General features: G+C 54.1%; 6 protein-coding genes across 8 annotated transcripts; 5 read left to right on the top strand and 1 right to left on the bottom strand.

The window, feature by feature from the left end:
• Nucleotides 1-23,277: 23,277 nt before the first annotated feature.
• LOC119103439 (solute carrier family 35 member G1-like) lies at nucleotides 23,278-28,520 on the top strand. Its single transcript, XM_037226968.1, is given in 3 exon segments — nucleotides 23,278-23,415; nucleotides 26,816-27,595; nucleotides 27,597-28,520. Coding segments are annotated over 3 exon segments (1,137 nt in total). The 5' UTR covers nucleotides 23,278-23,364; the 3' UTR covers nucleotides 27,903-28,520.
• Nucleotides 28,521-40,202: 11,682 nt separating this feature from the next.
• On the top strand, nucleotides 40,203-40,517 carry LOC119102202 (tubulin beta chain-like). The gene has a single exon (XM_037225552.1). It carries the CDS (start codon nucleotides 40,203-40,205, stop codon nucleotides 40,515-40,517), a length of 315 nt encoding a protein of 104 aa, XP_037081447.1.
• An 826-nt stretch (nucleotides 40,518-41,343) lies between these two features.
• Nucleotides 41,344-41,658, top strand: LOC119102219 (tubulin beta chain-like). The gene has a single exon (XM_037225581.1). The coding sequence runs from the start codon at nucleotides 41,344-41,346 to the stop codon at nucleotides 41,656-41,658; it is 315 nt and encodes a 104-aa protein (XP_037081476.1).
• Nucleotides 41,659-56,446: 14,788 nt separating this feature from the next.
• Nucleotides 56,447-85,630, bottom strand: LOC119102217 (protein held out wings). Of its 3 annotated transcripts, XM_037225576.1 has the most exons (9): nucleotides 85,321-85,630; nucleotides 81,351-81,484; nucleotides 72,301-72,417; nucleotides 66,036-66,179; nucleotides 62,346-62,424; nucleotides 61,625-61,675; nucleotides 59,476-59,775; nucleotides 57,460-57,566; nucleotides 56,447-56,555 (listed from the first exon to the last, which is right to left on the bottom strand). In XM_037225576.1, exons 1-8 carry the CDS (start codon nucleotides 85,442-85,444, stop codon nucleotides 57,481-57,483), a joined length of 1,035 nt encoding a protein of 344 aa, XP_037081471.1. In that variant the 5' UTR covers nucleotides 85,445-85,630; the 3' UTR covers nucleotides 56,447-56,555; nucleotides 57,460-57,480. The 3 variants fall into 3 exon arrangements, with proteins under 3 accessions (XP_037081471.1, XP_037081473.1, XP_037081472.1); XM_037225578.1 differs by lacking the exon at nucleotides 61,625-61,675; XM_037225577.1 differs by lacking the exon at nucleotides 56,447-56,555 and having other exon boundaries at nucleotides 57,169-57,566.
• A 388-nt stretch (nucleotides 85,631-86,018) lies between these two features.
• Nucleotides 86,019-100,140, top strand: LOC119102218 (putative serine incorporator). The gene is made up of 11 exons (XM_037225580.1): nucleotides 86,019-86,195; nucleotides 89,246-89,410; nucleotides 90,016-90,194; nucleotides 90,386-90,447; nucleotides 90,730-90,839; nucleotides 91,844-92,147; nucleotides 93,271-93,412; nucleotides 94,451-94,527; nucleotides 96,268-96,306; nucleotides 97,680-97,821; nucleotides 99,948-100,140. The coding sequence occupies exons 1-11, from the start codon at nucleotides 86,160-86,162 to the stop codon at nucleotides 100,084-100,086; spliced, it is 1,395 nt and encodes a 464-aa protein (XP_037081475.1). The 5' UTR covers nucleotides 86,019-86,159; the 3' UTR covers nucleotides 100,087-100,140.
• An 18,133-nt stretch (nucleotides 100,141-118,273) lies between these two features.
• Nucleotides 118,274-125,513, top strand: LOC119103051 (protein tipE). The gene is made up of 3 exons (XM_037226499.1): nucleotides 118,274-118,324; nucleotides 120,620-121,542; nucleotides 125,342-125,513. Exons 2-3 carry the CDS (start codon nucleotides 120,665-120,667, stop codon nucleotides 125,511-125,513), a joined length of 1,050 nt encoding a protein of 349 aa, XP_037082394.1. The 5' UTR covers nucleotides 118,274-118,324; nucleotides 120,620-120,664.
• The last annotated feature ends 17,191 nt before the right edge of the window (nucleotides 125,514-142,704 follow it).

Here is a 142,704-nt window from a genome sequence, read left to right as displayed (position 1 = left end):
GCACTTATGTCGCTTGCCTTTCTGAACAATTTTCCGAGCTCTTTTTAGTCAAAACAATGTAATGAGGTTCTGGCCACTGTCTTTTAGCGGTCCAGAGTTGAGAATAAAGGCACACAACTTAAGTCATGCTAAGTCATCCTTGGAAACTAAAACAGTGCAAATGAGCCACACTAGTTCGACGATAGAGGTTGACCTTGAGCGCGCCCCGGAAGCTTGAAAAAAGACATTTAACTGGCTTTGACATGAGAAAGCCCTTTTATTGGCATAAACGTACTGCCAAAGTCATGCAACTCGTCTACCACAAAAGCAAGCACTTCTTGAGCGTTTCAAACTTTTCGACATGCAAGTGTGCTTGCCATATTAGTTAGAGTTAGAGTTGCGAGTTAGAGGAGATAACAGAATGCGCGCGCGGTGGTTCTGATCGTCCCACTAACAACCCACGACTAGTGGTTGGCCGACTGGCTGGTCTCTGGCGCCCGCAGCCAGCACCGGCGACGGAGTTCAGCCGCGGGCATCGCCAGCCACGCTCGGCTGAACATGAACTGCGAACGGCCTGAGCTCAGCGACCGGGACGGCAGCCTTCCACCTGCGTCTGATCCGGCTGGCTGCGCTGTCACGGCGGTGGTAGCCACCCCAGAGCCGCAGCGGCATCAGGCGCGGCAGGGCAGAGGATGGGCACCGAGGCTGGATCAAGCGCGGCAGGGCAGGGGGCACCGAGGCGGGATCAGGCGCGGCAGGGAAGGGGCAACGAGCCTGGATCAGGCGCGGCAGGGTAGAGGATGGACACCGAGGTTGGATCAGGCGCGGCAGGGCAGGGGCATCGAGCCTGGATCATACGCGGCAGGGCAGAGGATGGGCACCGAGGTTGGATCAGGCGCGGCAGGGCAGGGGCATCGAGCCTGGATCAGGTGCGGCAGGGTAGAGGATGGACACCGAGGTTGGGTCAGGCGCGGCAGGGCAGGGGGCATCGAGCCTGGATCAAACGCGGCAGTGTAGAGGACGGGGGCCGCGATACGGCGGTCGTTCACAGGCGGCACCGGCCCGCTGCCCGACCACCGCGCAGTGCACTCACCTGTCCGCTCTAGTGATCACCGGGTAATGCCAGACGTGGAATGGGTGGCGGACTCCACCAGCACTGACAAGCGCAATGCTTCAAGAGTCGCGTACGTCTCGGCCGGCCACATGCCGCCGCTCGAAACGGGGCTCTCGGCACGGACCTAACCAGAATTTGTCTGCCAAGAATCAACCATCAGCCACCTCCCGGGAGACGCAGACATTCTGCCCCGCTACCGGGAGGCCCTCACGCCTTGTCCGCCCCGCTACCGGGAGGCCCTCCAGTTCTTAGTCGCCGGCGCGGCGGGCGGGTTCGTGCCCTGCCGTGCGCAGCTCTGGTTGTCTGCGGCTGCGCTACCGGCCCGCCCCGCCAGTCATGGACCTCTACAGGTGTTTGAACCGCGTGTGGTCGCCGCCGGCGGCTGTGGCGAGCGATGCCAGCGCTGGCGGCATCGCTGGCGCGGCCTGTGCCATTAAGCGCTTGGTTATAAGTGGAAGGGTCTCTGATGAGAGATTTCACAAGACATATACGGCGTACTCTGGTGTGAAATTCCTGCCCATGGGGGCTCCTGCCCATAAGTATTGACCTTTCCGAAAATAAGCTTCCCCGGTTCTCTTCTTGAATTGAAGCTCGTAATGTTTTAAGATACCGCCTTTTCCACTTCTGCCTTTTCAAATGTTTGTGCATTGCCAAAGGATGCAAGGTGATGTCTGTAAATATGTTCGCAATAAGTGTGCTTGAGTTGTTGAGCCAAAGGCCAAAGGGCAGCTACATTAAACCCGTTCAGGAGGGCCGCAGATACCGGATGGAACACTCAGCTGGAATTTTTGCTGTTTGATAAAAGGGCAGCGTGTGATTGGAAAAACCTGAGCCCCTCCTAACACGCTAAGGTTGGGTGATGGGCGATGATGAAGGTGGCTTCAATCTCCTTTTTGGACACGCAAAAAGATGGTCTCAACATGAACGTGTGCTTTCAAGGACGCTTTAAGCCATGGATGTAGTGGTTCAACATTAAGTAAAAAATAGTTAAGATGCTGTACCTAAGAAAATTGTTATTTGAGTAAAGAAAATGTCAGGCATCCCTCCATTAGACGTGGGCAGCACAACAAATATCATATATATATATATATATATATATATATATATATATATATATATATTTATGTAAATATATGTGTGTGTATAGGTTATTTTGACAAGTCCGTGAAGGGCGTTAAGTTTCAAATGAGGATGCCAGCTTCAAAGCCACAGCAATTTTTCAACTCGATTCAACACTTAAGTATTGACAGAATGCATTTGCTTTCAGTGGAAATGCGAACTTATGAGTTGACTTCGGTAACTCAGTGTGAAATGCGCATGCATGCAAACCACCAAAATTCTGGGAGTTATGTCGACTAAAAGCAAACACTGCGGTTTTGTGTAGGAACAAGGAAATCCTGTACAAGCTGGGCAACTCAGGATATTTGTCATACCTAAATCTCGAGATACTCTAGGCACCGTAATGAAATAAAACGTATTTATATTGAAGCACACCGTTACAGAACAATTCTCCAAAACGTGTAGCGGGGCTCGTTTCAGTCTAAAGTTATGGTGAGTATGTGTGTGGCGGCTTAGCCAGACGAACTGTAAGTCTATTTCACGTTTTCTAAATCGAAGCGCATGCTTTTTGTTATCTATAACTAAGTTATGTCAAAGCATGGCCCACTACCAGCATCGCATCTGCCTAACGGGCGAAGTTTTGACAACAGTGACCGTTTATTAAGTTAGCACGTCATGCTCGTCCCAATTCGTATTTTACTGACAGAGCACACAATCAGCGCGCATTCGTGGTACACGGACCGAGCATGTGGGATGCCAGTCAACCGCACCTACAGCAAGAACTTCGAAATCTAAATTGGACCCTTCATTACGTATAATAATTAACTGCCACGCATAATGGCACAAAACATGTAACAGTTTGTTATCGATAGCTTCATTTACTCCAGATACTTGATTTGGCCTGCCTATTTTTGCTTGCTGCACTGCTTCTAACATTTGATGATTATTTCTGCAGACAGAGCAAACGTTCCGACACGCTGTACCCATAACGCTTGATGGCGAAATTCTTGGTACGTTATCACGACTGCAAGGTGATGGCAAATAACTGGGAGGTTTGGGTTCCGAGCATGGTGATGCTGCTGCTTGTCATCAAAGGAGGAGATACTAGCGATGTTCCGTTAAAACCAAGGTTGTCGTACATTTGCTGACGTTTGCATCTGTGCTAACTGCTAGCACGAGTCTGCTCACAACTGCCATGCCGTTTTGACAGCGGTCGAACTTTCAAGATAAAAAGCAAATTGGGGACAGCAGCGCGGCACAAACACAATGCTGTGAAAGACTGCGACGACAAACGGAAACACATCCTAACAATGCAGCACCTGCTGTGACACTAAACCATTATCATGCCACAGTTACGAGTCAGATGAAGGGCTAAGTGAAATGCTGAGAAGCAAATACTATCAAGTACGTCTGATGCTGCGGTTATGCGTATCCTTAGCTAATCGGTTTTCAAATAGCGTACTGGACACCTTGCGGCGTAAGTGTAGCTGTTCACTCCAGTACCGGTCAGCGAGGATAATCGCGTGCACATGGTATCTTGACACACAAGCCCATCCGATGTCAAGGTTGTAACTTGTGTTAAAAAGTCTCAGATACTCCATGTTACAGATCCACTTTCTATGAATGGGTATATAAACATAGCTTCAAACCAGATACCACGCACTGCTCTTTGGAATCAAATAATGCCACTCTTCGACTTGAATCAGCTTTAGTCAGCAGATGGGTTAGAAGGCACATGAAAAAGGTCAGGACGTGATTTGACCTCACTTGACCGAACGTGACAGGCGGATTTGGGTTTGTTTGGGCTGGTGGGATTGGGACCCTTCGACCGGTAATGGCCATTTGAGGACTATGGGATGAAAGGTCAATGGTGGAGCAAGACCGCGGCCATCTGGGAGTCCTCCACTGCCGGTACCTGCCCTGCCCAGGGAACCTGCTTTGGACTATGTGTCGTTGCTGGGGCGGGGCTTCTGTCAGGAGGGAGGGGCACTTTGGCACGCTCGTGGCTGACAGCCACTGGCTGCCGCGGAGAGACGGGGCGATGCGGGGAATCAGGATAGTGAGGGACTGAGGAAAGCAAGCATGATGACACGGGGATAGCCTGAACCGACTCTAAAGTATCTACCAAATGAGAATCATGCACGACGTACAGGGAAATCGTCTCTTTTCTTCTTCATTGGGCAAATCAGGTGTGAAGTCGCCCGGAAGGTGGAGGCCGTACCATCCTGGCCCGTGCCAACCTAGTTAATAATGTGTCAACTCCCCGACCCTCCTTACGCCGCGGAAAATAGCAAAAATGCCGAAGATAAAATGGTGCTCTGAACCCAGGTCTGGGAGCGAAAAGAGGGATGAAACCTCGATGCGTACATACCAATTTCAGGTGCATTCCGAGGATCTCCGTACGTTCAATAGGCAGTTCTAAAGGTGTCCTATGGCAACCTTCCTATCCAATCGGCTAAACAAAAGCTAAAATGCGTTATGTTCATAGGATAAAAATTAGTTTCGACGTAGAACCAATGACTAAAATCTTGCATGTCTCTTTGAAAAACATCACCGAGCGTGCTCAAACACCGTGTGACAAGAGTGCGGAAATTTGCAAGAATGTTTTGCGGGAGAGGATTGTGGCTGGAATATTGCTCTGCGCTAGTAACCATCAGTATCGATTTTTGTTTATGCTTGTAAAGTAAATTGTCTCGAAAGGTGTTTAATTTCCAGTAGTGAAGCAACTCTTCATCTGTTTCTCCTAAGCTAGCAAAAACGACCGCTCCGACGGTTGACGCAGCCTTGCTGACGTCAGCGTCCCAGCCCGGAGCCAGCTGGGACGCTCGGCGGGGCGGCACGAGGCGCCCTGTTCGGACTGCCCGTCTCGACCGCTTACCTGGAGCTTCATGACGCCGTGACTCCGGGGCGGACACTGACGGCGGCCGGCGCTCCTCCGCTGTTATAGCCGCGCCGCGCCAGTGGAGACCGGGCCCGCGCGACGGTGGCTCCTTCCGGGCCGGCCGGCAGCGCTCCTCGCCGTCCGTTCTGCTCGGTGCGTCACGCGGGGCGGTCTGGAGTCACGCCGCGTCACGCGGGGCGGTCTGGAGGCACGCCGCGTCTCAAGGACGCGAGGAAACTGAGCGGAGTTCGTCGGCTTTGCCTATTCCTTGGTTCGTTCACCCGAATCAAGGCATTATGAAGTAATCTGCACTTGACGGATACAGATAGACGCATGCGCAGATCTGCATACGCACTCGCGGATCCACAGTGCTCCTCCAAAAACGTGCAAAAAGGAAACTATCACTCAGCTGAAACGCGCAAATGACGACACATCTGAGGTATAGCTGTTCAATGACTGCAATTTGGCAAGTGCACAGTCTATAAACTGATTCGGACTCACTTCACACCGACCAGCTCTCGGCGTATCAGAATGTTCAAGTGATCAGCTTCGTTGCTGGGTGAGAAATTTAAAACACATTTGTGTGTCGTGCAAGTAATGTGGAGTTCTTTGCCTCACCTGTTCGGCAGCAAGTGGTACCGATAGCAAGACTGATCCTCTGCATATGCCCAGTTGCAAAAAAACATGTGAGCCGACTGGGTTGTTGTTTATGGAGGAAATCTGGTCCTCAATGACCATTGACCTCTTGCCGGGAATGTTTCAAATCTGAGGTTATGCGGCAGCGTCAGGTGTATTGGAAAACGCTCACTTGCAAGCAATGGTGTGTTTTTAAGTGCTAAAGATTGCTCTACAAAACCAAATTGCACTGCTTAGTATACATTCTTCCGCATACATCCTCGTCAGATCATGCCATGGGGCGTTTCATGGCGTCAGGGTCGCTGCCAGACCGTCCGTGTCAGAATTGCCACTGTAGGAGATGGGCTGATCAGTAGCACTTCCTTCCGCCGACAGATGGGCTGATCAGTAGCACTTCCTTCCGCCGACAGATGGGCTGATCAGTAGCACTTCCTTCCGCCGACAGATGGGCTGATCAGTAGCACTTTCCTTCCGCCGACAGATGGGCTGATCAGTAGCACTTCCTTCCGCCGACAGATGGGCTGATCAGTAGCACTTCCTTCCGCCGACAGATGGGCTGATCAGTAGCACTTCCTTCCGCCGACAGATGGGCTGATCAGTAGCACTTCCTTCCGCCGACAGATGGGCTGATCAGTAGCACTTCCTTCCGCCGAGGGATGGGCTGATCAGTAGCGCTTCCTTCCGCCGACAGATGGGCTGATCAGTAGCACTTCCTTCCGCCGACAGATGGGCTGATCAGTAGCACTTCCTTCCGCCGAGGGATGGGCTGATCAGTAGCACTTCCTTCCGCCGACAGATGGGCTGATCAGTAGCACTTCCTTCCGCCGACAGATGCATTTCTAATTTATGCATGTGAACTAAACCTACGCTTGTTATGTTCGCATATTTTGGCCATTTCTCTTAGCGTCCTTGCATATTTTTCGCTATGGCGTGTTTTTCTGGCACTTGCATTGTCGGTTACGGCGCTATTCTTAATTTCTTCGATTCCCACACTAATTTCTGTCATAGCTAGCAGAACCGCTCATATGCCTGTAACATGTGTAACAAAACGCAGTCCGTGTTCGAAAATTGGATTTGAAGCTTTTAGCAGGGTATGACACCTTCTTGCAATTTACACTCAGTGTTAAATCAGACGTGTGCGATTTGATCGGCGATCCCAATTTTTATTCAAAATCCTTCTGAATAGCTCAAAATTTTTATTTGAAGTAATTGCTCCGACGGGATAAATGTGACCGGACTCCCTGCTCACCACTATGAAAGTGATGCGTTTCATTTATCTTGTATTTTCAACACGTTTCATTTGTAATGTTTACGATGCGCCAATTCGTCTAAGCTTTGCTCTAAGAGACGTTACACAAGCTTGAAACACTCTATTTAGCGCCAAAAATGTACAAATATGAGGCTATGATCACATGAACTCCACGAAGCGCTATTCCATGTCTTTTGTTTCTCCCTACCGCGCAAAGCACAGTGACCCTTTTTGAAGAACATTTTGGCTTTGGGAAACAGAGTACCGCACGGTCTATAGTGACGCCTCGGTTCCAACTAACCAAAACCCAGAATCATGTGACTGCCGGAGGTCGCGCCACCGGCGGCGGAGCAGTGGCTGCTGTGCAGAGGCGGATCCAGGCATCACCGAGAGAGGCGGGCTGGCCGCCGTCTGCAGCGGCGCCGCGCGGGGCCACTGGAGACTGAGAGACTCCGCGGTCCGCGGCACGGCTATGATCGCGCTCTCACCCGGCTGTCGTGTGCGCCACCACCTGGGTCCGCCGCTGCCGCTGGCGGTGCCATACCGGCCCGCGTGGGACACTGACCGGCGCGCGCCGGGCTGGGAGCGGGTGAGCGGCCGGCCGTCCCCACCATTCCCCGCTGCCTGGCGCGGCCGGCTCGGCTGACCGTGCGTCAGACCATCCGTCGGGTGTCTGGCGATTCGGCTGGGGGAGCGCCTACATCGGCTAACCGTGCATAGTCCGACCCGCGCCCGTCTCTTCTACCTGCTGACGGCATAAGTGCAACACAAGCCTGCAAACGGTTGCGTATCGGCCATGTCAACGTACAATCACTCATGTCATCTGACAACATCTGCGTTCATCTGTTACTGGAGGGAGAGCATCTTGACTGTCTCCGCATCTCGGAAACATGGGCATCTCCGATCAGCGCCGTCGACAGTCTTCTTCTCTTCCCTGGCTTCAAAATACACCGGTTCGGTCGTCAGATTCCTCGCGGCGGCAGACGGACTGTTCGCGGCGGCGGTGTCCCATCGTCCTCCGCGAGGGGCCCTCTGCACGCGGGCTCGACACGACATCAGACCTGGCGGGAGGGCTGGAGACACTATGGCTGGACATCACCGGCAGGAGCACCAGATCAGCTGTCGTGGGCGTCGCCTACCGTCCCCCGGACTCACCACCCGACTCTCTGGCCGACCTCCGGGACCAGATAGAGGACATCATGAGCATGGGCAAGACGTTATTGCTTCTCGGCGACTTCAACCTTGACGTTCTGAACCCAAACAAGCCCCGTGTACAGCAGAAGGTCACCATACTGCACGACCTAGGACTTCACCAGCTGGTTCGGCAACCCACCCATCCAGTTATCATTCCCACCCTCATCGATCACATCATAACCACCATTCCTGATATCACGCATCACGCCAAAGTGACTGCATGCCACTTCAGCGATCACGACGTTATCACTCTGGACGTACCTTTCCCGAAAGCAAAAACTACCCAGCGGCACATTACAGTCAGATCGACAGCGAACACCGACTTCATCCACCTAATGCACGACCTGTTGTTCGCTGACTGGCAGCCCATCTACAGTGCCACTTATGCCGATGACAAATACGCCGAGTTCCTGAACATCTGGAACCTGCACGTCAACGCTCACTGCCTCGTCAAGACGATCAGCTGCCGCCGCCCTGAGTGTCCATGGTTGAGCGGGAGCGAGGAGCTGCAAGACCTGCAGGCGGGGCGCGACACCGCTCGGCGCGCGCGTGACGTCACGGGGACGGACGAGGCTAAACGTCAATACAGGACCCTCAAAAAGGAATTCGCTAGTCGGCCCAGGACGGCCAAAGCTGACTTCTTCCAGTGCGACCCTACCGAAACATCAAAGGACACCTGGTGTAAGCTGAAGAAATATGCCATCGCTAACCAACCGGCAAAGTCCACCAACACTGGACCCGACAGACGCCGCCAAATTCAACGAATACTACGCCGCAGTGGGACAGCGTATTGCCGACACCCTGAACACCAATCCCGATGCGGACCTGTCTCTGCGGCTGCCAAGGGAGGCCAGCGGCGCTTTCCGCGTCAGACCGGTCACCCTGTCGGAGCTTAGTCTCGCGCTGCGCCGCATGAGCAACTCCACGGCAGTAGGCCCGGACAATGTATGCCTATCCGTGTTCAGAAAGTGTTTTGGAGTGACTGGCCCTCACCTGTTTCGCATTGTAAACCACTCTATCACCACTGGTAGCATCCCGGCCATCTGGAAGCTTGCGACAATCGTGCCTTTGCACAAGGGGGACTGGCGTCTGAGTCGTTAAATTACAGGCCTGTCAGCGTTCTCAGTGTTGCAAGCAAGCTGACGGAGAAGGCTGTCTGTACCCAGCAGCAGCCACCGACAGCAGCCATTCAGCGCCAGCGCCTGGATAAGGCTATTAACTTCGCGGTCAGAGTTGTCGCCTGCAAACGCAGACGAGACCACGTCACAGAATCCCGAAAACAGCTGAATTGGCCCAATTTGACGAGACTGTCAACCATTGCTACTGCATCTACGTGCCTGATGGACCACGGGCTATCAGTAATCTGATCAGGCACCGATCTGAAGTATCTCAGCGGCACACGAAAGCCACCGATGGTACTGCAGACGAGCGCTGTAAAACACCCTCGCTTAGAGTGCGTGAAAAGAGCATTTCCCTTTCGAGCCGTAGCGGCGTGGAATCGCCTCCCTGGTGCCACACGCCAGTGTAAAACTTAAATGAGCTCAAGGGCAAAGCAATGTCCTTCATGAGAGAACTCGCCTAAATTGACTAACTGGCGATGACGTGCAGGTGCTGATTGTATCACAAGTCGTTCATGCTTTATAACATCGTATGCGTATCGCTAGCTTTGCGTCTCATTTGCATGTGTTGCGTGTTCTGTGAACTAGGATGTGCATTAAAATCGCCTTAAGCCAGCAGAGGGGGAGGAAGTTGAGAGACTAACTCCCGTAGTCCTCCAGATGGAAACGGAGCCCCAGGTGGTAAGTAGAGAGAGAGCAGACGGTTATGGTGCGGCGGTTAAAGTTCACCGCTGCTGCGAGGGCCTGAGAGGCTCTTCTTAACACCAGACGCTGTGTAGGTACGCTTTTGTGTACAGCTAACAGAACACTACGTAAGCAACGGTGTCTGTTGACATGTCAGTGCGGAAGGTAGTGCACCCTTTCATGCTGAAGGCCGCATCCGGCGCCAAAGTTGTCTCTTGGAGACACACGGCTACCGGGCTGCGCGAGCTTAAAACCGTCTGCAAGTCCTTGGTGCTCGACCTTACACCCCTACAATACCACTGTAAGACTGACTGAATGAGAGGGATTTAAAAGCGCTGTAATGTTTTAAAAGAACTCAGCAGCGCTAGAGCCCAACCCATGGTTGTTGGTCCTGCATTCAGAACCCGTTCCCAAAGAGACCGGGCGGATCCTGGGGCGAATCCGGGAACTACCGCCACCTGTTGGTGAAATCGGCCCCGGCGGACCACGCTTTTCCGGGCGTCCAGTCCTAAACAGAGCCGGCGCTGGCGACGTCGTGGTCCTAGGTGGCGGTGGTAGCGCAGTACCAATAGATGGGTATCACCACGGGTCGGAGGGGTCTGTGGGAGCTTCCACACGCTTCCAGGGAGTTGGGAACATCTCCCCCGTGGGAGCAGGCCCGAGACCCGCACCCGACAGCCGACTGGGTGCTTTCGCCCTCTCCTGCTACTGAAGGCGTGCATGCTTGGCCTCGCACGCGCGTCTCTCCGCCTCATGGTGCACAAGGTTATTCAATGTTCTTCCTATCGTCTCACTCAGTGCTCACGTCACGTCCTCAGTAGGACGTGATGCTCCCGGGGAGGATAGTTGTAAAGCCGGTGATCGCGTGCTTACCGGCGAAGACCGGGAGGCTCGGCCCCGGCGGACTACGGTCCACTCACTGCTTTCCGCTGGTGTAGGGTGAGGCGGCGAGGTAACAACTGGTGAGCTGGCCTGTGCCTCAAAGGGGGCACAGGGTGCCAACGAGACGGGGGACGACAATGTTGCCGATGCTGTGGCGTGCACCTGAGGCGCCGGTACAACCGACAGCCCGAACGATGTAAGTAGTTAAATGAGTTGCGTTCCAGTCATCTGATCTAAGGTGGTTTCAGGTGCGACAGGAGCCTTGTCCATTGTGGCATATGACGTCTTAGGGTGGCTCAGTTCATATAAATCCCTTGCTTCCCGAAATGAGATGTTCTTCGTGGTTTTCAGTGTGATAATCCCCTTCTCTCTGGCGTACGCCGGGCATGCACGATCGAAAGTAGAGTGAGGTTTCTGGTTTTTACCACAGTTTACACACCATGGGTTCGCTGCAGTGCACTGATCACTCGGGTGCTCCGGAGAAGTGCACTTACCACACGCCGGTTAGTCACGGCAGAAATCCCTCGTATGTCCAAACATCTGGCACTTAAAACGTCTCATGGGGTTGGGGATAAAAAGGCGCACCTTCACCTTCACATAGCCTACCCTTACTTCAGATGGTATGTCAGGACGGCTAAAAGTCAGGAGCGATGTTGTTCGTGGGGACTAACTCCGCACCTCTGCGCACGTTGATGCGGCGGGCATGTGTTACACCAAACCAAACTCAGCGAGGCCGTCGACTGTTTCCCCATCACTGACATCTTTCAGGGCAAAACAGTTGGTACCCTTTGACGCGTTCTTTGTCCTACGAACCTCCACAGTCATCGCCACTGACACGTCCTTTTTCCCTTCGGCACCCCGCACACAAAACACAAACCTACCCGAGGTCATGGCCCGTTTCGTCTCCTCTCCGTTTTGAAACTCGACCTCAATCCCACCGTCCCTGAGCTTATCGCATTGGAGCACCTGTCCAAGCCGATCATACCCGCCGCCAGGGTTACCCCGGTGCTATACGGGGCGAACGATGCCTCCCACACGGCCAGGTGTACCCGACGAGACCCCTTCCCGTCCTGACCATGGTTCAGCGCCGCCGCTCCTTGACACCTTAAGCCGCTGCGCGCGATCAGGCGCCCCAAGCGGAGACCCGCACGGAACACCCAGCCGCAGCGCGAGCGACAAGCCGCTAGACCCGTGTGGGGCCCACGGGTCCCACGCGCCCCCAGGGGGACAGGAGGCGGGGGACAGGAGGCAGGGGGGTGGAGGCAGCCAGTGCATTGGTAAGATGGGCGCTGGGACACAGGGTTCTCAAAGAGCCCCTCCTTGTGAAAGGCCCCTCCCCCTAAAAATCGTCGGATATCGCCCACCTGACATGGAAGACCACGAATTTCTTCGTTTTACTTTACTATTAAGGGGGGACAGGGGTTAGTTGGGCATGTTTCTGCCTTAAGCAACAATGCTCAGGTGTGGTTAAACATACCTATGTGTGTTTTGCGTCGTTGGACAGCCAATGCCTTTGTGTATCGAAGCGCACTTAATTTACTTGGAATGCTTTCTCCTGCGTGCTACATTCGAACAAAGCAGCCAACCTTGAATGTCTCAGTTCAGCCATGGCGGAGTCATTTGGGCCAATGAGTGGAGCAAGAAGGTCCACTACATAATAATAAGATAGAGATGCGTGTGTTTATTTCTTTGCTTTCATCGAGGTAGCCGTACAACTAGCACGGTCTTCTCTTAAAAGGCATGCAATAATGGCTGCCTCCTGAAGCAAAATCGCCGTCTCTTTGCATGCTGCATATGTAGACTCATATCTCGCCTTAGTATACGAAAAAGCGAGGCTAAATATAGCTCTCCGCAGCTAAAAATGTTTGGCAAATTTAGCACAGAAGTTTCGCCCGGCAGCCCAGAACAGCTCTGTCGCTGTTGATGGTTACCCGGCATTATCATCTGCGGGACACAAGGCTCACACAATTTCCGCTTGGCGCGAGACGCAGTCCGCATAATCGCTGTTAGTGGCACAGTTTTGTCAGATGAGCATTTTCTCGCCTGCAGTGAATGACACGCGTGCCCATTCCCCACAACGATAATACCGCGTCCTGCGCTCCCTAGACCGGCTTTTACTGAACGGATCACAGCATATCAGGCAGAACTCCGTATCTTGATCTGACTCTGATTCTTCTACTTGTCGGAGGACTTTCTTTTTTGTCTGTTCTCGTGTTTTGCCCTCTCCCGTCCTAGTTTTAACCTCGTCTGCATATTTTTCAGTTTTGCATTCTCTTGCTATTATTTTTTTCTTTCTTCTTATGGTTCTGTTCCTCAGGCGCCGCCTTCCCAGGTTATCAGTCAGCATCACTGCTTTTCGCCGACGAGCGCTGCGTTTTCTTGGGTGATTTACTTTTGGGTGAGGCTGGACGTACGCTGATGAAAACTTCCTCCGTTCCTGAGAGGCTAGGGCGATGGGAAATGTCCTCTTCTCGTGCTGGGCCAGCACTATTCAGAGGTCCATCCTCGACAGACGGCCTACAGACAGACGGCGAACAAGAGGTTCCTCTCCACCCGGTGGCTCAAGACAATCTAGAGGTTTCCCTCCGCCCGACGCACCCCGGAAATACAGGGGTTCTCGTCGCACGAAAGACCGAGACAGTTCTGAAACCCCTCTCCGCCCAACGGACCAGGGCATCCCAGGGTATCTTCTCCGAGCGACGACTCGGGGCGGTCCAGCTTCCGACGGACCAGTGTGACCCTTTCCTCCGACGGACCAGTGTGATCCGGAGTGTCCTTTCCGCGTGCGCGACAGACAGAGCCAGAGTCATTGGAGGTGGTGCCGCCAGATGCGCCGGCGGGACCTGCAGCCGGCATCTGTTCGGGTTTTTTCCGCCTTCCAGTCTGTCTGTGAGCTAGGAAGGCGCGAAGGCATCCTCGACGAAGATGTCGGGATGGTGCGGAAAGATTTCACAACACTGGAACTTGCTAATCACGTGCAGAGGTGACGCTGCCCGTGGCCACAAATCCCTAACGATCCCTGGCAGGTCATTTGTCACCGCAGTCTTGCCTACGTTGGACCGCATACATGCATCTTGCTGGGCGGCCAACATTCATTTGAATAGACCATCGACTGCCTTGTCAAGTGGTTGAAGCTCGTGGCTGCAGTGTGTCGGACAGGAAAAACATCACCTCGCCATTTTTTGATAATGTTGAGGACGTCCCAGTCCAGGTGAGAGATGTGGATGTCCAACAGCGGCAGCACCGGATAGTCCAGCGACGCCTTCGCTTCATGTATGAAGTGTATCATGAAGATGCGTGAAGTCCTCGCCCCTCATCCAGCCGGATGGGTTTGCCGCTTCGACACCTCCCGGTGGTCCATCACTGAAAAATGATTTTTGAACGTCTTGCGGGGGAATACGAACATGGAAGGAATCGTGTTGCCCATAGCAGATGTTGCTCCATACATGATGACCAGTGTGGCGCCCCATGCATGGTGACCAGCGTGGCGCCCCATACATGGTGGCCAGCGTGGCGCCCCATACATGGTGGCCAGCGTGGCGCCCCATACATGGTGACCAGCGTGGCACGCTCAGCCGAAGTCATCGCTCACACTTGTTTGCGCTCTCTTTCAGCGATCACAGTCCTCGGCTCAGGCCCGTCTCTTCGGCGTTCCAAATGCGACGAGAGGTGAAGTTTTGCTTATCCGTCACAAACACCAGCTTCGAGAAGAATGTGTTGACGTTATGCTTGTTAACGCCCGTGGCTCATGCCAAACCGGTAGCCTCTGGTGTGCAGATTTAGAGTGGGAGGACGTTTCAGAAAAGCGCCAAGCCGATGGGGGTCCCGCACACTGGTCTCTCCCACGACGCGGGCATCCTTAGGTTGTATGTCTTGGTACATGGATATGCAAGCAAATGTGTGCCCTTAGCTGTGAGTCCAAAGTACAAACCGACCGCTTTTTGAGCCATGCTTCCAGCTGCGCTTTCTCTTCCTTGATAAAAACGAGGAACTTGGCATATACAATGGACTGTCCAGTTCTATCTCTCTTGGCCCATGTCACGTGTTCAGCGAGAATATTTCATTGAACCACATATTCTTCTTCCACAGACCGGACGCTTTTGTTGCGGACGGCGATCAAAGCTGTAGCTCGTCGCATAGCATCGGCAGGGGTTAAAACCTTGCTGTCCTTTCTCTTGTATGCCAGTCTGCAAATGTACCAGTGTGTCAGAATTGTTTCAGCTAGCTTGAAGGAGGCTGAAGGAAGGCCGAAATGCATTCACCACAGCCCTGGGGGATGTTGTGGGAGCAAACTCGGGTGGACTGGTTGCAAAGTACGTACATCTTCACACTGACATCCAGTGTCTTTTTTGGTTTTGAATGATGGTTTAATACGATGTATACCCCACACGATGACTTGAATATGAATGAAGCCGCGTTTTCATTTATTCAATCCCATGGGGCCAGTTGGGCCATCGTCGGAGGTGACCGGGGTAAGTTGTGCCATGACCCAGCTCACCCCCAACCCATCTGGCCCGCGAAACCGCAAGAGGCGGTCTCTATTTTGAGGTCACGTGACCCGTGTCGAGTGATCCGTGAAAGAACAATTGCGAGACCAATCGAAGCGGAAATAACAAAGGCGGAAGTCAATTTGGGTACCTAAAAACACACTTTTGTCGATAAACATGACACCTTCCTCGAAACGCCTCAAGGATCGCTGTGATAGTGAGCAATGATTGGCGCGCACGCGAAAGCAATCTGAGTGACATTTGTTGGGAAAAAGTTGAAATATATTTCTTGTCCCAACGTACCCCTGCCACCAACTAGCCTCGGTTTCCATTGCCTTCTTTCACTGAAACAGAAGCCGAAAAGCCATGGAAGGTACAATTTTGTTCGCATTTTACAGTTCATAATGTACAGAAACCTGGCGCTAAATGATGGCGTGGAATACACTGCAGCGACAATTTATTTTGCAGTGCTCCAGTAAACTTTTTCTAAGCTGACAGCACTCGGAACTGCCACGGAGCATTGGTGGGTTGAACATAGCTTTGTAAACTTAGATAATAGCGAACGTAGATTGTGGATCAAAATGCGGTCATGGCATTGCATTAAAATGGTTAACCCATCTTCGTTTAGAAATATTCAACCTCCGTTCAGAGTGGAGTTTTGGACAATTTCTGAACAGTCTTGAATGTAGATGATATTGAATGTAGATTGTAAAAAAAATCAGGTTTAAACGCTGTGCTGAAATGGTGAACCCACGTTCGTCTGACAATGTTCAGCCTTTGTTCAGAAATGAGTAGTAGAACTATTACTCGACAGTTTTGACTATGCGCGCTCGCGAGTCTTCCAATAAAAGCCCCGACGTCCGGCATTGCTGTCTCCGTAGGCCGCGCGGCGTCCGTTCGTGGCGAACACCACGACGGTGACCGGCGGGCGGGCGAAAAAGATAACGTCTCTTGGAGAATAGCATTTGAACGCTTCCGGATGTCGCTTCATATTTTTAGAAAATAGTCCAGGGTGAACACTTTACATGTGCAGTTTTTATATATTTGCAAGAGAAGCGGATAAGCATTCACAGCACCGCGAACCAGCCTGACATTTGCTGCTGGAACTAGACAAGTAAAAGAAGAGTCTCTATTTTTGTTTCGCTGCACTGTTTATATGTTGAAAGAGCAAGGTCAAAATCATACAGATGAAGGTCAGCAAATTTCAAAGCTTGTTCCAAAGGTAGAAGCCAAATAACTTGATCATGTTTTTGGATGCTAATATTCAACTGGTTTGGTTTCAGTTCCCGATAAGACGCTGTGTCATAATAACATGATTTGTTGCTGCCCGTAGGGACTGACAAATTGCTGAACAAGGCTAAACCACTCAGACAATAGCACGAAACTAGGCCAGAGTCAACCAGACATGCTGCTCGTGTATTTAAAAACATGTTTTGCTTGTACTGGGCCTCCACAAGGTTGTGGGGTCAGACTCACCTTTAGGGGCCAGCTTGGACTTGGGAGGGGGGGGGGGGTGGGGGCAGTGGCCCGCTCAAAATAATACTAATCGGCACTCGTGGGCACACAATATCTCAGTGAACGTTGAGTAAAGAAAATTCGAAACCTGTCTCAAAATACAGGGAAAACTGGCTTCTCCCCAGCTTTGACCCACTTTCGTCTCAACGCTGGGCGAAGGGCGATGGGTAGCAGACCCCTCAACTGAACAGGAAGCTGCACCCCCTGCCTAGCGAAAGCTTTCCGTCGTCCTCAGGTGTGAACAGTTCAGTTCAGTGCAACTCATCCTAACTCATATCGCGTAAAGAAAATGGATGCAATCCGAAATTACGCTTCCATATGTTGTGTGGCTATGAGCAAACGAATATCCCAAATGAGACTGATATCGATGTTTTGTCCACTCATGCTGGCGCCTTTTATCCACGCCATGCGGGCTGCTTCCTTTTCCGCATCCGCTTGTGCGACTCAACGTCGAGGACTGTTAGTTGAATTCACTCAGGCTGGCGGCGATTTTCGGACCCATTTGCTTGGCAACACCGATCCTCTTCAGTTTGCCTCTGGCAGCTGCAACCTTATATCAAACCGATCACACCTTGAGTAGACTCTCCTTCGTGAACTTGCGCATCTGCATGGAGTGTTCTGCAGATTGTTGGTGGGGTTGGTTGCGTCAGATAGCTAAACTTGTTACAAGACCTCGTTTTCAATAGCACTTTACATGGCCGATTGGGCCACTTGAGGCAGTCCAAGTTTGAGCAAAGGCAATCTGATCTCGGCCACCTGCGCCCTTGAAGATGAGTCGCCGGTCGGATGACTCACTGCTGTTGATGGTAGCCCTACCGCTGATTTGAAGCGGCTGTGGAGGGGGTCACGGTGGCACCAGTCGATCGGCAGCTGGGGGGGGGGGGGGGACACGATGACACCAGTTGACATCGGCAGCTGGACTGTAGCCGCTCGACCCGCGGGGCACAGGGTGAAGCCCGAATCTCCGGGGCGCGCTGTTAAGACACCATGACTCTGTGACATCTTCGAGTGACGTTACACGGCCCATGTGACGCGTCTCCAGCCGCCATCGGATATCGATAGCTATTCCAGCTGCTTGAGCCAATGGCGGCGACTATGGGGGGGCTCCGGCCGAGGAGCTGCTTGGAGCACCGGACTCGCAGTTCGGCGATGGCTGGCGGCAGCTGGGGATGCGAAGGATTATCACACAAATGCAAAAGCACATTGACATGGCGTCAAGGTTGTGTGGCCGTCACTCGTCTTCCCTGTCCCACAGACAGATGGACCCCTAACTTTTCTGCATCCACAATGGTAACCCAATGTGTCCTGACAACAAGCGGTACAGCGTGCCCGGCAAACTACCTGGATATGTTCTTCGTGACATGCCCTACTCTGCTAATTTCCTTGAGGGTATCTACCAAGTCTGGAAGCGACCTAAGGCGACAGTGACCGGTCACGTTATTTACACGTTCTTCGGAACGTTGTGAGGATTTTGGAGCTGCTAAAAAAAAAACGGGTTATAACTTACACCCTCGATTGAACAAGTGCGCTCCAACATGTGTGCATTCCTGGCGCACATGTTGACGCACACGACATTCGCGCCAAGAAAATCAATGATGGACGGCCCCTCAAATCAGCCTGCTCCGTCGGAGGGGGGTGCACAGGCCTATATATTCGGAGACTTAGTGCGGCACCTGGTTGTGGTGGGCTTCAGGGCACCTGACGCCCGGGAGTCGGCAGTCCTGGCCCCCGTCCACGTAAGCCCGGCGAACAGATCGCCGTCCCTTTTACGATTCATTCAGATGCCCGGCTCCTCTTTGTGTTCTAGACAGCCTTGCATTCGATTTAGGGTAATTCAAAAATGTTTGCACCGGATTTTGGGGTGTTTCGTATTCGCACGTTGCTAAAAACGTAACGAGGGCTTTGAGTTGCTAAATAAAGAGGGCATACGAATTGTACGCTTGTTTGGACATGATAACGGGTGAGTATACGTGTGTGTTTGCATGTGCGTGTGTGGGGGGGGGAGGAGGGGGTGGGGTGGGGGTGGGGTGGGGTGGGTGGGGTGGGGGGTGTGGTTTGTGTATGCGGGTGTGGGTGTGGGTGTGGGTGTGTCGTGCATCATTGGTCTAGTGTAACGGAAAAGGATTTAATTACACTTGTATACTACCGCATAAAGGAGCAGTCATACTCCACGAAATATGCCATACACTTTGTTCTTTCTACGATCACCCCAGCAGTGAATATTAAGGGCAGTGGTAAGTTGTATACCGAGCATTAGGGGGCAATAGTGTTAAGGAAGCAAGACTACATATTATGCCGCGTTGTAATGACGTGAAAGCTAACTGCGCGAGATTCTTGGCCATCCCATCCTTAGTTTCGAGACAGCCGGACCACAGAGCGTGACCAATCGCTATTGCTCTTGCCCTGTTGTTGCTTCCGGAGCTTTTGTTGGATAGCCTCTGAGAAGTCCTAGCATTTCTGGGCACTTTGCCGGTCGCCCATAGACCCAGTTCATTTGATCACGGCATGTGCTGGATAGCCTCTGAGAAATCGTTGTATTCCTGGGCATGTTGCCGGTCGCCCATAGGCCCAGTTCATTTGATCACGGCCTGTGTTGGATAGCTTCTGAGAATTCGTAGTATTCCTGGACATGTTGCCGGTCGCCCATAGGCCCAGTTCATGTGATCACGGCATGTGTTGGATAGCCTCTGAGAAATCGTAGCATTCCTGGGCATGTTGCCGGTCGCCCATAGGCCCAGTTCATTTGATCACGGCATGCGATAAACTCAGCCGGCCACTGCGCGCACTGCTGTTTCTCCCTGCTTACGTGATTCAAGGCGTGTCAGTTAGTTTTGCATCTTCCTAAGGCAACTGACCTTTATCAACATTACCTAGTCAGCTTATCAACATTACCAAAGCAAAAATGTCATCAATTTTTTGATATAGTATAGCCTTTGATATGGCATAGGGAGTTGACTAGACCTTTATGGCGATATGGTGCAGTTACTGACATCATTGTTGTGTGGCATGCCTGCTCCTTTTATGTGCCTCCTGATGGGCGTAAAAGGCATGGTAAATGCTGACTTGTTACTTGAATGACAAGTAGCCACGACGTCAATGCCAGTCAGTGACTGCGAGTCAATCCGTCAATGGCATCATGACCGTTGCGCTGCATCACTGATACAACAAACCGCTTGTAGCCATGCACAGAGCTGATACAACATGCACCACGCGACTTTTCAGAAGAAGATCTGCGCCAATCCGAAATGGTTGGCTAACAGACAAAACATGTTTTGCTGCATGTCAGGCACACGCACTTTCCCGCCACTCAGTCTAGAGCTCAGCTTAGTCCGATGAAGCCGTAAGGCATTAGAGGGAATGTCCACATTTGAAGATATTGAGATAGGCATCAAATATGATGGACAAAGATTACCTGTAACTATTGGTGAGCTTTCAAGGTTCAAAAACGAAGCCAAGCAGCACAACTTCAAAGTTTGTAAAAATAGGCCCCATTACGTCATTGTTTGATGGCGTCATGGAATGGTTCTGTGACGTGTGTCCAGGGTCTCGCTTCATTGACAGAGCAGCGGGAACCAGGAACCGGCAGTGGGAACCAGGAAGCAGCATTGGGAAGCAGGCACGTGTCTTCACGGAAGGTATCAATGCCCAGTGTTCACAACTTTTGAAATGGCATAATGAAGCTGGCCCTGGCTTCAGCTCCCCGAATCAGTGATGCTTTTCGAGATTTTAGGTTAGTCTTCGGCTTTAAGCTGTTTAAAACCGCTGGTTTTGAGTTTTGCTTCGGCTTGGTGTCATTTTCACAGATGATTTTGCCTTCAGCTTCGAACAAGTTTTTAAAATACGACTATCACTTTGGTTTCATGCCATCCTAAACTTCTGGATTCCGCTTTGCTACGGTGCTTTGGTCACTGCATTTCCAGCTTTGCTTCACAAAAATTGTGTTATTCCTGGTACCCCATACACCACACAACTTTTTGAGGCTGCAACACATATATATGGGAAAGCCGAAACCCAGCCGATCATTCTCCGGGGCATTACCACATGACGATGGCCGGCGAACTACTGCCCGACATATAGAGTACATACTCATACACGAGACGATGATGATATCCCAAAAATTGTCTGCCCGCGCCAGCGCCTCATCCTAATCACCCCGTAAAAGCGTGATGATATTTTGGTCCAATGCCGTTATGGCAGAGGCGAGAATGGTTTTGTTTTCACAAAAGAACATAATGCATAAGATTCGGGCCCGCTTCCAGCCTCGTGATTGTGGCCGATTGGTTGGCTTTCCTTCATGTTCAAATGTTTGAAGCCGTTGAACTCGGCTTCGGTTTCGGCCTCGCGTGTACAAAATTCGAAACTAGTAATTTCAGATTTTGCGTCAAAATTCAAAACACAAACATTGGCTTGGGCTCTGATTTTACAGCTGTGGACTTCAACGCCAGCGAGTTCGGCCTCGACATCGGCTTCATATCATTGCCTGTACTTGGAATTCGTCTTGGAAGCCAGGAGTCTGGCTTCGTCTCTATGCCTGACAGATGCACTGATTATCAGAACCAGCACCTTGGAACGATCTGTAACGATCTAGATGCTCCAGGAAAATGTAACGATTACCTTCTTTTGATTTGTACCACCATGATATACCTGTTTCTGGCTCTAACTTACTATTTACATGAAAAATGTGAAATTCCTTCGATGGCGAGGAGGGTCAGCGGAACTCTGCCTCCCGCCTCCCTCTGGCCTCCTCCATCTGATCTCCAAGCCATTCCGACCAGAATGCATGCCGCTTCGCAATGCAATGCATTGTGCAGTGCATGAGTGTTGCAAAGTAGTAGCATCCATGAGTCATCAGTCATGTATTAGCAGATAATTTGCTACTTAGCTTGAAGGAAATCAATTTTCAACCCTCACATATCTTAAGCATCCAACATCTTAAATACCCTTTCACATCATTCAAAGGAATGTATTGAAATTCCTCGTGTACTGAAAGCCTTGGATTGCCATAGGCGGAAACATACAATGTACAAAGAAAGTAATAATGTGATAAATCGGCGTCGGTTTGTGTGTTGAAACCAGTGTGCACGCGGATGATGGCTATCTGACTATTGCCGATCATGTATTCAATATACAATGCATAAGTATTATAAAGGCTGATGAAGATGTCCAATTGATGGCAAACAAGTTATGGGTCCATGTCCAATTTAACTGTCGCGTTGCTAAACCGCACAGTCGCTTGTGGTCTGTCTGGCGAGGCCGTTTAGCAGCATTTATACTGTGCAAACGGCACAATCGGGTACGACAGCCAGATCCAGGCACCTCGTGGTACTGCAGCTGGGCTGCGCAAGAGCTCGGCACAGCAGACACACTGGGCACAGCGTGGTACTGCAGCTGGGCTGCACAAGAGCTCGGCACAGTAGACACACTGGGCACAGCGCGGTACTGCAGCTGGGCTGCGCAAGAGCGCGGCACAGCAGACACACTGGGCACAGCGTGGCTGCACGGAAAGCACAGCCAGGCACCGCGTGGTACTGCACCTTGGCTGCGCAAGAGCTCGGCACAGCAGACACACTGGGCACAGCGTGGCTGCACGGAAGGCACAGCCGGGCACCGCGTGGTACTGCAGCTGGGCTGCGCAAGAGCTCGGCACAGCACATACACTGGGCACAGCGTGGCTGCACGGAAGACACAGCCAGGCACCGCGTGGTACTGCAGCTGGGCTGAGCAAGAGCTCGGCACAGCAGACACACTGGGCACAGCGTGGTACTGCAGTTGGGCTGCGCAAGAGCTCGGCACAACAGACACACTGGGCACAGCGTGGCTGCACGGAAGACATAGGCAGGTGCGGTCGTGGTATGACAGGAGAAGCTAGGCGTGAGCGTGGCACGGCAGGTGGAAATGGGCGCAGCGTGGCGCGGAAAGCAGCGCGGGGTAGGGGCGTGACACGGCAGGCGAAACTCGGCACATCCTAGGCACTAGGCACACTAAGAGCTAGGCTAGAGTGCTAGCTTACAGCACTACGAGTTAGGCTCGGGCGTGTAACGGCAGCTGGCATACGACACGAACGTTGCGTGCCGATGCACGATCAGGTGATAGCGCGGTTCGACAGGCGGCACTAATCATCATCCTGGTGCATCTCACACGGGCTACCGTGGCTAGTGAGGCACAAGCGTGACATGGCAGGCAGGGCAAGTCACGGGTGTGACATGGCAGCCAGGGCAGTAGGTGTCAGACGCGGGTGTGGCACGGCAGGCGACACTGGGCCGCAGCGCCGACAACACTCTTTACCCCTGCTGCCGTCTCGCGAGCGCCGCGCCGCTGACTTTGACGAAGACCAGCCGCGAGCCAGCCGGTTTTGCCCTTGGTAGCAGGGCTGCACATGACCGGGGCCCCTGCGCGGCGCTCCACGCCACCGTCTGTCGACCTCGTGCTCCAGCGTAAACAGAGCCCTGCAGGCTGGCCGAGGACGCGTGCCACACGGCACGCCTCGGCGAGACCGGCCCGACAGAGGCCGCGTCGTCCCCGGCCTCGGCGCACTTGTAGCCCGGCGCCCTTCCACCAACGTCGAAATGGGGCTCGTCTCGGACGAAACGGCGCTCCTGGTGGACGCCGAGCCGCAGGTAGGAGAGCGTGGCGGCGCATACAGACTGGGGCCACGCGAGGTACGCTGGGGCCTTCTACTGTGTGAGAAGAGGTGCCTGGTGCGGCTGAAGCCTGCGTGGCACATCAAGTGTAGGTGTGTGTACGTGCACAGCTGACGTAAGGAATCATCCACTATTTGAACACTGATACTGTGGTGTGACCGCAAGCCAAGTAAGTTTTGACATCAGCTAACTGGAAATCTTGACTTCAACAGCCGACTGGGCCCGGGCCAACCCGATCATTGATCCTGTGAGCGGTTTAACATCTTAAAGCCACCGATCGCGCGGCCAGTAATTTTTGGGGGAACAAGTAGTGAAATGCTTTAAAAATTCTACCAACATGTTTATCAAGACCTGAAATGCAGGATGTTTGAACAGGCAGCGTTTTTATGCAACGTTACGATCTCAGCATAATTTGGCCTCACGGTTTGATTAACAAACGCAAAATTGAACGTAAAGTTAACGTATTTAAATTTAAATTTACGTAAATTAACGAGAATTATACGAAACGTAAAATTGTCAAAATAGAAAAAAGCTGAGCACCGCGGCCGCGGGCCGGACATGGGCTCGCACACCGGCTCCCACATGTCGCACCTAAACGAGACGAACTATCCTGCCGAAGAGAAACACGGGCAATCAGCTTGGCAAAAGTGTAGGTCGCTTTGTGCACTGCAGACTCTCACATGCAATCGTGCTCAAGACCGCCCGCTTTTGGACGTTTCAAGGGTCGACTTCAGATCTCTTCGGAGCGGGTAAAGACGTGAAATTAAGTCTACAGCGTATTAGTGTATAGTTTACGTATACGTATGTAGTCTACGTATAGTCTACGACAAGCGCACCGCATTTAAATCGTTAAGCAATCCGCACACTGGCCAACCCGCGGGTGCCCTAGTAACGCGCCGGGGAAGCACCAGTGTGACCTTTTTTGGAATTGGGCCCCAATACGTCACTCGTAACCATAAGAACAGGTGCTAAGGCCAAATTTCCTCAATGCAACCAATGCTTGCTCGATAAGTTCATTTAAAGAATAATGAAGGGAAAATCTAACTTGTGGTCATTTAAAATAATCATTTAACGGAATATTTAGATGCATTATATTCAGCATATGAAGACCTAACTCATCATGCCCGAGAACTAGGAGGTAATGACCTTTCTTACTTAAATTAACACGCCCCCGGGTGGCCGGCTTGATGCCCTTCGCTCGGGTGGGGTGGGAGTCAATTTGACCCCGTGAGATCTCGAGAACTATGAAAGCTATAGACATTAAATTCATAGGGTATGTTAACCTGTACGTTAACTCACTTAGGTCAAAAGTTCAAGGTTCCTAGGTTATGACCTTCGGATCAAGCCGATCAAGATCAAGATAAGGTCAAAGAAGGTCAAATTTCAGGCTGGTCTCTAAGGTGCTCCCAAAACCTAGATAACTGTTTCTAAGCAAAATGTCGCAGGCTCATTAAAGGTCAGTGCCCTTGTTCGACCTTTCGAAGGTCATGGTGATCAAAATTATGCAAGACTGCCTTGAGTTTTGCATCTGAATAGGCGACAAAGTTTACGCTAGGCAGCATGCTCCCGAAAAACAGACGTTGACCTGGGTCATTTCAGGTTAATGACGTACTCAGACCTCCAAGAAGTCCATGGAAGATGTAGAATGCGGCGCGGGCTATCGTTACGTTCGAAATGGGCACCAGAAACCATCCGATACAGCAAGCCCTAAAGTAATAAAACAGGTTGCTTTTGACCTTGGTCCGACCTTTATACCTGACCTTTGATCAATGCAATTTGCTTATTCGAATGTTGTGTTGTCTAAGAAAGCATTTCAGAGATGTGTGGCTTCGTCTTACACTCCACTGTTGCATCAGATTGAACGATTCCCTAGAAATTGACTTCGCTGAAACCATGGCGGACTTTGACCTGCCATAGGTCAGCTACCTTACAAGGTACATCTTATCTTTTTCACTAAACGATCCGCTATTTAATTGTCTACAGCTATGCAAAATTTAGCGCGGCTAGGCCGTGCCTTACGGAACCTATTCTTGAAAAGCCTTCGGGGCGGTCAATTTGACCCACACCCGAGCGCGTGCTAAGGATCAGCCCAACTCCGTTTACCAAGCTGAGGGAAGTAGCGCATATGGAGGCCGTACATATATATATATATATATATATATATATATATATATATATGCTTTCCCAAATTTGAGGGCGTCTTCTGTCACTGCAAGTCCGTAAAATGTCAGTGCTGTCTGTCAGTTGTTGTCGTGTCAATGTCATGTCGTGTTCCTGTCGCATGTGGTCCAGAGGTGCCCCGTCACGTAAGTGCATTGTCAGGCGTCGTGAGAGTGTCGTTGTGGTCACACCAATGTATGCTTCTTACCTTGGTGCTTCTTACAATGTATGCTTCTTACACCACCTAGTATGCTTCCTATAACGTATGTTGTGTCTTTGTGATGTTCTCATTATGAGTGTTTCTTACATGTATGAAGATGAAAATGGCAATCCGTCTTACTTCAATATATAGACATATATATATATATATATATATATATATATATATATATATATATATACATATATGTCTATATTTACACATAGGTATGAATATATATATATATATATATATATATATATATATATATATATATATATGATAGCATGATAGGAAGAATGTGATAGCAACACTTCTTATAACGCATGGTAATTCCGTACGGGTTCCAAAAGGTAACAGGCTTCATTCGCTCACGTTTAGGTTTTACCCTGATCATGACCACGACGTGTCATTGTCTCGCTCACCCCACTTCGCAAAAGGCGTCTGACTGGTTAAAAACCAGCCGAGTATGCTTTAGACCACAGCGGCATGTCCGCTGCGCACCCTTATGCACTAGTATGGATAAACAATGTACACATTCGCGGATCGCAAAGGCTCATGCACGGAGCCCTTGTGCATGCTGCACCATTGTGTTGATAAGCGATGGGGAAGTCTGATGAAGTACAGCTGAGCCTGACGAGTCCCGTCGGAGGGTATGCCGGTTCGTCGGCATTGCGTGTAAAACAAACGACTGACTCAAATATTTAGGCACGGATGACGTTCGCGGTAAGATATGTTCATCAACGCCCAATTCCGGCTATCGCCATAGCACCTCCATTTAGGTCAAGCATGAATGGACCAACAGCAAAGAGACGGCTATCAATGGTCTATGTTGCACTGTACAGGTCAGTTCCATAAATGAATAATTCAGGTGTAACTATCAAAAAGGTTCAGCGATTATCTTTCTTCTTTGTGGATGCCCCGCTCGGAATTGCGCGCTGTGGAGATGTCGGCAGCTTTGCGAGTCGACCTGTGGCCCACACCCGATCGACGGCGGCGGGCCTGGCCTGCCCGCAGAGTGCCAGCGACGGCGAGGCCGGCTGGCGCACCAACACGACGCTGCCTGCGACGCCAGACCGCGCCAGCTTGTCGTCCGACGCTGCTAAGCCGGCCGCATCCGAGACGACGCAGCTGCTGCCCAAGGAGGGCGCCGCGGCGCCTCGCCGGCGTTGCGCCGCGCAGCTGGGCCTGCTGTACGCGCTGCTGGCCGCCTTCTGCTCGTCACTCGTCAACGCGCTCGTCAAGGGCGTGACGACGGTGGACCCGGCGGCGCTTTCTGCCTTCCGCTTCCTCATCATCCTGGTGCCGACGGGCGCCGTGGCGCTGTCGCGGCGGCAGAGCGTGTTCCCGCGGGGGAAACGAGGCACGCTGATGCTCCGTTCCGTGCTGGGCACCGTCGGACTCGTCACTAAGTTCTACGCGATGCGACTGATGCCGCTGGCCGACGCCAGCGTGATCGTGCTCAGCGTGCCTGTGTTCGTGGCCGTGTTCGCACGCATCTTCCTGAAGGAGCCGTTCACGTGGGTCAACGCCGTCACCATCGTCGGCACGGTGGCCGGCATCGTGCTGATCGTGCGGCCGCCGATGCTGTTCGGCGGCGCCAGCGCCAGCTACAACGTCATCGGGCCCATCCTGGCCATCACCAGCAACGTGTTCACGTCCAACACGTACGTGACGCTGCGCCAGCTCAAGGACGTGCACTACTCGGCGACCGTGACTGTGTTCTGTCTGACGGCCATCCCGCTGTCGGTGGCCGTCTGGCTGTTGTTCGGCGACCGGTCGCTGCCCACCTGCTCCGCTGCCCTGGCTACTCGTCCTGGCCATCGGCCTGCTCAGCTTCCTCGTGCAGATGTTCTTCACCAAGGCGACGCAGCTGGAGAACGCCGGCCCCGTGTCAGTGGTGCGCACCACTGACATCCTGTTCGCCGTCATGTGGCAGGTGGTGTGGTTCGACTCGGTGCCCGGTCTCTTCTCGTGGCTTGGCATGGGGCTGGTCGTCTCCTCCGTGCTGCTGGTTGCTGGTCACAAATGGTACATGTCGCGCCACAGCGCCCGACAGGAGGAGCCGAAGGCGAGCCAGGAGGCGCCGACCGTGTCCCGCTGAAGCGGCGGCCTGCCTTCCTCCTCCCTACCCCCCTTCCCAGTGTTGTTGCACAAATTGCAGAGAGACTGCAGTCTCCACCACCCATGGCAGCCTTCCACCACTTAAATATAGGTGTGTGATCCGAAACAATGCAATTTTTCTAGTGAGCAAAAGTACCCAAGTTTCCAAAGCGACCAGCGTTCTGTTTGCATGCTGGGCGCGTGGTTAGGCTTGTGCAGTTGTGCGCGGCAGTGACTCAAGCGAGGCATATGAGGTAGAACGCTCGGGTTCTATTAGCATGTTTTGAACCGATGATTAGCCTCCGTGTGGCTTGGACAAATGATAACGTTGCATGTGACGTATGCGACAAGACTAAACCGGCATATCTTTAAGCTAAACACGCAATCTCAGAAGCGGGTCGACACCACGTTTATTCGGCCGGCGGACAAACGTCTAAAGAGCTCAATATTGCACCCGATACGACGACCGCTATCTCTGAGACTTCGGGCATTACGGTGTGCAGAACAGCCCGACCCTGATGAGCCTCGTCTGGTTTAGTATGGGCCCATTGGCTGCGTGACTAACTTAGGGATACCACCGCCAGCTTTATGTGACGATATGGTGCGACGGTACACGTGGGAGGCTGTTAAGACATCTGGTGCGGCATTGGTGCGGACATGTGTCTGCTGTCCTGCGATTCAGCGGACATGTGTCTGCTGTCCCGCGATCCAGCGGACATGTGTCTGCTGTCCCGCGATCCAGCCGCAACGGGAGTCCAGCTGCCAGAGGCGCACGCACGGAGACGCGCGCGGATCCGTGTCCGTCTCTTAGCGGAGACGAGACCCAGAGTTAAAGGCGAAAAGCATCAACTAAAAACACCACAAGAGCACATGATGTTGAAGCAGCTCTCAACACAGACCCCAAGTGAAATATTTAGAGCCTTAAGAACAGGCAAGGAAGACATTGTGGAGTCCTAAGCCTCTACAGCCCTACAGCCACAACAGGCCACAACACAACACAACAGCACTCGTATTGGCCACAACAGCACTCGTATTGCGATATTTTCAAAGACACTGTTTCATCCTAAGCCATATCCTGTGTGTACGATTCAAATCTGTGTGACAACTATCGACTTCCTACCACCGATCTTTCCTGAACGAAAGTGACACAACTTGATCGGGTGACTGCCTTCACGATATGCCTGGCAGCGACGCATGCAATGCGATGCTAGGGATAAGTTCCTTGCACCTCGTAGCATTACTTACTGTGAATCTAAGTATAAATGGAAAGTAATGGAAATCGTTCGCTTATCTTTTTACAACTGTTTGTGGATTAGCACTACAATGGAATACTTCCTGTTACATGGAAGGAAGCCCGTCCTCCCATATGATGAAAGAGGCGGAGCCATTTTTCTCTCAAAAATTTTGATAAAAAGTCTGGTAGTATGGAGATAAATAGGTCAGGAAAAGTATATGCCACATTGGTTTCCTGAGCCACAAACGCAGCTGAATATCTCGACAAAGAGAGCATGTCCTTGCGAGCCATGGAAGGCGGGGTCCTCACTTTTTCACAGCAGCCCTTTCATTATATCGTTGTAAGGCAATGAAGTATGTGATGTGCGAAATGTAGCTAGCTTACAACAACTCCATAGAATGCATCAGTTAATTTCAAGTACTGAATAAATGCAACGGAGCGCGAGCATATCAGCGAAATTCACGCCCCAGGTGTAACACATATGACACCATTGCTCGAGCTATTATCTTTGTCTGATGTGTAGATATGTATTTAGCGTTTTGGTCTGTTAGCTCTCGGGACGATGGTCAGAACAATTAGTACATTCGTGATACTAATATCTAACCTCAGTCCCTCCGTGAAACTATGTTTATGTAATACTTAGAGGGAATGTTCCACATTTGTATGGGGGAGGGGTTTGAAATGAAATAGCCATTTGAAGATCATTCTGTGGTAAATCATTCGGTACCGTTCAGAGATAAGACTGTGGTATTATCTCAATCGTATGCTTTGGAGGTTATGTTCTAAACAGACAAATAGATGAAGGTACACGAAAACCGAGCTTTACATGTTTGTTTCGGTTCCCCTTCCAGATTCCAGCGCCGGCTAGCACTGCCGTGAATGCTAATCCTTTTCTATCATAGACTGAAAATCGCACAGGTAAAACATGCTCCCAGACTGCCCCTTACACGTGCGAATTGATGATCTGAAGCACTAGCATGTATTTCTTTCAGAAACTATCGGTTTCTTTCGCTTGCTGACCGCCGTTTAGTTTAACACGCGCTCAGGTGGGGGTCAAATTGACCCCCCGAAGATTTTTCTAGAATGGTTTCCGAACCGCGCGGCGTAGCTGCGCCATATTTTGCATAGCTGTATACAATTAAATAGAAGATCGTTTGACATTAAAAATTTAGGTGTACCTTGTAAGGTCATTGACCTATGGCAGGCCAAAGTCAGGTCATGGTTTCAGCAAAGACAATTTCTAGGGAATCGTCCAATCTGATAAGATGAAATACATCCCTGAGATGATTTCTTAGGCAACACAACAGTTGAATAAGCCAATTACATTGACCTAAGGTCAGATATAAAGGTCACACCAAGGTCAAAACCAACCTGTTTTGATACTCTAGGGATTGCTGTATTGGATAGTTTTTGGTGTTCATTTCGAATTTATTAATAGGTTGAACCGCATTATACATCTCCCATGGACTTCTTAGAGGTCCGAATAGGTCATTGACCTGAAATGACCCAGGTCAACATTTTGTTTTAGGAACATACTGCCTAGCGCCATCTTTGTCGCTTAGTCAAATGCAAAACTCAAAGCAGTCTTGCGTGATTTTGGTCACCTTGACCTTTAAAAGGTGAAAGAGTCACTGACCTTCGCTGAGCATGCGACCTTTTGCTTAGAAATGGTTATCTAGGTTCTGGGGCCCTTTGGAGACCAGCCTGGAACTTGATCTTGTTTGACCTTTTTTGACCCAAAGGTCATGACCTAAGAACCTGAAAAATTCACCTAAGTGAGTCACGTACAGGTCAACACACCCTGTAAATTTGGTGTTTCTAGCTTTCTTACTTCCCGAGATCTCAGGTGGAAAGGTCAAATTGACCCCCACCCGAGCGAAGGGTATCCAGTCGGCCACCCGGGCGCGTGTTAAGTCTCCGGGCCGGCTTCGCACGGCGACCCGCCGACAATGCAACACCGGGCGTCGTTTGTTGTTTCTTAGACTTCGCAGGCGCATGGCTAACACTACGATATGGAACTTTGTCACTATTCATTTCTGAACGAAGGTTGAACTTTCCCAGACAAACGTCGTTGGCAATGTCAATATAAGTGCGTGACCCCGGTTCGGTTCACAATGGACGTTCACGTGGTCCTCAATATCCCTGCACATTCCGGAAAAATCCGGCAAAGACTCCAGTGTTCTCAGTTTAGAAATAGCCCGCCGAACTATTGTTAAATGAATACCCCCGACCATTTAATCCGTGGTTATCTAACACATGGCTCTTCGCCTGGTTACTGGTTTCAAAATGCAGAAATTGCATCTTTTGATTTTTCTGGTTTCTGGTCCAGTTTAAGAAGGTAAATATGAACACGAAGCACAGAAAATAGCGTCCTCTCAAAATCAAATGGACCATAGCCAGCAACCTTTTTGTGGGGGATGAGCTTTCACCATCAGGGGCCCTTTGCCAACCGTTTGCTCTTCTCCCTTTCCAAGACTGCGTCCCTGGTTTTGTTCGTAAGTCAGTACGCATCACGGTAAAAAAACACGAGCTGCCAGACCTCTCTCATTAAAGGGAAAGCAAGGCGTCTGCGGAATTTGCTGCCACCTTGACCAAGTTTGACAGAAAATCGTCTGTGTTTTAACGACGTGAGAGCTTGGGGTAAGAGAGCATCGCTAGAGTTGTTTTCTTCTGTAGGGATCTGCTGACCGCATCAGTATCGTACAATGGCCTAAAGTATCATGTGCTACGCGGACGGTGGTGTGCATGCGTTGCGCGAATTTATTTACGCAGCTGCTTTGAATGTCATCGATGCTGTCAACCGGCTGACGAAAGCTGGCAGGGCTTCTCTATGGCACAAAGGTTTTTTATGGTCGAACTGAGAAATCCAAGATACGAGAAGAAAGCAAAATGTACGGAAGGCGACTTCCAATTTTGGCCTGTTCGTAACGACTCGGCATTCATCGGAGATGACTCTGAGAGTCAGTCGGTATTCGGTTGCGCCGGTTCGGTCGGAGCTGCGAGCTGTTCTGTCCTTGGTGACACGCTGGCCGTTCACACGCGCGCACAGGGAAAAGAACATTGGCCCTCATTAACTCCGAAAAGGCAGACATGCTTCTCTGCCCCGTTTGACACTTCGTACCACCTGCGGTGTTCGCATAGTCATCGACCGTTTGACGGAGCGTTGGGCTGGTAGACAATGGCTTCTCAGGGGACCACGGCTGCAGCGTTTCGGGTAAGTCATAGCCGGAAAATGCACCAATGGAAGTGCCAATCACTGGTGATTTATCGTAGTGCGACGAGCTCTTCGGGAAACTTAAGCTCCAGCACGGCCGTCGAGATGGCAGACAACGATGACAGAGACTGATGCCTTTGTATCGCCATTTCGTCTTATTCATCTTGCTCGGGTTGCGGCTAAAGCTGCCGGGATCTCTTTGCTTTGATAGTAACGGCGCAGAGTGAGCTTGGAAAAAACATGGAATACGGCCGATGAGCTCGACATTCCTACCAAATGCGTAACATGCTACGCATCCCGCCTCAACAAGTAACAATGGGTTGAGCAAGCCACCAAAGAGCATGCGCACCACCTCAAGTATTTCTCCTGCCCCTCGGATGCGTCACCGGCGGCTGACAATGACTCTCACGGCTCAGGACAGGTGTGAATCATCGGCGCTGCTCCTTTGCACGTCCATCGACGTCAGCTCGTCGTCACGGACTCGTTGCACGTCCGTCGATGTCAGTCCGTCGTCACGGACTCGTTGCACGTCCGTCGACGTCAGCTCGTCGTCACGGACTCGTTGCACGTCCATCGACGTCAGCCCGTCGTCACGGACTCGTTGCACGTCCACCGACGTCAGCCCGTCGTCACGGACTCGTTGCACGTCCATCGACGTCAGGTCGTCGTGCGCCCGTCGACACGGACTCACTGCACGTCCATCGACGTCAGGTCGTCGTGCGCCCGTCGACACGGACTCGTTGCACGTCCATCGACGTCAGCCCGTCGTCACGGACTCGTTGCACGTCCGTCGACGTCAGCTCGTCGTCACGGACTCGTTGCACGTCCATCGACGTCAGCCCGTCGTCACGGACTCGTTGCACGTCTTTCGACGTCAGCTCGTTGTCGCGGACTCGTTGCACGTCCATCGACGTCAGCCCGTCGTCACGGACTCGTTGCACGTCTTTCGACGTCAGCTCGTCGTCACGGACTCGTTGCACGTCTTTCGACGTCAGCCCGTCGTCACGGACTCGTTGCACGTCTTTCGACGTCAGCTCGTCGTCACGGACTCGTTGCACGTCCGTCGACGTCAGCTCGTCGTCACGGACTCGTTGCACGTCCATCGACGCCAGCCCGTCGTCACGGACTCGTTGCACGTCCATCGACGTCAGCCCGTCGTCACGGACTCGTTGCACGTCCGTCGACGTCAGCCCGTCGCGCGCCCGTCGACACGGACTCGTTGCACGTCCATCGACGTTAGCTCGTCGTGCGCCCGTCGACACGGACTCGCTGCACGTCCATCGACGTCAGGTCGTCGTGCGCCCGTCGACACGGATTCGTTGCACGTCCATCGACGTCAGCCCGTCGTCACGGACTCGTTGCACGTCCGTCGACGCCAGCCCGTCGTCACGGACCCGTTGCACGTCCGTCGACGCCAGCCCGTCGTCACGGACTCGTTGCACGTCCGTCGACGTCAGCCCGTCGTCACGGACTCGTTGCACGTCCATCGACGTCAGCCCGTCGACACGGACTCGTTGCACGTCCGTCGCACTGTCGTGACGATGTCAGGCAGAACATCCGGCCATAAAGGAGGACGTACCCAGCGGCAGATCCAGCAGATGGGTCGGCCCAGCATAGTGTCCTCCTGGATTTCGCTGTTGCTGGCAGCATTACTTGCCAGTGCGCGCGTTATGGGTCCCACCACAAACGCCAAAACCACTAGAGGTCCTCGCGGATTGAATGGTCAGAATGCGGTCCAATCTGCTTCTTGCAGTTAAGACCTAAGCCATCCGCAATCCGCCTTTTCCAAATATCTGACTCCGGACCGGTCACCGGTATCATCCATCTAATCCGTTAATATTTTACCGGTGTTGTGTGCATAAGTTCTAGGCAACTTCATTCCTAAGCCGCTCTGGCTCTTATCCAAAGCTGCCCTTAACTTTACTCAGTCTCGTCCACGAACCCTGCTCGAAACGTCGAGTGTCTTCAGAGTATTTTCTATTGATCGTTTCTATATTTCAATCAGTACCCCCTTGTACCTAGTGAATGCCGTAGTTATCATCTGATAAAAACTCAGAACGCCGAAACCGTACACAACTTAGCCACGTTTCCAATTAGACTATCAAATGTGATTCATATACTTCTTTCACGGGCTCTGTCAATACTCAGAACCCATCCTTTTACTTGGACCCATCAAGTGCCGGACCCAGGCGCTGCGATTGATTTCCGTTTAAGTTATCGATTTATTTAAAATTTATTTAGCGACGAGTTCCATTTGCGCTCAAATAGAAAACCAGATGTTCAATTATGGCACGAGAACACCGAATCTGACGTCTATTTTTCAATATCATTTGGCTTTCCGGGTAAAAGTCTTGGTCAGGTGACGGGAAATTCCATGCGGGAAAATTGGCATGCGTCGAAAAGATTAACCTCTCAATTTCATCCTTGAGGGTTGGATTAAGGCCAAAACGGCGAGGAAATCCATATCACCCAAAATTTACAGGCTAGTTGTATATTTTTAAGCATCAGAACATTCACCAGTGCATGAACTAGCATTCGCTCAAAAGGTCTTGACGTTTCAAGGTTACCGGTCAAATGATGGGGAACTAGACATCAGCTAAAATTGCCGACCGATTTCAGACTCTGCAGCGATCTAATGTGATCGTATTCTTAAGTGATCTTACGTCAATAGCAATGCTATTTTGGACATGTTCTGGTCCTTGGTGACCGGGCCTCGTGACCTGCCCGTGCCGGCGCAGCGGTACCAGTCGCCGGGACCCGTCCGTGCCCTCGCACCGGTACCAGTCGCCGGGACCCGTCCAGGCCGGCGCACCGGTACCAGTCGGCAGGACCCTCCGTGCCGGCGCAGCGGTACCAGTCGCTGGGACCCGACTCGTTTCCCGGATGCGCGCGACATGACCACAATACAAACCCTCCTGGAACGCGGCCGGTTACAGGCGTCCGGTCTGCGCGGGTCGCTGCGCCTCAGAGAAGGGTGCTCCAGTCGTCGGCGGCACGGTCATCACGCGGGTCCGCTGGTGTATAGGAACTCTGCTTCTCCTGACGGCTTCACGGGAGGGCGGAGATAGCAGCAGACCAGGGCTGAAGCCGGGTCCGGCTGGCAGACCGTCCCGTACCCCAAGCGGACGGGCCTCCTCGTCCGCTGCTGCTCAGAACCCGGTTGAAGGCCCGGCGAAACGGCCGACGGCGGGACAGGAGCGTGGCGCGCCTGTAACCCCCCTGGCGGCGAGCGCGCTAACTATTGCCGCGCAGGTGTGGGGACATGGAGCCTGGACTGCGCCGCAAACGCACACTGCCACGCTCGGATGTAGGGGTATGGAGCCTGGACTGCCACGCCGCCATTGATTCGCTCCTGGGGAGAGATCTATGAAATAGCTGCGTATTGATCTACGGTGCCTTATATCTCGCTGTTCAAACACCAAGTCGGTATTCGAAGCAGTTCAACCTTCTTTTAGTTTCATCGACTTCATTTCAGCCGCTGTCATTGCATCACTTATTCAGTGCAGATCACGTATATGCATTGCTATTATTAGAGTAAATCGGGTGAAGAAAAACAAGAGTCCGAGCTACACCGTGTAGTCATAACTTCAGTTCGGGCTGAAACTCGCATGAAATACAATAAATATGCCGCAAGACTTCCTGTGCTTCGACAGGCATGCCCTCTTCGGGCGACCTTTCTTCCTCAAGATATATTCCCAAACTCAGGTGAAGAAAGCATATCTGCAAAGATGTAGTGAGCTTTGCAGCTCATTTATTGCAAGTCAAGAGTGTACGGTAAAACATAGTCAAAGATGCGGTCTTGTGAGGATTTATTATTGATGCATGATCCTGAGTTGACCATTACGTCAGTCTGATTTCCTTTTTCGTCTTATTGTAGGGCGTGGGGCACCGACACTCGACAAAACACTTTCAACGGGGATATATTCGTTTTCACGGCGGAGCGGCGAGTCGCTTAACTGTCGTGCAGGCGCGCTGAGGTGGGAGAGCCAGCGGGAGAGGGCAGAGCTGGCGTGCTGCCGTTGGGAGAAAACATGCAAGACATCAGCAAACAATTCAATAAATGAAAAGCTTGAAATTAGGCAAGTATTTCTGACAGTGTAAAGAAGTAAATTAGACGGTGACAAACAACTGCAGGTACAGCTGGCGAAATTGTGGTGGTGGTGATTTGGTTTTTAAGGGCGCGTCGGCATCGGGGCCATTTTGCGCCCACTCAATGACGGTTATCTACCTCTGCGACGACGCGATAAATATGCTGTTAACTAATAACAGGCAGTATCACTGGCGCACTTACACTGAGGGATGAGTGAAAATAATGTCAAAGTCAACGTGTGCTAAAAATGCGAGTATATCTCCAAGATCACCACATGGGTCTCGACCGAGTAACCGATGAAGGGACGCTGGAGGAAAAAATCGTCGCCTCTCCGTCTCAAGGCCTCGGCATGAGACGATGACATGTTCTACAGACAACCGGTCCCCGCATTTACCACACCGTGGCACATCCCTACGCGTCAAGTAAAACGAGTGTGTTGCATATGTATGACCCAACCGAAGCCTACAAAGGGCGACTTCCTGGAAGCAGCTTCGGCGATGGGAGGATTCCCAATCACCCAGTTGGGGCTTGATTTCCCTGAAAGCGTGAAGATGTTGGTCGAACATGTGCTGCCACGTATTGCGAACGTATTTGGAAATGACTGACTTCATATCTCGAGCGGGTACATAAACTGGTATTGGTTTTCTCTCACACGCCGCAGCTTTCGCTGCGGCATCTCCTTTCTCATTTCCCATCATCCCTATGTGGCTGGGGATCCACATAAATGTGATACGGCAGGAAGTGGTGTCCAGCCATTCCAGTTCCCCACAAATTGAGCGCGTCAAAAATGAGTGGTCACGCGACATCGCCGTCGGGTCTAATGATAAAAGTGCACTAAGTGAGTCGGTCAAAATGACTACATCCCTTCCAGTGCGACAAGCAACGTACTGCAGCGCTGCTAGAATAGCAAACAGTTCTGAGGGAAAAACTGACATATGCTGCGGGAGGCATAGACCTACGGTATGGTCACCGCAAACAATTGCGCAACCCGTTCCTGTTGAGCCCTTGGACCCATCAGTATATATCTGTAATGAGTTCGCGCATTGTGAGATCCGTTCCAACGAATAGCTGAGGAACTCTCGTGGTGAAGTGCCATTTTTATGATGCTGACAAAGTTCCAAATCATACTTCAGACTCAGACGTCTCCACGGAGCTGGGTCCCGAAGAGTGTGCGGGGTAAGTCATCCAGCGTAATATCCGCCTCGTCCAGCCAGGCCCGGACGCGCAAACACATCGGCCACGCTGACGTGGGCCGCCCCCTCAAGAAAGAACGGATTAACGTCTGAGAGAAGATGAACTTGAAGGCTGGGTGATCCGGAAATTGTGTAACCTTTGTAGCATAATTCAAAGTAAGTCGTTGTCTCCTAAGAGGCAAGGGCTGTTCATTCCCTTCCACAAGCAAGTTTCTTGTTCGGGTCGTGCGAGACGCCCAAGTGGCTATAAGAACACATGTGTGGTGGATCGTGTCCAAAACCTGCTTCGAAGATGTAGGAGCACTGTCGTAGACAGGGCTAGCAAAATCGATGACTGATCAAATTAGGGTCTTATACAACTTCAACAGGGTGCCTCTATCGGCTCCAAAGGTCATACGACACATTACTTTCATGAGGTTCATGCGCTTGAGACACTAATCGTTAAGATCGTTAAGTGGTCAACAGTGCATCGGTTCTTCAGAAACCCACACTGCACTTTGGAGAGACAGCCGTGAGTTTCAAGATACCACATGAGACGATCATTCACCGTCTTCTCTAGCACTTTGCATAGGGCTGAAGTCAGTGAAATTGGGCGGTAGTGCAGTGGGTCGGAACCATCCTTTCCGGGCTTCTGTATCGGGACTATAATGGCCTCCCACCACGACTCCGGGAAGTCATCTTGCGACCATAGGTCGTTGAAAAGTTCGAGTAAGGCATGGAGGGACTCCTCATTTAGGTGATTTAACATATCATTGTGGACTTCATGAATTCCAGGCGACACACTCTTAGCTCTCTTAAGAGCAGTGCAGAGCTCCACGACAGTGAATGGTTGGTTGTACTCATAGCTCTCCGAGTCAGGAATTCTAAAATTGATTACCGTCTTCCCTCTTTGTTCCTTGTAACGAATAAAGCGTGGGTCGAATGTTCCATGTCGGCACCTTTCTGCAAATGCGAGACCCATTTTGTTGAAAACTTCCTGTGTGTTCAACATCGTGATTCCCGCCACTTTCAACACCGGAACTGCAGTGGAGACGCTTCTACCGGAAATGCGACTAACTCGCTGCCACACTGCACTCAGTGGGGTGTGGCGATTTAAACCATTTACATATTCCCTCTATGATGCACGCTTTGCCTCGCGTATTGTGCGTTTCGCCAATGCTCTGGCCTTTTTAAAAGCGATGAGGTTGTTGGTCGTTGAAGAACGCTTAAAAACCTTGAACGTCCTCTTCCGCTTAAGAATTGCCGCCTTGCAGTCCTCTGACCACCAGGGCACAGGGATCCTGCGCGGCTCAGGTGATGTCAAGGAAATGCAAGACCTTGCAGTTTCAAAAATTGTGGATGTCAGTTGTTGTGTAAGAGACGCTGCATTGTCGTCCTCGGTCGGCTGCACTCTAATATGGCACTCGTCAGTAAACCTTTGCCAGTTAGCACGACGAAGGTTCCAGCAGGAAGGCCTCCTGCCTGGGTGTCCAGCATTCATCCCAAGCCATATTGGGAAACGGTCGCTCCCACATGTAGTGCTCTCAACGAACCAAGACAACCGACAGAAAAGGGACGATGAGCAGATAGAAAGACCTATCGCTGAAGAAGTGCTGGACGGTAGAGATATATGGGTATGCCGGCAGAGATATATGGGTATGCCGGCAGAGATACATTGACGAAATCTGCACCCGGCGGCTCCCCCCTCAACACCCGTCGCATGGCCTGCTTGCGTCCAAGCCAGTGTCACGAAAACACGACGCCTGACCAGCCGATTTCCTCGTGTGGAGACTTCACAAGGCATCCGCAGGATCACAAATTCGGGCCAAAGCCACATGTTGGAAAGCTTCCCCGACCGACCCGCAGGGCAACTCCCTCAGTGACCAGGTTCCCTCCATCGCTACCTGCGGATCCAACGGGGTACGGTGAGACCCAGATAAGAATGAAAAGCTGGGGCCGAGGGGCTGCTAATCCCTACTCTGAATGAGTCAGAGCCCTTGCGGGAGGCACGTTTCGTCTGGCCCCTCCTTTTTGGCCGGAAGGGGCGCTTTACAAGCCTCCCCAACCGCCCGCAGGATCATTGGGGCACGCAATCCCCGCCACCACGGAAAGGTGGCACTTCACGGAGGGGGAGGGGGAGCTGGCGAAATTGGCATGATCAAGATAATCGTAATAGAATCATGCACTGCACGAAGCATTGTGGCATCTTGCGATGCCGGAGGAAGACGCATTTGCAGTGACGCTGACTGTAGTTGTGATGGCGCTGCCGTTGCAGCGGTGGCAGCGCCAGCCTATTGGATGACACCATAATACCCTTCCATTCGACCTATGCAAGGTACTCAAACGTACCAACGCTTCATGGATAGGGTGTCTCGCTGTTACCCGCCTTCATTGTGTATATCGACGGCATATTCATCACCAACGTGACCCATGAAGACACCGTCACCCACCTGCGCCAGGTTCTGCAACGTCTACGGGACTATGGCATGGTGGTCAACAAACCGAAGTGCGTCCTCGAGCGCCTCGGATTCCTCGGACGCGAGGTATCCATGAAGGTCCACGAATTCATGAAGTCCATCGTCCATCCATGAATGTCCATGGATGACGTCGATGAAGAGATGCCCATTGCTCAGAACAAGGACAGCAGCTACTTCGTGGAATGGATCCCGAACAACGTCAAGACTGCCATGTGTGACATCCCATCCCGCAGTCTTAAGATGTCAGCCACCCTTATCGGTAACGGCACCGCCATCCAGGAGCTGTTCAAGCGGATCTCGAGGCAGTTCACGGTCATGTTCCGACGCAAGGCTTTCCTCCACTGGTGTACCGACGAGAGCATGGGTAAGGGGGAGTTCACCGAGGCGGAGAGCAACATGAACGGCCTGGTGTCCGAATACCAGCAGTAGCAGGGGCCTTCGCCTACGAGGAGGGCAAGCTCGACGAGGAGTACGACGGCGGGCGGGCCGAGGTCACGTAAACGGCCCGCCCGCTCCATCACGTCAGGTTCACCATTGTAGTGCGTGGGGCACTGACACTCGACAAAGCACTTTAAACAGGGATATATTCGCTTTCACGGCGGCACGGCGAATCGCTTGACTGTCGTGCAGGCGCGCTGAGGTGGGAGAGCCAGCGGAAGAGGGCAGAGCTGGCGTGCTGCCGTTGTGAGAAAACATGCAAGACATCAGGAAACAATTCAACAAATGAAAGGCTTGAAATTACGCAAGTATTTCTGACTGCGTAAAGAAGTAAATTAGACGGTGGCAAATAACTGCATGTTCAGCTGGCGAAATTGGCATGATCAAGATAATCGTAATGAAATCATGCACTGCACGAAGTATGGTGGCATCTAGCGATGCCGGAGAAAGACGCATTTGCAGTGACGCTGACTGTAGTTGTGATGGCGCTGCCGTTGCAGCGGCGGCAGCGCCAGCCTATTGAATGGTACCATAATACCCTTCCGTTCAGCCTATGCAAGGTTACTCAAACGTACCAACGCTTCATGGATAGGGTGTCTCGCTGTTACCCGCCTTCATTGTGTATATCGACGGCATATTCATCACCGACGTGACCCTTGAAGACACCGTCACCCACCTGCGCCAGGTTCTGCAACGTCTGCGGGATTATGGCATGGTGGTCAACAAACCGAAGTGCGTCCTCGAGCGCCTCGGATTCCTCGGACGCGAGGTATCCATGAAGGTCCACGAATCCATGAAGTCCATCGTCCATCCATGAATGTCCATGGATGACGTCGATGAAGAGATGCCCATTGCTCAGAACAAGGACAGCAGCTACTTCGTGGAATGGATCCCGAACAACGTCAAGACTGCCATGTGTGACATCCCATCCCGCAGTCTTAAGATGTCAGCCACCCTTATCGGTAACGGCACCGCCATCCAGGAGCTGTTCAAGCGGATCTCGAGGCAGTTCACGGTCATGTTCCGACGCAAGGCTTTCCTCCACTGGTGTACCGACGAGAGTATGGGTAAGGTGGAGTTTACCGAGGCGGGGAGCAACATGAACGGTCTGGTGTCCGAATACCAGCAGTAGCAGGGGCCTTCGCCTACGAGGAGGGCAAGCTCGACGAGGAGTACGACGGCGGGCGGGCCGAGGTCACGTAAACGGCCCGCCCGCTCCATCACGTCAGGTTCCCCATTGTAGTGCGTGGGGCACTGACACTCGACAAAGCACTTTAAACAGGGATATATTCGCTTTCACGGCGGCGCGGCGAGTCGCTTGACTGTCGTGCAGGCGCGCTGAGGTGGGAGAGCCAGCGGAAAAGGGCGGAGCTGGCGTGCTGCCGTTGTGAGAAGACATGCAAGACATCAGGAAACAATTCAATAAATGAAGGGATTGAAATTACGCAAGTATTTCTGACTGCGTAAAGAAGTAAATTAGACGGTGACAAATAACTGCAGGTACAGCTGGCGAAATTGGCATGATTAAGATAATCGTTCTGAAATTGTGCACTGTACAAAATACGGCGTCACCTAGCGATGCCGGAGCTAGACACGTTTTCAGTGACGCCGTCTATAGTTCTGATGGTGCTGCCCTTGCAGCGGCGGAAGCATTGAGCGAGCCTCGTGACGTAAAACGAGAAGGGTGCGAGCACGCCTGGCCTTGAAAAACTGAGGTCCACCGAATATCAGCTTCTGGTAGAAATGTGCTTGATAGTTCGTCAAAGTTTAAGTCTTCATACTATTGAGGAAGTCAGCTCTTTACTCATACGAAGTCAACAAGTAAAACTTGAGTGTTGCGCTAATGAGAGTGTATCGAAATGTTGAAAAGTTAGGCTGCCATCGATAAGTGTTTACACACTAGAGCACCGTTCCTTGGTCACTTTAGGAATGTGGCGTCCAGAAAGCTACTCACCATGATTACTGACAAAGAGAAAAATGGTCAGGGGGTCTCACCGATACATCCATAGCAGTTGCTACAGAAGAGAAATACATCCGCCAGGTACCTGATATAGATCAGATATATCTGGCAAACATTCAGACCACTTTGGTGCAGATCAATCACCAGCCCCACAGGCCTGTAACGACATTTGGCACGGACGTGGGATCGATGTCACATCTAGTCTCCTTCCTGGTAGAGCGGATTTCAAACGGCTTTTGTGCCGTCAAATAAGGGCGCTGACGTCGTGGTCTCAGGTGACGTCGCTACCGCTGATAAACGTCGAGTCGGCTTGGCCAGGGGGCGACGATGGTAAATCCCGGCGTCGTCGGCGTCCACAAACAACCGCGTCCGGGAGGGTAAGCAAGACACGCACAGTCACATCTTCACACGGCCGCGCTGACGGTCCGGTTCGCATCGCCGTGAACCGGACCGTCAGCGCGGCCGTCAGTGATGATCGGCGTGAACCGGACCGTCAGTGCGGCCGTCAGCGATGATCGCAGTGAGCCGCACCGTCAGCGCGGCCGTCAGTGATGATCGGCGTGAACCGGACCGTCAGCGCGGCCGCCAGCGATGATCGCCGTGAACCGGACCGTCAGCGCGGCCGCCAGCGATGATCGCCGTGAACCGGACCGTCAGCGCGGCCGCCAGCGATGATCGCCGTGAACCGGACCGTCAGCGCGGCCGTCAGCGATGATCGCAGTGAGCCGCACCGTCAGCGCGGCCGTCAGTGATGATCGGCGTGAACCGGACCGTCAGCGCGGCCGTCAGCGATGATCGCCGTGAACCGGACCGTCAGCGCGGCCGTCAGCGATGATCGCAGTGAGCCGCACCGTCAGCGCGGCCGTCAGTGATGATCGGCGTGAACCGGACCGTCAGCGCGGCCGTCAGCGATGATCGCCGTGAACCGGACCGTCAGCGCGGCCGTCAGTGATGATCGGCGTGAGCCGCACCGTCAGCGCGGCCGTCAGCGATGATCGGCGTGAACCGGACCGTCAGCGCGGCTGTCAGCGATGATCGGCGTGAACCGGACCGTCAGCGCGGCCGTCAGCGATGATCGCCGTGAACCGCACCGTCAGCGCGGCCGTCAGCGATGATCGGCGTGAGCCGCACCGTCAGCGCGGCCGTCAGCGATGATCGGCGTGAACCGGACCGTCAGCGCGGCCGCCAGCGATGATCGCCGTGAATCGGACCGTCAGCGCGGCCGTCAGTGATGATCGCCGTGAATCGGACCGTCAGCGCGGCCGTCAGCGATGATCGCCGTGAACCGGTCCGTCAGCGCGGCCGTCAGTGATGATCGCCGTGAACCGGACCGTCAGCGCGGCCGTCAGCGATCATCGCCGTGAACCGCACCGTCAGCGCGGCCGCCAGCGATGATCGCCGTGAATCGGACCGTCAGCGCGGCCGCCAGCGATGATCGCCGTGAACCGGACCGTCAGCGCGGCCGTCAGTGATGATCGCCGTGAACCGGACCGTCAGCGCGGCCGTCAGCGATGATCGGCGTGAACCGGACCGTCAGCGCGGCCGTCAGCGATGATCGCCGTGAACCGGACCGTCAGCGCGGCCGTCAGCGATGATCGCCGGAACGGCAAAAGCTTTACAAAGTGCGGCAAAGGTCCAGCACAGCAAAGCTGCACCGGAACGGAACATATCCAGTGTGAGCATTTGTACGGTGGCTGTTGCAGGAGCAGATTACAGAGGACTACAGATACCAGACAGAGATTACAGCAAATCTCAAAAAGGGGAGAGAGGCCCTTTAGAACGGCTGACGTGTATGCTCGGAGGGCGCCGATCTGCCCCCTGCTGACGCGGGTTAAAAACCACAATGAGCACGACAGCAGTGCGCATGACCTTTGGCTAGCTTCAAAGGTACCCTCAGGGCAGGGCAGCCAGCACTGGCGGTCGTGCGGACTGATGTGGGGCTCGCAGCTGAGACACCGGTTGCTGGTGTCCTCACAGGAGATGCAGTCCGGCCGGCACGGCTCACACGCGCCGCCCTCAGCTACACAGGCGGCGCGGCCGACAGGCAGGGCCGCACTCGGGGGCCGGGGCACCGCGCTCCGGGGCCGAGGCGCCGCGCTCGGGGACCGGGACGTCGCGCTCGGGGACCGGGACGCCGCGCTCGGGGACCGGGACGCCGCGCTTGGGTGCCGAGGCGCCACGCTCGCGGGTCAGGGCGCAGCGCTCGGGGCCGGGACGTCGCGCCCGGGGGCCGAGGCTCCGCGTTCGCGGGTCAGGGCGCAGCGCTCGAGGGCCGGGGCGTTGATGACACCCTAGGAAGTCGTGTCGGCCCCACTGACTGACCGGGGGTGACGTGTGCAACACGCTTGGGTACGCCACAGCCTGATGGGTTCAGGAGCCGTGCGTTATACATCGTTGTGAATAATAGCAAGGCAAATATTCCGCTCTGTGATGGCACTAAACGAGACATAGAGGGACTGAGTTCGGCTCCAGGTGAACCCGTCCGACTAGAGTTTGAATTTCCCTATGAAAAACTAAAAACATCACGAACAATTTGAGGCGAACATTAACTAAGACAGTTTTTAGTTCTTGCCGTACGACTTTATTGCACATGAAGACAAATTGTCACAAAAGCTGTTAGCATAAGGTGCGGGCTTTTTTAGTCTGACCGAAAAGCTTAATAAACCATGTACCAGTTTGTATACTAATTTCTTACCTTAATGAACTCAATGGAAAGCTGTCACTGGAGGTTTCTTCACCGTTAGGCGTCCGTCGACGTCACTCAAGTGCCGCATCCAACGCGTCAACCCATGACTTAATTACAACACAGTCCTGACAGAGACACGCTGCCGCGAAGCCGCCTTTTTCGCCAGCAGCGGCTGAGCACGGTCTCTGATCAGGCCAACGTACCGTGAAAGTAACTCACAGGCGTAGGAACGTTTCAAAAGGTGGGGGGGGGGGGGCAAGCTAAGGGTTTTCTGGAAAACAAGCCTGATGATCAGGGGGGAGGGGAGTAGAGATGGAGGTTAAATGTTATAGCTGCTATGCCAGATATGAATCTAGAGCTGTTTCTCTCTGATGCACAATCCTGCCTATTCGACTCATCCATGTCATTTTGAAAATTAGGCTATCCGACTTCCCAACATTATTCGCCCATTTGAACATTGCCTTCCCTGGGGAGATAAAATTCCACGAACGGTAGGCGTTCTGGATTATTGGGGAGGTATCTGTCTCAATAGGGCAAACGCTAAAATACGCCCTGAACATAGCCTGGTGAGAATTTTGAAAGTGGATCGATGGCTCACAATATGACAGATTTTGCATGCGCCTTCATTTTGCTAGCTTCTTTTCAAGAGATAAGGCTTGTCGCACCATTTTAGGCGGAAAGAAACTCGGAAGCTTGAAACTTCCAAAAACGATGTGACAAAAGCCATAAAGCTGGAGATTCTCCTTTAAAAACTAAGCCACAAAATGAAGGCCTGTGTGTCATATGTTCCCTATCTAGGCCCCGCTCCCGTCTGTCGTCGGCGACCACTGCCCCGGCCCGGGTGCCTCCCGCATGACTTATTGCGAGCTGATCGTGTGGCTGCTTTTTCATATTTCTGGATCAGCTTGCTACTGATTAGGACGCAAAATATATGTTGGACACCTATAACAGTCATTTTTTTCCGAATGATATTCCCTCACACCACACCAGCCCAGAAAAAAGCTCCCGGGAAGCTGCCCAGCTGCCTGCCCAGGTATGAATTGGCCCAACAGACATCCAATTGCCCATCATTCAACACAGACAACTTAATCTGCTTTTGTGTGTACGCAGGGACGTAGTCAAGACCTTGCTAAAATGAGCACATTATTGACAAAAGCCCCCCTTACGGTGATCCTCCCAAAACATCCCTGGATATGGTTTACTTGTTAACAAGGGATACGGTTTTCTTCGTTTCATTGCTATTTTTACGTCGTTACCAGGACGGAAACCAGGAGCTATCGTGAGATCAATTTTGTTTGCATTTTTAATTTTGCAGAAATCAGGCGTTGAACGACCGCATGGAATAAATCAGCGGTGCCCTTTGTGTTTACGGTGGTTTTAGTAGACTATCTTTAAGGCGATAGAATTCAGAAGCTTTTTCAGGATGTTTTATCTGCGTTCTACAGACGTTGAGGACATTGCGAAGGTGGACTGTATAACAATATGTTTGATCGAAACTTGAGGCTGAAAATTTTGATGGTAGATCGAGCTGTCAACAATGTGTATTGACATCGCCAAGCCACGTTTGTCTGGAAATCTCAAACATCCAATCAGAGTCGGTTAGTGATGTAGCTTTTGTAACGTGGTTTTAACATGCACATTTGCAAATCTTGGCAACAAAAACCTCAACACCAGGAGTTGCAGTCTCCGTAGTCCGCGGAGCGTTAGCCCAGTGGTTAACTTTTCGTCGTGGCCCACCGGTACACAAAAATGATGACGCTTCTGAAATAATAACCTTTAAATACTTAAATATGTTAGCAATAAAGCTTATGGGGCATTATTTTGAGCATGCGCACTTGCAAAGCTTGGTTACAAAAACCTCAGCGCCAGTCAATGCGGTCTCCGCAGGCCGCGCAGCGTCTAATTTGATGCTGCACTTTGCGCTTCCCTTCCACAGCATTTTTAACATAAAACAAAGTTAAGGAATTAAACAATAAAATAACAACAGACAATTCAACAAGCATAAAGCACTCAAGCATAAACAATCTGGGACTTCTTCACATCAGCCCATCACCAAGTCAGACACAATACACATACCTCTGGGTTCTGTTAAGATGGGGTCAGGGAAAGCAAACAATTTGTCACTTTTTCTTACAAAAGACCAATGCTTATTTCCATAAAAATAACCTAACTATGCCTGACCTAAAGAGGCCTTACCTCATCTCATCCTGTCTAACCTGTTGGTATCACAGCAGCAGTTGTGAATTACTGATTCCTGCACAATTGCTATTGTCACTTGCCATGCACTTCACCAACTTAACCTAATTTAGAGTAGCCCATATGTTGAACATCATCTCAACTCACCCACCTGCTGGCAGCAACATTTAAGATAAAAGCATGATAAAGCTCATTTTTTTGCTGGTTTCAACTCGCATTCTTAATCAGTTCATTTGTGTATGCTTGTTGACACGAGAAAAAGTTGACAACACATAAATGAAAACACTTTGAATCACTTTGAACAACTTATTCTGATTGCCATGGTTAACGTCTGTCAAGGGCAATAGTGGGTGTGCTCCACAAAACTATCGCTCTTCTCAAAAAGCAGCATAACTTTTGGATGACCATGCCAGCTTTGCTGCTTGCCTTTTCAGCTGCAGCAAAGGCATCTACTTAGGCTTGTTTATTCATATTTAATGACATATTTTGAGATGTTGGTTCACATTTTAAATGGGATGGTCTGACTATTTGCTTAATGCTGATATTTACCTCATATTATAATTGCTATGCGGCTTGGAGTATTCCAGTGTTAAAAATATGTTGCATATATATACAGTACAGTCATTTGCCAGCAAGCAAACCGCGACAACTATGGAAAAACGCGGTCCAAGCAACCACGAGGGACCACTTCAAGAAATTTGAGGCAAATAATCAAGAATGTGGGACAAAATAAGCCCACTGCATGCCTTGTGATTTCATAATTTGTCTCATGACAAAACTCGATGGATTAAAACAGAAAATGGCTAACTCTGGTTCCAAAGCGTGAGTTGAAAGCAGGTAAGGTAAGCAATTAATTGGTCCACAGGAGACTTACTGGCTTTTTCAGGGCACACCTCTTCCTGGTCCCTCCAAAACAAAAAGTCAGTACCACACTTTGCACAGTTTGCTGACAGATTGAGTAATCCCATTCACCCCCCAAATATAAATATCAATCAAGTCCAACAACCTAGGATATTAAAATGCGAAACAAGTAAGAGGTGTGCATGATGAACACTTCCGGAGGGCGGAATTTTGCCATCAAACACTTCTGTATTAGCTGCGTCAGGTCTGTCCCAAAGCTCTATATGACAGCATAAGGATGGCGTTGTCAGGTACTTCGGTGAGTTAGACACTCGAAATGCATAGATTTATCATTATCGAGCACCGCCATGAACCAAAAAATGGCTAACCGAGGGCTAAACAGGGCAAAAATGGCGGTAAAAATTAGTTCCGTGCTTCAAGTTATCGCCTTCATTTCCTGTGAATTATTCACTCTTGGGTGCGTACCAAAGATGTTTGGACGGCTGGCGAATTAATCCAATTTATGTGTAAAATACGTGTAAGTTTGCAGTTGGAGCATCTTGCAGAGGATTTGGTCAACATTTTAAGCCACAGATAGTACCTCTAAAGGCAATTGAAAAGGAAGGAAGATTGAAGTGGTACCACACTCGTATGATACCAAGAAAAAAAGGAGTCAAGTAATATAAAGACTGATACTTTTTAGGAATTTTTTGTTATCAGCTGATTTGACTTAAATCTGTTAAAATAAGTACTCAAATGGTAATATTCATCTTGTAAACGTTATTTAGAAGACCTTTCTTGGCCTTTTCACTCCTGCATTTCGGGAGTGATGCAATTTAATGGTCAGGTTTCTTCGGGTAAAAGAAATACTTGGAGTAAAATTATCTACTAGGCCTTGCTGGTGTTTGCACCAGGCTCTGCTTTCGTGGCGTGGTGGTGAGACAAAAAAAAATTGCGGATGCGTGAAAACCATGCACTTGGCACACTGCTGCCGATTGTGATGCATTTTGTAAACAAACCAAACTTGATGCGTGCAAGCGGCTGGAGTCGCTGGGGGTCTTGGGCTTGAAAGTACCTGGCGCCCTTGCTCTGTGCATACATAAACATGATTCAGATGTAGGTGAGGCAGGACATAGCCTAGTCCAGTACTCCAGGTTCTGTGGAGCCTTGTTTATGTTTGGTGGTTTCAAGTGAGCTCGGTTTTGGATGACATCTGAAAACCTCAGAAAGGGAAATGTGGGTTTGGCATGTGCGGTTAGATAATGTCAGGCAGGAGTGAAAAATTCACATAAAATATGGGGAAGAGGAGTAAAAAATTCATCCTCGTAGGGCGCTGCATTCCACTCAAAGTCGGCAATTCTAGGACACTGGCAACAACAGCCTGGAAGCCCGGCATTGCAGTCTCCACAGGCCGCGCGGTGTCGGCCTGCGACTGTGACGCTAAGCGATGGCCAATAAGCAAACGAAAAAGATGACACATCTTGAGGAAGATGGCTGGTGAACTAGGTTAATTTCATGGATGTTTAAATGTGGTACAAAAGTAAGCTAAACACAACCTTAATCTGAAAAGTCCGGCCGCGCTGGGTGTGGCCGGCGCCCGAGCAGGCGGCGCACGGCGGGTGGCAAGACCGGTGGTCCCCCGCTTCGCCCGGGTGCGTGCCTGGCCCGCGCTGGGGCGGGCACGCGCTGAAAACGGGCACACATACCAGTCGGAGCACAGACCGTGGCGGGGGCCACCGGCCGGATTGTCGCGTGCATTGCCTGACCATACCACTAGCTTGGCCCTTCGGTTCTTGCGGCCTTAAATATGCTCGACCATGGCTTGGTTCTACAGCCAGGCTTACAACAGCACCAACAGCTTGGTCTCCTCCGCCGCATTTGCAAAATATCCTGCTTGGCAAGGATAGACTTGCCTCCAACCTCTGTAACATTCGTTGTGGTCTTTAGAAGGCTTGCTGGGCGGACCGTGACGGGACGGCGGGAGACTGAAGTAAAAAGCAGCACAAATAATTAAAGGTCACTAAAGATAAGTCAACATGGCAAGTTTCTAAAATTGCTATCTTCATTACGCTTTTTAACTTTTAACTTTTTTTAGCAAATATAAATTGGGTTGTGATTCATTCCGATTAAGACACATGTGTACGCATACCCCTCACAGCCACAGGATTTTGCGCCCATCCCATTCATACAGTTTTGGTATGATCACCGGCCATGGTGAGGTTATTTGCCTCAGTAACGGATCATAAAGCCAGTGAGTACCGCAAAGAAAACCAGATGGAGTCGATCTCAAGCCAGCACCATGGATGATTCTCCCGGGTCAAATGCAATCGTTTATCTATGTTGAGCCAGTTTTTGATGAACGAAGACGTGCTGATCGAATTGTTGGCGTATGATACTTGTCGATGCATGTAATTGATGATCATCGTCGGAATGACCATTGCCATCAGAATGCCTCTCGAATTCGGGGCCAATACAAGTTTTTCCAAGCCTTAACTCCTCGGCCACTTACTTCGAGTTCCCCAACTTTTCCGCTTCCAGCAGAGCGTCTCTGACGTCACCAGGCAGACGATGGTGCTGCTCAAGCAGATCTTCATGATTATACCGAACGGCCGCCCTGTTAGAGTACGGCCGCCCTGTTAGAGTGCGGTCGATGGCCAGTGCGGTGGCTATATAGTCCGACCGAGGACAACGCTCCGTTATATACGAATCACCGCGTCTTTCGCCAGCTGATAACGCAAATGTCCATCCGTGCTATCTGAAGACTTGCAGTTAAGACCATGAGCCACCCCGCTGTCATCGTGGCGCGGACGTTTGTTGTGCCGGCCGCGTTGTGCTGGCCGTGTTGTGCCGGCCGTCTTGTGCTGGTCGTGTTGTACCGGCTATGTTGTGCCGGCCGTGTTGTGCTGGCAGTGTTGTGCCGGCCGTCTTATGCTGGCCGTGTTGTTCCGGCCACATTTTTCTGGCCGTGTTGTGCCGGCCGTGTTGTGCTGGCCGTGTTGTGCCGGCCGTATTTTGCTGGCCGTGTTGTGCCGGCCGTCTTGTGCTGGCCGTGTTGTGCCGGACGTGTTGCACTGGTCGTGTTGTACCGGCCATGTTGTGCCGAACGTGTTGTACTGGTCGTGTTGTGCCGGCCATGTTGTGCTGGCCGTGTTGTGTTGGCCGAGTTGTGATGGTCGTGTTGCGCCGGGCGTGTTGTGCCGGCCGTAATGTGCTGGCCGTGTTGTGCTGGCCCTGTTGTGCCAGCCTTGTTGTGCCAGCCGTGTTGTGCTGGCCGATTTGTGATGGTCGTGTTGTGCTGGCCGTGTTGCCACATCCAACAATATCGATTTCAGGGCACAAAATCTCATGCCCGAAACAAATCGCGTTTTCGGGATTCAAAATATCAAGCAACACGCCTGGCTCTTATCTTCTCTCTGACTGCGTTCCACTCGTCATGAGAAAGCTTCGTTTGGCAGAAAAATTGTGCTGAAAGGGCCTGCCTGAATGTACACTGGCCGAAAACCACTCTTTATGAAAGCGACCTTAAAACCACTCTTTATGTCGTGCCCTGACGGCACGACACAACGAGAGCTGTTAGCTGTGAGCCAACGCCCGCACAACACTCATACGCACGAGTGTTGCGCGGAGATGTAAGCCAGTCCGGAAGACGTTACATCGTAACGTTTTCCGGGCTGGCCAGCATCCAACCCCGCCCACCTAACTGGACAAAAGATGTTGCCGGGGCTTTTTAGACCTTAAAATGTGTGCTCTGCTTGATGTGTGACCTTAAAAATTAATGTGACTCACTTAGACCTTAAAATGAGTGCTTTGTCTGGGGTTTTAAACTAAAATAGCCATCACGAAGGTCATTCGGCGCAGTTCACAGCCCTCCCTTGTTGAGACCTATACCCCCTTAGTTTTTTAAGGTGCTGCCCGCGAAGATGAAACATCAAAATGCCCAAGCTCACAGCGTCCAGTGTACACAGCATTCAATACCGTAACATCCAGGGTTCGGAACATAAACAATGCGTCCAGCCACGCGTTCATTGGAGGGGGGGGAAGGGTGGGGGGGGGGGGGGGGCATTTCGTCGAAGCGCGCAACGTCCGAAGTCCTAACATTCAAAGTCGATAGCATCCAACGATCAGGGCATTCAAATTAATTTGGATTTCTGCCGGTAGATGGCACTGCTGCGGCATACTTCTGTTCAACTCTTGTCACTAAATGGCCCAAAGTCATATTTCCCTCTTTTGTCAACAGATAACATAGTGAACCCGGTGTTTAACCCACGGTCACGTGATAGATACCGTAAAATATGGCTACTGCAAATATGGCTACTGCAAATACGGCTACTACACATTAACTAGAGTGCCTGGTGGTCACCTCCGGTCTGGGAGTGACTGCGCCCTGGGACTCGCCGGCGGACTGAGCGCCGGGCGGCGCCGAGGCCGGAGGCGCGGCGGCCGGCGCGGGCTCGGCCGGGACCGCTGCGCCTTCGGGGCAGGCGGGCCCCGCGCCCCAGCCTCTACCGCTGGCTCTGGCTTTTATGCAGAAGGAAGCTGGGTGGTGTGATGGAGAGGTTGGCGGCGAAGTCAAGGGCTTCATGGCGAAGGGCAAGGAACTCATCCTTAAGCGTTTCGGTGTGTGAGAGAGGCAGTGCGGTGACGCAGCGGCGGCCCGCCAGGAGCGGCGGCTGGCGGCTGGCGGGTATCGTCTCGCCCGACGCGCTGTGATGTCCGTCGGTACTGGCCGTACTGGCCGGCCAGCTGCTGTGATAAGGCGGTGTGCAGCCGCCATTGAGATCGAGCCTCTGGAGGGGAGACTCGCTGCGGTTGACGGAGCCTCTGGAGAGGAGACTCGCTGCGGCTGACGGAGCCTCTGGAGAGGAGACTCGCTGCGGTTGACGACTGAGACTCGCAGACGCTTGGCTCAGCTTCGCGACTCCGCTCGCAGGACCCCGCCCCAGGGCCCGCACCTAGCCAAAATCCACCGGCTGCGCAGCTCTGGAGCTCACAAACGCCATCTGGTGTCCAGCTTCACAGCTCAGCGCCCACAGATGTCAGCTCAGCTCAGCGAAGCTGTACGCTAGTGTCCCTGACAGTGGCGCACTCCCAACGGCGGCCGACCGCAGCTCACACACAGGCTGCCCCTGAACTTGTCGGTGGGGTTGCGCTCTTCCCGGATGTTGAAGAGGAGCATCGTCCGACGTTGATACCAACATCGATGTGGGCGTCATTGCTGACATTGCCGTGCCTGCAATGTATGGGTACCGGCTCACTCCAGGCCAGTCATACGATGGTGGTGATTTCACAGAGCACGACATGCCTCGTAATTTCTCCTCTGCTTTCGCTTCTCTTATTAAAGTTCAGCCCGCTATTCCTCCATGCCGACTGTGCCAATGCTCACAAAGTGAGACATCCTCTCCAGTTTTCTAGCGTTTTATCAGTCTCGAGGTGGGGAGATGTAGTTACCATGGCACCTCCTGCTCCGCACATAGCGCCGAGCGCTGCGCTGTTTCGCTCATGTCTGCGTGAACATGGCATTTTCTAGTAAGTTAAGATATCATGCTGCAGAGATTTTGAACAGTTAAATGCGCATGCTACTGTACCAAGAGTGCCTGCGGCCAGCGGTCCTACATTTGGTCCCAGCATAGGTTCCGTACCACGAGGGAGCCATGTCCCACAGGCGTCAATCTATGCATAATGCACCGTCACGCTTACGACGCTCCTTGCATGCAAATCACATGACTAAAACCCGTCGATATCGCATTCGAAGTGACTCAGCGGCGTGTTTGGATGGGTAGTAAGGTATCGCACCTTTGTGTTGAAGACAGCGGGGCATGCGATAGTGATGACAGGGGGCAGTAATCGGTTTCGTGAAGTTCCCAGAGCCGCTGTCGTGTAAAGCTCTTCGATCAGATATCGAAGTCGTGCCGTCAGGTGACCTGATAAATGACACATGCACTAAAGAGCCGGATGCGCACCACTTCAGCCAGGTACGGTGCGTCCCACCTGCCGTCCTGCATCTGCTGTTGCATGCTCGTTACCTGGGTACGTTAGGAACATTTGGACAAAACACGTCAGGGAAGAGACGGAATGTCAATAACGATTGAGCGCAATTTTGGCGTGCGGTCAGAGCCTTTAAGGTTTTTTTAACAAAAGGCCTGGTTATAGTGCCCGAGTTACCACTGTGAGTCACAATCACAGCAAGCGAACGTGCCTGAGCACTATAGCCAGACCGCACTGCTCTGCACTGCCGGCAGGTAACCGTCTGCGCGTGGGCACTATAGCCAGACCGCACTGCTCTGCACTGCCGGCAGGTAGCCGTCTGCGCGTGGGCACTACAACCAGACCGCACTGCTCTGCACTGCCGGCAGGTAACCGTCTGCGCGCAGCGAGGCGTCCATTCTCTTTCAAACCCGCCCGTCGTTTGAGCGCGGGCACGGCTGGCTGGCGCACGCGATGACTCCAGGCCTGGTGACATTTGACAGATGACATGCGCGTGTCGGATAACATGGACCTTGACTTTGTCTCGTCTCGCGGAACGCGGGAATGTTCGGGATGGTCCGCAGCTCATGTTCATCGGATATACCAAGCGGCAGGGAAACAGCTCCGTCCTCAAGTCCTCAAGGCCAGGCACATGTAGCTCTAACAAAGATCTCGGGGTTAAGATAGATTAATCAATTATTTTGTAGCAGGTTCGGAAGCGCGCTGGCCGCCCATGGTCCCGTAAACCCCAGCATGTCCCTCTGAGGCGCGGCCGCCCGCCTCCTGGTGGTGTACCGCTGGCCGCCTGAGTCTGGCGGCGGAGGCCGCAGTCTGAGCGCGGCCCAGACGGCGGCCAGCGTCGCCATCCGAGGCCCGGCAGCCGCCTGCTGTGACGCTCCAGACCCAGACGGCGGCCAGCGTCGCCATCCGAGGCCCGGCAGCCGTCTGCTGTGACGCTCCAGACCCAGACGGCGGCCAGCGTCGCCATCCGAGGCCCGGCAGCCGTCTGCTGTGACGCTCCAGACCCAGACGGCGGCCAGCGTCGCCATCCGAGGCCCGGCAGCCGTCTGCTGTGACGCTCCAGACCCAGACGGCGGCCAGCGTCGCCATCCGAGGCCCGGCAGCCGTCTGCTGTGACGCTCCAGACCCAGACGGCGGCCAGCGTCGCCATCCGAGGCCCGGCAGCCGCCTGCTGTGACGCTCCAGACCCAGACGGCGGCCAGCGTCGCCATCCGAGGCCCGGCAGCCGCCTGCTGTGACGCTCCAGACCCAGACGGCGGCCAGCGTCGCCATCCGAGGCCCGGCAGCCGTCTGCTGTGACGCTCCAGGCCCAGACGGCGGCCGGCACACGGCTGTCCTCACGACCGCAGGCGGAGGCGAAGTCACCTGTCGCCGGTCAGTCGGCGAGGACTTCGCACTGGCGCCGGACATGTACAAAACAACTCATGTTTTGAGGAGCTTCAGCACTGGAAGCGTCGCAGCGTCCCGCGAGATACGGAGCTGGATTGAACTTTCCGACAAGGATGAGGTGTCATTTCATGGTATTCAATTCAGAGTATCATTCTGAGTTCGTCAGACTTCTCCATAAAGGTGACACGCACCACTGGGTTATTTGTGAACGCTGTGCATTGCTTTCAGCGGAGGTAGAGGCCAGGAACATCACCCGTAGTCCTAAATATACGTTTATTCAAATGACAACAACTGATCTCTAGAATATTAAGCACTTTGTTAAGGCACACGTTTGGCACAGGGTAGTCGGATGTTACCACAGAACGAACAAAAAGTTCCTCTTCCCACGAACATCGCGGGACCGGGTGTCTATTTTCTATGTGAACAGGTCTGAGATTTCGCCTCCAAAAATTGCACGTACAAAACGTATGACCAAAACCACGTAGCTGGACTGAGATTAAGTACACAAGCGTTTGCACTTGCAAGCTACTTCCAGCTGCCACGTAAAATGAAGCTGGCGAACAAAAAAGAACAGAGGGAGGAATACTCCACTGACGCGAATACAAAAATACGCCACAAACACAAGTACAAATCCAAGTCATCGATGGCAAATGAATGTGTGCGGCGGTCCGCGCGACGCCGCCATCGCCTCCGCCGCGCGCGAGTTGGCACACCGAGTTGTACGTGGCGCGGCGCCGGCAGCCGACCCGTTGCCGTCGCCGGCGGCCCTGCGCCGCGCGCCCGGCCCGCCGGCCCATTCCGCCGCGGGCGGCGCGCGTCCGCGGATCACCGCCAGGGCGCGCCGCCGCCGCCGCCGCCGCCGCCGCCGCGGGCTAGTCCCACGCCACGCTGGACGTCTGTCGGCCGGCGGCGCTCCTCCCGCCGGCTGAGACCGGTCCGCCAGCCGGGTCGGCGCGTTACGGGTTGGTTAGCTCTGTCCAGCGAGACGGGCGGGCAGCGGTGGAAAAGAGAGAACAGCAGTGTTAGTACATGGTAGCGGAGACCCGGGCGCGCAGGCGGCATATGGTACACGGCGAACCGGTCTCGCATTAGTGGTGGGGTAAAATGCACGCCAGAGTCCAGGACCGTGTGCCGAGGCGTTAATTCCGGTTAAGAGACGCGGCACTACGTGAGGTAAGCTGTCCGTGGCCGATCATGAGTGTCAACAGCAAGCACGAGAACTACGTTGCCGATGACGGCACGCCCGTCGGGCAGCAGCAATTCGCTGCCGGGCCGCGGCAAGGGGAGGACGTCCCCAGATCAGTCACCGTTACTGCGGCGGGACCCTCCGGGTGGCGGGCAGACACCGGGCGACACATGCTCCGTGTGGCAGGGATGGAGCCAGACAGCGACGGCGGTGGGAGCGAGAGTACGGGCCAAGCGGTTCACGAGCAGCAGACGGGAAGGCGGCGGGGCAGCCAGGCAGCACGGCGGGCCAGTCACTCGGCAACATGTACCCGGCAACGGCGGCTAACGGCTCTGGCGCCGGCTTACTCAGAGAACTCTGACCGGCCATGTGGCCGGCAAAGAAATCAACTCCGACTATCAAAACGGAACAATGTATTGCGTTCTCCACAACACGTACTGCCAACGTTCACAAGCAGATACAAAACACTGCAGCACCATCAGCCTACAACCGCTGCAGACAGGCGCACGAGTTGCACACAACACCCGGCCGGCGGCGCGCGCGCCTGCGATCACCAGCCGCGAGTGAGTGCCGCGGCGGGGAGGCGACACTGACCCGGCTCAGGTCAGCCTGGCCGCCTGAGGATACGGCGCGGAACGAGGAGGAGACGGAAGGGGAACGGTCGTGACCCGACGCCCGGGCGCCCACTGACCTGCTCCGTTCGCCCGGCGCGCTACATTTGTGAGAGTGAGCCCACCCTCTGGTACGGGTGCTCGCGCCCCTGGGTCAGCATCTGGCGGTGCTTGGACGCGGCCGCACCTAGATCGGCAGAGCGTTAAGCGTCACGAGGCGGCGACAGCACAGGCCCCACGACACACGCCGGGGACGAAAGCCTCCCGCTGGACACCACAGGCCCCAGAGCAGCCGCCGCAGGCGACAGCGCCTTGGGCGAAGCTCACAAGACAGCGCAATACCCACAGCAGACAAAGGGGAGCCCGGGAAGCGCTCTCCCACACAACACAGGTTCCAGAGCAGACACCGGGGAGGACAGCGCTTCAGTAGAGCTCACAGGATCACAGGGCGGGACAGGCCTCCCGAGTGTACTCAGCAGGACGCGCCTGGGTGAGCTTCACCGGATGGCGCATGTCCTATGGCACCGGGCAGGGCGGCGCTTGGGAAGAACCCAGACATCACAAGGCCAAAGGCGGCACATCACCAGACCCGTGTGTTCGAGCGCCCAGATTCAGGCCCTGCCACAAACAGGCCCCACCACAAGGCGCGGCAGACACACACGTCGGCGATCAACGCTGCCAGGAGACATGGGACACGCAGCTGCCTCGCAGGTCCCTCGGCTGGCGCCATGTGCTTAGTATAACCCATGAAGTGGGTATCGGCCCATTGAGACACAAAAAAGACGAAATTCATCTGGGCTGTAAGACGACTAGAGCAATTCACCACGGTCCATGAGCTGTCTGAAACTTCACGCCGGATAGTATCATTCGCATTATCGTACTTTTTGACTGACAAGAAGACAAATCCTGACACATCTCTCCAACTGGAACGCAACTGGAGCGAAAAGCGCGTCGCCAGTTCCAGAAAAGCGCAAAACTCCCAGAAATATTACTGAACTGTTTTTGTCTTAGCCTTAAATTCGGGTGCAAAATAACGCAGACCAGGTGGAAAGGTACACAATCTACATCCCCACAGGGCACGCAACGGGAGCCGTTTCACCGGAACAAGGCAGCGAGACGACAGTGACGGAGCGTAGGCGATCAGCACGGACCCCAACGAGGACGCGTGGTGGGCAGCTTCGCAGGACACAAGCACATCCGAGGCACAACACGATCTAGCGGCAACTGCGGAATCCCTCATATTTCTCCCGGCGCACAAACAAACGCACACGACAACACTGACTAGACAGTGTCATCTAGCGGAAAATCGCCCCTCAGTTTGAAAAAGTATGAAATCAATCTTTCAACTCCAACAGCGTCATATATCTCCAATCTAAGCAAGGCATTTCGCTGGAGGACGACTGCTTAATTCCTGTACAAATGCACTTGGGCGGCTTCTACATGACACATCCGCGTACAAAACGACGGCGGCCGAGTAAAGTGAACTGGCCGCTTATGAACTGGCCTGGGTCGTCAAACAACCGGTCGGTCATCATCATGGTGAGAACGAGGCAAACCGGGCAAAACAACTGGGCCGGATCTGTCCAGACGAGCCAGATCTTAATGGCGCGGCACAGGCGGAGGCACGACCTCCGCCACGATCAGCATAACTCGTCCCTCGGATCAGAACGGGCCCTGACAAAACCATTGTGCCATGTGTGCCATTCGATGCTCGGCAATAGTTCGAAATAAGCCACGACGCGCGGAACAAGCTTTCACACGACTCGCTACAATTCCGTGCGTTACGTGATAAATGACTTGTACCGACATGGTCGACACAACCACGTGCTTGACTCGGGCGTTCAACGGATTTCGCTCGGGGAGACTCGTAACGCAGGCCAGCCAACTTAACCAGTCTACGCCTGCAAGCGCTCTACGCCCACCAGCCGCGACACACGCGGACGGCACAGCCTAGCACATCCCGGACGGACGGACGCCACAAGCACGCGCCAGCTCCAGCGCCCCATCCCGCCCCTCCCGATGCCCCCCCCCCCCCTCCCGCAGCACCGCCGCGCCGGCGCCGCCGGCCGGCCGGCCTCACCGCGCGAAGAACCCACCGGTCAGGTCCGCCGCATAGTCGGCCAGCTGCAGCGGCTGAGCCTGCGCCTGCGCCTGCGCCTGGGCCAGCTGCGCCGCGTACTGGGCGGCGTAGTCGGGCGCGTACTGGGCGTAGAGCAGGCCGGCATCGCCGGGGCTGATGAGCGGCGGCGGGCCCGAGTTGATGAGCGCTGTGCCGGCCGCCATGCGCGGCGACAGCATCAGCGGCGCGCCCAGCGTGGCCGGCGTGCGGATGTGCGTGGTCATCAGGCCGCCCAGACCGGCCATCTGGGTCAGCTGCAGCCGCGGGCCGGCGTCACCTGCGGGCGGCGCGGGTCGCCGGGGTCAGACGCGGGGCATCCGGGCCAGCGTGAGCCACCGGGGTCGGAATATGTTATCAGGATCAGTGAAGGTAACCAAAACCAGCTGAAGACAGGACAGATTAGCCTGGGGGTCACACAGGTCACCAGAGGCCACCACGGTAAGCAAAGATCATCAGTGTCAGCTGCAAACGAGAGCTGCTTCGCCTGCGGGTCAGCACTGGTCGTTAGCATAGGTCATCAGAGCCAGAGCCAGGTACATTCCGGGACCGGCCACGAGCAGGGGGCGCCGTACAGCGTCACCATCAGGTCGGGTCACGGTAGTCCGACACGGGCTGACCTGGCCGGCTGCGTAATCAGTCACGTCAAACGGAGCGGTGTGTTAATCCCAGCCAAGGGGGCGCGGTTCCAGCGTCCGGCCAATCGTCACCGGTCCAGTCCACGCGGTCCAATGGTCCCACTCCTCAGTGACCCAAAGGTGTCCAAATCTTAGGTCACTCCGTCGCGACATTCGCCCACGGAATGGCAAGGAGAGCGACCCACATTAACGCCTGAAGGCAGACACTTTTGAGCCCGAAGGCAGAAGTTCAGAGTTTTTCCCGCAAATTTGGACATTACATTGCCTTTGCATAGAAAACCAGCGCTTGACACCTCGGTTTCCGTGAACACAGAAGCGTAAAAGCGTTTAGGCTATTCCCGTAAACACTGGATCAAACGTCGCATGCACAATGGGTCCAGTGCCAGTTTGCATTTCCATTGAGCGTCGCCCGTAAAATTACAAAGGCGCAAATGTTTTCGGAGCCACTTTACGAACCTAGCTACGAAATACGGGAGACTTAATTTCTTCCGCAGTAATGCATTACCACATCGTCCCTGTTTTGATGCGTTTCCCCGAGCGAACAGCATGAAAACAACGAGGACCACAATGCCACGTGCGGAAGAATTTAAAAGGAATACCAGCTGCAGTGTTAAGCCTGGCCGCTACTCCTCAGTCCGCCCAGCCCACTCCGCTGATATTCCTCAGTCCACCCAGCCCACTCCGCTGATATTCCTCAGTCCACCCAGCCCACTCCGCTGATATTCCTCAGTCCACCCAGCCCACTCCGCTGATCTTTCTCAGTCCACCCATCCCACTTTAGCTGATCTTCCTCAGTCCACCCAGCCCACTCCGCTGATATTCCTCAGTCCACCCAGCCCACTCCGCTGATATTCCTCAGTCCACCCAGCCCACTCCGCTGATATTCCTCAGTCCACCCAGCCCACTCCGCTGATATTCCTCAGCCCACCCAGCCCACTCCGCTGATCTTCCTCAGTCCATTCAGCTCCTCCGCCTATATTCCACAGTCCACCCTGCCCACTCAGTTCATAAGCTTGTCAAAACCACGACGCGCCTTCCGACAGCTCATGAAGGAACGCGAAAAAGCTTCCATACGTGCTTTCTGATGAAAATGCCCTTTTAACGTCGACATACGTACAAACAAACCGCGTGGACAAAGCGTGCGAAGCTACGCGCTACACACCAACACGCTTTACCGATTTTCTCCACTCTTCCACCCGCCACAGCAGAATTGTCTCAACCCGCTGCAAACGCTACGTTATGGGCAAAAATATATGGAAGACGCTTGGTTAATCTAACTTACAGCGAGAGTGAGAGCCTGATGATACCGCTACGTCACATGTAAAGACGCACCATCTGCCACCTACCGCCTGACAGTCTGCCATTCACCGGCGGCAAAACATGCAACTACGCTTTGCCTAATGCAATGGCTGCAGCGAGCCACCGACCGCGCTGGCGGCGGCGCGAGGGCGGGTGCTGGGTCTAGGGGCGCACAGCTCACGGCACCGTTACCTGACGAGCCTGCCATACCCCCAGCCACGCTCATCGCCTCGTGGCTCGGCTCTGAAAACAGGGCGACACCGCGGTGATAAGGCTGCGGCGGGATGCCGGAGTCATGCGACTCCAGCGAGACGCCGGAGTCATGGCCTGCTGGCGCGGCCCCAGCGGAGACATCTGGCGTCAATCACGACTAAGCCGGAAGCACTCAACGCGGCGTTATGGAGGGGCCGGACACCGTAGTCAAACTGGCCGAAAACCCAAATAGTGTATCCGTTCGCGACATCTGGTGGCCTTTCATGGAACTGTTAACTGCCGACCGGCCAGCAGGTGGCGACACGTCGCCGTTCGCAAGATCTCCCGCGGGCGCGACGCCGGCTTCACGGTAGGCCGGTTATGCATCGCGACAGGCGCAGCAGGCAGAGTCAGGCTGAGATACAGACTGGCATGACGTGTTTGACGTGCGGCCGCTCGGCTGACGCCCTCGTGCCAGTCCCGGGGCAGGAAGGCCAACGTCACGCCTTCCTTCCATGCCGCTCGATCGCACTGCCACCCGATCTCACCACCACTTCTCCGCCGCCGTATCGGCGAGCGTAATACTCGCTGCTGGCCACGACCGGGGACCTGCGTGCGCTGCGACCTGTCGGTGACACAGGTACCCAGGACATGGTCGTGACCTGGGCGCCAGAGACGGCCGGCCGGCCAGCCGCGCCGCCCGTCCGTGCCGTCTACTCACTGCTCGAGTCCCGGTAGGTGCCGTTGATGATGGCCAGTTCCATCAGTTGCCGCTTCTTCAGTTCGTCCTCGCCGTCCGCCTGCCGGTCAAGCCAGGTCAGGTGAATCAAAGGCGGGTTGCGGCCGGACGGTCGGCAGCAGCGTCTAGGATAGCTCGTTTTCTCGGCACAGGCCGCGTCACGAATATAGGCCGGTCATGCCAGATACATAAACACACCGCAATTACGACAGCCGCCACTGCGACCGTGGGCGGCCATTGCGCCACATTGTCAAGTACAGCCACAAGGAGCGGCCCAGAGCTCCGAGCGGCGGCACCCCATCAAGGGCTTTACCAAGTACGGTCCAAACCACGCCATGCCTCACGCCACGTGGTACCGCGTCACACAGGAATGTTACGCTTCCATGTAAGGACACCACCCATCCGGCTAATCCTCCCGCAGATGAAACCTGGCGCCAGGTATGCATATGGTCTATCCGAAACATGCCGACCATCAACTAAATCCACGAAAGGAGCAAAATATATCAAAAACTCGAACACAAATCAGTCACAGCCACCAGATGCCTGCGACACGCGAACAACGAAAATCAAACCAGCTCCCACACGCCGAAATTCACATAGCATAGGTGCGATCTTGCTCACGTCGACCGACCGGACATCAGACAGGCAGCCGGGCAGGCCCGGGACGAGGACCGTCACTACCCGGTCGCGAGCTGAGGCGCGCGACCTTCAGGGCAGCTGCACGACGGCAACGGGACCGGACCGGGCCCGATGCCCCGAACCGGTTTGGAGGCGAGGCACGGCAGCTCCACATGGCGACGAACCGACCACTCCTCGAGGCGCGGTCGGGCAGCCCATCCGTCGGTCCGGCGGGGCGATTACATCCGACCAACCCATCCGTCGGTCCGGCGGGGCGATTACATTCGACCAACCAATCCGTCGGCCCCGTGGGGCGACTACATCCGACCAACACGACCGAAACGGCAGGCCAAGGCAAGCACGAACAGAACAACAGCGGAGGCAACCACCGAGAACGAAACCAGCAAAAAACGGCATAACGGACGACACCGAAGGGAGCGGTGGCACTGGAGAGTCGGCGCCGGACGGCGGGACGGCGCAGGCGGCACCGGCCCGAGCGTGCGGAGAGGAGAGACGCGGGCCGGGCCGGACGAGCGGGCGCCGCTGGGGCAGGGCGAGGCGCCGCTATCCGGGGCGGCGGTAAACAAACAGAGCGGTGCCGGCCGGGTCGTGTCTGGGCGGCGGCAGAGGCACGGTCACCCAGGGCGGCGGCGGCGCAGCCCCAGGCGGCAGAACGCCGGGACGCGGCTGACACACGCAGGCATGGAGAACACCGGCAGGGGGAGGGGAGGCACCGGGCAGACGGGAACAAGATGGCGACAGGCGGCGGGAGAGAGAGAGAGAGAGAGAGAGAGAAAGGAGAGAGAGGAGAGAGAGAGAGAGAGAGAGAGAGAGGAGGATGAGAGAGAGAGGGAGAGAGAGAGAGAGAGAGAGAGAGAGGGAGAGAGAGAGGAGAAGAGAGAGACGAGAGAGAGAGGGAGAGGAGAGAGAGAGAGAGAGAGAGAGAGAGAGAAGAGACGAGGACAGAGACAGAGACAGAGACAAGAGAGACAGAGACAGAGACAGAGACAGAGACCACGAGACAGAGGACAGAGACAGAGACAGAGACAGAGACAGAGACAGAGAACAGGACAGAGACAGAGGACAGAGACAGAGACAGAGACAGAGACAGAGACAGAGACAGAGACAGAGCCAGAGACAGAGACAGAGACAGAGACAGAGACAGAGACAGAGACAGAGACAGACAGAGACAGAGACAGAGACAGAGACAGAGACAGAGACAGAGACAGGAAAGAGACAGAGACAGAGACAGAGACGAGACAGAGCAGAGACAGAGACAGAAGACAGAGACAGAGGACAGAGAGACAGAGACAGAGCCAGAGCGACAGAGACAGAGACAGAGACAGAGACAGAGACAGAGACCGAGACAGAGACAGAGACGAGCAGAGACCGAGACAGAGGACAGAGACAGAGACAGAGACAGAGACAGAGACAGAGGACAGAGACAGAGAAGAGACAGAGACAGAGACAGAGACAGAGACAGAGACAGAGACAGAGACAGAGAAGAGACAGAGGACAGAGACAGAGACAGAGAGGACAGAGACAGCGACAGAGACAGAGACAGAGACAGAGGACAGAGACCAGAGACAGAGACGAGACAGAGCCAGAGACAGAGACAGAGACAGAGACAGAGACAGAGACAGAGACAGAGACAGAGACAGAGACAGAGACAGAGACAGAGACAGAGACAGAGACAGAGACAGAGACAGAGACAGAGACAGAGAGAGGACAGTCCTACGCCGTCCCCGGTGCCGGTGACTCCGCCCGGTCAAGCCAGGCTCGGCTGAGTCCAGGGCGCACCGGCCGGCGAGTCTACCACAGTCGACATCTGCTGAGTCAGTGCTGGGAGCTGGACGAGGCGGGGCGGGGCAAACCGGCGCCGGAACCCACGCCGCGCCCGGCCGGTCTTGCGTAACCAGTACACCTTGCAATGAGGACGGACGATGAGATGGTGTTTCGGCCAGGTCGCGACTAGGTCAGACCGAGTAAACCCAGAGGCTGAGGCCATTTTAGCGGCTCGGCACCACGTGTACTGCGCAAGACACTCAGCGACCCGACGCCACGGAAAGCCCTGCGTTTGCTTCGTTTTGGATGCAATAGACCATGATAACTCATATCTTGAGACGAGTGGAAAAATAGTTATAACCAAATGTATGCACAGCCTGGAAGTTGACAGCACCAGCTCTCCTGAAGCGTCACAACACTCCTGAGTGGCTGGGGTGACGGCGGCAGGAGATGGGCCGCCGACACAGCGCCGACCGGCACAGATGCGTCGGCCCCAGCCCACCAGGGCGGGGATTGTACCAGCTACCGAGCCGCCCTCGGCCGGCCGCCTGTCCAGCCGCGGGCCGACGCGACCGGTACGCGACCGGTCGCGGCGTGTCGCACCACGGCCTGATCGAGCAGCGGTGCGTCGTTGGCTGGGCCGCCGCCGGTTGGTGAGGTGGCTCAAACCGGAGTGGAACTCCCCGAGCTTCTCCGGTGTGACCCAGAGCCTGGCGAGGGGCCGCCGACCACGGAGGACAATGGGAAGCTAACGTCCCGACGGGGTCACTAGGGCGGCGGCGGTCGCAGACGGACACGAGCACCCGAGCAGAGTGCTGATCACAGCACAGTGCGGGTGCGCTCGTCACCCGCAGCAGGCTTACAGGGATTAGAAGCAGCCAGCGGGCAGCACCTGTCAAATCAGACCGACCAACCGACATTGGGCATGGACTGGACAGGAACCGGAGGTCCCACGCATCCCACGAGGTCAGCTCCAGGTGGGAAAGGCGACAAGCCCCGAGTCGACGATGGGAAACCACCGACAACCACCTCATGAGTGATGGGAGCGGCGACAGCGCAGCGAGCGTACAGTAAACAAGGCGCGACTGCCTGGTGCCAGGGAGTCAACACGCCCGCATAAGAGATGAGGGAGTTTGTGACAGCGCCATCAAGACACACAAGCCGTCATTGTCCAGTGCTAGCACCTAACGCCACTTTCTAAGCGCACGTGCGTGACGCACGCGCGTACGCAGCTACACGGGCGGCCGTGCCGCGGCGCCGGACACTCACAGAGGGCACCAGCAGCTTCTTGATCTCGTCGACAGCGCGCTGGATCTTGGCGGCGGCCCGGTTCTCCGAGTCCTCGACCGTGATGAGCACGTGCAGGTCGTCGCTTAGGTGCTCCCAGTTCTGCTTGCCGCGGTTCAGCTCCTCCTGCGGGCCCAGGGCGGCGGTGACGGTACACGCTCCAGCTGCGACACCGTATGCTCGCTCGCTCAGACCGTTATCGCCCCCCTCCGCCCTGGTCGTCCTGAGGCGCCTCGATGGCCCGGCGGCAACGGCAGCGGCCAACTCAAGCGGCCGTAACTCGTCAGCCGGCTCGTCACGGCCGTTCTCCGGCCGCGGCCGACGCCGGCGTCGTCACTGCGCCGCCGGTGTCGCCGGTCGCGCCACGCGGCGGCGGTCGCCGGGCGCCGGCGCCGGCGGGCTGTGAAGTCCCGGCTGGCCGGCGGCCGCCATCCTGGCAGCTGCGTGAGCGCCGCAGGCCAAGCCGGCCGCCACCCGCTGCCAACTCCCGTTTTATTCCCGCTTCAGTGGCTGCCCTTGCGTAAAATGTGTCTGGGCATACGCGACAATCATAACAAGCGCCGCCTGGCGGTCGGTTGGACCGCCCTTTTACACTTCCCCGGCTGTTCCATCGCTGAAGGACTGGCCGATGCGACTAGTTTGCGAATCTTGTCGGATTTAACACGCCGAAAAACATTGCAAGGTGTTTCCAAACTACCGGGCAAATAACATGTTTCGTTTGATGTGTGTTCAACCATCACAACGTGACAGGCCCGGACGTTGTTTAAAATGCGCGAAAGCCAACATTGCCATCAATCAGCGATTTAGAACCGAGCATTAAATTGAAAGATGGGTTTTTATAAAAGGACTCCGAGCGCCACGGATGAATCGTTAACGAGGTCTTAGGTGGAATAACATTTAATGTCCTGCGGGTCCAGTTACGGTGGTCAGGGAACGGAGACCGTGAGCGTAGTTCGCACAGAAATCTCCTCAACCGCCAGTGAGGTACTGATCATGATATACAGCCCGCTCAGCTCAAACTGGCTCAGAAGTTTGCCCACCTTTCTTATCCTCCAAAGAACCAAAAATTGTGATTAAAGGAGACCGCTCATGCCCCCTCCCCCAACAAAACCAAAGATCAGAAATAACGTTCTTCGCCGCAACGCTATGGGTAAAGTCAATGCCAAAAAAAGATCGCATGGCTTAGTCAGCTCCAGTAGGGCTCATGCTAAAGCAAAACTCGGCACATTCCCGTGCCGATTTTTTTTAAAGCGAACTGGCACATACGAAAATGTGCAATAAATCAGGATATGACGCAACTGCTCACGCCTGTTGCTCAGATACCAATTCTAAGAAAACTCAAGCCCCTAGTTTTTGAAGCCCCAGTTTTTTAACAGTTAATGTTAACATTGCTGCTTGATCATAATTGAACGTGTCCTCTCGGCCACACGTTTGCGGCCTGCCTCAGCCAGCTGACACCGACCGCCGCTCGGACAAGGGGTATTCCCAGACTGCTAACATCAGGGGTCGGGTCTGCAACGGAACATCGCCCGCCTGCTCGATACCGAGTCTGATATCGTGACACAGATGCCGTGATACCGCTAGCGTGCGGATTACGTCAAATCCTCAGATGTGACCAAGTGAGTTGTAATTTCATGTTTTTAGTCAAATGTGTATTTTCTCCGCCGCAAGGTGAATGACCGTTTTTGGTCGTTTCGTTTTTCTCCGAGACTGGGGCCGTACTTCAAGGTAAGATTATATCAATTCCCTGTTTTGATCACACCAAAACGCAAACACACACCCAAGCAGCCAGCACACCAAAGCGGCGGAATGGTGGAGGAACGGGGTGAAGGGGGGGGGGGGGGGGCATACGAGGATCGTTAGGCACGGCGCCAGTTTTACGTGCCAGTGAAATCGCCTCGATCTGAACATCTCCCGTGCCAAATAGCCCCCGGCGCGCAGCTACCCGCCACATGTTGACACATCAATAAAAACCTGCCACGCAACGATCCAGCGCTATCGATGGCGAATCGCAAAATCTGGCGATCACCCGAGCCGCAAATAGCCGGGGGTCGCCTGACGTCATCACACGCAGAGCTAGCCCACCGCGGCGGCACCATACCCAGCCACCGTCTTCCAGCACCCGCTCCCCCCCCCCCCCCCCCCTCCCCCACCACAACCAGCTGTAGGCCGGCGCACTGGCAGAACTCTGATGCGCGTCACTCAGATACAGCAAGGTCTAACGACCCGATGTCTGTACCGTTCGCAACAAACAGACGGGAGTAGATGAGGCGGAAAACACTTCAGTTCCAGCCAAGTCGTTAGCATGCAGACTTGGGAAGATCAATGACATATTGTCGACCCATTTAGACATCAACAGCCCACAGCAACAGGTTACAAAGTGGTAAAGAGCACACGAATACCGAATTATCCTTAGCCTTCTTTCCCGACGCCAAACCAAACTACCCCTCAACCTGGACAACTTACCTGTTCCTCCTCAGTTTAATAAGGCTGCATGGAACAAAACACGACATAATCAGGCAGCGACTCGACAGTCTGGGCTGTTTTTCCAGGCCTGCTTGCCCGGGATGGGACGTGAACACGAACAGCCCCCGCCGGGACACGTGGTAACAAGGTGGTCTGTGGTTACGTTAGAAGGCTATAAGCTGTCGTCTGCGAGGTGGAGCGGGTTAATTCCTGCTTTATTGATGGCGATTTACAACGGAAATAAGCCATTGCCAGACAACACATGTGTGGCAGAAAGTGCTCAAGACAGCTGGTGCTACAAAAACTGGAGCTATAACAGTCAAAAACATGGTTCGGGCACAACAGCCGTTTATCTCGGTAGCACATTCTTTATAAGTTTATCAGGCCCGACAGGTATTTAGGTCAGGCAGCCCCATCTGTATTTCACAGACGCCTCATCCCGTTCTGCACGTAGTCACGACAGAATCGCAGCTACCGCGTTCTCCGTAAATCGTACTCGGGGGTGGGTGCTGGGTTAATACCAGGAGCGCACCCGTCCAGACTACTCTGGCCTCCCTTCTCAGCCATGGTCAGTGGGAATTCCAGCGCCAGGCCCGTCCGGCGGGTCTCGGCACCGGTCCGGCGCCCACCGCTGGGGACTGGTCGACGCCGCCCAGCCGGCCGGGTCACCAGCCAAACCCAACGGCACGCCGCGCCGCGCCCACCCCAATCGGCGATCTGAGGCGCGGATCGGCACCGGTCGCAGCCCTCAGCCCGACGCCAGGGGCGGCGCCGGCCGCTGACCCCTGCCACTGCAGCACGCCACCCACGCCAGCCGGCCTGCCTGACGCCGCTCAATTACTCCGCAATCACCATTAAGCGGCGCACAGACCAACCCGTTGGCCGAGATAGCTCGCGGTCGTCGCCGGCGCGGCAGAGCGGCGCGGTCCGGCGCGAGGGACCGGCCGGCGGCGGTGCGGGGCGCTGCTCTCGCCGGCCGCCGGGTCATGCTCCAGCCCGGCGGGCGGGGCGGCGGCCACAGGAGGGCGGCTGACGAGCCGACCAGCCGCTGGGGCGGCGAGCAGCGCCGATCGACCGCGCCCAGCTGAGTCACAGACGAGGCGGCGACCTCCCAGCGGCGGCGGCGGCGGCGGCGGCGGCGGCGGCGGCGCGGGACGAGCCCCGAGCGCAGAAATAGCCCCGCTCGCGACGGCGTACGCGGTGCGCAGGCGGAGGCTCCAAGCCACGCTGCGCTGGTTCGCCCGCTCATTTCGAGCGGCCGACGATGGCGCCGGATCTGACCGGCCGCTGAGTGGAGCCCAGCCCATGATTACACCAAACCACAGCACCATATCAAAGCCAGAAGAGATGTTGGAGTCAGAATGCCGCGACCGCAAAAGCTTAGCGCCCGGACATCATCTCGCAGGTGTTGGATATTCCGGACATGGTCGGGGTTGGCCGGGCGAACAAAGTTAACCACGGGCCGCCCCACAGCACCTCCCAGCCACATCCGCCTCTAAAATCGAGACCCGATCGAGGCCAGAGGCGAGCGACATCCATCACAAACAGGACAAGGATGATGGACGACGCCGGTAATTTTTCACGAGGCCTCCCCGCCCCGCCTCCGGCATTGCCGTCTCCCGGCACTCGTCTCCCCTCCACCGAGTCCAGGTACCCCCTCTTCCGGCTTTATTTTTCCCAACTAAAACACCTTCCTGCCCACCCCATTCCTGATTGCAGCACTCGCCTGCCCCGACCCCAGCCCCTCTTCTCCCCACTCCGCCCACCGCCTCGCCAGCCTCCGCGGCGTCTCGCGAAAGGCGGCCGGCCAACAAAGGGCAGCCGGCTCTCTTAGCAGCCCGGTCACGACACCGGCGCGACGGTGACGAATGCTGCTCACGCCGGACGGAGCCCGGCGCCCGGCGCCCGGCGCCTGGCGCGCTGGCCCGCCACCGCGAACACCGCGCCACGAGCTGACGCGGCGCCGCAGCTCCCCGACGGCCCGGCGCATCTGACCGGCCGAGCTCGGGATAAATTCACGACTAGTCCTACCGCACGCCATTCACTCGACTTTGTTTTTCTGTTCGCCCAGTTCGCAGTAACTGGCTGGCAATACACGTTATCACCAACGGGCACGAATTCGTTGCGAAACCGCGCGTTGGAAACGCGACTGGATTGATGGTGGCGTACAAAGAACGTCAGCGAAGTTGAGCAGAGGCAATGACAGTGTTCGGTAGAATTTCTGTCACTGGGAATGCAACAGAATGAGAATACCAGGCAATTCAAGGAAAAAAACGAAAAATGAGCATCATGGATGCACGAAGCCCGATGCAGCTCTTTTTCTTGTTGCACCTGGTATCTTGTGGCAATGACATAACAAGAAAGCGATGGTAAACCGGGCAATGTGCCATGAAAAGGAACACTACCAGGAAACCGACAAATAACATCAGCAAACCGAAATGCGGCTTCGGCGTTAGTGACACTCACTTCATTGTTACTCAAGACGCTAAACCAACATTATCACTACCCGCAGCGGACAAGCTCCTGGTCAGCTTTCAAACGTGTAAGCAACGTACTCAATCATCGGAAAGGAGTCGTCTCGTAGTGCTCAAGCGCACACGCAAATCGTAAACGTACATGGGCGCATTCATGAAGTTCATGTAAATCGTATGATGGTGACTTTGCAGTAATGTGCGTAGGAACCCATCGGTACGTAGTTGAAAGTTGTGCTTCCACTTGCAGGCTGAAACGCACCGCGCAATGTAATAAAACTGTTTGGCAGCGACCAACCATTTCGGATGCCAGAAACGAACCCAACCTCACACCTGAGCTCACCTCGGCCCGTTCTCTCGGCGCAGCCGGCACGGGAGCTGGCCGATCGACGGTCAGTGACCGCGCCGCTCATAGCACCAATAAAACACGCACACCTCGACCGGAAACACCATTACACCCATCCACCCCAAGCCTCCTGTCCTGTCCGACCGCCGCAGCAGGCGGTGATTCACCCCTCCCCCCCCCCCCCCCCGTCAACAGACGCTGCCCTTCCCAGTCAGCCTCGCTCGCAGTTCGCCGGCCCGCGCAGTAACCCCTGGCAAGGCCTGGTCTGCAATCCTTGCAGCCCCTGTCAACCCGGCAACAGCCCTGTCAATCTTAGACCAGTAGCCACTGTCAGCCTTGTCTGCCCCGCAGCAGCCCCCTGACCACCCCGCAGCAGCTCCTGTCCACCGCACAACAGCCCCTGTCCGCCCCGCAGCAGCCCCTGTCCCCCCCGCAGCAAGCCCCCTGTCCATCACGCAGCAGTCCCTGTCCATCCCATAGCAGCCCCTGTCCCCCCCGCAGCAGTCCCTGTCCGTCTCGCAGCAGCCCCTGTCCACCCCGCAGCAGCCCCTGTCCATCACGCAGCAGTCCCTGTCCATCCCACAGCAGCCCCTGTCCGCCCCGCAGCAGTCCCTGTCCGCCCCGCAGCAGCCCCATGTCCGCCCCGCAGCAGTCCCCTGTCCGCCCCACGCAAGCAGCCCCTGTCTACCCCGCAGCAGCCCCTGTCCATCCCACAGCAGCCCCTGTCCGCCCCGCACCAGCTCCTGTCCGCCCCGCAGCAGCTCCTGTCCGCCCCGCAACAGCCCCTGTTCACCCCGCAGCAGCCCCTGTCCGCCCCGCAGCCGGGCCGGCTGAGCCCCGAGCGGGGCCTCCGGACGCTCTGCAGGCGTCTCACGCGGCGGCGATCGCCGCGATATGGTAATGCCAGCGCGGACCGGTTTGGCGGGCGGTGGCGGCGGCGGCGGCGGCGGCTGGCTCGACTCACCTTCTTCTTGTCTCGCATGGAGCCCCTGCCGCGCACCATGATCTTGCAGCCCGTCTCCTGCTCCAGCTGCTTGGCTGTCATGCCGCGCGGCCCCAGGATCCGACCCACGAAGTTGAACTGCAACGGCGACACACATCAGCACGAGGCGGCGCGAGGGCGGACGGGCAGACGGACGGCCGGACGTGTCCAGGAAAGTGTCCACCACCGACCGTGTACGGACACAGCGGCGGCAGACCGGTCTGTGTCACGGCGGACTCGCCGCAGTCCGAACATGGCCATGGGCGGGGGACGGCCGAGGCGCTAACGTTCTGTTTCCACGAGCCGACAGGAAAGTGGGCCGGGTTGCGCGCCGGTCACGTCGCAGTGCGAGCCCCAACGGGAACGCACAGGCTGTCATGTTCCGAGAGCGTGTCTGGCGACGGTCCGTGTATGGGCAGGAATGTCGACAATGGGGAGCGTTGGGTGCGTTCTGTCACTGTCCGCATACGCGCAGAGGCGCGTCTAGGCGGAGCCCAGGACGGTGAACAAAACACGGGGTCTCCAGTCCGTGGAGGGCGGCGCACAACGCCGGCGGCCTCCCACCGACACGCGCCCAGTCAGCGAGCCAAATTAACAGATGGACGGGGAAAGGCAGATAAACAAATGGTGATGAATCTCGCGGGTGAAACCGCCCATAATCGGCGGCGGCTTTCTCCGGCACCGCCCGGCCAGCCAACACCGTCCTGCCGCGGCCCGGGCCGAGCCGGCGGCGTCCCAGCGATGGGCACGGGTCGTGCGGCGGCCGGCCGGCCGGCCCGTCACGCCGCCGCCGCCCGGCCAGCCGGTCTGAACCGCACGACACCGCGCCTCATGGGTGAGGCGTGGCGCGGGGAGCGTCATCGCGTGGCGCCATCGGTCAACGGCGATGACGGTCCAGTGGTGCCCAGCTCAGCCCAGTGATCTACGAGCCATGCGCTGCGGACGGCGACCTCGTGACGAAGGCTGGTCAATAGGGCCTAGATGCCAGTCAGCGATGCTCAGTGTTGGCGCCCAGTGATCTACGGCTCTTGTTCGCTGTCACGGGCGCTACCACTGGAGGCGCGTGGACACCGCCCAGACTTCTCGGAACGCAATGTTTCGCCTATGATTCCCTTGCTTCTACGCCCAGTCACATTTGACGCCCTTTAGCAACCGTCGCCTTGGGGCATTGTTTTGTAAATAGCGTTGTACGAATTATAATTTTATTGCGCATCGGTATGATCCCACATTAACACCTGTAACACATCGGATTTTTACCAGTCGCCAGTCATGAACACCGCGGATGTCTCATCGGGTGTAGCGTGGCAAGTGCGGTCTTGCTTCGGCAGCGCAGCGAGGCTTACTTGGAACAAGCGTAGAGCTTGTCTGCAACCACTTAAAATGTCGAAAATGAACGCAAATTTGTCAGTGCGTATATTTTACGAGGAGAAAATAATTCTGCAACAACCAATTTGAAGTTTCAAAACTAGTGCTTTGAAACCACTCAGGTCCATGGCATCACGCAGGAATGCATGCAAGCATCACAACTATGATGCATCCCCAACTTCTGGGCACTGACAGAGCCCTCATCGCTGTGATCACATGATCTTTTACCTCAGCACAAGGTCCGCTGTCCGGCAGCTGAGAACGCTCGAGACCTGGCGAGTCGCGGCCATATGACCTATACCTGGCACGACTATCTTCCCACAGCATACGAGAGGTCATCTGATGTATGGCCAATCTGATCATAGGACGGACCTGTTCTAGGATCTGTGTTTAGTGTTGACCGGCAACTCGATAACACACGCAAAAGCGGACATAAAAACAAAACTACTAAATGACCGCACCGAACAGCCATGTGGGTCAGAGCAAAGTTGAAAGTGGTCGCATGGCCGACTTATGGCGCCCAGCGAGATCCAGCGCAATCTATCACCACCGACGGCCATATACGGCTCGATAATGCTGCACTGACGTGACTCGAATATCGCCCGCCATCGTGCTCACCGAGTCACGACTCTGCAGTCTGCGCTAGAGTCCACCCAGGTCAGTGCCGGGCGCCAGCCGGGCGAGCGAAACCGCCCCCATCCGATCGTGCGGATCTGAATGGCTCAGCCACGCCGTCAGCACGAGGTCGGGGCACGCCGCCTACGGCTTCTGGACTTGGGGCGCAACTCCTCCGTTTTTCGGAGGAGTTGCGGCATGACGCGTGCATCGCAAGACCACTCACCGTCCCGCGCTTCCCGACGAAATTTGCTGGGGCCACATTTCCAGCCAGTTTCCACCTGACCGCACAGCTCCCACCAGCAGCCGACCCCAGAAACGACCCCAGACGGGGAGAAGACAGCGGCGGCGCTGCACGCCACTTCGCCGACCCGACGCCCCCAGCCGTGACCGCAGCGGCGGCCCGTTAGTGGCGGCGCCTCTCGACCGTTCGTCAGCGCCGGCCGATCTGTCCCGACCCCATCAGGTCCGGAGACGCTGCCGGGACCGCCGTCTCATATAGGACGGCCGAACAAGCGGTTTCTCGGTATGGCCTACCTTCAGAAGAAAGCAGAGCATTGAAGGATGGCAGGCTCTGTCCTTTGGCGCATGGCGATAAAGTAAGACTATTTAATCGTACCTGTAAATTTCACGGAATAGTATACAGTAATTCCTGCTGAGACTGTGGCTGACGATTAGGAGAGGGAGAGGGAGAGTGCTGGTTTCATACCCATGATATCTTTAAAGCTCGCCGTATCAGTAGCAGGAATCGAGTCTGGAGCACATCACCCGAGTGAGTGCCAGACCGTTACCGGCGGCACCTCCTACCCATTCAGCGGCTAGTTAAGCCGGCGCGAGCGCCGGGGGGTCCAGCCTGGCATGCTGGGCACAGCGGGACGACAGCGCGGCCCGGCCCGACGGAGCTGACAACGCGGCCCGGCCCGACGGAGCTGACAGCGCGGCTCGGCCCGACGGAGCTGACGGCGCGGCGCGGCCCGACGGAGCTGTCAGCGCGGCCCGACCCGACGGAGCTGACAGCGCGGTCCGGCCCGACGGAGCTGACAGCGCGGCTCGGCCCGACGGAGCTGACAGCGCGGCTCGGCCCGTCAGGCGGCCGGGAGACGCGCCGCCGTCCCACCCGTCAGGCGGCCAGCCAGCCGGAGGACGCGCCGCCGTCCGGCCCGACAACACCGAGCGGGCTGGGGAGGCTCTCCCCGCAGAGGCCTTGACAGGCCGGCGGTGGGCCGGCGCCCGCCGACTGAGTCCCCGGCCCTGCAGACTGCAGAGGCCTGCAGGCCGGCGGTGGGCCGGCGCCCGCCGACTGAGGCCCCGGCCCTGCAGACCGCAGAGGCCCGCAGGCACGCCGAGCGGAGGCCCCTGAGGCGAGCAGGGGCGCCGCGGGACATGGCCGGGCCGCTGCCGGTACACGGGGGCGTCCCTGTAGCATCATCCCGGATCATCTGCCGCCGCCTGTCGCTGTTAAGGGCACCAACGTACCCAGATGTCACGCGGGCCGTCCACTCCACGTGAAACAGTGCTTCGCAGTTGGAGGTGAGCTTGGACGGCACCGCCTTGGCGGGCTGCGTGATCCTAAAGCATGATTTGGGTCGTGGGTGAGAGGTTTAGGTGTAACCCAAGAGACCCCGCCTCCGTGGGTCAATTGAGTGGTCATGCACGATCTACTGCCTATACTTCTATGCACAATCACCGGTGTGAGGAAAGCCCCGAACATAACCACGGACGACGCACCGTTCACACACCCAGGAATCCCTCGCACGATTCATGACAACACGTCAGGACGTCTGGCACTTAGTCACGCTTCACTCGCGTGCATTTTCGGTATTCCCGTCGTGAGGTCATTGGATTCGAATCAGCGTGTACATGATGCCGACAGAGTGCAGGACTAGTGGCGGATCTAACGGTTGGGACTATCTCGGTCATGGAGACCTCACCTCGTGGAGGCCCTTTTGCTCTTCACCAACTGCGGACTGGGCACTGTCTGCCGGCCTCGAAGGAAGCACGCCGGAATGGGCTAACTGCCTACGCCTCTAATATGTTAACGGGAGCGGGATGGTACGTACAAGGTGTATATCGCAAGGAGCCACCAGGCTGGATTCCCTCCCACCCTCAGCGACTTGCTCTCAGGGGCGCCCCCCCCCCCCTCCCCCTCCCTACTCTCTGACGGACGACACGCCCCCTGCTCCCACCCCACTGAGTCCCAGGGCGCCCTCACAAGGGCATGGGTTCGCCCCGGGACACCGAAGAAGTCGGGCGGGATGATTGCCTGTAAAACAATCACATCGGAAGTAGACATCCCCGCTCGTGCCAACGCCAGTCTACACAACGCCAGACATTTTACGAAGAGGCAACACAATGCTTTCTAATGTGGCGCGTATCAAACAAGCATGCGTATGGAGCCAGGTCGACGACGCATTACCATCGGACCATCACTACCATCGGATCCTCATTACCATCGGACCATCACTACCATCGGATCACCATTACTATCGGATCATTACTACCATCGGATCATCATTACCATCGGATCACCATTACCATCGGACCATCACTACCATCGGATCCTCATTACCATCGGACCATCAATACCATCGGATCACCATTACCATTGGATCATTACTACCATCGGATCATCATTACCATCGGATCACCAATACCATCGGATCATCATTACCGTCGGATCATCATTCCATTAGCCAGCTGGTCAGAGCACAGAACCGCGACATTCGTGACATTCCCGTGCGTGGGATTGAGATGGTCACGGTGCTTGTATTGCGTCCCTCTGCACCACCTCCGAGACGCCAGTCCCGTTTTGCGTCCCTCTGCACCGCCTCCGAGACGCCAGTCCCCGTTTTGCGTCCCTCTGCACCGCCTCCGAGACGCCAGTCCCCGTTCGGCCCTCGAACCTACTGAAGGCCGGGATAAACCGAGAGCCGCGCTGCCGTCCCCAGTCGCCTGTCAGGGGCCACAGCTTTGGTCCCGGCTTCAGCCAGGCGGCCACCACGGCTCTAGCAACTGCACCTTCCAATGCCGCGAGAGCGCTGGTGGCGGGGGTCTGCTGTCGCGATGACGGCCGCGCGCCGCCTGAAGAACAGCACAAAGGCGCCTGTGGGCAAGCCGGCGGCCGCTGCCCGCCTCGGACCAGCGCACGATCGGGCCGACAGCTGCCACGGCGACGCCGACTGCCACCGCCGTGACGGGTGCTGTCGCGATGCCTGCTTGAAGGATCACGTCTTCGGACAGTGGCAACAGCGCGCGAGTCGTTTGCCAGGCTGCCAACGGTTTGAATGGCCGTTGTTGCTCCCATAGAGAGGACCATTTCAGCGCCAAGCGAAACCGAGTGACGGGATCGACGCTTGGGCGTTTGAAACCTGACTCATCTGGTTCATTTTAGTAAAGGCTTATCTGCTTACGTTGAACGCCAATGCACGCATGATACAGGCCATGGTGAGATATTCGACACATGGTCAAAGGCACAAGGTCAAGAGCGACGAATTCTTCATCTACTCGACGCGTGTCATCTCCATCACACACCACGACACACCTAGGCCATCACCACGTGCCACGAGGTGCATCATTTTTGGGATAGCAAGAAGCAAAAAAACATGACAAAGTAAAGCCAGACCAGCCCCCGACTCCGCGATCCTCCAGTCCAAACCGGCAGCGTCGCGCCGGCTGTCGTCTGGGCTGGCCGGCAGCGGCGGCGTGACCGGATCACGGGACCACGAGCGGCGTGGGAGGGCGGCCGGCGGCACCGGTTCCCGTCGGCGCTCACGGCGGCGCGACAGCACCTGTCCCCACGGCCCGCGCGTCCCACGACCGCACTGTGTGCGTGCGTGCGTGCGTGCGTGCGTGCGTGCGTGCGTGCGTGCGTGCGTGCGTGCATGCATGCGTGCGTGCGTGCTTGCGCGTGCGTGCGTGCGTGCGTGCGTGCGTGCGTGCGCGTGCTTGCGCGTGCGTTCGTGCGTGCGTAGGTGGAGATGGGCGGCGACACACTCGTCACATCCACAGGGCGGGCTGGACGGCAGGGACGCGCCGACGGGCGCCCACCTGCTAACAGCTGATCAGCTGTTGACCGCTGGCGTCCCAGGCGCTACCTCGCCCAGTGACGTCTCACAACTACGGCAGCGTACGTGTAGCGCAGGCCCGCCGCCACCACCCGGCTGCAGCCGGCGGCCGGTCGCAGTCACAGGTCCGGTCACGGTATCCGCCGCAGCCGCGTCTGACGCGCAGCACGGAGCTCGGCAGCGGCACGCTGGCCATCGTTACAGGCGCCGCCAGAGGCGTGGAACGTCACCGAGAGTGGCCGCGTCCCGATGGGACAGGGACCCAGCCAGCGACCCGGCCCCGAAGTGGGACATCGGAGGCGGGGAGGCCAACACCAGACCGCAGGCCGAGGGAAGTTGGCTTGGTGGTAGGCGTCCCGGAGGCGGACCGCTCCACCGCTCTCGTCCACCAAGCGGCCAGCCGCCCTCCGGCTCTACTGGTGGCACTCCTCCCGAAGTCCGCCACCCGGCCAGGTGAAGGCGCAACGGGGCCGTCCCAGCTGCCGCGCATCAATATCAGCTGTCAGCCGCGGCCCGAAGGGCGGGCGGGGAGAGGGGAGGGCGGGGGCGGCCGTCCCGCTTCCAGAGCCAACACTGGCGGCCGGCGTCGCGGCCGCCTTCCCCAAGCCGGGAGCGAGCGAGCAGCGGTGCGCCGGAGCGCTTGGCACGCGCCCGGCCACGAACAGTGGCCGTGTGTCACCATGTCAGGCCACTTGCTCCAAAGAACACAGAGCCAGCTGCCGACGAAAATTGGTTCGGCTCCGGCGTTGGAAAGGAGAAACAGAGCACGGTTGTCCCGCTACTCCCGGATCAGATAAATACACCGATGTCGACGCGGTACGAAGGAGCCACTCGTTTCAGATCCCGATAATAAACACAGCACCGACATATGCCGAGATATGAGGTGCGAGCTCCGGACGATCACCCAATCTCGGGAACCTTCAATGACCATGGCTCTTATCATTCTCTACATAACATCTGACCTCGTTACCAACGCTTCCCTTAGCCATAAAAGACAAGTGCTGAAGATCATGAAGAATGTTTCAGCTACACCATACCCAACATGATATTCGTAAGCCATCGTCAAAAACGTACAGCAAACTGAAGGAGTGGCCCAGCCGGACATTTAACGTGCAACCCCACCGAGACTAGCGCATCCCCGCCGCCACGTTCAGAAAGTGGTCAACATGTTCCCACGGATGGGATCGAGCGGTCGACATATTTACATGGATGATCCATCCTCAAACTGCCTGCCTTCCCCCCCCCCCCCTAACGCTACCGCTCCACCACCCAGGTGTTGTCGGCATGCAGTTGTCACACTGCATTGCCTCCGCCCCCCCTGACGTTCGCTACGGACGACACGGTGGTCGTTCCCCCGCCCAGTCCCGGCTCCGTCCGCTCAGCCGGCACGCCGAGCCTCCGCCGACGGCTTCCGGCGACGAGCCGCCTCGCGCCGCGGCATCTGGCGCCGGCGAAGGCGACGGCCGTCAGCGGCCGGCCGCCGGCACCGCGGGGCGGCTGTGACCGGCCCGGCCCCCACCGGCACCGCCGCCGTCAGCGGCGCACGCCCAGCCCTGTCTCCCGGCGCCCGCACCAGCCGGCCGAGTCGACGGGAACGGCGCCCCGCCGCTTCCCAACAGCCACGCGCAGGGCCCCCCTGAGCGTCGCCCGCCGCCGGCTATTTCTAGCGAGTGACGCAGGGCGCCCGTGACGTCATCCGCCGGCACCCCCTCCCCCCCCCCGTCCCTCCCGACCCGGCATCCAGCCGCGCGCACACCGGCCTGCGGCTGGCCGGGTCGTGGCGAGCGCCGGCGGCGGGGGACGGGGCGGGGCACGCGGTGACCGCCGGATTACCGGCGAGCCGCGTGCCCCGCCGGTGACATCATTTAGTGACGTCACACTCGCAGCAGGTCTGCACGCGACGTCATCCCGCAGTGACGCGGACCAGTGGCAACCACTGGCCGGGCCTAGACCGCGGCGCAAGCCCGCCCGTCAGGCCGAGCGGCGGCTCAGCACGGCTCAGCCGTGCTGGGCGGCGCGCGCCATTCCCGCGCATGCACCGCGAGCCCGACCTCCAGAGGTCGGGACCTCCCATCGCCATCCCAGCGGCAGAGATTCCCGGCCAGCACTCAGCCAGCGCGCCTCCGCCGCCGGCGGGCACCAGCTGACGGGCGGCGGCGCGCCGCTTCCCAGAAATAGTGCGAGCGCCCGGTGGCGGTGGCGGCGGCGGCGGCGTGCGGCCGGCTCGGGACGGGACGGGGCGAGCCACGCGGCGGCGGCCCGCCGGCCAAAGCCGACCCGGCGGCCGCGCGGGGTCACCGCCAGGTGGTTGGCGCGCGGCGCGGCGGAGTGCTGTAGGCTCAGCGGGGAGCATGTCCGGCGCTAGTGGGTGCGTCAGGTCACATGGGCAACCTGACGCGCCGCCAAGACGGCGGTCTCCGCACAGCTTCATGTGTCGGACATACGCACGCGCTCACAGATGGATGGTTTGTGCATAATGAGACAGCGTGTGTCTACCGTCCTGACTGCAAACACGACAGAACGGACCGCTGCCGCTGCTGCATATCAATGCAGTCTATTATATCCTCATTTCGGGAGCCATCCACCGCTAATCAGACGATGCTCTGATCCGACACGTGGATCAAGTGTTAATCATCGTCTGCTGTTGAAAAAGGTTGTCCATGCTCTTGGCAAAAGTCATCCAAACTCTGGCCGCACGATACGTTGTCTCGCCGTCATATGGTCGCCATGTGGTCGCGCACAAACTCTTCATGTAAAGTGGAACCAGCGGCTCACTCCTCTGTCGTGGTAGCGTTGAGCACACAGAACGACGTAAAAAAACGTCAGCAATGTATGCCAATTATGACGGTTACTTGCACGGAAGGGGTGCTGCCGCCCGCAGCTAACCCTGCGTCCGACCCCCGCCCTGTAGCCACGGACCGCCTGAAACCGCACTCGCGGACGAGGCAGCCGGCGACGGCGGGCCCCATCGCCGGCCACTGTACTCACGTCTGGGTGCTCCCGGATCGGCACGTACACCTTCTCGGTGAGCGTGACCACCGTGCCCTGCGGCTCGGGCAGCTCCAGCGGCTGCTTCGTGTTGCCACTGATGTGGAATAGGCTGCCGCGGATCTTGACGATCTCTGGAACGGCCGGCGCGCGGTGAGGTGACGACACCAGGTTTCGCTCCTTTCCGGGGTGGCACCATATGCAAATGAGCTATGCAAAAGCCGTCTGCTTTGCATTGCTCGCAGGACAGCGCTTTGGCTACCGCGGACTCGGAGGGGGGAGCTGCCCCATTGTCAATAAACTTAAACAAATGTCCTACCGTCGAATCGCTCGCAAATGTTTGCTGAGTCATCGGCGGATGGGGTGTGGGGGGGGGGGGGGGGCGGAGGCGATGTTTGATGGTTGGGGTTTCATGACTAGAGTCCGCATCAGGAAACCTTTCAGAGTCCACCATGCAGTTTGCCAATCTTTACGTCGCAGTTCCGCGCCTGCAAATGTCTGTTGAGAATGACTTGGCAGCATCTTTGTGCATACAACGCCGGGTATAAACAAATGTTGTTGGAGCAGAGCTTAGGAAACATAAACCTTCCTATGCCCACATAGCGCTGAAAAGTTTCTTATTCAGCTCCACATTGAATGGCCCCGCAAAACTCGCCTACAACTCTCCAAGCGGGGCGTACAAGATATGCGTCATAAATGGACAAAACGGACAGGCATATACGACAACTGTTAAAACATGGATCGCTTACGGTCATTACATCACAAGGCAAGGTGTGCAGTATGATTTCGTGGTCAATTACTCTTCACGATCACACGACAAACCAGAACAAATGGGCAGACAATCGAGTGATCTAGTTATTCGCTGGACTCTTTATCGCTGATGCATCACTGCTTCATTGTGAGATAAACGCTGTCACACGAAACTCCACGTGGCCGCCTCGGTCGCTTCCAGTGCTCCAGCACTCCAATGTCTGGACTTCCAACACTACAACAAATTCCGGCTCTCGTCGACATGGCGGAGACAGTGGCGCGGTCCGGCGACGAGAAGCAGGGCCGGGACCGCTGACGGCGACGCCGCGCTCAGCAGCGCCCCAGTCCGCCTCGGTGCCTTCGGGGAGCCTGTTCGCGACACGGCTGCGCGGACGACCGCGTCTGTCGCGCCGGGTCTCGGCCTCGGTGCCTTCGGGGAGCCTGTTCGCGACACGGCTGCGCGGAAGACCGCGTCTGTCGCGCCGGGTCTCGGCCTCGGTGCCTTCGGGGAGCCTGTTCGCGACACGGCTGCGCGGACGACCGCGTCTGTCGCGCCGGGTCTCGCGTCACGCAGCCCCAGGCGGTCCCCCGCGGCGCCACCATCAGCCTTCGCGAATCTGACCAATCGTATCGCGACACACCACGTGGGTCGGGGGTACGCTCGTTGGCGGTGCAGGTTCTTCAACTTGCACGGGGCAGGCGGAGACGTTGCATTTGGACGACGCTCCCTCCCGCAGGTCTTTCGCGAGCCAAGCGCGCGTCATACGCGTCGTCGAACCGCTTCCAATAGAGCCATCGGGAGCCGTTCGAGGAATAAGCGCGCTGCACAAACTTCGCTCAATGGTCTCCAGTCAAGATGGCGTCAACTCGAATAGACAAATCGCTCTTAGAGATGGCTCATGTTCGGCCCAAAGCCAAGTGTCCTATGCCTGGAGCGTTTTGGCTGTGTGTAGTCAAGGTGCCGACTGGATTCCAAGTTTTTGGAGTTGCACAAAATCGCAAAGTCCGAATTGAAAATTAGGTGGACAGGAGCAGAAGCCTTGGAAAGTTTTTAGATGGGCGATATCATTCTATTGTGTCACAAAGTGGTACATACCTCCACTTGTTTACTGCTGCTCATGTTAAACAGAAGTTTATTCTGGAACACCAATAAGTTGTTGATACAGTAACTAGAAGATGCCACTTTTTGAAACATTCAATACAAAGTTTCCACAACTCAGGCCATCAACAGAAAGAACATAGATGTTGATATCTTCAGGAGAGCCTGTGTCACTCATCACTTTCTTATTCATGATTCATTACCACTCCTTATCTGACTAAGTGGCCATGGTGCAGCTTAGTTTACTGAAAGACAAGCTTAGCAGACATCAATGTCCATTGTCAGTTGTGGACATCTTTGCAGAAGCCTGTGATACACATTCCCTTACATAACTCACCTTCAATTATTTTCTTTCTTTTCATTTGGTTTGATGGACAGAAAGTAGTGACATAGGTAGTGACTGGGATTATTAACTGAGGCTAGTAATGTGATATTAAGAAAACACTTATATTATTTTGGAAACAACCCTAATTTTCTGACACTTTCTGAAACAGCTGGTCCATTCCTTGATTTTGGCTTGGACTTCAAACAAAAACTACCATAAAATGACACCTCTGGTTCTGGCTTTCCTCTCCAATTAGCTGGGCATTGGGTTGGATATCATGAGCAATGCAAATATGTGTTTCCTTGTCACCTGAAGACTTTGACACATTTCTGGGGATCTGCAACCTGCCACCCCCCAGTTCCTTTGTAAACTTTGCCATTCCACACAATGCTCAACCTGGACTCCACATTCATGAATCAGGATGGAATGCACATTAGTACTTATCTCCAGTCACTTTTGCTCTGTTTTCCCAAAGCCACTTGAACTTGGCTACTAGTAGGACTATGCCAGACCCAGTGCATAATGGTTAGCTACCTTGCCATAGAACTTAATGTTGCTGGTAGTGTTTGTTGCTGACCATTACACAGGTGATTTGTTTATCAATATTGGGAAGAGAAGCAAGTTGGGACCATGTTTGATCCCTATGGAGTACTACTTTAACATCAAAGAGAGCTTGCTTCCATTTGTACCTGTTGACCATAACCATACCTTTTGTGGTCAGAAAGTGCTGAATAAAGTTCTAAAGATGGCTGGCAACACCTTGACATTATTCTCCAGGGATGTTGCATGTACAGAATGGAGCTGAAAGACTACAGATAATAGAAACACATAAGCCTGATGATCATCTGCTCTTAATGCATGGATCCCAGTCCTCCAGGGTAGATACAACTGTTTTGAATGCAACACATCAGGTATGAAACAATGCCACAACATGGTCAAGATGTGAGACTGACTCCCTGAGCCTTCACTGCATCAGATGATGCAGATCAAGGCAACAATGACTGAGCAGTAGTTGGGGAGTTTCCTGTGCTCTCCTTCCTTGATGTAAGGGGACTTTACTATCCATCTTCAAATTTGGGACAAGGTCAATGTTGACAGACTTGCAGAGCAGGGTAGTCAGTAGTATGCCAGAGGGCTACTAGATTTAATAGATTTCCAGAGTAGGACAGTTAGTGGTATGGGTGTAGGCATGTGTTGGTGCAATGTATACCATGACCGTGATATGCCAGAGGGCTACTTGGTTTTTTTAATTTTCAAATGCATGCCACCTGGCACAAAAAAAAATTGTGGGGTTATTTTCTCATGTTTGTTCTGACCCTGCCAGAAAAAACCTCAGCCATTTTCATGACTCAGTCATTTGCCTGTGCATGCAAGCCTAGACACTTGAGTCACTTTCTGTGTAAGTGCACTTAACAACCTTCAGCCAGGACCATTATGGCCAGCACCATGGTCCTCCCAGGCCCTGCTAGCCAGGCTATTATTCAATTTATTTGGTTCCACATTGTCTGACCAAACTTTGAGGTGGGAGGCTTTCCAGAGAGCTTGAAAACAACAAATTAATCTCACAAGCAGCCTGTCTGCTAGTGAAAACAGAGTTTCCTAACTATAAGCAGACAGATACAGGCCTGGGTGAAGGGGCAGCTGACATTATCTGGAAAGCATTTGGTACAACTTCTGCTTCTTTGTCTTCCATGCAATACCTTACCGTCCTTGTATATCCAATGGATGCACATTATATATTAAACAATGACACTTCACTAGGCACGCAGGCTAACACCCACAATGCAAAAACCCACCTTCATCGAGTAGTCTTTCAACATGCAGGAAGACGTTCGGGAATGCAGTGATCTGCTTTCGATCCTTCAGTAGCTGCGCTAAGTAGTCTGCTATATTTTGCGTGTTGTTGGCAGGCTCCCCCATATTCAGACCCCAAGGAAACCTAGTTTCAGAAGTCCTAAAATGCACAGCTCTGCACTCTTACGAAATGTTTGTTGTACGTGGATCCGTTACAACCAAGCCTGACTTCACCTACTGCCTGTATTGGCCGGCACAGATTAACAATTTTCCACAGACAGTACGATTACTGTCTCCCCCACTCTCACCACCCGCCCCACGCAGCACTACTCCGGCGCCTTCGTTGAACTCGTGAGGCCCGAGGCAATCTTGTCTGATCTGCCTTTCGCTTCCTTCTTCAGCTGACCGATCCTTGCCTGTAAATTTATTTATAGCTCTCTGTATTACTTCTCCTATATGTCTTACAAAAAGTGTTTTTAGTAATAATTTAAATACCTAAACCAAAAATGAAGGGAACAAAATGGTACTTTCTAGGAAAAAAACATATATATGGCGCTTATCTCAGGTCACAGGATTTGAGATTCCATCAATCAGCTGTAAAATTCTAGTGGAGCTCACGCCAACTGAAACAGTGGCAAGCCTTGTCTAATATGCGTCATCATTCAAGGTCGTTTGTTTTGGTCCATTGACATTGGTGCGATTGATATCCCATCGCGCGAGCCCGTCGCGTTGCGGCAGGGCGGGTGTTGTGGAGACCGAGGGGGGTGTGAAAGGAGACCACTTAAGTTTTTGCAGGTTTTTCCCACATCTCGTGTTATCCTGCCCACCGTAGGACGAGGACATGGGTGCGGTGCTTGGGATATGCACTGCCTCGCAGGTAGGTACCTGCGTAACTCCTACCTTTAAGTGTTCAGCTTTGCCTGTCTGCATTTCCATGGCTGCGTGAAGGGTTTTCTGATAAAACGAACTGCAACAATGTTTATGCTGTGTTCTAAACCTTTACTCTTGGGGTTTATTTCGTAGAATGCAGTGTGTAAGTATTGGAGCTGGTATTGATTTCCTTTGTCTCGCAGCCAGATACCATTAGTACGGCGGCGCTGGAATGTATTCCTATAAGAATAGGAAAAAATATGCTGACATGCATGGCTATGGGTTTGCATATCTGGTGGTTTGTACACATGAAGACCTTTAGCTACAAGGCAAAGTGCAACAATAAGCCAGAGGGCCCCTCTTTGCTTTGCTACCTTACCCATTGCAGGCTGTACTGTTGTAATTTAAATCATCTTCACTGGGTGCTCACTTAGAATGCTCAGTTGTTTCAAATGTTTCTCTTAGCTTCTATTCATAAATAAGCTCATAAGTCATTCATCTCTCTATTAAGTGCTTCCCAATCTTAAAAACTTGAGTTAGTTATTTCTGGCTTCTATTAGGCAGCTTATTTCATTCATGGGCCACATGGTTGGTGGAGAAATTTCTTATAATACTGTCATGCTGGGGCTTAATGTAATGTTAAAGTAGTGTATTTGTATTGTCTTATCATTTATTGTGAAGATTATCATCAGACTATGCTGTTGTTGACCCACACAGCATGTGGAGTGTAGGCAGGAACAGGACTATGGCCCAAATCTGGTGAAAAAGACTGATTGCAGCACTTCTTTCAGCATAACTGTGATGCCTGTATGCAATGCTGGTCTGTGTTCTCACATGCCCCAACCGGCCCCATGCTGGTCTGTGATCTCACATGCCCCAACTTTCAGCCATATCGCTTCAGATGTTTTGCAGTGACACTCTGCAGGCCGGGGTACATTATGGCTTGACGAAGGAAATTCGCACTTAAGCATAATAAACAGTTTGGGAAAAGAAGAGCTGATTGGTTTTGAGAGGCAGGTTAAGTAGGTCACACATCATTGGTACAAACTTTGCACCAGTTGAGTACTCCCTTTATCTTTATTTTTAATGGAGAAATGAACTATCATGCTACCAAAAGTATCAGTTTGTATGTGGAGTCACACAATGCTTGTACTCTTAGTACAAGCTAGTCACCCAGCTTGGGCCATGGCAAGAGCTGATGCTATGTGAGCTGTGGGTTACATATTGGCAACCACAGCAGAACAGGCTTTGAAAACAGTGTTGTACAGCTATGGGCAAATTCAGCATCTACAAATCCCACTGTGGTGTGACTGTCTGACCCATTGGTATGCAAGTATTTGACCAGAAAGAAGGTGGTCATGAATGTGACATAATGGCCTCAACAAAGATGTCTGACCCAGTAGTGTGGAGGTATGTGACTAGGAAGAAGTTGGTCTGGAATGTGACACAATGGCCTAAACAAAGATGTTTCATCCATTAATATGCAAGTATTAACCTAGGAAGTTGTTGATCTTGAATATGACATAATTGCCTGGACAATGAGACTCAATCAATGAATATGTATGAACACCCAGTAAATCAGTTGTCACCAACATGCATCCAAACTGTTCTCAGTTTTTGTCATGCATTGATCAAAGGCATGAATTATTGGAATTACTGTTTTTCTTTATTTGATAATGGCTTGACATCTTGCTTCATGGGAATGGCCAGGTCTTACCAAACTCACAGCCAGCTGATTTTCAAGGATGGAATTAGTGAAATTCATGCATGAATGCTACATGGGCAAACCTCTGCTTGCAAAGGCGTTATGTGAGGCAGATGTTCTAACACACTGTTCATACCAAATTGTATGAGATTGCTAAGTTGTCCAACTTCAGTATCTTGTCTTTGGCATCATCCCCATAATGTTAGTTTGGAGCTCTCATCCATGCTACCATTCCTGCATTCCACAGTGAGTCTGGTGGGTGATAACATGTCCACACCCTGTGAAATTTTGTGTGTGCAACCTTGTCAGTCCTTTATAATACTTTCAGTGCTGTATCAAATGGGATCTTAGCAAGCTCTTAAGCCTATTGCTTTGCACGTAAATATGCCATTGGGGCTTTTATGACACATTTAGTGCCAAGACTATGTGGTATTGCCTGCCCCTTACCTTGGCAGGAAGGGCAGGCAATGCAGGGCTTTAAATCCCACATCCCTGGTTTTCCAGATGTACATCTTAGTGTCTACACCACTGGTATCCCTCTTCCCAATCTTTGTTTTAAATTGCTAAGAAGGATACCATTTTCCTATAGACCTGCCAGCGCGAGGCAAGTCATGCCAGACATCCATATAGCTTGTGCTCAAAGAGAGAAAGGTTACATTCATCCAACTTGGACAAAGACAGATAGTTTACATATACTGAACTTGTATTGTTTTGCTTGCCCAATTTGATGAAGTACCACCAAGCAATGCTAACATTTTCACTCTAATTTGCATGCTTCTGTGTCAACTATTGTTGCCTAATTGAGTTGTTGCCTTGTCATGATGCTGAGTTAATCACCTTACATTGATTTATACACAACCTGTGTTCTTCCATGCTCACCAGCCTTTTAAATTGTTAAATCAGAACCTTTGGATGACTGGCTTTCTGTGATCAAAGCTCATGCTAAGCAGCACTTGTTGTGTGAGCCCAGACCCCTATTACCTGTTCATGAAATTTCTGGTTGATAGCATAATTTGGGGGTGAAAGTTTTGCATCTGCAATGCCTGGCATGGTCCGTCGTTCCATCTGACGTCACCTGACCTTTAGTGCGACCGCTGCCACTGGCCGCAGGTCACGCCTGTCAAGGGCAAATGGAGCATCTAAGGTGAATCGAGCGTCTAAAGCGACCCCTCCCCCATTGGGGTGGGCGAATCGGAAGGCAGACGCTCACACCATCTAAGCTCTTGGGATGATGAAAGCTTTGTCAAGAATCTTGTACACTTGTCTGAAATGAAATAGGTGGTGTGCTGTTGTTTTCTATGTCTGCACCTGTCAGGTCCACAGCTTTTCACCAGCACTGGTTTGTTCTTCAGCTGGCGTGCTGCTGCGGCTCAGCAGCCTGCAGCCTCTGCTGCTCCGCCTGCCCATCATGCGCCAACTCCACCAGCTCGCGCATCATGTACGCCCTGATGCTGCTGGCCGTCACCGTGCTCTCCTGCATCCTGCTGGCTCCCGGCCTCCAGGATACCATGCAGAAGGTTGGTCGCGCTATATTAGCCTTTGTTCGATGTGTCTTGTTTCGTTACAGATATGACGGTCATGGATTGCCATGTTTGACACTATTTTGGCCTAGCCCAGCACATGCTCAGTCCTTGCGTTGCAAATCGTGTGAGGACATCAGAATTGGTGGTAGGAGCAGTAAGCAAGGAATGAACTCCCTATCCATGGGAAATCTAGCATAGATCCTAAACGTGGTGTGGCGTGAAGACGAACAATAAACCAATGTCTGGGTTAGAATCCGGGGTGGGAGGAGAGTCAGCAGATACCGCTATGAAAATGTGGCATTGTATTGCAAGAAATTAAACACAGCTTCCTTATGTCATAATTTAGCCCAGGATCTGCTTTCATCAAGATGATAATTGTATTGCTTAGGCCCATGGCATTGCACTACCAACAGCCATTGTTTAAATAATGTTCATGTTGTTGCTGATGTCAGGAATTCTGGCTGCTGGCTTGCATGTGTTGTGCTGTACAGGTGCAGGATCGCCTGTGTACCCTCATGCTGACCAGCTTTAGTTTCGACAGATAATTCGTCATGGAAGACACCTTCCTTGTGGTACCAGACCATGCACGTTGTTGACAGGTGCCCTTTTGCAATGATCACGCTCCCAACGGCATCAAGCTGGATTGCAGCACTGCTGTCGGCTACATGGCTGTCTACCGGGTCTGCTTCATTGCCACCCTCTTCTTCGCCCTGATGGCACTCATGATGATCAACGTCAAATCCTCTAAGGACGGCCGAGCAGCAGTACAAACGGGTGCGTCCACTGTTGGGAATTTCTGTCCTTGTGTTTTTTATTTCCTAGCGCGTTGTCGTAATGTCGGTTCAGCAGCTGATGGCAATATATGCTGGCTGCCAGCAGTTATTTCGAATCATTGGATGTCTCAGTTGTTTATATAGATACAGACAGTAGATAGGTCTTTCAGGTAATAAATGGGTGTTCTTGCTGCAGATTCTGGGGCATCAAGTACCTGCTGCTGATTGGCGGAATGATTGGAGCCTTCTTCATACCAGGTGAGAGGGACAGAGATCTGAACACTGCAGCTGGCTGAGTGGATGTTCCAATGGGCACGGGGCACTGTGCGATGCTAGAGCGGGCTGCGATATTCACGTCCCATTTGGCGGCTTTCACTGCCTTGGGAACACTTCCACCCTAATAATTGTTCACAACTGTTCGACATCTTGTATGGCTGGACACCGTGTTTTTTTTTATTTGTGTGGCATAATTCCGCCGAGAACACCAACAGCCTGCAGAATTCTTGGCCCAATCAGTCAGTGTCATGCCTGTGTTTGCAGCTGGGAGCCTCAACTGGTGGATGTACTTTGGCATGATTGGCGGCTTCCTCTTCATCCTGATCCAGCTGGTGCTGATCATCGACTTCGCCCACTCCTGGGCAGACAGCTGGGTCAGTGCTCCCCCAGACCGTGCTATGACAGTCTGGTATGTCAGTATGACAGTCTGGCAGTGTGAGGTCAGCATGACAGTCTGACAGCATGAATTTCGGGCCTTTAATCCAGCTGCTGGGGATATCATGGATGTTTGCGGTGCCAAGTACAGGTACCATGTATCACATTGGTGGCCCCAGGAGCTACGCTAGCCAACTTAGAATATCAGTGGGTAATGCAAGACAATTATATGTTGTTGAATTGTGGAAACACAAGCACTTAGGTAGAAATCATGTGATATTTAGTCATGCAAAACTTTGAAACATCGTCGTTGCCCATCACTGTCTTTACAGTATTGCACTATGCATGCCGCTCAGGTACCATGATGTACAGACTGTCAGTCATGCTATTCCTTTCATTCAGTGCACATTTTAGAGCTCATACAGAAGTCCCTGCGCCACGGCTCCTTTGCTGCTCGCTATCTAATGCTGGGTTTTGTTGGTTGGGCCGTGGTCTGTGCTCTTGAACTCTTAGGCATCGAGTCTTTGAATATATGTAAGGTTTGTTCACGATTTGGTAAGCTAGTGTAAATGATATTTCTTGTTTGTTGTTTGTTGATTGTAGATACTTTTGAAATTATAGATTGGTGTTTGGATTTTTCATCGAAACGTGATGTACTAATACTTATCACTTGAAATAAGCTCGCATGGCTATGGCAAGCGTCAAGCATTGCGTGTCATCATGCAGCGGACAAGATGTTTCAGTGGTCGCCGAGCATGAACGAGAACTTAAAAGCAATCATTCGTGGTACATTTCTACTAAATCAATAGATCAGATGATGAAATACCAGGGGAGGATGTCCGTGCGAATGTGGCTCCTGCTGAGCCGCACAAGGTTGGCGCCAGAGCGATCCTGTTCCACTGCGTGCCCGGGACTCTGGTCATCCGGTGTCGCCGGGGCCCACTTCAGCGCTGTCGCCTGCTGGAGAGCCAGCTGGCTGACCTTCCGACGCCTCCGCCGGCAGGTGTCGCGTTACGAGGAGAGCGAGTCGAAGGCCTGGTACTGCGCTCTGCTCTTCTTCACGTTCCTGCAGTACGCGCTGGCCATCACGGCCGTCGGCCTCTTCTTCGCCTTCTACACGCGCCCGGACGGCTGCGCCACACACAAGTTCTTCATCAGCTTCAACCTGATCCTGTGTGTGGTGGTGTCGGCGCTGTCGGTGCTGCCCAAAGTGCAGGAGTCGCAGCCGCGCTCGGGCCTGCTGCAGTCGGCCGCCGTCACCCTCTACACCATGTACCTCACCTGGAGCGCCATGGCCAACCAGCCCGGTAGGTGCTGGGCGGACGGCAGGGCGCGCGCTCGGCTCGGGTGTGGCTGGTCCACCCTCGGCTCGGTCCGGAGATGGGGCGTTGTTCCAAACCTGTGCCGTCTTGTCATGTGTGAGATGGTGTGTGGAATGACTACAGCATGCCTGTTTGTCACCTGTCACTGTGAAGCGGCAGCGTCGAAGTTGGCTTCGCGGCGTTTATACCACCTTGGGGTGAAGGGCAAACAGGACATACACACGCGAGGGACGAACAGGACATACACACGCGAGGGGCAAACAGGACATAATACACGCGAGGGGCGAACAGGATATAATACGCGCGAGGGGCAAACAGGACATAACACACGCGAGGAGCGAACAGGACATAACACGCGCGAGGAGCGGACAGGACATAACACGCGCACTAATGCAGCAGCATATTACATTAGCATCAAAGTATAACACCAGCTATGTGAAGCTTGGTCAATGTGATTCGGGCACCATTTTTCCACGTTGATGTGATAAGCGATTTGGAACTTTCCACTACAAAACGTAACGTAGCCATACCACAAACGTCACGCAGCCCCCATGGCGTGCTAGGCCTCCTCTGCTGTTGAGCTCCCAAGCGGCCAGCCTCCGCTCCATGCGGTTCAGTATCTGCCCCAGCCTCGCTGGAGCGCAGCGCTCTCCTCTGCCCGTGTAACGCCCCTCTGAGCCCCCGCTGTCGCCGCAGACACCAGCTGCAAGCCCTGCCCGTGTGACGCCCCTCTGAGCCCCCGCTGTCGCCGCAGACACCAGCTGCAAGCCCTGCCCGTGTGACGCTCTGAGCCCCCGCTGTCCCGCAGACGCTAGCTGCAAGCCCTGCCCGTGTGACGCCCTCTGAGCCCCCGCTGTCCCCGCAGACGCCAGCACCAGCTGCAAGCCCTGCCCGTGTGACGCCCCTCTGAGCCCCCGCTGTCGCCGCAGATGCCAGCTGCAAGCCCTGCCCGTGTGACGCCCCTCTGAGCCCCCGCTGTCGCCGCAGACACCAGCTGCAAGCCCTGCCCGTGTGACGCCCCTCTGAGCCCCCGCTGTCGCCGCAGACACCAGCACCAGCTGCAACCCTGCCCGTGTGACGCCGCTCTGAGCCCCCGCTGTCCCCGCAGACGCTAGCTGCAAGCCCAACTTCGGCGCCCTGATCCCGGGCGGCCGGTCGACGCCACCCGGGCACCAGCCGCCCGGCATCGACGCCGAGGCCATCGTCGGTCTGATCATCTGGTTCGTCTGCGTGCTGTACTCCAGCGTGCGGTACGTGCAGTTGCCCCCCCCCCCCCCCCTCCCTTCTCTCCCCTCCCTGCAGTCTCTGCTGTTCAGTGAAGTGTCGTTGGCGCTGTTCGCAGCTTGCTCAGCTGTGTCCCGTCTCCTCCGCGCTGTTTGGCTGTGCCGCGCTCTGGCACGCTCTGCTCGGCTACGTCCCCAGTATGTTCGTCTGTCATCCTCTCTGTTCATTCTCGCGAACCGTGCCAAATCCAGTAGCTAGCATTCAAGTGATGGGCTGGAGGGTGCGGTTAGTGAAGTGGTCAACGTGTCTGCGTTAACCACTGGGCGTCTGTAAAGCCAGAGGTATGGGGTTTGATTTCCCGTGGTGCCCGTCTTTCCTGCCAGAGTGAGGGGCAGGCGACGCCACATAGCTGTGGCAACTGAGTGCATCGTAAAACTAATGGCACACAAGTGATGCGCTAGCCTTCACATGTATGGGGCATGCATGATCTAGTGGAAGCATGCGCCAGTCACGTACCAGGTGGGCGCCTGTTCTGGGCATGATGCAACGTGCTCCACTGTGCCTGATGATGGTGCTAGGGGAGGGGGCTGCTTAGGCTGCCGTGGTCACCGCCGTCCGCCCGGTGTGGTCACCCGTCTGAGATCGCCTCCGCTGGGGAGGAGGCTGCTCGGGCTGCCGTGGTCACCGCCGCCCTCCCGGTGTGGTCACCCGTCTGAGGTCACCTCCGCTGGGGAGGGGGGGGGGGTGCTCGGGCTGCCGTGGTCACCGCCACCCTCCCGGTGTGGTCACCCGTCTGAGATCGCCTCCGCTGGGGAGGGGGCTGCTCGGGCTGCCGTGGTCACCGGTCACCGCCACCCTCCCGGTATGGTCAGCCGTCTGAGATCGCCTCCGCTGGGGAGGGGGGGGGGGGGGGTGCTCGGGCTGCCGTGGTCACCGCCACCCTCCCGGTATGGTCAGCCGTCTGAGATCGCCTCCGCTGGGGAGGGGGCTGCTCGGGCTGCCGTGGCCGCCGTCGCCCTCCCGGTATGGTCAGCCGTCTGAGACCGTCTCCTCTCGTGCTGCAGCACGGCCAGCTCGTCCCAGCACGCCAAGTTGACCGGCTCCGACAAGCTGCTGCTGAAGGAGGACACCAAAACCATGGGTGAGTACCGCCCCCCCCCCCCCCCCCCTCCCCTCCCCTCCCCTCCCCTCCCCTCCCCTCCCCTCCCCCTCCCCCTTCACGCTCCTGTCGCCCGGCTGACGTACGGACGACGACTCTCACCACCCTCGCTCGGCTGTCCTGTCCTCTTTGCTTGCATCTCAGGTGTAGTGCACGACAGCTCGTCACACATGCACACACACAGAGACAGACGCTCATACAGCGATCAGCAATGGTGCTACGCACGGCTGCCGACGCCGCGCACCGCTCGCTCAGTTAACACGTCAGCTTGTGTCGCTGTAGTTGCGCGTCAGCGGGATGTGTGTCGACGCTCATGATTGTGCGACACGGTCGGTAACATTTTGCATCGCGATCCATGGCTCCGAAACCTTAGCATTGCCCATTCATCACGCAGCGCATCATAATTCAAGCGACAGATCCCCTTGATGTGAATGTACCCCGCCTTGGCTGGCTGTCCTGCCCTGGGTTGTCCCGGTGAGTGCTGGTTTCTGGGCGGGCCGCGGTTGCGCGTGGGTGGACGGCGGAACCACGCCGGCCTGGATGGTCGGCGCCGTGGTGTTGCTGTGATTCTGTAGATTCGAGCCGAATGGCCGGGGTTGCGTGGTGAGTAAAGCTTAGCATACGTCTAGTGTGCCAGCGTAACGTGTTGTCAATCCATTGTATGGTAGAAAGCAGATGGATGTTTTGTGCCTAGCGTCCGCTGCTGTCGAAACCATTGGCTGATTTCACGGTATTACGGAGCTTTGATGACTGCGTTAAGTCCTGATATACGTATGCCGCATACGTCTTATTCGGGCGGTCGCTGACGGCTTCTTGGCAGCGTGTTATTCAACGCATCCTTAAGTAGACAATAATGTACATTCCATTCCATGTGTGACTTACATCCGCTGCTCGGTTCGCGGTTGTTGGTGCCAGTACTTCATCATTCTCCTATAACGGGCTGCGAAACCGGCCGGCTTGGAGGTGCTATTGGCGGGCCGTGGGTGGCACCCTCCCCTTGATCGACGGCCCCTCTGAGCCTTTACTGGCCGGCTGCGAGCTGCCGTGCGCGAACCGAGGGAAACATCTTCCCCTTGATCGACGGCCCCTCTGAGCCTTTACTGGCCGGCTGAGAGCTGCCGTGCGCGAACCGAGGGTGGCACCTTCCCCTTGATCGACGGCACCTCTGAGCCTTTAAGCCATATCCTCGTCCCGTGATTTTTTGGCAAGCCTATCAGTTCGTAGGTCTTAGCTTTGCTACACAGTAGCTACACAGTACTGTTGCAACTGCACAGTAGCAGTTACACGCGCTGGTACATTCTGTCATGGGATGCCTGCCGGGCGAGTTCCGTTCATTCATCTCGTGCTCACTGGGATGAACCGCCATCCGCTTCGCGCGAGGATGTGTCTACTCGGTGTTAGTCTTCAGCTCTTTTATCCGTGGTACGTGTTCTCTATCGCTTTTAGAGCCATCAGTAGCTAGTTTCATCCATCATGAAACATCATCATCGCACACTCTATCACAATTTATTACGTAGCTGCGATTGACAACATTGCGACTACCTTGTGACGATAGCTGCACATTGACATCAATTTTTGGGCGGGTTATGGTCGAAAAAGGTATGCTGATCGAAAATAAAAGATCGGTCATGTTTTAAATGATGTTTCTGCCCTGCGAAACTGGCTACTATTTGCTCTATAACACCTATCGGTATCGACTGGTAACTGGCGTCTATGTTTTAGCCAATCCGAGTGATGCCAGCACCCTGGTCGATGCGGAAGGTAAGCATGCCACTCTACTAACAAATCTCTGCGTGCGAAACAAACGCAGGCCTGAAGAATTAGCCTCGTTCGATTTTTTGTGAAGGGACCACACTGTGGCCGGTTTTTGTGAAATCTCATCCGAACTGGTATGCTACCAGACTTCCTCCTGCCCCATATCCGGGCTCCTTTATTCTTTTCCCAATATTGCCGAAAGCGGGCGTGGACTATACGAAATATTCTCAAGTAGTGTATACAGTAGCAAGGACACGTCTGTCGTGAGGGTCCTGGTGTTCGCTACGTTCATGGCGTCCCGTGGACTCATGGAGGTGCAGAATGTTACCGTCGGGACTAAGTCGCTGCCCTTACATCCGCTCCGTGAGCGGCAATCATCACTGTGCTCTCTCTCTCTCTCTCTCTCTCTCTCTCTCTCTCTCTCTCTCTCTCTCTCTCTCTCTCTCTCTCTCTCTCTCTCTCTCTCTCTCTCTATCTCTCTCTCTCTCTCTCTCTTCCTCTCTCTCTCTCTCTCTCTCTCTCTCTCTCTCTCTCTCTCTCTCTCTCTCTCTCTTCTCTCTCTCCTCTCTCTCTCTCTCTCTCTCTCTCTCTCTCGCTCTCTCTCGCTCTCGCTCTCCTCTCCTTCTCTCGCTCTCGCTCTCCTCCGCTCTCGCTCTCGCTCTCGCTCTCGCTCTCGCTTCGCTCTCCTCTCCTCTCCTCTCGCTCTCGCTCTCGCTCTCCTCTCTCTCTCTCTCCTCTCTCTCTCCTCTCCTCTCTCTCTCCTCTCTCTCCTCTCTCTCTCCTCTCGCTCTCTCTCTCTCTCTCCTCTCCTCCTCGCTCTCGCTCTCGCTCTCGCTCTCGCTCTCGCTCTCGCTCTCGCTCTCGCTCTCGCTCTCGCTCTCGCTCTCGCTCTCGCTCTCGCTCTCGCTCTCGCTCTCGCTCTCGCTCTCGCTCTCGCTCTCGCTCTCTCTCGCTCTCGCTCTCGCTCTCTCTCGCTCGCTCGCTCATCAAAATCGCGTTTGTTTGCTTCCTGCCATTGTCATGCAAATGAAAGCGCTGAACGATTCGGCTCCCTCTTCTTGCACCTTTTTCGTCGGAGTGACCATTCGGACGAAAGACATGTATGGGACGCTATCTTGCTTATGTTTACTTTGTATGGGCCTTATGTTGGTCGGGTCATTGGCCTCGAAGTGCATGTATTTGTTCTTTTGTGTGCGCTTTCGGTGTTCAAAACAATGCGGACAGGACTTCTTTAGTTTATGGTGTGTGCATCGATGTCGCCTTCTGACGGTAAGTAACTGTAGCTGTATTTTTTACGTTTAGGGCATCACGTGACCTGTCACGTAGCTCGCCATCTGTTGTGTGACCGCGTAGTCTGAATGTGGACGATATGTCTTCAGGTGGCGGTACTGCGAGCGACGCCGAGACCGCCAAGGTCTGGGACAACGAGGAGGATACGGTAGCCTACAGCTGGTCCTTCTTCCACCTGATGTTCGCCTTGGCCACGCTCTACGTCATGATGACGCTCACCAGCTGGTACTCGTAAGTATCCGGCCGGGGGATGGAGACGGCATCGGTCACATGGCGTGGTCTCGTGGGCCGTCGTGATGACGCTCACCAGCTGGTACTCGTGTATATCCGGCTGGGGGATGCGAACGGCGCCGGTCACGTGACGCCGTCTCGTGGGCCGATCCGCCAGCTCCCTCGAAATTGGTCCGGGGAGGATGGGTAAAGAATTTGTAGCGGGCATCAGCTGGAAAGGTGGTAGGGGATACCATTCCGAGTCCTAAGAGTTCAAAACACCACGCCAAGCGGCATAAGCCACCGCAAGTCACGACAAGCAAGAGGGCGCCGGTTTTTGGACTAGTGAAGCGACTGGATCCGCCGCTACACCGCTGGCAAAATGACTTTGATTTCTCCGATCGCTGGTTTGAATATCAACTCCGAATCGGAGGTGACAAAACGTCCGGAGACGGGGCTGAGGTTTTGATGAAGACAGTTTTGCCCTGTGATCCGGAAGCGGCTGGCCGTACTGCATGGCCCACTCTGCTAGGAGTCGGCCAGTCGGGGGGCCCGAGGCCCGTACCGTTATTGGCACCTCAGTGACCTGTGCTGGTGTTCGCAACCCTTTTGCCGGATGAGCTGGGCTTGGCGCGCCCGGGCAAGCGTCAATAATGCAGGGTTTAATTCCTGGGAGTGGGGGTCGATCGACTTAGTACTTTTGTCTGAGCGCTTTTCACAATTCTGGAAGTTCGTTGCGGGGCGTTGATAAGCACCGAGCATGCGATGTGTCGTGTCCGCAATGCGTTGGGACCAGTCCGCCAACGACATTCGTACGTGTAATACGCACCACACTGAGAGCATTGCGCGGATGCATTTTGCGACCTCGATCGTCAAGTCACTCTTCTATCCGCGGCCCTGGCCGCTGGCCTAGCTCACCCCCGCCACCTCGCTAAGCCGATGGGGCTTCCTCGTCCGCCTTTCGTCCGTCACGCACGCGATGGTGACGGGCTGTTTGGACGTGACGCCTCGTGACATTTGCACGTGCTTTTCATGTGACACAGTGCGGTCTCCAGGTGGGTTGAGGTGGACGCGTGCAGACGCACTCGCGCTGCGCCATCGTCGCAGGCGGTCGCACTCCGAGCACTACCTGCCTAGCCTCCCCACAGCTGTGGCCTGGCTGGGCTGCCACTGCGCTCTGTGCTACGGGCCTGTACCTCGGGCTGGACCGTCCCATCACTGTACTGACGGTCACGAGCACCAGCTGAGGCTGGCCGGCCTGTTTTGGCCGCCGCTGTGAGGCACGTCACACACCGCGGCCCAGGGTGTCCCGTCCCCGCACTGTCGCTCGTAGACAGCGGCCGTTTGGCATGTTCGGCTGTGTTGGGTTCACCCAGGAAAACCCCGCCTGGATCTGCGGGCGCAGGTCCAGGCGTTGTGTAAACATACACGCAGTCGAGTGTAGCCGGTAGCTGTTCCTGACTCTTGTAGAGCTGGACTTCCAGCTATGTCGCGGTTCTTGACGCCTGAGTAGGGACGCCCGTGAGGTGCCGCGATGCGCCCACCAAGCCTCGTCGTAGCCGCCGCGTGATGGCTGACCACGCCATGATTGCGTCGCGTCGGAGCAGACGCCCCTGGCCAGACGGGCTCAGCGTCCAAGGCCAGACTCCAAGGCTGCGACTGAAGCCGGTCGGGCGCGATCGAAGCCCCGGACCGCTGCTAGCCAGCCGGCGGCCTATTGACACGAGCCGAGCGGCGACGGCCGACACGACAGCATCGCTTGTGCTCACCGGGCGCGAACTCATGGAGTCGGAGGACAGGAGACGAGTGGCGCCAGCTGGGCATTGCCGCGCTGGACATGCCGGCGCGTGGCGGCCGTTGGATGTCGTGATCATGTCGCATGTCTACAAGCACGGGTTTGGGGCAGAATATTTGCGACACATGTGAGCTGTATAACACACACTATATATATATATATATATATATATATATATATATATATATATATATATATATATATATATAGCTCATGCACGGAGCTATTCTTGCTGTTTTAAAGCTGATTGACGGGAATCATCCGGGTAGGACCTGTGCTGTTCTGTGTTTCGACCGAAAATATTGAATGCTGGCGTGGCTACCTATTCAGCTGACACATCCGTCTCCGGCAGCCCGAACTCGGACCTGCGCTCCATCTCCAACAACTCGGCCTCCATGTGGGTGAAGATTGTGTCCTCGTGGCTCTGCCTGGCCTTGTACGCCTGGTCGCTGGTGGCGCCGCTCATCCTCACCAACCGCGAGTTCAACTGAGCCGCCCGCCCGACAGCTGGTGTTGCGACTGGCCGTTGGCGGTCGCAGTGCACTGCAGAAAGAAACCCGTTTGATTTGGCGTTGCATCCGCAGTTCTTCGGAGGCCGCTCTCGCCGTCTCGATGTGCGTGCGTGTCGATGTGCGCGGCGCTTCCGCGTCGTCCGGGGTGGCGGCGAGTCGCCCCCCCCCCCTTTCCCCTCCCGTTCCGCGGTCAGGTGTGGCTGGTGCGCGCGGGGCCCACGAGGGCTGGCCTGCGGAGGTAGTACGCGCCCGGCTGGCTGCCGGAGCTTGGGGCCTGCTCCGCAGCCCGGACCCGTCTGCTAGTCACTAGATCTGGGTGGCATCCCTCGTCTGTCAGTCTCTGTGATAAGTTAAACATATACATATATATATATATATATATATATATATATATATATATATATATATATGCGGTGGTACACTTGTAGACGGAGCGACGTCGAACGATGGAGAGCGTCACTTTGAGAGGCGCCTTGCGTTATACGCCAGTATCTATATATAGGTGTAGGAGGCAGACAGAGCACTGCAGCTGCCTCGATGCGCTGGGTAGTTTAGTTTTGGTCTTTCTGTCTTTGGCCCTTTGAGATGCCGGTTGTCGTATGCTTAGCGCGTTGTCAGGACGGTAGTAGCCCGTATCTCGATGGGATCGGAGGCGGCTTCCGTCTTTTTTCTGGAACTATTGTCGTATGATGATTGAGAAGCGTGCACTGCACTCATTTTGTGATGACCGTTTTAATGTAAACAGCCCACTCAAGCGAATATATTTTAAAATGCAGGACGGCGTTTCTCGATTGCTCCGGTTGTGCCCTTCCGACGCGATCCTGTCTGAAGTTGTCTACAAAACGGTAGACCAACAAGTATGAAATTGCTCGAAAGGTTTTGGATGAATGCTGAGCTGTTGTAATGCTTTCGTTTTAATCCACTGGTGGAGACCAGGTGGTCATTACCGTAGATGCTTAGAGTTACCTCATTATCACCCAAGTAGTATGGTCTCCGTGATTGATGCGCTCGCTCGGCTGTGACGAGACCATAGCGAGGCAGGGCTCGGGCAGTCTCGGAGAATCGACACCACGCATCAGGTGCACGACCGACTGCAAGCCGGGTGCGCCAGCACCCCTGTTTCTCTTAAAGCTGAACTGACTCTTTGACCTGAAGCTAGCGACTGTTCCCTTGCAAGTCACGGTTGGATCTACAGAATGCTTGCATAATGCCAAAATGAGGCCGTGTAACTTTTATGTGCCGAAAGAGTGAGGCAGACAAGTGTGGTGGGTGGACGCTGTGATTGTCCCACGGACGCTTGTCACGAGCAGGGACTCGCAACAAGTGGCAGGTGAACGCTGCGCGCGAGTTCTGTAGGGCGGAACAACCAGGCCGTTGACCATGTGGTTACGTTGCTTCCAGATGTGACCTATCTGATCACAGTGATGAGTGTAAATGTTGCAGGACGGGCTCTGTCAGCAGTGGTGAACGGGTGGCTGTTGGGCACTGTGAAGTGAACCACAACGATTGATGTTTTGCGGCGTCCATTCGCATCCGCGCGATGCGTGAGGCAACAGGTTCGCGAAGCTTATTGGTAAGTCGATTTCCCTTATGGATTAGCTGTGACATCTATCCTGGCTTAAAGTATCATTCATCTCTGTTTTATCGGCGTAGTGTTCCTGTTTTGGTGACTGATTCAGATTACAGTAGAATATATTGGACAGAGTTTTAGAGGACATAGCAACGTTTTCCCGCCACTTCTATATTGCGTGAAGTACGACGGGGGTCTTAGGCACACAATTCACAACACTCATGTTTCATATGACACGAATAGCAAGTCATTTGGTAGAAAGCTCGCTTTGGATGTAAATAGTTTGCTGAAATGGTAAAAAAGTGAAGAAATGTCATAAAGCGAGCAATGTAGCACTCAACAAAAGCCGTCGATGATTTCACAGTTAAGGCCACGTTGACTCTGACAAGCCAAGATATAGGCACAGTTGGGCACAACACAGTAGGAGCGTTAAACGCACACACTACCTTCCCGCAAGACCCAGGTCGCGCTCCAATACGCAGGGTCGCCATCGTCGCGGGGCCGCTGGAGTCGGTTGTCGATCTGGACCCCCCTCCCCACATCCCGTGACGTAGCGGGGCCGCTGGAGTCAGTGTCGATCTGGACCCCCTCCCCACATCCCTTAACGCAGCAGAGCCGCTGGAGTCAGTGTCGGTCTGGACCCCATCCCCACATCCCGTGACCGTGACGCAGCAGAGCCGCTGGAGTCAGTGTCGGTCTGGACCCCCTCCCCACATCCCGTGACGTAGCGGGGCCGCTGGAGTCAGTGTCGATCTGGACCCCCTCCCCACATCCCGTGACGCAGCAGAGCCGCTGGAGTCAGTGTCGGTCTGGACCCCCTCCCCACATCCCGTGACGTAGCGGGGCTGCTGGAGTCAGCGTCGATCTGGGCCCCCTCCCCACATCCCGTGACGTAGCGGGGCCGCTGGAGTCAGTGTCGATCTGGACCCCCTCCCCACATCCCGTGACGCAAGCAGAGCCGCTGGAGTCAGTGTCGATCTGGACGCCCCTCCCCACATCCCGTGACGTAGCGGGGCTGCTGGAGTCAGCGTCGATCTGGACCCCCTCCCCCACATCCCGTGACGCAGCAGAGCCGCTGGAGTCGGTGTCGGTCTGGACCCCCTCCCCACATCCCGTGACGCAGCAGAGCCGCTGGAGTCGGTGTCGGTCTGGACCCCCTCCCCACATCCCGTGACGTAGCGGGGCTGCTGGAGTCAGCGTCGATCTGGACCCCCTCCCCACATCCCGTGACGTAGCGGGGCCGCTGGAGTCAGTGTCGATCTGGACCCCCTCCCCACATCCCGTGATGCAGCAGAGCCGCTGGAGTCAGTGTCGGTCTGGACCCCCTCCCACATCCCGTGACGCAGCAGAGCCGCTGGAGTCGGTGTCGGTCTGGACCCCTCCCCACATCCCGTGACCGTGACGCAGCAGAGCCGCTGGAGTCAGTGTCGGTCTGGACCCCATCCCCACATCCCGTAACGCAGCAGAGCCGCTGGAGTCAGTGTCGGTCTGGACCCCATCCCCACATCCCGTGACGCAGCAGAGCCGCTGGAGTCGGTGTCGGTCTGGACCCCATCCCCACATCCCGTAACGCAGCAGAGCCGCTGGAGCCAGTGTCGGTCTGGACCCCCTTCCCCACATCCCTTAACGCAGCAGAGCCGCTGAGTCAGTGTCGGTCTGGACCCCTTCCCCACATCCCCTTAACGCGGTGTAGAAACCTCGAGCGGAGCGCAGCTCTCGGCAGCGGTCAGCTTTGAGGCGCAGCAGCACACTCAAGAGGCCCTAAACACCCACGGGCCTGGCTCAGCAGCACACTCAAGAGGCCTTAAACACCCACGGGCCTGGCTCAGCAGCACACTCAAGAGGCCTAAACACCCACGGGGCCTGGCTCAGCAGCACACTCAAGAGGCCCTAAACACCCCACGGGCCTGGCTCAGCAGCACACTCGAGAGTCCCTGCACACCTGTGGGCCTGGCTCAGCAGCACACTCGAGAGTCCCTGCACACCCTGCGGGCTTGGCATGACAGTGCATTCAGAAGCCCCGAACCACCCGCGGGCCCGGGCGCAAACAGCCCACACAGAGGCCCCCCAAACACCCGTGGGTCGGGAATAGCAGAGCCGCCCAGAGGCCCTAAACCCCTCGCGGCGCGCCAGACACAGCGAAGCGCTCAAATACCCCGAACCTCGCGGTCGCGCCCGAACATAGTAGAAACGCTCAGAGGCTCAGAACACCCGCGGGCTGAGCACAGAGCAGCACGCTCCGAGGTCCCGAACCCACGCGGACGCGCCGGACATAGCAGCACACTCAAAGGCCCCGAATACCCTTTGGCTGGAGACGGCAGAATGCTCAGAGGCCCCAAAGCCCCGTGGGCGCGCCGAACACAGCAGGACGCTCAGAGGCCCCAAAGCCCCGTGGGTGCGCTGAACACAGCAGGACGCTCAGAGGCCCCAAACCCCCGCGGGTGCGCTGAACACAGCAGGACGCTCAGAGGCCCCAAAGCCCCGCGGGTGCGCCCGACACAGAAAGACGACTCTCGTCAGCGGTAGGCTGGGGCATTCGGCGAGGTAGCGACAGTGCACCGGGGGGGACTGGCCGCGGACGGCCGCGGGACGGCAACAGTGACGCGAGCGCGATCTGTCGGATCGCCACGGTAGCTCCTGGTGACAGGCGCCGCTGACATCACTCGGCGCAGAGGCACGCTGCACGCAGGAGCGGCAGCGCTGCGCCCACACGGAGGCGGACATACCATGCCGACTCGCAGGCGGGGAGACGGCTGGCGGTGCTCTTCCGCCTGCGCTTAGCGTTAGTCACGGGGAATTGTGGACAGGAGGAGAGCTCAAGAAGAGAACTCAGAGCAAACGCGCCGCTGCAGCGCTTATGCAAACATTGACGCGCATCCTCATGTGATGTCCAGAATTATTACTGAAGGGACTCAGACAGCGCGCTGCTGCATTTCAGTCTCAAAACCACAGGGCGGGCAGAAATTATGCTCCTTCTCATCACTTCACCAGGTTATCATACCAGGGCATCATTGCACGCGCGCATTAGTTTGACAGCCTTGCCCTTGGAAACACACGTACAAAATATGTACATGCCGCATGGCGGTAGTTGGAATTACTTAAGCACGTAAGCCGTAATATGCACAGAACCTTCAAGTGAAGTTTTGATGACCTGCTCACAGCATCACGGGTCAAAAATTGCAAAGTTGCACACCGCTAGCATATCTATCGCTCTAATGCACGTGGCGCTTTGCGTGCTTAGAAAAATACTTCGTACAAGAAAACAAGATCATGGTAATTGAGGTTTTCCACTGCATGCAACAGATAACACAGCACAGCATATCGTCACATGCGGTATTCCTATATGCGGTCACGTAGTCATACAGCGTTAACTATGTTGTTAATAGACTGACGGAGTGTGGTGTACGCTGCTATCTCGCGCACCAGCAGCACGGATGCACCTTCTAGTATGCGCAGGTGCATCAAAGGTGCGCACCCCAAAACAGATGCCGAAGTAACTGAAGTACCGAGTACTTCTGATCTGAAGACTGGATATTTTAGCTGATTGGAATTTTACTCCGCTCAAAAGGCACCCAAAGCGTCCAGCAACTGCTAGAGGCGATTGCACGCTAGTTGCAAACGTCATATTTAGCGTTCGCGGCGAAAACATGGCATTGGTCAACCGTTCGCTCTGCGCCGCGTCCCTTCAGCAGATGAACTCTAGCTGCTCCCCCTTGAAAGGAGAGGAAGGTATTTGCAACGTGGTTCTTGTTCGACCTGCGACCGATTCAAGGGACACCAGCACCTGTCGTCGCTTGCTGTGCTGATTTAGTTTCGATGCCGGATTTAAAGCTGTGCCAAATGCCTTGACCATGTGCGGTCCCGCCATAGCGCGGACCCGTAGGGACATCCGCTCTGTCACGAGACTGCGTTTGGTGGTGATGACCATGGCGTGAATGAACGGCAAACTGAAGCACGGACTGGAGAAGACGGTCTGCTGCAGCCATCGGAGTTGGCCGTCAAGCCTGGGAGCCACCGATCGGAGCCTGGCTCCCACCTATTAGAGCCCGGGACCTACCGATCGGAGCCTGGCTCCCGCCGATCAGAGCCCGGGACCCACCGATCGGAGCCTGGCTCCCACCGATCAGAGCCCGGGACCCAACGATCGGAGCCTGGCTCCCGCCGATTAGAGCCCGGGACCCACCGATCGGAGCCTGGCTCCCGCCGATCAGAGCCCGGGACCCACCGATCGGAGCCTGGCTCCCGCCGATCAGAGCCCGGGACCCACCGATCGGAGCCTGGCTCCCACCGATCAGAGCCCGGGACCCAACGATCGAAGCCTGGGGCCCAACTATCAGAGGCTAAGTTCACCGACTAGGGCCCAATTCCATCGATCGGAACCTGGGTGCCACCGGTCGGGCCCCCGGCCGGACTGCGACGGCGGCCCTGTGCTCGCGACAGTCTCCGAAGCCCCGGCTCGTCTTCGGATCCGCAGGTGCAGCCTCTGCCAGCGTCTCATTCGTCGTTCTGGATGATCGGGCTGGTTGACTCCGTCTTGGCCATGGCCTGGCTGGTCCGGGAGGTCGGGTACCGATGCTGCACGCTCTGTCAGAGACTGTCTCGATTCCCCCGACCTGCGGTGCATGAAATGTTCTCAAATGGCGGTGCCGTTATCGAAATGGGCGTACTTTTTTCTCGCTTAGGCGGCCCCAACACACATGTAAAGGTAGCCATTATAATACTGCAGAGAAGTGAGCAGCGGCACTAATTTTGTCCCCACACCTTGTTATGCGGACAATACGCCCAACATGTAAGAGGCACCCATGCACTTTGCTTATTCAATTAGACCTTAAAATGATGCGTATTCAGTTAAACCTTGTACATGCAATTTATGTACGCTAAATCTCCTATTTTGGGTGCTATGAGTTCAGAGTTTTTATGCTGACCTTTTGAACTACAACGGACGCACCCGTTGCATACGACAACATATATTTTGAAGTCACTGCTCCACGCTCGGGTTTCCCAGCCAGCATTGTGTAATACGCTGACAGGGGGTCAACCCGTTTAGAAAAGTTCGAAGTGCATGTCGAAAATTTTTCGAACGCACGTCATTGCTGTGGAGGTTATTGGAAGCGTGAGCCGGTACAGACATGGCTCACGTGGTATCGGAATCCAGTGAAATGCGTGGAGATCCAACCTTAAGAAGGGATCTGTCCGCTTAGTCGATGTGGGCAAGTAATCTAACCACGCCGACCCGGCTCACCCAACAGCCTGCAACACCGCTTATTTCGTGGCAATCTCGCTCGGACGCTGTGGAAGTACTGTTCGGAACGTGCTGCGGTGATAGCACCTTTGATTGCCGTGGTTTGGAGGATTACGTCATCTGACATGGGGATGATTACATCTCGACGTGTCGTGACGTCGAGCTCTGACCTCGTCATCAATGTCTATGCGGTGGAAATATGGGAAATCAACCTTTCGCTATGAAACGCACGAAGCTGTCTGCATTTCATATGGCTGGACTTTCCAGTCGTTGTTAATGTGTAAATTGGTTATGTGACAGATGTCATTAGTGCCCGTAACGGTAGTAGATCAATAAAAGGTCAAAGTTGACCATAACGTCATCAGGTTATAAGGTCTATAAGACCCTGCATCACCTCGGATGATCCTTTAAATGCTGTTGAGATCAAAGCGAATCTGAACTAACGCGCGAAGAAGAACTGTCTGGGATGCAAATGAACAACACCAAGCCTACTCTTATAGGACAAATCGTACCTGCAATGTGTTTGGAAACAACCTGCGCAATTCTTGCAGAACATTGTTTGAGTCATCCAAAAGCGGCAGAATGGTACACGTGTTCTCGTTTAACTTCTAAGGTGAGAAGATGTCAAGGCTAAGTATGTCAACAGCCGGACGGCAAAGTATACAAACATAGCATAGGGACTTACGACACTCCATATCTCAACAGCCCCCCTCCCCCCCCCCCCCCCCCCCCATCCACGCCCATAATCCCTTTGCCACTTAGTTGTAAATATACATACATGGTTCGTTTACACCGTTTTTTAAGAGCGTTGGACGCGCGTCAAAAGCAAATGACGTCGGGACTCAACAGTCAGTTCGTTGCGCTGTAAGTCATGCCTAGGACTCCCGAGCCGTTTTTCAGTCACGCCCGATCATCGGTATGAAATTGACACGAGTATCGCTAGCTGCACATTCCTAGATATCTCCAGAAACGATGGAAACAAAACCAGATAGATGCGCATTCCTAAATATATCGGAGATGTCAAAACCAAAGGCAGGAGCAGGTGGACACCCGACGGGGGCGGGCGTTCAAGGAGTCGCCGTTTTGTTCTCGAATACCTGAAAGGCTTCTTGTGTGTGATATGCTTGCTGATGAATTTGCCATACATGGAAAACAACTACATTACACCCGATGTGGAACACAGATTTGCGTTTGTTGGCGCGCGAACATCATTCTCGTAGATGTGACAGGCGGCCGGCAAAACCCGTTCTCCGTACAACATGCATAAAGCGACCTGTGTCAGTACTGGCCTCACTCAACTACATCAAGCTTGATAACGATGAGGCTCTTTGAAACTGAGCTGGGGGCAAGGTCAGGTCAGGTAAAAAAACACGAAGTGTGTCGTCCAACGCCCTGTTCTCGGTGTTGTGGCAAAGGTGGCTTGGAAAACCAATCGGGCATATTCATTGGATTTCGCTTTTTTGACCTCATGTGTCAGGCTGTATTCACCCATGAACAACTGTGAGCGTGTGGGTGTAGTATGCATTGGCATGCCAAGCCAATCGCGCCCCATCGACAGAGCCTCACAGTTACTGTGATAAAAGGCAGCCGCGGATGAACTCATGTTACCACATCCGGACTCCGCCCATCGGATGCCATGTGAACCACATTCAACGACGCAACACGATAGTCTTCCAATAGCTTACTGAAGCCGATTTGCAACGATAACCGGCGCACCGGGTTGTTATTTTTTAAAATAGTTACGACTGCGAGTCGTTCGTCCGGCAAAGATGGGCAAACGCAGGTCCGGTAAATGGACAAAGCTTGATCACCCTCCCGTCGCGGCGTAGTTACCCTTGGTGTTACATGACGCAAATATTTTCAGTGGAGTGGCAAGTCCCAGTGCTAGAAAGAATAACAGCGGCATATATGAGCTTCTGCCGGCAGCTCTGTACCTTTGCAAGGTCTTTAACACCCGGAATGGTGAGGTCAGAAGCGAGTGAGGTGCCGCGCGCCTTAGGTGTATACCTTATGTTTATATTATTAATAGTGCTGCTATGGGAAAAGCTTGTGGTGTCTCTGCTTTGCGATGTGGCATGCGCAATGTTTAAATGACAGACTCAGCTCAGATGCAAATGATTCGCTGCCACACCAAAGCCATTGAAGCTGCTAGCGAGTGTTAGTTTACTTAAAACGGTTGAGTGTTTAATTAAAACAAGTGATACCAATATGTTTGAACGGACCATATCCAACTCATATGTTTGAATGAACATGGCTTTGGGGCTCGACGATATGTAGCTCCGAAGAAGCATATGTTAAACATAGATGTTGGATCGGAAGGACAAAAGGTCATGATTAATTCGTTTAATTGGAACAGTGTCGGACACAGCGCTGGGACCGAACAGTTCGATGTTCCGCGTCGCAATAAGTGGACGTGAGCGGAGTGACAGTCCACTCATATAGATGATATTGACGCTGCCAGTTTCAACACTGCTGTCGTGTAAACAGCATCGGCGGGGGATATTGCAGCATTCTGACCTTCCAAACGGCCCCGGATGACGGTCCGGATTCCAGTGCTCTTTAACCAAATGAGCCTGCTTGGCTTGCTGTCTTTGATGATGGAGCCGTATGCATATTTTATACATAAGCGTGTCTGCCCACCATTAACGAAACTACAGCCTGTGCCCTACCCCATTTGCGGTAAAAAAAGATGGCCAGCGTCATGAAATTATTCGCTATGGCCATGTTTATAGAAAGGAGGCAGAAACAGGGAGTTGATATATAGATATTTTTAACTTCTCGCGTTTTGCCTCCTACCCACTCATGTATAAATTTGAGTATTGTGGAAATGTATATAAGCAGTTATCAGCAATTCAGCAAATATCTCTCCGCAACACCGCAAATGAGTAGCCAGATTTCACTCTTCAGCTTCATCGGATCTCGGTATTACAAAGCTGGGCAGCGAAGTATTTTGATTGTTTGGAGGGGGCATTTGTTCTGCTAGGATACAGTCCTGAAGAGGCTTACAAGCGAAATCTGTTGAATAAATGTGTTCGCCCAGTTTCTATACTATGAACGTAGGTCATTTTATATATCTTACCTTAAGTGTAATTACGCTAAAAACGATGCAGAGTCTGCAAGAAATAATTCCCGTAAAACGTTTTGATTGTAGAGTGAATACAGACTCCGTGAAATGCAGATTGGCCCGGACGCGGGTATTGGAAGGTCCTCTGCCTCATGATATAACGCCACGCGACATTCTGGCGCCGATATTCCCCAAACATAAGCTCCAGCGCATGGTTGCAGTGCCCTTGTGAAACTCGCAGCGACGGCCCTCAAGCGGTTTCCAGCGATGTGACCAACCGAATCATCGTTCCCCGGAAAACCACAGACTGCATCCTGAGGTCACCGGCTGGTCCTGAGCTCAAATCCTGGCAACGCCCCGGCTAGAAGCTTCTCGATCGCGCTCTCATCTGAATAGATGCGCCCTGGCCCCTCTCCATCTGCGGAGCTCAACCCCCGCCTACCTGTGCCGTCCTCCCTGTGGCAGTGCCTGCAGAAGAACACGCCGAACTCGTTGACGGCCACCATCTTGCCGCAAAGGATGAGGCAGAGGCAGGAGAAGACGAGCAGGCAGGAGGGCAGCGTGGCGGCCAGCACCATCTGGTGCACCGTCTGCCGCTTGTCGTAATCGGTGACGACGTAGTCGTCGGCATGTGGCGTCACGTGGCACGGGTATACGGCGGGGGTGGCGGCCGTCGCGGCCGTCGGGGCCCCGCACCTCCAGCCAGCGGTCACACTCCTGGCGCAGTGTGTTCACACAGCCCTGGATGTTGATCATCACCTGCGAGCGGTTGAAGACGTTCACGTCACTCGCGGTGGGGCACGCGGTCGACGGGCGAAGCGTGCCGTCGCAGCGTCTCGCGCACGTCCCGGTAGGAGCGCAGCCGGGCGAACTCGGCGGCCTGCACGAGCGTGCCGTTCAGGCAGTCCTCGCCAAGCAGCTCGCCGTCCGCGACGCTGCGCAGGCGCGTGCAGAAGAGCTGCCAGCGGGCTGCGGAGCCGCCGACCACACGCGCTCGCCGTCGACGGCCGCCTCCTCGCAGCGGCCCCCAGTGGAAAAGGTCGGCCGTGGCCACGGCTACGGTGTCCAGCCGCAGGTCGGAAGCAGCGCTCGCGGCAGCGCGGCCGCGCCAGCTGTCGGCACACCGCCATGGCGGCACTCGTACACGCCGTCGAGACTGTTGCAGAAGTAGATGTCGCAGCGCGGCAGGTGCTTCAGCGGCAGCGCGACGCTCGGCCCTTCGCCGCGGCACTCGTAACCGTGCCGTGATGTTGCGGCAGACCGAGGTGTTCTTCGCGCGCACGCCGAAGCCGACACGGCGTGTGACGACGATGGGCGAGCAGTTGAAGAAGCGCTCCAGGTGGCTGCACTGGCCGTGCTGCTCGCCCTCCGAGCAGATGAACGCCTGCTGTGCCTCCTCCGGCTGCTCGGAGCAGAAGGCGGCGCTCAGTTGGCAGCCGCGCAGCGCGACGGTGGCGCCGGGCCGGCGCACGGACGCGTTGACCACGCTGCAGCTGGAGCCACCATTGGAGAGACACCACTCTGCGCAGGAGGGGCGCGGGCAGGGCTCGTTCATACCGCTCTCCAGGGTAGTGCACACGGCTGGCGTGCTCTCGAACTCGGCCGCCAGCGTCTCCTGGCTCGGTTTGATGACGATGAAGCACAGGTAGATGAGTGCCACGCCAGAGAGGATGGAGACCAGCTGACACAGGCAGATGGCGTTGCAGAGGCGCCGTTCCAGGGGTGTCTGGTGGACAGCGCAGGTGGCTAATGACGCCTTGGCCCGACTCTTCCGTCTCGCCATGGAGCTGCGATGGAGCTAGTGGCTTGCGCTGCTCCTGTGCCGGCTGATATGCTGTCGCGCTCGGTTTCAGCTCCCTCGCCACGAGCCGTGACCCGGCTAAGATGATCCTGTCCCGCCTGGACACCCGGCGCTGACCGCGACCCGCTTTCTGTGCTGACCTCACGCGCCTGTTCCGCCACGAATGGCCCGGCAACGCCCAACCTGGGAGCTTGGCCCTGCTTCGCCACCCGCCCCCGCTCCCCGGAAGAGGCGTGCCGAGGTATCGGAACGCGTCGGGCCCGAGGCGACCCTCGAGACGCAACTGGTGGCTATCGCCCCCTTCGGCCGCCCGCCGCTAGAGGCGCTGCCCGTGCGACCACTGCGCGCATCGATCGGCATGACAGCGGATGACCTACTCGGTTTCCATGGCGACAAGTGTTTGTCCAGAAGCATCCCTCTTCTGGCGTGATTGTTGTAGGAATAAATCTCGCTGAAGTCTCCAATAATCAGGAGTCTCACTTTCTAAAATGGTTTGGTTGGGGTGGGGCTGACCCGATAAGGTTGACCCAATCCGCCCACCATCCCTGATTTCACCCGGATGTTGGCCACTTTTATTTGCGTCCACGGTGTTAAAAATTTAGTCGATTCTTAAACTGTTACCGGGGGTAATGAACTGCCATTTCAGGGCGAAGCGAAGCTGCATTCTGTGAAAAGCTGGAAATGGAAGAAAGTCAACTAAAAAAGTAATCCGAGCCTCTGTGATGAACGGAGCTAGTTGCAGTTCATCGTTCATCGAAGGCGGTCCGATGTAAAAAAAGACGGTTTTATGTAGGATGGCGTGATCTGACACGTACGGACGAGAACCTGCGGAAAATTTTCGGGCACGCTGTCACCATGTGCCTTTTGTCTGAAAGTGTAACTGGATTGGCACGATTTTTTCTTAAAGCCATGTCGGTGACTGGAAGAACAGAGCAGGTAAATCCTGGTGACCGAATGACCTGCAAAGTGGCGGTCTTAAAACGCGGCGTGACCAACGCTTTAACGCGTGTTGAAGTCCATGTAAAGAAGAAAGGTCTTGAATCTGGGTATTTCGCGTTGACAAATTGAGAGCTATCTTGTCGAAAATAGCCGACCTTTAGTCTGCCAGGAGGTAGTGATTAAACGACGTTATGAAAAAAACAACATTGGTAATGCTGAGAAAACTCGACGCCCTCCGGCTTGCGCTTGGTCAGGTTTCTTCGCAAAACTCGGTCAACAACCACCCCCCATTATTTCTTTCATTCTGGAAGATACCGCACCGAAGATGTCGAATAGATTCCTTCATACCCTTTTTGTTTACAACCAGGAGGAAGATACGCCGCTACGCTGTACTTATTGTTCCGCCCTGTCATCAACATCAGCTTATCCCAAGATTCAGTTGGTGAGAACGCTTCATTTCCGATGTATCCGCCCGTGGCGATGTGGAGTAGAATCGCTTCCGGCGATCGTGTTTGTCCCCGGCCGGGGTAGCCTGCGACCGGTGGCAGCGGACGGGCTATAGTTAAGGTACCGTCAAAGGGCAGCATGGACCGTGCCGACCATCGCCACACCTGCGACCGGTGGCAGCGGACGGGCTGCAGTCAAGGCACCGTCAAAGGGCAGCATGGACCGTGCCGACCATCGCCACACCTGCGACCGGTGGCAGCGGACGGGCTATAGTCAAGGTACCGTCAAAGGGCAGCATGGACCGTGCCGACCATCGCCACACCTGCGACCGGTGGCAGCGGACGGGCTGCAGTCAAGGCACCGTCAAAGGGCAGCACGGACCGTGCCGACCATCGCCACATCTTTAACTGCTTTGCGTTTGCGCTCATCCCAGAAAACATCCCAGCAAAACGTTTGGAGTAAATCTGCAAGAAATCATGGTCACCTGAATCATATCGCATTACAATTCCGCACATCCCGTCCGGCCTGATGGCTTCAGTCCGTCCCGATGGCTCAGTTGGTTAGAGCGCCCGCCTCCCAATTCAACCACCCGTGGCGGGTGGGATCGAGTCGCTTCAGGTGCTCGTTGTTTGGCCCTGACGGGTTTGGCCTGCGGCCGGTGCCAGCGGCCGCGATAAAAGTCAGGTGACGTCACTGGGCAGGACGGGCCGTGGTGAACATAGCGGCACGTCAAGCTTTCGACACCAAATTCTGTCCTTGGCATGAAATTGCGCGATCGGATGGTAGGAGTCAGAGCTTACGCGACAGGCACTGCTCAGCGTGAGCTCTGATCCCAGAAATCCATCCACTCAAAAGGATCGGATTAAATCTTTCGAAAATCCCATTGATGCGAGGAAGCAATCTTTGCATCACAAATGGAGGACAGTGTGTATACCTCTTGATCCCCAATCATGGGAACGCAGACGTCCTAAAATAACTACTCTTTTCATGAGAACGAATGCATGGAACATGGAGTTCGTGATCTCCTGATTAAGCCGCAAGTTCTTGGTTAACAATTCATCTGATTCGCAAAGAAGTCGTAGGAAGGCTAAATAAACAGCCATGTTTATGCAAAACTACTTTGTACACGGGGTGTCCCGTCTAAAAATTAACCCCACGTTTTACTCAGCACTGACAAACGTATTCCTCGCGCAAGAGTGTGGTGGCACTCGAATGACCATCCAATCGCAAAATAACCGTCCAATGGCAAAATGGTCATAAAATGACAACATGGGTATGTGATGACAAAATGGCCAGTCAATGGCAAATGTGGTAGTCATCAGTGATCACACATTTGTGAAGTAATCACTCTCTAGAAGATCCCTCTTTGAGGACAAGAACGTGTATATTGTCCACACCATCTCAGAGCTCTATATGGCTACCTCTTAGGTAGCCTTCCGGGCGGCCCTGGGACGACTTCAGGGGATCGATCGGGACGGGGAATGCCTCCAGCAGGCCGGGACACCGCCGCATATGGCACGGGCCTCTCTGGATCGGTTCGAGAATTATTTCGCTGCAATGCACATCAGCTTAAGACTGCCACGCTGGGGCCTCTCACCCGTCCGACCCGTCGCCCTTGGGCTTAATGCTGTGTGGTAACCTTTCAGGAACCACGCCCACGTCACATGCCAGCGAGCCTTCAAAAGATCAAGGCCACCTTTGGGCTAAGATGGGGTGCATCACCGTGGACGTGGTTCTATCGGACGATCGACCACGAGGTTCGACCGAACTATGGACTACCTGCAGCAGGCCTAACGTTTTTGTGCCCTGGACCGCCAGGAGTCCCATTTGAAGCACCTTTCGTTGTCATGATCTGACGGGAGGGGAATCACTGATGACTACCGCCGTCGCTGGGGGAATCACTGATGACTACCGCCGTCGCTGACTGTCTTTGCCATTCATTTAACACTCGAGTGTCACGAAGGCATATGATATATGACTGTGCGGTGATATCATATGAAATATGAAAATCACACATTCGTGTGAGAGTTATAACATATGACAGTCACGATTGTACGACAAATACCTTCGCCACTGTTGAGGAAAACGTGGGCTTATTTTTATTTGGGCTACCCTGTACTTTAAAATGTCGCCCTGATAGGTGTAGGGGTTGATGCAACCCTGTTAAAGTTTTTGTGGATACCTCTCCAGAAGGTTGTGCAACTGCGCCAAAATTATAATAATACATATATATATATATATATATAATTTTAAATGAACATATAATTAGCCTATAGAGCATTTATTGCACGTGTTTTGACAAAAAATTACGCTTCTAGCCTTTCTGATTTTGGAGCAGCGGAGGATTTTAAGGAACACTGCACGGCGATCTACGGCCTAAACAGGCGGATGGCAACCGACGAGGTCGCGGAACGCGCGCAGCGGGCCGACATTGCTACATTAACGAAGCTGTATATAATGAATGTATGCTCAAAACATATATATAAAAAGAGACATCATTGTACTCAGCATTGAACAATGAATACGCATGGATTAGGTTTGTGCCGCAACGAGGCACAAGCCTTGAAAGTAAGAAGTTCTGGACAATGCGGTGTTTGGCCTGACATAATGAGGTCAATTATTGGCCCAATGCGATACAGATAGCGAGATCTCATCAGTGCCCACCCAGAGTTGCTTTCCGCGAAGGCCTATCGTTGTTAGTTTGGGAACGCCAAGGGGTCCCATCAACCGTCCTACTTCACCATCAGTCCGCGTTGTGAAAAACGGCGAATCGGGCGCGGGTTCAAAGCTGCCGCATACTGCAGTCAGCTGTTTTTTTTATCTTAATTCACTTGAGCCATCTGAAGTGTTTGAAAAATCTTTCGCACATTTGCAGACCACCCCAACGTGCGAAGCAGTCCGTATGAAAAAACGCTATCTCTATGGTGTGCTATCTGTCACAAAATAAACAGAACACTAATAGTGGTGCGTAAAGGTGCCTACCTAGTGTACCAACCGTTACAATTACTTTCTGAATTTCTTAAACGCAGTATTCCATTTTCGTTGAATCCATTGATGGGCCCATATAAGCACTTGGAGGGGGCACAAATCAGCAGCAGGGTCAGTCCCCCGAAGATACATAAAGTAACGCTTCTGTCAATGGTGCTCGTCGTGATGCGTTTGTGTCGAGTTGGGTACTTCATCCTCAGCTGGGCAGAGGTAAACAAGCCACGTGAAGTGCAATACGCAGCCTCCACAGGTAACCATTTTGTCTTCGGCAGGATATTGGCAGTTGAAAACGATCTGCGCAGATGATCATCTGCAACGTCCGATCCGTGCTCTCTTCTCAAAGACATTCAAAGCGCCGAAATACTTCTGCCTACAATCCTTTAGTGCATTACCAGTGCGTTGCTCTGTCTCTCCAGGCTGATCCAGATCTGCGTGCGCTTAACGCTACCGCGTGGTTATAGAAAATGTGGGGAAATGTTGATATAGCTTGGCACGGCAATGCCAAGCTAAAGCCAATTAGAAATTGGACTCTGTTCCGAAACAATGTTTTCGACACTGCTTCGTCCATTAACATTCATTGATCTAGGCGACCAAAACCATTCCAATCGTTCGTGTGTGGGACGTGGATGACTCAAAACCATATATGTGCATAAATGCAAATGTCAAAATTGACTGACCAAAATGGTACACCGTTTGTGTTCGCTTCTTTCGTTGGATTTAAGCTGTATGCTCATTTAAATCACGATCTTTTAATTATTTGCTTCTTCTGTTTGCACCACTCTCTAACTTATCATATTTCGGCGATACATGACGTATCAGCACATGCACATAATTCTGATCCTGATCCTGATACACATGAAGTTTTAAAGTTTGTCAACTGACTACTGGTCCTGATATTTTCGGATCAAATGTTGCGCATCATTTACAGAGGTGGTTCCGATTGTAACACCATTATACAGTATCATTGCATTATCAAGCGCGTAAACGATACAAGCTATTGTCATGGCACCGGCGGAGTTTCGTATTGCAGTAGGCTAACTCTGAATAATGGGCAAATAGATGTATGATTTCAACGTTTAGGCTACACACAATGAAGGAGAAAGCTATTTTTGTTGTCATTTCATGAGCCTGCGGAGTGGCAGAAATGCATCTGCTACAGCCCTTAAGCTGTAGCTATCACTGAGAGTGCAATGATTGGGTGGAATCTGTGTGACGGTATGAAACATGTGAAAGTGGATACCAACATCGTGCTCTAATCCTATGTTTTTGTAAAAACAAGAAGATACCTCACATTCTAAAACTGGTCTTTCCACCTCAACACACACAGAACAGTCAAATTGATGCCACATCGGGCTTCGTCGCTGGACGTGATCCCGTGGTCTAACGCTGCCACGATGAAAGTTATGGAAGTGCGTATTACTTACTTAGCCGCCATGTCGTGGTCAAACTTTGCAGAATTATACAGCCCAAAGGGGCGCTGCTGGCTATAAGGCATATGATATAATCTGATAAGCATGCCGCGGCTTTGCACATGCTTAATCCAAGCATGATGTTTTGGCGCGCCCAATACCTCTATGAAGCTCGCTCGACGCTGCATAGTAGAAAGACCCACGGCATAGGGAGCACTTGGCGACGGCGAGTGCTCCCCTTTTGATGCTATAGGTGGCATGCGGAGGCCATGGGTATGCTGTGAGCGACGTATGGAGGCCATGGGTATGCTATAGGTGGCATGCGGAGGCCATGGGTATGCTGTGGGCGGCGTGTGGAGGCCATGGGTATGCTGTGGACGGCGTGTGGAGGCCATGGGTATGCTGTGGACGGCGTGTGGAGGCCATGAGTACTCTGTGGGCGGTTCGCGGAGATCCCGGACATACCGTGGGTGGCGTAGGGATCCCCCGGATAGCTGCGGTCGGCATGGGCAGGCCCTTTACATGCTGTGGGAAGCGTGCGGAGGCCACGGACATGCCTGCACGGCCCCGCGTGCGGCGCCCTGGTTGCGGACGCTCTCGTGCCGGTGGTGCGACGCGTTCCGTCGGCCGCGCGCCGCCGCCGCCTGGGATTGGTGGCCGGGTGGGGAGGGGCGTGGGGAGGGGTGATCGATTCCGCCGCGTCGACGAGCCGCGCCCGGCCGCTGCCACTGGACATGGACGGCAGCCCCCTGCCCAGGTATGTCGCCGCCCCAACATAGGTTCGCTCTGCATTGGACGTAGGAGGTCAGCCTTGGTGGAGGGTAGGCACCCCTACAATCTCTTTGCTGTGTGTGGTTATGGTGTGGAGACTCATACTGCACGCCGCTGGTGGATGTGCGGGTGCTTGGCATCATCTTGTGGGGGGCGTTTTCTGAAAGCCAAGTGGAGCAAATCTGTTTGACGCAGCTGTTTTTCTTCACCCGAAAAGGTGAGAAGGAACAACTGTCATTAACACGTTTCCTAGTAGCTGCTGTGGGGAAAGCTGTTTTCCGTGGCAAAAAAGCATTGTTAAATGAGCTTAGTGACATTTCTAACCAATGCCTTACTTGTTTTTCGTACGTTGGCATAAGTCATTACTGTGATGTGTATTATTTTCCAAATAAATCCCGCAGCAATAGCATGACAAATAGATAGGGGCATATATTCACGACGCTTGTGCACTGCCCATATCTCACTTCGTACTTTTGCACTGTCTGCTCTTGGGAAAATTTGACCCTCACCGTTCTCTTTCCCATCCATACGGCGAGTGCATTCAGAATGTATAATGTCTGTTTATATATAATAGTTATTCAGCTCTGTCCTGATAGTAAAATGCCAACTGAACAGAGCTGTGATGGTGTGACCCATGTGTACACATCGTTGCACAATGCTAGCTTAAATGTATTCTAAATTTGGTTGAATTTGCCGGTTGCTTACGGCCGTGATCGGGCAACTGAGTGCAGCCGGTGGTTCCCAGCACGAGGGCTTTGTCTTGCGGGTTGACCTATATATATATATATATATATATATATATATATATATATATATATATATATATATATTGTTTAAGGTGCAGCCACCTAGTGAACTGGCCTTGAAGTCAATGAGGGCCCGTGCTTATTTTGCATCTGCAATCCCAAGTTTGTTGCGGTTAGTTCTCCGTGCATAAGGTGCAGGAGGCGTCTCAAAAATATTTTGCTTTATCGTCATCATTTACGGCGAATGAAGCCCTTTTTGTCCTTTGACAACCTCAAATGGAGACTTAATGTTTTGTGTCTGAAATGAGCCCAGTCAAGTGTGTCACATTAGACGGAGCGAGTAAAACGCTGAAGTTGATATTTTAAAACACTTGCGTAAAAAATACTGGATGAAGATTTATGCATATTATGAGGGACGCACTCACACATTTCACTATCGTCTGTCTTCCTCCCTTAACGGAATGCCCAAATTATCCTAGACGTTACTCAAAAGCTCTAGGGCAGTAAAACATGAATTTGTCTAAATTTCCATAGCGTCCATACGGAAAATCACCGGCTCAGCAGTTTGACCCACATCGGAACATTACAATATTTATACCATGACTAATGCCTATGCGTCTCGTGGAGAAGGCACCAGACCGGCATACGCGTAAAACTCACAACCTCAAATCACGTTCCAGTAAAACAACCCCTACGCCCTCAATCGAAAAGACACAGATCCTGAAAACGAGTAAAGACAAACACCATCTACAGCTCTGGGAAGTGACCATCATCAGAGAAACAATGTTTGACGTCAACAAACAGTTTAGTTTATGCATCACCATGGACTTTTCAGCCATCCCATGTCAACATAGTAACCACTGTCTGAAATTCGTCACGGAAGGGACGTAGGGAAAAAGACTCTCTGAAAAGCTGTTGTCGTGGTCCGACGTTATGTTCTGCGATGACGTTTTGACGTGACGTCATCTGTTCACAGCTGTTGCGCGTTTAACGGTGCCTGGAGGAGCGCGCTTCTCATTTGTTAGTCATATGCGTGTCCTGTGTGCTACAAACCTGTGAAATTGGGGATGGGTCCTCTTGAAACATTTCCTAACTTAGACTCATATGAATGGCTGTTGGTGATGATTTAATTTGTTATCTTTAGATTAGCGTCCACAAATTATCTGATATTGAAAACTCAACAAGGATGGAATAAACACACAAGGAGCTGACAAAATGTGCAGTTGTCTTCTCATGTAACACACGCAACGTGCAAGGCGCGGTAAAGCGGACGCTTAAAATTGCATACACAGTGGGTAGATGATACAGCAAAGTGCTGCCCACATTTTGACACCATTAAAGCCATTTGTAGGACACTCTGCTGGTTCTTGAATTTTGGTGGGAAGACGGCAAGCGAATGCGGATGCCCGCTGCATTCTCTCAACCAGATGTACAGTAGTGATCCTATTCAAACGTTTCAACAGATAAGATCACATATTTCAAACATCTGCAAAGCCTCGTGGACTGCGCACACTTACACCGACGGTCCGTCGCAGGTGAGGTGTGTCGCGACCTCCCACGAGCGGCCATGCCGTGACGTCATGACGATCTCGGCCGAGCACAGCCGGCTGTCGGACGAGGACGATGACGAGCAGGAGGAGGAGGAGCTGCCTCCACCGCTACTGAACCTGCGGCAGCGGCTGCGTCAGAAGTACGAGGAAAACGTCGAGAAAATCAACTTCTACTCCACCGTGTTCTTCAGCTTGCTGGCGATCGGCGCCTTCTTCGGCTTCCTCTTCCTAGTGCCGTTTGTGATCGAGCCAGCCGTGACTACCATCCAGATGGACTTTGCGCTGGACCCGGTCACGTGCTGCGTGGTCTCGTACCAGGAGGACTCCGGCGCACACAACTGCTCCAAGTGGAGCTCGTGCCGCGAGGGCTGCACGCGAGAGGTGTTCGAGTGCGTCAAGATCCTGGTGGCCTACACCGACGCCAAGAACTTCTCCTGCAGCCGGCGCCCGGTCGACCACCAGTGGCTGCACAACGAGGCTTTCCTCTACCCAAACGTCAAGGGCTGCGGCTACCCACCGTCGCTCAACTGCACGGTGTTCGCGCAGACCTACCGCGCTGTGAACACCACGTTCCCGTGCTACTACAGCCGGGTGGACGCCACGCTGGTGATTACGGCTCTGGACCCGGCCGAGATCGAGCACAGCCTGCTGCTCTCCATCATCGGGCCGCTGATCGCTTTCGGCGTGTCGGTGGCGTTCCTCGTGCACGCCTACCACCGCATGAAACGGAAGGAGGCGGCCGCGGCGCTGCAGGAGCTGGAGGAGAAGGCGCAGTGTCTACTGGAGCGCGAGCAGGAGCAAGTGGCCACGCGTAGCAACGCCACTAGCACGTACTCCATCAAGTCCATCTCCAGCAAGATCAATGCCACAGTGATGCGACTGTCTAGGGAGCGGCGCAAGGAGAGCGGGTGAGTGGGATTCAGTATCTGCTAACCCAACCTGCTCCTGAAGAGACTCGACAGCTGCTGACACAGGCTGCTGATGACAAGACTGGACAGCCGCTAACACAGGCTGCTGATGACGAAACCCAGCGTCTGCTGACTCGAACTGCTGATGACGAGTCTCGGTACCTGCTGAGACAGGCTGCTGATGACGAGACTCGCTACCAGCTGAGACAGACTGCTGATGACGAGACTGGGCCTGTATTGGCTCGGATGGCGACCGATGAGACGTCGCGGCCAACTTGCTGGCCTCTAGCCAGCCGTTGTGGGGCTGGCCGCCAGATGCAGAGTAACAACATGCATTCGTTTGGGCATTGCTTAGCATGACGGTGTATCGCTTACCATCGACTAGTACTGCTTTTCAGGTGAAGAATGGTTTGTTTTTGCAAGCTGGTCACATCGACCGGTTTTCTGTTTTGATGAAACCGGGCCAGCGTGTGTCACGTTGCTCATGGCTGCTCACTTACGTTGATGGAAACGTTCACAGAGCACTGAAAGTGGACCTATCAGAAACCGTTGTTCATTCCCTATTCCGACGTGTGCTCCCCCAGCAGCTGCCACATAGCTTCCTTAAGTGTGATCGATACGGGTGACACTGCAATCCCGGACGCACGTCACCTTTTACAGCCGGCGATAACATGTCATTCGCCCGCGCCCTGAAGCGCGCCGCCGTAGCGGCGGCGGCGCGGCGATGGGTCACCTCGTGGCCGTGTCCCCAGCTCCGTCGGCCTTCTGTCGGTCGATGGTCACGGTTCCGGTGACGAAGAGGAGGCGGGCGGCGAGGGCGAGACCGTCTGCTGAGGGCGGTGAGCGACGGCGCAGTCCGTGTCGCTGGCTCGCATGAGGCGCGGGGCGGCGCGGCGGCTGGGTGCTCGCTCGGAGCCGGGCCTGGCCAGCCGTCCCAGGCCGGCCCGATCGGCACCTTGCTATGCATTGCCGGCGCTGTGCTATATGTTGTGAGCAGGCAGAGCTTCCTCGGTGTGATCGGGCGGAACCGGGAAAACTCCCGCCTCCTTTGACACGTTGTGCTGCAGAGGTGTCCGAATGGCTCGATACGAGGGGAAATGCGACAAGCCCTATGAAATTCATGTGCTCATCCCTATAACTGCAGCGTGCGCAGATATGACCAGGGTGGCGCCAATACTGAAGCAGTGGGTTGTAAACAGTGGGATGCCATGACCCACTTGGCGGCATTTGATGTAGAACTTTCTGCCTACCACTTCATTTCTTCATATTGCCAGGTGCCTTGAACTGCTTTTCTTTATGCCTAGGCGCATCTCACCTCGAAAGCATTTCTTGGCTTCGCCTGGCATCTGTACTCTGTTCTGAGAGCGATCTGATATTGCTGTTCTCGTACAGTCTTCACACGCCGATATGCGCTGAGAGGAGTACAGACAGGTACAGAGTACAGACCGAGATGTAAATGGCAGAAGAGCGCGCCGCTGCAGTCTTATTCGTATTCAACCGCGCCTTTTCGAACGTTTGCCTGGAACTTGGCCCTACGTGCCAATCTCTGACAGCACACCTGGGCAAATCATAGATAAGCCCAGTTTGGCGCTACGATAATGTGGAAATGTCTACACTCGTGACCGACCAAAAGCTGCAAACAGATGTCATGCGTATGTGAGGCTGTCATAAATCGATGCCGCATGAAGACTGTTTGTCTCGGCAGCCCACTGAATAGAATATTGCAAGACTAGAAGGGGAGAACTTTTGTCTTCTGACAGAGCTGTTTGTAATGTGACGCTCCGAAAGGTCAGCCAATTTCCAGTCGTTGTCTAAGCTCCGTGGACATTTGCTGCTGTTTGCACATGCATAATTCGCAGAGGACACCAAACATGCGGCCGGCAGCCCACTGGCACCAGCTACAGTTCGAGAGCTGGGAAAATTAGATAACTCAAGGGAGCTTTTTGAACAGCTGTCACACATGACATGGCCATATGCGTATAATGTTATGTTTGAAACAGAAGTGGTCAAAATGCATGGTGCAAACCAACGCACATGGGCATCTTCAAGAATCTAACACTGTATAGTTATCATTTAAATGGATTTTTTAACTGTTGTTATTGCTAGTTTTATACTCAGCGCTGATGGGATACAGAGGTCTCCTATGCAAGTCTCAGACCGAAGTCCCAGAGATGTAAAACAGGGATGGGATGAGATGAGATGCAAATCGTGAAACTCTTACGTCACTGGGGCATTGCATGACCGTACGGTCGAAACGCCCGATAGCCCAATGACTGAGTAGTTAACGAAACTCTGTCATGTGCGAATGTTGGCCACCCTTGCCAGTCATGCTGAGTTCATCACGTGGTAGTCATAGTGCAACTCCCCTAAAATGTGCTCTTAAAACGATCTGATTAAAATTTTAGATACTCCGACGGGCATGTAGCAGTTGGGTCGTTAGAAGTATTTCTGTAGCCAGTATTTCGTGTAGCACTGATGTCGGTATATAGGTGTTGACTGTAGAAGTACTGTTGTGTAGCATCTGAGCGTTGGCCATGGTATCAAGTAGAGGTGGTATTGCAGCAGTATCATCATGTGCGATGATCTAGCAGCGTCGTTGGGAGAACCGTATAACTGCCTTCAACAACAAGCAAGCAACAAGCTGTCAAGCCACCTCGACGAGATGTTCTTATTTGATTTACCGCTGACCCCCTTAGGTGAGTATGGTTTATGTACATGAACCCCGGAGCAGCCAACGCAAACCCATATTCCATGGTTGTATCGGGTCGAGTAAAAACGCTTTCCGTTCAAATCATTTTTAACTAGAAGGCCACAAAATCGCAGCCCAAAAAGTCACTGCGACGTGTGCGAATGGTTGATATAACTATCAGTCTCAACTCACATCCAGCACGAAGGAGATCTATCCAATTTAGCGCCGTTTTGTTCAGCTGACGGCTGGTTATCGCCGCAGTTTCGAGGCCCTGTCGTAAAGCTCGTACCACCGCATAATGCTGAATTTACATAAGAACCATGTCGACATCAAAAATCGTCGGAAATGTTGTTTCGTATGCAGCGACAACTTCTAGAACAAATGTTTTACCAATTGTAAATCATCAGCACAGCTTTCACTGCCTTTCACTGAATATTTTTGTATGGCTCAATAAGAGTAATGCTGTGCCAAATCATTAAAAAGGGTTTTGGCAAGGGCAAGTCAAGACAAAGAACTTATATTAAAATGAACTCGTAATGCTTGAGATGATTACATCACAATTTTTGGATAGCAAACATGACGTTGGCATCGTGAGAGTTACCTTCATATCACCAGAACGCTACAATCTGGCCAAATGTCTTCGTCCACTGACAGCAACGTAAATAGTGCTACTTGATCCTCGCCCCGCCTTTTTAAAACGGACTGGGAGGTATAACGAAACAAAGAAGCAGGAACGAGGCAATACAGGACAACGGAATCATGTCTAATTTCGAGAAGCCGTTACATCGGTCCTACTCACGGTGTAGTCCGTATCGTGTCGTCATCGCCGGGCAGGTCCCGATGACATCACATCTCACGTCACCAGTGACGTTATGCCTCAGGTCTCCGATAACGCTGCATCCCGGACCTCCGATAACGTCACATCCCAGGTCTTCGACGTCTTCACACAACAGGTCGCTGGTGGCGGCACCTCCAAGGTCCCCGGTGACGTCAAGTCTCATGCTCTGGTGACGTCACGTCCCAGGTTCCAGTGACGTCACGTCCATGTCGTCGCATGCACCACCATCCCCTACCGCCTGCCATGACCAAGCTGACAGAGGACGCTGGCAGGTCCGGCGACAACATCGAGATGGAGGAGGTGGTGGAGGCGCGGCCGCCCAGCCGCTACCTCAAGCCAGGCCGCATGCCCAGCGGCAACCGGAACAACCTGCTGGAGCCACTGGAGGTGACGCCGCAGACGCAGCCCGCCGAGACCGAGACCGGGTACGTTTTGTGGGTCTGACGGCTCACCAGGTGCGGGCGGGCCGACGCGGTGTGGACGAGGCGGCCGCCGAGACCGAGGCCGGGTACGTTTTGTGGCTCTGACGGCTCACCAGGTGCGGGCGGGCCGACGCGGTGTGGACGAGGCGGCCGCCGAGACCGAGGCCGGGTACGTTTTGTGGCTCTGACGGCTCACCAGGTGCGGGCAGGCCGACGCGGTGTGGACGAGGCGGCCGCCGAGACTGAGGCCGGGTACGTTTTGTGGGTCTGACGGCTCACCAGGTGCGTGCGGGCCGACGCGGTGTGGTCGAGGCGGACAGCGGGGAATTCGACGGAAGCGAGGGTGTGGATCCACCCCACCATGGGTAGTGTCGGATGGGACGGCCCCTGTCTATTACGTTCATAACTACGATTATGCAATTACGTGGATTGTTTTGTGTCGATTCGTCCGCGAGTCCTGCGGACGGTTTAAAACGTAAGCTATGAGTATCCCTGCGACGCATCTGCACCCGGGGGCTACATTACATCGCCGTGCCAACGAGAGCCGCATTATAGGCCACACCTAGTGTTACAGCCCGTGAGCAGGCCGCGTGCCGGAGGCGCCTGTTCTAAGCGAATACATTCGTCATACGCACAAGCCACGCGAACAGGCGGTGGGGGCAGCAGTGGTCGTCTACGTCTCGGGGATGACGTGGTGCAAAGCTGATGCGTTTTTTTTGTCCGATCTGATCCGAGCCTCATCCGGTCAGGGCAGATCCAGGTACCATCCTAACGCATAAACTTCCTTCAAAGTTGATCCAATCCGATTTCATAAGTTGTTAAGCGCATTTACGAGGAGCGTTATGCACATAGATAAGACAGCAGTAACGGCCTCATTCCTCGTATAAAAACCAGTAGAATATAAATATAGATGCGTTGATATTTCGGCAACATGCCTTTATCGAAATGAACAGCAGAAATAAATTCAAAATTGCTTGCCAATGATCCTACTCGATTTTTCAGGTTTTTTTTTAGCAGCGAGCCACAGGTTATACAGGTCACCAACATTCAGGGGATTAAACAAGGGGCAATTGCCTGTCGTTTCTACGATACAGCGCATATCTAAGAATTATAGTACACGAAAAATGTGTGTACACGCAAACGAATTCAAGTTAACAGGCATCACGTATCACGGCTCATTCAAACGTACAAACGAGTTCAAATAAACAGGCATCACACATCATATAGCAATCCTACATACAAACGATTTTAAATAAGCAAGCATCGCGCATCACGCATCATGCATCAATTATACATGTAAGTGATTTTAAGCAAGCACGCACCACACATCAAGGCACATATCACGTTCGCATGATCGACCATGATGAACCTTGTATGTTAAGGGTTGGCCGCTGACTTTTTATAAGAATAGATTCATTTATTTTCCTGTCTGGGTGGTCCCGTGCTCCGTTGATGACTTTGAACTTTGAAAGGGGCAAAGGTTCATCATCTCCCTGGATTTCAGCCTGAGCGTGTTATGTCCACAAAACGGTTACCGAAAGGTGGTATTCCCTGCTTTGTTCTTAGCGTCTCGCAGGCGTTTATTACATCTAATAAATAGAGCGCGTGGACTCCCCGACATTGACTATGTCTTCCGCATGTTTTTCACACACTTTACACTTAATTTCGTCACCCACTTTTTTGCGTGCAAACCCCTTGGAACTCAGACGTAAATAAATGACACCTATTGTCACCCGGACACTTCGGCTTCGAGATGGACCATTTCACCAGATACTTTTTTAGTTTATTGTCGTCCTTCCAAGCTAGGCGTACGCGCAGTTTTGATTTTCTGATGATACGTTTGATTTTCTAAACCAAGTGCTCATATCTGTAAGGTAGCGCTAAAAGTACATCGTCCAATAAAACGTGTTCCCGCGTCCTACCACCCATCCCCCATGCGCTCTAGATTTTCTGGTCTATTATCACGGTCCTTCCTTGGTTACCCACCTCCATGATTTCATTAAGTTCCAGGTTACCCCAAAATCCCCTATTCGACAGGAGTTTGTTACAGATGAGCATCAACCTGCATTTTATCCAGTTTAAGTATTTACCTTTCAGAATCAGATGAGTACGTTAAGTTTAGGTGGCCATTCGTAACCCATAATGTTGTTTGCATCTGACAACTCACAAATTGTTGGCATGCTTTTTACGACAGGTTGAATTCTTTGCCATTGGTTGATTGATCCGTTTGTGACGGGCTTTTACAGGTGCTCCAGTGCCGCGCGTTACCACTGTTTAGTCACTGATTTCACTTGTTCGTTCACCTCAGAGTGATTCATTTTTCAATGAATTGTGCAATGGTTTTGAGATAGTGGTGTTGAGAAGAGTTGAAATGCAAACAGGATTGCCAAAAGTTGACGTGTTTTAACAGAGCGTTCGATGATTTCCTGTCGGGCCATCAAAGGCCACAAGGCGGTGTCAATCTAAAGTCAAATCCGATTCAAAGCCGCACATTGACCCCACCTTTTTTCATTATCCCTCCGATCCAAAGCCATCCCAGTGAGTCGGATTGGAATGCAAGACCCACACGGGATCAATCCGCTCCCTTCGCGCTCCGATCTTTGGGGCGTCCCTGAGCACTGAGCCGCGCGGTAAGCGGAGGTCATTCTGCCGCATACCTAAGGTGGTGGCCGTGCGTGCCCGCCGGCTATGCGGTGGCCGGCCCCCGGCACTGACGACCGGGGCGTGCCAGTGGTCGGTGCGGGGACGCCGACCGACTGTTCGCTGAGCACGGCCCACTCCCGGTCCGGCCAAACTCTGGCGGTAGCCAACCGCTGTTGTACAAGACAGGCACTCTGGGGCGCACACAGGAAACCCTGGATATTGATCTGGTTGAATAGATAAGTTGGATAGTCGTGAGTCGCGCATGGAGCTGAATGTTGATGCTGTCAATGTAATTCACACATTGTCGCTCAGTGGCCCCCCAAATTAGAGCCTGGTTATTGTTATGATCAGTGAGGCCATCTGGGAGGCGCAACCCAAAGGTGGACGGGAAGCTGCAACGCTGCACTAGGTCGCGGCAGACAAAACAGACAAAACTCGTCCCGTCTGTACGGGGCGCATCGGTACACGGGGTAATCCAGCCAACTGTGTTCCGATCAATCTGGCCCACGCGCCAGACTACAGTCCGGTGCGCACCCCTGTCACAGTCCGGTGCACAACCCCTGTCTCAGTCCGGTGCGCACCCCTGTCACAGTCCGGTGCGCACCCCTGTCTCAGTCCGGTGCGCACCCCTGTCTCAGTCCGGTGCGCACCCCTGTCACAGTCCGGTGCGCACCCCTGTCTCAGTCCGGTGCGCACCCCTGTCTCAGTCCGGTGCGCACCCCTGTCTCAGTCCGGTGCGCACCCCTGTCTCAGTCCGGTGCGTACCACTGTCTCAGTCCGGTGCGTACCACTGTCTCAGTCCGGTGCGCACCCCTGTCTCAGTCCGGTGCGTGTCTCTATCTCAGTCCGGTGCGTGCCCCTGTCGCAGTCCTGTGCGTGTCTTTGTCGCAGTCCTGTGCGTGTCCCTGTCGCAGTCTTGTGCGTGTCCCTGTCGCAGTCCGGTGCCCGCACCTCTGTCTCAGTCCGGTGCCCGCACCTCTGTCCCAGTCCGGTGCCCGCACCTCTGTCTCAGTCCGGTGCCCGCACCCCTGCCCGCACCCCTGTCTCAATCCGGTGCTCGCACCTCTGTCTCAGTCCGGTGCCCGCACCCCTGTCTCAGTCCGGTGCCCGCACCCCTGTCTCAGTCCGATGCCCGCACCTCTGTCCCAGTCCGGTGCCCGCACCCCGGCTGCCGGGCTCGGTGACACGCGTGGCTGCCGGCGCGCGGTGCCTGCCGTCGGCGGCGGGCGACTGCGCGCCGGTGCCGACCTCGCCCGGGTCGCGTGGAGTGCGTGACTGTCGCCTGAACCAGCATTCCATGACCTGCCAGCGGGCTGCGGGCGTGTCCGGCCGGCTCCTCTGCCGCCGACGCCCGCTATAATTAGGAGCCCTGGCCGCGGTCCGGGGCACGCTGGCCCATTAGACTAAGTGGCCGGTCGATACTGGGTCCGTCCAGCGCCTCTGCTCAGCTGCACACGGTCACAGCGGCAGGCGGACTGCATCGTGTCACTTCGATGGAGTTTCCTTGGCTTTTCGGGAGGTGACCTCTAAACAGTGTAGCTAACGGCATGACGAATGCAGATATTGTTTTTATTGTAATAGAGAATCAACTCGAACTCCTGGTTTTCCGGTGTGTGACTTCTATTATACCGAAGTAAGCCGACTTCCAGTATACCAGGTGCGCTGCTTAAGGAACATACAGCCAATCGTTCGGATACATTATGAGAATACCCAACATTTCAGACCGTATTTGGGGTCACAAGTCTCAGCTCATGGTTGCGAGCGGGCGGATGGTCGCGGTTACAGGTGACTGACTGGCGCCTCTGAACACTACCTGAAGCGTTGGGTATCCCCAGAACAATATCCCGGTGATTACTTGGCATGTTTGTTTTATCATTACCCCTTGGTGTATCGAATAGGTCCAAATTGTTTGAATAGGTAAGTACCCTTGGTTTCGAAAAAATCTGAGCGTAGCTCTTCCTTTTAATTGTATTATGTACCACACTCTTATGCCATGCAGATCCCTAAATGGTGTATGTATTACCATATGCATTGCTAACCCTCACATCGCAGTGGCGCGGAAGCGTGCAGCTAGCTGTTGAAATTCCAATCTTTGCGTCTTGCTTCACCCCTCAACCACAGCCTTTACCTTCTTTCCGAGTCGTTTTTTTCTTTGCTACATCGCATTTTAGACTGGAGTTATGCAGGACCTTAGAATTGGTCGATAGCTAGTTATTTGTGCTCAATGTTGGCTCGATATGCCAAAAATGTGCTTGTATTGTTAGCGGGTGCATTAGACCACTGTGCCGTGTGTGCCAAAAATGTACCTGTATTATTATAAGCCGGTGCATTAGACCACTGTGCCGTGGGGCCAAAAAAAATGTCCTTTATTATTAGCGGGTGCATTAGACACTGTGCAGTGTGCCGTCGTTACGATGGCAGGTGTTCTTTATTTCTGACCTCACGTACTCTCCCTAGTTCCAGCGGGATAGAGTCGATGTCAACGGTAGAGAGAGGCCTTTGCAAGTAGAAAACATGTAAGCCTGAACCATCCCGCTAAGTAAGTACTTCATCAAGGTTTCGTTCTAAAGCCCAGTCTGCGCCTGCTTTTGTGTGCTGATGGACACAGTGAAACGTGACCTTTTGTCGTGCGATGGACACAGAACGTGACTTTTGTCGTGCGATGGACACAGAAACGTGACTTTTGTCGTGCTGATGGACACAGAAACGTGACTTTTGTCGTGCTGATGGACACAGAAACGTGACTTTTGTCGTGCTGATGGACACAGAAACGTGACTTTTGTCGTGCTGATGGACACAGAAACGTGACTTTTGTCGTGCCGATGAGACACAGAAACGTGACTTTTGTCGTGCTGATGGACACAGAAACGTGACTTTGTCGTGCTGATGGACACAGAAACGTGACTTTTGTCGTGCCGGTGGACACAGAAACGTGGCGCATCGCCGCGCCGCCTTCGAAGCTGAGCGTTCGTTGCACTTACAGCCTGTTGTCTGACCTCGGGTAATGCGGTCCTAATGCGATGTTGATTCGAAGGCGCGCTCCGGGGCTAATGCTCTACGTTTTTTCCAGCATACGATTATCTTTGGCTTCCGTCTCGCGTGCTGAACATGGGAGGATCGCAACTGAAGTAGGCGTGCAGCTGATCACGGCCGAACGACAGAGAATGTTGTCTGAAGGCGGCACCATGACCGTCAGAGAGCGACTATAACACGGAGAAGTGATTCGTTATTCGGGCAGCAAGGACGGAGCGTTCCCGCCCAGCAAGCCTGATGATTATGGACGGCGCGGGTGCACGCTCGTGCTTCAGTGGTATCACTGCTCGATGTTGCGGACAGGCATGAACGAATGTCAACCAATGCCACGAGTAGGCAATGGATGCCGCAGGATAGTTGTCATGATTGCCGGCCAGTCGAAAATTGGGACGTCATGTTGATCGTTTTATGCGACCTTCCCTCGATAGCCAGGACAACCCGTGGGAAGCCCAACTTGATAGAAACTTGCAGATCGTTAAAATGTTTGTATAGTACTCATGTAGTGACTTGTGTGGTTATGACATCGATCTCGTTCGAGCAATAATGTGCGTGACAACGCGAGTTGGTACGGTGTAGGCGCTCTCCCTCCATTTCATTCAGCTTCTCAGCCCGCGGTCAGTGGCTTAGACATTTCGTCAGCCAGACGACGACGTCCATGCCCAACAAATCCAATCGAGAGCAACTGTTGTGATTTGAACTTCAGCCTAATCATTCATCGATCTTCGTTTTACATGTCATAGATGACGATAATTTGGCACAAATGAGTCCGCCTCGTGGCCGTGTGTAGACCTGCTGTACGTTTCAAGGTACCTATCACACAAAGGCTGCTAAAGGATCGTCCAAAGCATCGCCCTCATTAGGCAACGCTTGTCATTGTTGGTAGCGTGTTAATTCGACATTCAAATCACTCTGGCCACTGTTTCAGAGTTGCTCAATAATGATTGGTTGAAAGGGCCTGGACGAGTAGTCTCGCACACAAAAGTTTGGGCGAAAAGTTCTTGAATGATCATTGTTGGGTCGCTGCTTTAAAGGCTAGACGTGGTGTCATTCGTGATTGACGAGAAGCCGACCGTCGAAGCATAGCATGCTGTAAAGTTCTATGAATACCGATGTTGATCTGAACACTGCGATGCTTATTTTAGTGCGTCACACAGCTTCACGGGTGTTCACTTTGGTCGACCTCGTGCTCCAGCGGCGTCATGCGGGCCGACCGGTGGCTGTTTGCCGCAACCTTGGCTAGATGGCGGGAACGGCAAGTCGGCTAGATCCGCTTATTTCTCATCATACTGCCGCCTCGTTGCGCGACGTATGCCACCTGTACGGCGGCCTCAGAAGTCATCCGGCTGGTCGGCCGGGCGCAGATGCCCAGCCACCGCAGCGCGCACAGAGTGGATCCGGCGCTGTCGGCCGCGGTCAGACTACACCCCAGCCCCGCCGCCCGGCCTCCAGACTTCCAGGATAAGTCGACGTGACGCTCAGTGGACTACTGCAGGAAGGCGGGCTCTTCCAGGAGACGGACGTCAGGCGCGGGCGAGCCCCGCCGCTGGTGATGTGGAGTGAGGCGCCGCGGATGTGGCCTCGTAGTGACGCTCGGTCGTGCTGAGCTGGGGCGTGCGCGCCGGGCGCCAGGAGACGTGACGGAACGCTTAGCGCCGCGCTGTCGTGCAATAGCTTGACCTTACGGAAGGTCAACGGTACCCTGAGCCGAGATCGGGCCGGCCAGAGTCGCTTGTCTGCACTATATCACGTTGTCTGCCAGCTTGTGCTGGCCGTTCCGCAGTGGACCCCAGGACGGTGACGTGACGTCACACATGCCCCTCTCACAGCCGCACAACACCAGTGTTTGGACTGGCCGACCTTCACCTGTTCGGCCAGCGACGTCACACTTGTCTCCACTCGTGCCACCAGAGCTCAACGCCCTTCAGTACCCCTGTCAGCACCTCATCGCTGTATACATCTCTTCACTTGCTCGCTCAGTCGCCAGCCAACCGCCAATGCCTGCTTGGCCCTACGCTGGCGCTGGTCCCGGTCACTGGATCCAGGTGATGACGTCATGCAGCGCGCGTAGTGGCCACTCTGCTCGCGTTACTGTCGACGTGTTAGTGGAGGGTTGGTCTGCTAGTTAAGTTGATGTCGCCATACGCTTGAAACTCACCTACCGCTGTAGTTATACAGGTTTAGCACATGCTACGCCGGTGCACTGGCTATCGGTATCCGCAGAGCTGGCGAACTGCCTGTGATACATGCAACAATTTGAGCGCGCGTGTCCAGTGTTTCAAATAGTCTGTTTCGGCACTTGACTACGCAGGTTTATGTAGCTGATGATCGTTGCTCTCCTAATTCGCAGTCGCTTGGTGTTCTTAGCGAGCTATCTGCGCATGTAATGCTCCTAATTTGATTGAACACTTCAAACAAACCTTGATGGGCTTCTCGTCAAACATGGTTACATAAAGGTAATCGAGATCAGGTTTATACGATGTGATAGCCGTGCTAGTGCATCAGTCATATATAATATCCCAATTGCCTGTTTCGGTCTGGCTTCGATATTGTGCCGATCCAGAGTCGTTGACGCGCTCTGCTTCGTTCCGACTTCGATATTGTGCCGATCCAGAGTCGTTGGCCCGCTCTGCTTCGTTCCGACTTCGATATTGTGCCGATCCAGGGTCGTTGACGCGCTCTGCTTCGGCCGTGATGCACGATAAAGATTAACATGTAATACATTGGGCGTTTGCGATCGGTCGAGCGGTCTTCCTGCCCTGGAAACGGGATCCGCGCGATGGAAGAAGGCCCGAGGGACCCAGTTACACAACATTTTGGAGAAAGGAACAATAGAAAGGATGTGGGGGCTAAAAAATCATTGGTAACCCCCCACGAATTTGTCCCGCAGTGGTGGGCACGCTCCCCAGCTACGCTACTTGACAAAGGTGTTGAGTTATGTCAAGCCAGCTTTTCGTTGTTGGCGGCTGGGTAGAAAATGTGTTGTGTTCAGTACAGGTGGCATTAAAACCCTGGATTCGCAAAACATTGCACAAAACGGTCGAGAACTACAGCCGCGGATCTAGGTAACGTGATTTGCTTGAGCGTGGAACCAGTCCAGCGTTGCAATAAAGTGCAGATTTCTTGCTTTGTATGACACATACAATAGGTAATCCGAACAGCCAGCCATGGTGAAAAGCAATTAAATTTGCGTTGATGATGTACAGCTTTAGCGCAATGGCATCCACTCAATTTTCCTCCTTTTTGCTTTATTCGGAGTCCTCGCGACACTCCGTGAATGCGCGCCGGCTACACGCACCAGCCACGAGTGGGGTTAAGCTCCCCCTGGCGCGGGCTGGGGGAGGGGGGGGGGGAACTGGTCCGGGCACCCAGCACATTCCCCGGCGAAGCGCCCTGCGCACACTTACGTTTGGTGGGTGGGCCTCTAGGTGCGTGTAGTTCTGCCTTACCGTTATCCACTCCTCTCCATACCATAAGCCTGAAAAGGTCATGACTGCAGAAGGGGCTCCGATTAAGGCCATCACATTGGTGCAAATTGCAATCCCCCAAAACTGGACTTTGTCCCCGCCGAAAACTTTACCTGATGCGTCCCCGCTTGCACATATCTGATGATCTGATGACCTGATCTGATCTGATGTAAAGTGTTAAGCGCTAGCAGAAATGAAACCTGGAGTTGGATGACGTAAAGAAACAATTTCTTTTGAGATCCTATTTTAGCACATATTCCGAAGTGGTCATTGAGCCTGTTGTGGGTGCTCTGTAAAACTAGCGCAGAGTCAACCGGCCAGAAGTGGTTCTCAACTCGTCGCCGTCCGGCGTGTTGACATCAGAGTAGAACAGCCACTTACAGCGCACGATCACGACTGTAACCATTGCTGATGAAGGCAACCAAGATGCGTGTATAACGGCACGATGTCAGTTAGGGAACACTGCTCTTAACTCGTGCTGAACGGATTAAGGCCTCCACCAGTTCGTAATCCCCTGCCTGGCCACGATGCGGTCGCAGTAGTTCCCAAGCCGTTCCTTATCCTTATCAACAGCTACGTCAAGAAAAGGTGTTACATTTTCCGCACTTAGTTCTCTTGTGAAGGTGAAGCCAGATCGCTCTTGACATGTGTTTTTAGACGTTCTAGCTGCTCAGTGTCCCTGGGCTTCACAAAGATATCGTCTGTATAAAGACATGATGTGCCCGGTCTTCTTTCGTCACTTTGAAGCTTGTCGGCTTCCACATGTCTCACAAAGAACTTGGCGAATGAAGGTCCGTGAGGAGAGCCCACCGCAACGCCTTCAACATCACAACACATCCGTCCATCAGGCCCGCAAAAAGGAACTTTAAGCGTACAGGCTTTCAGCGATTGTTCAAAAGGGCACGTGAAACCTTGATAGGAAGAAATTCGGGATGATGCTACAGGCGGTCAAGGATGATGAATATAGGTCTCTCAATAGAACAGGGGTGGATCTAGGATTTAGTCAAGGGGCTGGGGGGCATGCAACTTTGTGTGACCCCTTAAAGTTTGGGGCCTCGTCCAAAAAATCGTGACATTGCATCCAGTAAATTGCAAAATTCTTAGCATATTTGTATACGGGGACCCACTTTACCGTGTGCATCCCTAGAGACCTACGCGTGCTACATATGCACATGCATGGAGCTTATTCATTTTCTCTAGATCACGATGCGTTCTGTCATTTTTAACCTAAGGTTTTTTTGGAAAAAGATGGCAAAAACTGCAGTTGGATGCTAAATGACATGAAAAACAAGCATGAACTTGATTACTAGCTTATTTACGGCTAGCCAGAATTTTTGCCACGTCTATTATGAAGGAGAACAAAATATCCTAGACCCGAGTTTACGTAAAAAATGTGATGCCCAGGTATACAAGGCGCCACAAATTCAATATTGACGGAAAAAGCACATGCAACGCCGGCGACAGGTAAAGTTATGTTCGACAATTGTGCGTAAAAATGAATTGATGCAAATCCAACTGGTGCTATAGGGCCTAGGCACCAAGACTAACATAATGGGCCCCTGAGCGATCAAAAGTGTCCCAGGAGGTTGACATTTATGACCCTGGTCAGAGCACAGGGCCCACTTAGCAAAGGGAAATTACCTAGGACCATTGTACATAAATTAATGCCCCTGAGCGATCACAAGTGCCCGGGCAGGTTTACAGAAAGGACCTCTATAGGACAAAGCGGTTCCTCGGCTATAAGATAAAAAAGAGCCTAAATCAATGTGGAGGGCCATCAGCATCTAGTAGCTCGCTGCCTAACCTTTATGTATTTATTTATTTATTTATTTTACGTCATAATCCCAATCCATTCAGAATGTGGCTATAACAGAGCCCGTGTCATGGAAATAAAACATTGCAGGTCAGGGAAGCTCGCGCAAACACGTTCACGCGCAGGCACACATACACAGAACACACTCTCTCACATTCGCTTAAGTCATGTGAAGTAGGCGTCGCTATCCGTTATTGATCCGCCGCTGCAGGATATAACTACGCAACTCGCGTTTGAGTTGTGGAAGGCTCAGCTCGCGAATATTCTGCGGTAGTGCGTTGTAGGTGGTCACGGTGGAGTAAACAAAACCCCGCCTTTCCAATTCGGATCTGATCACCGGCGCATGTAACATATCATCCAGCATCGTTGTGCGATAGTGAATATGGCGTCTATGGATAAGGTGATGAGATAGCGAATCCGGCTGGGATCTTTCCAGGATGCGTTTCAGAAGTGTCAGTGTATTATATAAGAACATGTTGCCAGCAGACATCCCTTCGAGATCCCTTAAAAAAGCGCTCACATGATCATATTTCCGACGCCCAGAGGTGACTCGTGCTGCGAAATTCAGCAGGTTCTGCAGTCGTAATGTTTGAGTAGCATTATATGTTCCGTACACACAGATGCAGTAACGGATGAGTGAGATGACTAGACCCTGGACTAGAGTAATGAGTGGGGCCTGAGGCAGACTGTGCCGGCTGTGGCTGAGGCCGATAAGAACGCCAATGCATCGCAGCACGACGTCATCAGTGTGCGCCTTGAACGTCCTGCACTGGTCAAATACAACACCCAGGTTTCGAACGGAAGCAGAGCTGGCTACAGTGGCGCCCATAAATTTGCTGCTAGTCGGTGGCAGGCTCCGAAGATTTTGACGCGTGCTGAGGACTATGAGCTGTGTTTTTTGTGCGCTAATGTTCAACCATTTTTGCCAAACCATTTGGACAGGTGTGAAAGATGTTGCTTCATGGATGTGATCAACGTACCAATATCACCGGGCCTCCTACTCACTAAAACCTGCGTGTCGTCCGCGTGCTGCACAATACATGCGTGATGAGCATACAGCGGCATACCACTAGCATAAATGTTGTACAGCAGCAGGCCGAGCGCTGAGCCCTGGTAGGTTCCGATCGGGTTGTGCAATGCCGCGGACAGAGAGGAAGTGCCACCTGGGTTCTGGACGAGAACCTGCTGAAAGTGGTTTTGGAGGTAACTCGCAGAACGACGTGTATCAACATTGTACAGTTGAAGCTTTCTAAGGAGCCCATCATGTGGGATAACATCACAGCACTTGGATAGATCCAGTATGCATAACAAGATTATTTCCCTTTGGTCCATGGCCTGAAAAACTTTGTCGGGTACCGTGAGAAGCGCCGTGTCAGTGGAGTGATATGATCTAAAACCATGTTGACTAGACGAGAACAGGTGATGAGAGGTGAAATATGCAAACAGCTGCTCGTAAACTACACGTTCGGTAACCTTTGCGATAGTTGGTAAAATTGAGATAGGCCTGTAATTAAAAGCATCAGTGGATTTTGGCGTCTATTGGATAGGATGTACTATTGTCGACTTCCACGAGTCGAGAACTACATGGGCTGTCAGGCTAGCATTCACAATATGGGCGATCGCGGGACAGATAGCGTCAATACACAGTTTGAAAAAAACCGGATACACAATCCGTCTGCGCCGCACAATGTACTGTTGCGCATGCGGGCTATGACGCGTCGCAGTTGCTCCGGTGTAACGGGCCATACCTGGAACCAGCCGGTGGCCACGCGCGGCAGGCTTACCGTCAGTTCCGGCCCCGAGGAGTTCACCTGGCGGGCGGTCGCGGTACCAACGCTGGCGAAGTACCGGTTCATATCGTCCGCGTCCGCATCAGGTGTGGACCTGGTTGGCGGCTTAGATGAGACAACAGGCTGCACACTGCGCCACATCGAGCTCGGCCCATCCTCCCGTGCACGCCTGTCAATCTCCTCCCTCGTGTCACGACACACTGCCGACCTGACCTGCCGGTTTAGGTCCTTATGCGTCTCGGGGTCATAATTACGGAGTGCGGCACGTCCGCCGGGCCATCAGGTCTTTAGTAGCTTCCGTGACCGGTGGTGCTGTCGGATGGCGCACTTTTAAACGTCTCGTCGGTGCTAAAACATCAACGATAGGGCGAGTCACTGCATGGAAACAGTGTCACAGCTCTCCGGGACCGACACTGCCGTACACTGGGCCCCAGTCCACATTTTGGAGACGTCGATTCGTCCTCGGCAGGTCCAGTTTGCGCCAGCATCTGGCCGTCAGTGCGCACGGCGCAGGGCGGTAGTCCGGTAGCGGCACTAGAGCACGTGACCAGTTGTGGGGACTATAGTCACGGTGCAGCGTGCCGGCGCGCTCAACACCACCGTTTGTACAAATACAATCGATGGTGGAGCCAGACGACCGGAACGTGGGTCCGCTGATATGCTGCTGCAGAGAGCATGCTGTGAGGAACTCTCTGAACCTGCTGGCCGCGGTGTTCTCGTTGCTGCTGCAGGTGTTGATGTTGATGTCACAGGATATGATGCCGGGTCCACTGTGACGGGTGAGGATGTTCTGGAGTTGCTGCTCCAGCTCACCGAGGTCCGCAGTGACTCGGGCCTGCGTCTGTGTCGTACAGTAACCACACCATCACTTTTCGAGAGCCAGCACGGATCTGGACCCAGAGCGACTCCAGTTTGGAGCCTGCTGTGACCTGATAGGTCCATCCGCCACAGTCGCCTTCAGTGACTCTCTCACTAGTACGGCCATTCCAACAAACCCTTTGTTATCAGGTCTGTCTCTCCGGAAAATCTGGTAGCCGGGCACAGGTATCAGTCTGTTATGCGTATCCCGCAGAGGCACCAGGTTCGGCCGGTATAGGGGATTAGCGCCCCCTCGGGTCCCAGCTCCGGTAACGGGTTGACAACGCAAGCTGTTCCTCTCAAGGCGTAGCGACCCTGCCGGTACGTGAGCTCCTGCTCCTTGTCCCGCACGCTCCCTCCACATTACCCGCACTCCCGCATCCGGCCCTATCACCACTCATCCTCGTTTTATCCGGGTCGCCGTGCCCCTTCGCCAACGTCCCCGCGTTGATCGGATCCTGGTGGCTGAGGGGCGCGTCGTGCGGGTCAGTCACGGCGCGCCCCAACACTTCACTTTGGCCAAGATATCCGGGGGCGTGGGGGGCCCCCACACGGGTCCAGCAGCTTGTCGCTCGCGTTGCAGTTGTGTACTCCTTGCGGGTCTCCGCTTGGGACGCCTGGCCACGCGCAGCGGCTTAAGGGGCCAAGGGGCAGCGACGCTGAACCACCGTCAGGACGGGGAGGGGTCTCCCCGGTTACACCTGGTCGTGTGGAAGGCGTCGTTCGCCCCGTATAGCACCGGGGTAGCCCTGGTGGCACCACCATCCCCTGGGTGAGTGGGCCGTCCCCAAGTTGGGCTCCGAGGTGGGCGGGGAGCCTCGGTGCCGAAAACTAAAACCTTACATGCATGGCAAATTTAATCTAAAAAAACGCCCGCACCCCGAAAGGGGGCGGACTGAGGCTACAGGTGGTAGTGCGCCAGCGCCTACCCCTCGAATCTTGATTTTCCGAAGCACTGAGAAGCCCCTGTCGTCCCTTTCGCCCTTTCAAGGGCGAAATGGGTGTGATCGGTTTGGAAAGGTGCTCCGATGCGATAAGCTCAAGGACGGTGGGATCGGGGTTGAGTTTTAGAACGGAGAGGGGGTGAAACGGGCCAGGACTTCGGATACGTTTGTGTACTGTGTGCGGGATATGGAGGGGAAAAATGACGTGCCAGTGGCGACGACTGTGGAGGTTCGTAGGACAAGGAACGCGTCAAAGGGTATCATCAACTGTTTTGACCTGAAAGATGAGATGGCTGGAACGCAGCTCAATAAACTACTCACATCGTTCGGGCTGTCGGTTGTACCGGGGTCTCAGGCGCACGCCACAGCATCGGCAACATTGTTGTCCCCCATCTCGTTGGCACCCTGTGCCCCCTTTGAGGTACAGGCCAGCTCACCAGTTGTTACCTCGCCGCCTCACCCCACACCAGCGGAAAGCAGTGAGTGGACCGTAGTCCGCCGGGGACCGAGCCTCCCGGTCTTCGCCGGTAAGCACGCGATCACCGGCTTCACAGCCGTCCTCCCCAGGAACATCACGTCCTACAAATCTGAGTGAGACGATGGGACGAACACTGGACAACCTTGAGCGCCATGAGGCGGAGAGACGGGCGCGCGAGGCAAAGTGTGCACGCCTTCAGGAGCAGGAGAGGGCGGGATGCGGGCACCGGGCCTGCTCCCACGGTAGAGGTAGTCCACCTCCCCGAAAGCGTGTGCAGGCTCCCTCAGGCCCCTCCGACTCGCGGAGAGACCCGGTCTATGGGTCCTCCGCCACCACCGCCACCTAGGACCACGGCGTCGCCGGCGCCGGCCCAGTTTAGGACGGGGCGCCCGGAAAAGCATGGACCGCCGGGGCCGATTTCGTCAACAGATGGTGGTAGACCCCGGATCCGGCCCAGGATCCGCCCGATCTCTTTGGGTTCTGAAGACAGGACCAACAGCCATGGTCCAGGCTCTAGCGCTGCTGATTTTTTTAAAAAAACCGTACAGTGCTTTTACCTTCATTCAGTCAGTTTTGCAGTGGAACTGTAGAGGTGTAAGGTCAAGCACCCAGGATTTGCAAACAGTTTTAAGCGCGCACTGCCCGGTAGCCGTGTGTCTCCAGGAGACCAAGTTGGCGCCTGATGTGGCCTTCCGCGTGAAAGGGTACACTACCCTCCGCACTGACATGCCAACAGACACCGTTGCTTACGGTGGCGTTCTGTTGGCTGTACACCAAAGCGTACCTATACGGCGTCTGGTGTTAAGAACAGACCTGCAAGCTGTCGCAGCATCGGTGAATTTCAACCGCCGATCCATAGCTGTCTGCTCTCTCTACTTACCATCTGGGGTTTCATTTCCATCCGGAGGACTACGAGAGTTAGACTCTCAACTTCCTCCCCTCTACTCATTTTAGGCGATTTGAATGCACATCATGCTGCGTGGGGGTGTGCTTCCACGAGCACTCGCGGTAGGCTATGTGAGACTTCCGTGCGTGACGAAGGCTTGTGTGTTTTAAATACAGGGGCAAGAACGCATGTTACATTGCCATCAGGACAATCGTCTGTGCTAGACCCGGGCATTTGTAGTCCGCAGTTGGCACCACACTTGACCTGGGATGCTTCAGGGGACCCCCTTGGAGGTAACCATTTTCCGGTCTGTGTTCGATACCGTGGTGGTACTGTTCTTGGTACTCGACCTCAGCGTTGGAATTTCAAGAAGGCTGACTAGAGTGGTTTTGAGACCCGCCTGGAGGAAACCTTTTCTAAAGATTTCGACTCTGCGACTCCGACTACGGAGGAATTTACGTCCCTTGTTCTGGATGCGGCGAAAGAATGCATTCCGCGCATCTCCGGATGCCCTCGTCGCACCCCTGTACCTTGGTGGAACGACGAGTGTCGCGACACTATTCGTGCACGTCGGAGAGCTTTTAGGGCTTTTGACTGGCACAACAGTACATTCAACCTCATCGCTTTCAGGCAAGCACGAGCGGCCGCACGCCGCACTATACGAGAGGTGAAACGTGCATTATCGCGCAGCTACGTCAACTCACTGAATCGCCACACGCCGACGTCACATGTATGGGGCCGCATTAAAAGAATCACTGAACTGCATCCACCAGTTTCCCTTCCCGTACTGCGAGTGGGATGTCAAGACATCACTCACCCAAGCGATGTCGCGAAAGCCATTGGGGAAGCCTTGTCAGAACTTTGCCGAAATGGCACCTGCGATCCACGGTTTTTGCTGCACCGGGCGCGATACGAAACTTCGCAAGTTAATTTTTATACAGGGGACATCCTGAGGTACAACAAGCGTTTCACTATGATGGAACTTCAAGCGGCCATTCGCTCGCTGGTGTAGCGGAGGGGCCCGACTTCATCCACAATTATATGGTACGGCATTGTCCTCCCCATGTACTACGAGCACTGCCGGCACTTCTCAGCTGTATATGGGAGTCAGGTTACTTCCCGCCAACCTGGCGAGAGGCCATAGTAGTGCCTATTTTAAAGCCCGGGAGAACTGGAACGAACGTCACTGACTATCGCCTGATCGCCGCCACATCTTCGCTTTGTAAGTTGGAAAGAATGGTAAATGTGCGGCTCTCGTAGACGTCAGAACGTTTTCACGAATGCTCAGTGCGGATTCCGTAAGA

The sequence above is a fragment of the Pollicipes pollicipes genome, unplaced genomic scaffold (assembly GCF_011947565.3).
Source record: "Pollicipes pollicipes isolate AB1234 unplaced genomic scaffold, Ppol_2.1 Scaffold_5724;HRSCAF=6776_pilon_pilon_pilon, whole genome shotgun sequence".
NCBI lineage: Eukaryota > Metazoa > Arthropoda > Thecostraca > Pollicipedomorpha > Pollicipedidae > Pollicipes > Pollicipes pollicipes.
Note: the sequence above shows the minus strand (reverse complement) of the source record. Positions and strands in the feature narration are given on the sequence as shown.

Bases quoted from the DNA above. Each gene is read 5' to 3' on its own strand.
- LOC119102217 (XM_037225576.1), bottom strand. From the start codon at position 85,444: ATGGGGGAGCCTGCCAACAACACGCAAAATATAGCAGACTACTTAGCG. The intron at 59,776-61,624 runs GTAACGGTGCCG...CGCCGCCCGCAG, and splicing joins GGGTATGGCAGGCTCGTCAG to GTGACGCCGGCCCGCGGCTG. The intron at 57,567-59,475 runs GTGGGTTCTTCG...CTGCCGATCTAG, and splicing joins CTATGCGGCGGACCTGACCG to GTGCGGCCGCGTCCAAGCAC.
- LOC119102218 (XM_037225580.1), top strand. From the start codon at position 86,160: ATGGGTGCGGTGCTTGGGATATGCACTGCCTCGCAG. The intron at 86,196-89,245 runs GTAGGTACCTGC...TTTGTTCTTCAG, and splicing joins GGATATGCACTGCCTCGCAG to CTGGCGTGCTGCTGCGGCTC. The intron at 96,307-97,679 runs GTAAGCATGCCA...ATATGTCTTCAG, and splicing joins CACCCTGGTCGATGCGGAAG to GTGGCGGTACTGCGAGCGAC.
- LOC119102202 (XM_037225552.1), top strand. From the start codon at position 40,203: ATGTCCATGGATGACGTCGATGAAGAGATGCCCATTGCTCAGAACAAG.
- LOC119102219 (XM_037225581.1), top strand. From the start codon at position 41,344: ATGTCCATGGATGACGTCGATGAAGAGATGCCCATTGCTCAGAACAAG.
- LOC119103051 (XM_037226499.1), top strand. From the start codon at position 120,665: ATGACGATCTCGGCCGAGCACAGCCGGCTGTCGGACGAGGACGATGAC. The intron at 121,543-125,341 runs GTGAGTGGGATT...GGACGCTGGCAG, and splicing joins GAGCGGCGCAAGGAGAGCGG to GTCCGGCGACAACATCGAGA.